Source organism: Coenobita brevimanus, chromosome 71, assembly GCF_032717465.1.
Source record: "Coenobita brevimanus isolate Jiangsu-jjx chromosome 71, ASM3271746v2, whole genome shotgun sequence".
NCBI lineage: Eukaryota > Metazoa > Arthropoda > Malacostraca > Decapoda > Coenobitidae > Coenobita > Coenobita brevimanus.
In genome coordinates, this window is record NC_137024.1 from 6,046,921 (window position 1) to 6,191,099 (window position 144,179).

The following is a 144,179-nucleotide window of genomic DNA, read 5'->3' on the forward strand; positions in this document are numbered from 1 at the left end:
ATGTACAATATATCCAAGCAATTTTGTGCTTTTAGTTTTTTTTTCTTCTTCTTATGCTGATATATAACATATTCCACACTATCCTCCATTTACTCAACTGTTTCTGTTAGTTTTCATATCATACCATGACAAACAATATAATCACTTTCAATAACAACCCTCTTACTTTAATAGCTTTAACAACTGTTTTCAGTCCTACAGGTCAGGTGCCTTTAAGGACCTATAAAATGAGGTTTAACATTTCTAACAGAGCTGCCCATTTATGAAACAACAAAGTTCATGCCACTCCCAGCCAATACAGTACAAACATACATACTGTACATGCTGCACAAACTGAAACATATTTTCCATAGGAATAGTTTGTGTTTGAACAGCTGCTGATTATGGAACAAACAAGTTTGTTTGGTGCTCAAATGTACACAGTGTCAACTGGAACACACAAAAAGAACTTATAATTCATATATTGTCACTTTCTTGCACAAGGCCTCAAAATTTCAAATGTCTATCAATCTTAGCTCACAGGGTAGTAGGGGAAGCAGGAGCAGCTGTCTCCCATTACCAGCAACCATTTGGATCCACTCCTGATATAAAGGATTACGTCTGTGTCATAGCCCATGCATCTGTTCAGTGTCGGTATAGCTACATCCATGGAAAAAATGTAAGATACTGTCAGTTAGCTACAAGTAAAAAATACTATAAAAATTCATAGCTGAACGAATATTAAAGATTTAAATAAGCTAAAACTCCCAAGAATATACTGAACTTGGATACCATAACAAAGAAGTAAGTGCATCCATTAAAGTCTATCCCTGAGGTCTATTGCATACCTTGAATTTGGAATACTTAAATACTGCTTCTCCCGATCAATTATGGCATGCAGCTTTTTTTCCGAGCTCTATTTTGAGCAAGTGATTGATATTTACTGGAAATATCATCATCAATGTCATCCAAACTCTTTATTCCCACTTAAATGAGAATACTCCTATCCAAATAAAAATATGAACAATAAAACGAGCCCAATCACATGCATAAAAACAAGTGAATATTGTACAGCAAGCTGTTTAAATGCAGTTTTTCAACTTGGATTATCATCTACACAATATGGTAATGTTATGAACTTGAAAATAATAAAAAGTAGTTGAAAAACCATAAACAGTACAGTTTCTGATATGTAAAAGAAGTAAATTTGGAGAGAAACCATCAGTGTAGGGGTAGAGTCACTTCTGATGTCATCACCATAAGGGTTTAAATTGGAGGGGTTGTTAGGGTTTATTGCTTATATACTGCCACACATTCACACCTTAAACATCCACAATGAGTAGCCAAGCCCCAGGCTCCTATGCCTATGGTGGAGCATTAAAGGTTGAAGCAACAGAAACCATGCAGTGGAGAGAGTGAAATGAAAAATCTACTATGAAAATGCAACAAGGCTTGGATAAGTGAAGCTGCAACAGAGAAGCGAAAGAGAACTGTGACAGTGCCATTCTATGATATGCTAAGGTGATCAAAGTGAGTTAAGAAAATATATACCACAGGATAAGTTTGCCTACTGTTAAAGGAAAGGTATTTAGAAGGGTGAAAGAAATCAGTACCTGCCTCTGTTAAAAAAGTAAAGGTAACCAAAGTGAGTGCAAAAAATATCATGAGATAAATCAGCTATTAAAAAGAAAAAATATGGATGAATAATAACTGAAAAGACAAAAAGATTTTTGAATGTCTGGTTAGTGATGAACAGGGTGGGTGGTGTGGGATCAAGTATTTGCTGTAAGAGATAATAGCAGAAAGCCTATACCAATGATGGAGCATGTGGCATTTACAATATTGAAAATATAAAGCAAGGTGAAGAGGGAAAGATTATGGAAAGTGTTACATATAAATGGTGGGGATGAAAAACATGGACGGTGTAAAGAGTCTAAATGATAGAAGTGAAGTTTGCCTAATAGTACAGGATATGGATAACTAAGTAAGTAATTCAGTATCATTATCTGAATCATTATCTGAATAAAACATACACTGTGTGTGTGTGTGTGTGTGTGTGTGTGTGTGTGTGTGTGTGTGTGTGTGTGTGTGTGTGTGTGTGTGTGTGTGTGTGTGTGTGTGTGCAATATATACATATGTCACTGGGGTTATGAGATGTGAAAGCAAAAACTTAAACATAGAGTAATGTTATGAAAAGAAGATGAGGTTGGAGACGAATGGAGAATGGCGGACTATTTTAAATCTGATGTATGCAGACGATGATGCACTATCTACATACAGTAAAATGGATCTTTGTAGTTTGGTTCAGAGTTTAGTGCATGGTTGGAAAGTAAATGTAATTAACAATCACATGATGGCTACTGACTGAAGGTCAACTTTTCACAATGTGCTGGTAAATGGAGAGAGAGAGAATTTGGCTAAAGAGCACAAGTACCTCAGTAAAGTAACGGAATAAATTTTAACGTGAAAAAGGAAGTTGAGAGTCGAGTGACACAAGGAAGAAAGATGGCCAGTACTTTGAAAATCTTGACACAAAATAGAATGAATGAATATGGAGGTTACATGTGGACTGCATGAAGGTGTGTGAGTGCTCACCCTTACATGCTGATATGGGTGTGAGAGTTTGATACAGCAGGAAAAATCATGATTGCAATGAAAATAAGAAACAAACAAATTTATCTGGGAAGGCAGAAGAGTGTGCATTTATATGAGAGAATCAATATAAATGGGCACCAAACAAAATTATCTGGAATAAGTAAGTACAATGACTGGGAAGGTAGAAGAGTATGCACTTACATGGTATGGTAACAGAAAGAATCAATATAAATGGGTGGTGAAAAAAGTATGCATGGGAGAATTTAATGGTGAAAGGAGGCATGGTAGGCCAGGATGATCATGGATGGATGCAATAAATGAGACTGTTATGATACTGTAATGTGGTATGTAATTTTGATGATGACGATTTTAATTATGTTCATATAACTTCTCTATGTACTGTACAACTGTGATCTGTTTATGCATTTAATTATCTGTTGTGGTGTGAGAGGTGGTGTGAGGAAGGTTGTTTGTCTAGTGGCACTAACTAATGCTTCAGATGTCTTACACTCCTACTATGGGTTGGCTTGCTTCTATTTTTATTCAAAACAACAGCTTGGTTACTGCAGGAAGGTACTTGGGTGGGGAGAGAGGATACGGTGGGTGAGTGATGAGGGGGTAAAATGGGATACTGTTGAGAGGAGGGAGGTCTAAAACGAATTAACTTTTCTCATACATCATCTGCAAGGAGCTTTCCTAAAACAGAATCACAAAGTACAATGTAACTCTGCTGTATAAGCAAATTTGGTCATTCTAGTAAATATAATATGTGAAAACCATGAATAAAAAATCAAAACAGAAGTACAGATAATGGTAACTGAATATCTACATACTGTTCTGTACTGAGGCACAGCAATATCAATCACTGAACACCTAACTGCATACTTGCACTACTGTAACATGAAACCAACTGGAATGAAATCAGACATGAGAATGAATGAAAATCCTATGAACAGCATAGTGGTAGTCCTCATTGTAAATCAGGGACATGTACATGATCATCTTCAGTCTAAATCAGCTATGAAGTTTGTTTACTTTGATTCCACAAACAGCAGACAAGAACTGTGCTATTAACCCCTTCAGCCTAAGAACTGAGGACATCAAATTTATTTTACTGTACTACAGCTGTTACCCGACGATTTTCTTTCATCTGGGGGAAACCTGTTACAGTAAAGATAAAACTTATCTCCATTACACTCCTCAGTACAGAAAATCTCCATAAAACAAATAAACTTGACTGGTGGTAGCAAGAATATTAACAGAGAATTCATAACCTGACAATGTGAAAACTTGTGACTAAGCCTAATTGGTGCAATTACCATAGGTTGTACACTGGGAGCAACAAGATAATAATTTTTTAACTTTTTTCTTCCTGCATTGTGAAAACACTTTACTGTGAACATCAATATGAAACTTTCCTCTGATCAAGAAAACCCCCATGGTACCAGACTAATAATGAATCCTTTCACTACAATGCTGACTACTGTATTTTATTTCTGCTATCATCACATGATTCATCAACCCCTTCAATTCAATAATGTACTTTAATTCATATTAGCTGTCTACAGACACTTTTCCTTAATACAGGGGAGATTTCTACTCTAGAAATAATTAATGAAATGTATGTAAGACCCATCCAACTCTTAAGCTGATTAAAACTGTCTGGTGACATCAAGAACAAAACTCATCAGTGGACTGAAAGGGTTAAGGATCTCTCAGTGAAAACGATAGAAACACTCTTTATAAATCCCTTTAGTATAGCCTTGCTACCATCAGACAATTTTATTCAATGTAAGGAAAGACCTACTTTAGCACTATGAAGGGGGTTCCTACAGTATAGTTGTCACTGTAACCAACTGGATCAAAATTAATAAAAGCTTTTAAAAAATGCTTACATGATATCAATAAAAAAATGTATAAAAGTACATTAATGCATACAACTAATAATAATAAAAAAAAAAAAGTTAAGATATAATGCACTGGACGGTGCTATGCATGAACTGATTATGGTATCACACTGTATACTATACGGCACTGAACAAACTTAACGATCCAGATCTTATGACAAAAACCAAAACTGCACAGCATCTACACAAAACAGCTTTGCTGTTAAAATCAAACATTGGACCACTATTCCAGAACTGTGCTGGAGAGCTTTGTTGCCAAGATATGCTATTGGCTAGGCAGAATACTACAAGCACAGACCATTTCAGATGAGAATAAACCACAAGTCCTTGTTATTATGGTCCCTTTTATGATGTTCTACATTCCTGATGTCTGCTATAAATTACAGAAATCTTGACATTAAAGTTTCACTACAGCATTATCAATAAAAACAGTTCTACAAGATTTTCCCAATTTAAGGAAAACGTAAAACTTTTTAATACATTCCTGATTTATAACAAGGACTGCCTATTTCAGAATACACTGGAATATATTTAATGCTGCAATCAGAATATATCAAGGGGAAATTAAGAAAAGGGGAGGGGGGGGGTGGCCTTTAAAAAAAATAAAAAAATACTGAAAGCCTCTTTCTATAGACAAACATGCTTTAAAATCACAACTTAATGACTTTCATCTTCAAATATTCAACCAAGTAAAATGACGAGCAATCCCATTACTACACAGTAATTCTCACTTATCATTACAGATATGTTCCTGAAAAATACCTATACCCAAGTGTAAATCACTTACAGTGAGGGTTATGTTACACCAATAATGAATATCTCATCAAATATTTAAATACCATACTTAAGGCTTGGAAACAATGTTATAATGTATATAATGTTATGATTGGATGTGTCTATAAGTATGGTATTTATCATCATTATCACTATCATCACCCAACTTTTTTCCCACCCACAGGTGGGGTGAGGTACAGCTTTCAGCAAGGAAAAGGAACAACAATGATAAGAGCAAAAACAAATCAACAGCATGCTCAAACAAAATGGACCACATACTTTCAATCATTCATTAGTCAAATCCCAAGAATCCTGACTCCATCACACGGGCATAATCTTTCACATACGTGCACTTCTTATTACCTGTCAGAGTCAATATGATGACTTAAAAAAGTGCTAAATGCTACTCTTTTGTCATGTACTCCTCCACATAAAATTCATCCAACCAGTTCAATCCCTTGTTAGCTCCCTAGCCCCATCAACCTCCATACTTCAGTTGCTCACACAATAATTTACAGTACTATATCTTATCCCCCTTCTTCTTGACCTATCACTCCTTCCTCCATCACCACACCCATTCACACATACCCTGTACGTATAAATTGCTAAACAAGTTATACATAATGTTACAAGCCTATGTAAGCTGTAGCAATATACACTGTAGTTTTAAAAAACATTTTAAGTGAAAATGTGTTAAACAAGGAATTACTGTATTTTTCTTGCTCCTCTGCCTTCAGAAAAATCAATCCTTTGTGATGTTATTTCTGTTAGCTTTGAATCTGTCTTGCATACTGTGTTATCTTTTGTCACAATCTCATTTTGGCATTGCATTCAAAACGTCCACAAATAAATTTGGATATATACATGATTCATGTACAGTATATACCTGCAGTTACTGGTCTACATAAAAAATGCATGCGGTATTTTACAAAGACAAAATCATGGTTTATAATTATGGTGAAATGTATGTGAAACAGGCATAATTCAATTAATCAGGCACTAAAAAAAAAAAAAAAAAAAAAAAAAAACCCTATATAACAGATGAGATTCTATGTCAGGAAGAAACAGCAAAAGTACAGAATTAAAACGATTACAGTACTATTAAGCTCATTAACCTCTTCACTCCCATGATGCATTATTTCATTCTCGCAACACTCAAAATATTTTACTTCAGCTCAGGATCAAGGTTTTGAACGAGAGGGTTGTACACAGATTTCACTGCCTCCCTCCGCAACAAAAAGTGTTCCCTAAGATGAATTAAATTATCTGCAAGTGGCAAGTATAAAATGCAAACCATGTCCCTTTGCGGAAAGGGTTAAATTATAATCGTAATCACAAGCTGGCAATAAACTATACAGGTGTTAAGCAATTCAACATCACACTGTACAGTATTTTCACCAATGAAGACTCCCTGTCATGTAGAAAGGTATCATGCAATATAAAAACAAATAATTTCCAGCAACCACAAACATGCAAAATACATTACAGCATATTGATAACTTGGCTGCTCACACTACACTTGCATTTTTCAACACTAATATCAGTAACCTATCAATTATAAACAGGATGGCATTCACATAGTGTTTCCCATGTAACTACAACAATATCACTGTCTATTTCTGTAAAAATAAAAATTTAGCTCATGATGCTACACAATGGATCACATCTAGTCAGCGATAAGGTGGGACCAGATGTATGAAATTCCTAGGAGCAGAGAATGCAAGCTTGATTTTAGAAAACATTTTCCTTTTTTTCCTTTTTTTTTATTTTTTTTTTTTTTTAGCTGCTAATATAGATTCATAAATCTTTTCCCACCTTGATTTCAAAATATTCTATAAACCTACAAGGTTATTCAACTCTTAAGCATGAATTAACCTCAAGTATAATCACAATTGTGAGAGAACACAGCCACTCTGTGTTAAAGCTTAAGTTGGTTCACGGTATTCACAATTCCAGAGCATTTACTTAAGAAGAGAAGGTGTTACACGAGAATTCTGAACCATGACACTCTAGTAAGTCACTTTACAAAGTTCACATACTGAAAAGTGCAAGAGAACTAAAACTTCCTCAGTAACTAGTGTTGTACTAAAGCACATCCTTTCTTTCTCAAGGAAACGGTACCACAATATATCCTTGAAGAACAAGTACCAGATCTGAAACTGCAGATAAATCTTCCAATATCCTTTCAAGATGACATTCCCACCGCACTTTCCTCCACGAACTGACTAATTTTTCTTGATTAGCCATTAAAATTCTTAAGTATCTGATTCAGCTAACTGTTGAAGGACTCACTCATACCTAAGTAAAGCATTTCTTTATGGTTACAAAGATAGCTTGCTCTTTTGTAAAGAAAAGAGAACATACACAGGTACTGTATATACAGCAATGTAAGACTTCTTAGAATAGAAATATATGTTTAACTTCTGGAATTACGGGAGTTATCCATTTGCTTCAATGAGTTAGATCCCACATATAATGGGAAGAAACTTATTTTCAAAAGCAGGTCAGTGAGAACATTACTTGATACGAAAAAGCACATTACATCTCTATGACTGAAACTACAGTATATATATATCCATGCAATCTCAAAATAAATCATAATAACAAACATGAAGGCATCACATACTGAAAAGATAAAAATATGTGTCTATATACCACTTCAAAAGTGATTGACTGTGTTTATAACACATGGAAACAATACCTGCAAAATAAAAACTACTGTACAAGAGATGGTAGGCAATGTACATTTAAAACTCTCTTAAACTTACATACAGGTATCAGTAAATATCTGGCATCCAGGATTACTGGTGCCATAACTGTGCAATATTTAACTCTTGAGGCATGGCTTGGGACCACCACCACCACTGCTGACATTTGGTTCAGCACACTGCTGTTTGGCATCAATCACATGCATCACATCACAGACAGGGGTACAGGCACTTGGCAGTGGCTCAGAGCCACCTCTCTCCTTTACAGTCACCACTGAATTTCCTCCTGCTGTATTATGAGTGGTAGAAATAAAATTGTTTGGGGATACAGCTGTAGCAGATGTACTGCCAAATGACAATCCTACATTACTACTGACACAGGGGGAAGATTCTGATGAGGAGTTTGGGACAGGTAATGTACGGTCTGTACTAAAATCAGAAGTAATAAATTTGTCAGTTCCCAGCACTGCAACCTTATCTTTACTAACTGACATTACAGTGGAAAGAGCTGATGTACTTTCAGATACATCAGTATAGCTGGCACATTTTTCTGGATTAGCTATACTTGTAGCACTTTTTCCTACAGGCTTTGCTACATCAGTACATACTGAGTATGTTGCAGTACTCCCTGCACTTACTGACACTGTACCTGAACTCACAGTGGTGCTTTTAGATACCGAAGATGCACATGAACTGCTAGAAGTAACAGTGTCAACTGATTTAGTCATCTCCGGTACAGTTACACTGGCTGTGGTGCAGAATACATTGTTTGCACTCGCAAATACTGCACAGACAGGGGTATTAAATGCTGATGTATTAGCAGGCACCGTACAAGCTGTGACGCTGTACGCTGTTGTTGAACCAATTGTAGTAACTGATGGATCAGTTGTCACAACAGCTTTACTAATGGGCACCAATACATCAGTTGTACAGATCGGCTCTTTCACAGCAGCTGTTGTATTCATGGGCATTGAAAGAGCAGCACAGCTCATACTAGAGTGACATGGGATTTGTATGACTCCTGCTGAAACAGTTTTTTTACCAGGTATTACATTACTGCAGTCACTTTTCTCTACTCCATCTGATTTACTTGGTGTATAACTTGAATGTATGTTTAAAGTTGCTTCAGTTCTTGTAGAACCTGGGTGTGAAGTCTGCAATGAACCACAATAATGAGAAGATAAGGGTACATCACTAAGAGAGGTTGAAGTACTACTAACTGTGCATGAAGAAAAAGTTGAGAGTAGAGGAATGGATGAGTTATGTACACTTGATACACAACTTGAAACAACTGGGTGTGAAGAGGACAGTAATGAAGTACTGTCAGATGAAGAGGGGACAGTATTACTTCTGCCTGTGGCAGATGTGGTTGTTAAACTACTAGGTATAGTAACCTTCCTCTCTGAGTGACCTGCATTACTGGTGGATGGAAGAGAAGTAGGCACTCCAAGAGGAGTGACACTATTACCTTGGGAAACAGTTTGTGGAGTAACTGGGCCTCGAAAAGCAGGGGTGCTGACTTGTGCTATGGATGATAATGGGAATGAGGCTAAAGTTCTGGGTACAGTACCTGCCACACTTGACAAGGTGGGACTGAATGAATTGTTACTTGACAAGCTACTGCTGGCTTCTAGCACACCTGCATGATCTTTGCTGCTAGCAGTTACTCTCAGCTCATTGTTAGATGAAGCAAAGCTCTGACATGAAGACTGAGGTACAGTGGGCTGAGGTAATCTACTACTAGCAGTAGTCTGATGACCCGTACATGAAGGGGAATTTAACGATTTAGAGAACTGTGATGTTTGAACTTTTAAACACTTCTGTGACTGACATGGGAGTGGAGAAGTTTGGAAACTAGTTGATGGTGAAGTTTGCAATATACACTGTCCAGACTGACTGTTGATTATAGATTTAGATGACTGATGAACCAAGGATTTTGATGCATTAACAGAATTACAAGAAACCTTCGTGACAGATGTATGTGATTGGGTCATTTGTGAATATGAATTAAGCTGGTAAAAGGCATTTTGTGAATGGGGTGTTGATGGTGAACTGATATGCAAATGAGAACTGGATTCAGTAGCTGTCACTGTGCTCTGAGGTGCTAAAGTCCCAGTGCACTTTTCAGGTTGTGAAGATACATTTATTAAATGCAACTGGGGTGCAGCAATATTCAGATTAGACTTTTGGGACTGTGATACCACTGGCTGGATTGCAGAGTACTGCTTAGGTGACTGAGTATGAGTTCTTGAAGAGAAAACTGATGATGGTGGTTTGGGGGAGTGAGATGAGATGGGTGTGTGGGATGTGAGAGGAGAATGGGATGTCAGAGGGGAAAGGGGAGTGAGAGGTCTCGAGGGGTGACTTGTACAGGATGGTCGAGGTGATTGCGAAGGGTATGGCAATGGAGATTGTACAGAGGTTGGGGTGCGAGGAGAAGGTGGTGTCATGGGCTGTGGTGACATGGTTTGGGTTGGAACCTGAGACACCAGTGGCACCATGGGGAGGAAGCCAGACTGTAAATCTTGTACAACCTTTGTTCCTCCAATGCTGCGTGGGCTGAGGGGGGATCGAGGTGTCAGACATGCAGGAAATGATGGAATAAATGATGCAGGAGTGTGGGGAGGAATAAGGCCTATTGTCTCTGTTCCCTGGTACAAGTATGGATAAGTTGGATAACCTAAGGAAGAATTGGTATAGTAAGGCAATGGCAGGGTGCAAGACGGAATTATACCAATACCAACTGTAGGTGAATTTATAGCAAAATGTTGCTGTGGATGGAGAGTTGGAGTGGTGCCAGTTAGAGTATTTACTGTATCTACCTTAACCTGATTAAGACAAGATGTCACAGCTGATGACACAGTTAAACTCAACTGATTCAAACTTGCACTACTAGGCAAAAAACAGGGAACACTAACTGCAACTGCCTCAGCTGTTGCACAATTTGGCTTAATATTTGACTTTGGGATAGTCATCAGACTAGCTTCAGGTTTGGAACTGGCTGATAATGCACATGAAACTTTGGGGGACTTACTTGTTTTGCCATTACTACTTGAAGATCTCCCATTTGGAATACTTTTATTAACTGAGGCGCTTGTTTCTTGAACACTGCTAAAATTATCAACAATTTTTGAACTACATTTTGTACTTTCCTTCGATTCACTAGTTAATGAATGATGTGAAACTGAGCCTACTTTACTCATGTGTACTTTCACATCTTCAACTTTTGAAGCAGAATGTTTGGCATCAGAATCTGATTCAATTTTACTCAAACTGTTGCTATATTTATTGTCGTCAGACTGGGAACACCCTGATCCTGTACTTAACCCTGTGGAGTTATTAGCTGTTCGACTTGTAGCTTGAATGGAAGAAGGGGACGATGTTGAACTTAAATGAGTAGAAGTACTAGATGCAATATCATCAGTCTTCTTTTGTTGCAAAGGAACTAAAATTTTAGAATCCTGTTTTACTGAAGCATCATGCTTCTGAGACTCACTACTCTCATTTGCTACAGAAAGCACACCAGCAGGTTTTGCATCCGAGGAGGAGCTGTCAGGAGGACATCGCGGGGCATTACGAGCTTTGAATATTTTATTTGTCCGAGGCAGATCTTTACTTCCCTTGCCAATAGAAGATTTTCCTGCACCCAAAGCTAACTGTTCCCTAGAAATTGTTGGATTCCAACTTTTGGGAGGAGTTTTAAGAGTTTTATAGCCATACGGTTGGGATGATTTCCGAATGCTGCTATTAGTTATTTTTCCTGTCATGTCTTGCTTATTCTCTTTTTTTGCATTATTTGTACTACCAACATTGTTGGACTTTTGTTCCCCCTGTCTTTCATCTCCAGCAGTTAATTTACCCTGGCTAGCTTTAAAATGTGGCTTATTGAGATTAGCCATACTTGCAGCAGTCAAACTGGCTGGGATGTGACTGGATCGAGAGGTTTTATTGTCAACATCCTTTGTTTCCACTACACTCACAAGTTCATTTGGGCTTTTCATACACAACCTTTGATTATCAACTTTTGCAGTATCCTCCACTCCAGCTGTTTCACAATTATTAGTCTTAAGATCACCATTACTTTCTGGTACATCAAGAAGCGATTTATCTCCATCATTTACAGAATTACCTGTAGTATTATCTGGGGTCTGATTTACTAATTTTGAGCAGGAAGAATCTGAAACTGCAGTTTTCTCTACCTTATCAGATGTTTTACCTTTCTTTCCCTTTAAATCATTTTTATTTCCTCCCTTACTATTTATTCCATCTGCTAAAGTACTCTTTGTCTTCAATTTTTTACTTTCATTCACTGCACTGGTATCACTTCTTTTCTGAGATATCTTCTCTCTTGTAGCAGGTGGGAAGTCATCACCAAGAGACCCACTTTCAATCTTTGACAACAGCTCACATGCTTCTGACTCAAGAGAGTTTATCACTCTTTCAACAGTTGTGTCCTTACCACACACACTCATAACTCCTGACTCACTTATTTTAAGCTGAACTTCTTCACCTTCATCATCATCCTTCCTAGCATTCTCTTTTTCCAGGGATTTTATGTCTGTAGGCACTTGTGAAGTTGCACTTTTCCCTTGTTCTACTGGAGGTTCGGAAGAAATCCATTTACTAATATGCAGATCCCCACCACTCTGTAACTGGCTTTGAACAGCAGCATTACAAAACACAGGCAAATTTACATTACTGGGCACACATTCTCCAGTTATTGGAGCACAACCACCACTTGGAACTATTGCACAGGCAACACCACTGGGATTGATGCATTCCAAATTTCCAGGCACAAATGCAACTCCAACACTGAGAGAGTCACTTGATGCTGTACAGGGCTGAGGATATGTTACCAAAGAATCAACAGCATGTGTCTCACTTACTCCCGTCTCTACTTCCTGACTACCAGCACTTACATTACTCTGAAATATTCCTGATAACACTTTACACTGTCCATTCACTTCATGACCTTTATTATCTAGTGTGTTCAAAGACAGCTTTTCATTGCTGGAATTAGTCACAGTTGGCAGACAAAGCTCTGGACTCACATCAATATTTGTGGGTGGACTCTTGGGAAGCTGAATTTTCTCCGTTTTAGACTCAGATGATGGATGATAAGGCAAAGGCCCAACAGCCTGCAAAAGAGGAGCACTTCTACAGTCTGACATGCTGCTGTTGGAATCCGACTGACCATAAAATGCACTGGTGAGCTCCCCAACACTAGGCTCCAATTTTGGCATTTCCTCAGACACATTTAGTTCAGAAGCAGACAATTCCAGGTCCAACTTAATCTTTTTACTGGCTCTCTCATATATATGGTAAAACAGCTGCATTGGTTCGGTCTGAAAAACAAAGAAACACACGAATAAATAACATAAAAAATACTATAAAAAGGGAGCACTTAGACAGTACAACACCTGTGTACATCAACTGTTCTACAGACTGAACAATTGGCTCTGCCATGTGACCCTGATCTTCAATAAAATTCTCTCAAATTTGAATTTCTTTATTCCTTCCCTTTACCCCGTAATCTTTCAACCAAGTTTCACTGAAATCATATAAAAACTGCTTGAGTTAACCTTGTCCCATCACCTTTCCCATTGACTGACTACTCTCAAAATCAAATTTCTTTATCCTTTTTTTTTTACCTTGAACCAATCCACAAAATTGTATCTAAACTTGAAGAAAAATTTTTAACTTGGCCTTGCCATATGACCCTGACCTTTGACCTACTGCTGTCAAAAGCAACTGGTCAATCCTTTGGCCAACACTCAGCCCTTCAAAGTTTGGTCTAAATTGAATCATAACTGATTTAGTTATTAGTTCACACACACACACACACACACACACACACACACACACACACACACACACACACACACACACACACAATCAAACTTTGACCCTGCTCTGTGATCTTGACCTCTGACTGACCTTTCTCAAGACTGAACTGCTTTGTTCTTGCCAGGGCTGGGGTCAGTTATGAACTGAATTGGAACTGATTAAAAAAAAAAAAAAAAAAAAAAAAAAAAAAAAAGTGAATTGGAATCGAGAAAAATATAAAAATAAAATTAACTGAACTGAATTGGAATTTATATCAATGAAATTATATGAATTGATGACTGAATTGATAAAATAATATTTTACACCGTACAGTAATATGCGAATTCATTATTGCACTGTACAATAACACTGGTTTACAAAAAATTTGAGGCAAGCATGAAATTAGGTGTTCTAACCTAATTTTGGGGTGCTGATTTCAGATTCGAAATCCGTTTTCACTCATCACCTCTAGTTTTTGAGATATACATGTATACATGTATGTACTTGTATACATATAGGCCTAAACCCAAAATATTCGACAAAAATCCATTTACCGTCCTATTTTCTTGGAACTTGGTTTAAAACGCACGCCACAACAAGTTCAAACATGTCAAGCACTACACGCAGAAGGACTGGGGGTCTAGGAGCACTTTCATGCCTGGGAAACACTGTGCCCAAAAAAATCCTCTGGCAGACAAGAACAAGATGCTTCTTCCCCCTCTTCATATCAAGCTTGGCCTTATGAAGAATTTCAAGATGGCCATGGACAAGGATGACGCTGCATTCCAACACCTGTGCACTCTGTTCCCAGCTCTCAGTTCTGCTAGGCTCAAGGAGGGCATCTTCATCGGACCTCAGATCCGGGAGGTGCTGAAGGATGAGGTATTCGAGGGGAAGCTCACCCTGAAGGAATTGAGAGCATGGGAAGCATTTAAGGTAGTCTGCCATGGCTTCCTTGGTAATACACAGGCACTAGATTACCAAGAGCGTGTCGAGAAGTTGTTGCAGGCTTATCAGGATATGGGGTGCCGAATGTCTCTCAAGATTCACTTTCTCCACTCCCACCTCAACTTCCCCCAGAACCTCGGAGCAGTAAGTGACGAACATGGGGAAAGGTTCTACCAAGATATTACTAAGATGGAGGGCAACTACCAAGGAAAGTGGAACCCCAGCATGATGAGGGACTTCTGCTGGATGCTCCTGCGTGACATCCAGAAGGCAAAGTACACCAGATCGTCCAAAAAAACTCACTTCTGAGTGTCTGTAGTACTATGGTGTGTATACTGTATATGCTTATATCCAAGTAATGGTAATATTTTAGTTCTGTCAGTGTTCTGTGTCTATTTTGTTTCGTTCTGTAATATGTCATTTTAATATATGAAATAAACTCATTATATTATAAATATATGCATTATAATGAAAAAAGGTATATGTGAAAGCAAAAAAACTAGAGGTGATAGAGCAAAACTGTTTAGAAATCTGAATTAAGCATATCAAAATTAGTCAAAAACACCTATTCACATGCTTGCCTCAGATTTTTTTTTTTTTTTTTTTTTTTTTGTAAACCAGTGTAATTAACTTACAGAATACTCAAATAAACAGCAAAATATACAGTTTGCTATCACAAAAAAAGTTAAAAATATATCAAGTGAAGTAACTGTTAAATTAATGTTACTGAGTAGATTAAAACTGACTTTGAATTGAAAACATTTTAATTGAATGAAATATCGACCATAATGAACTGAACTGAAGATTTCGTTTTTTACGAATTAACTGAACTGAAGTGGAATTGATTAATTCAAAGTTTATTCTGAACTGGAACTGAACTGAACTGAGAAAAAAGAATTGACCCCAGCCCTGGTTCTTGCCTTACCTTTAATTCTTCTACTAAATCTCGTCTAAACTGGATAAAAACTGCTTAACCCCTAAAACGCGGATCGTCGCTTTTGCAACGGTCGGCCCAAAGGACAGAACGGCGGATCGTCGCGTTTGCGATTTGAGTTAATTTTGAATAACCGCGGGCAAGCATGCTCCAGCTGGTATTGTCTATCAGTACCGCCACACGTGAGCTATGTTTAGCACACTTGACCTTTGTACTACTGACCTCGGTTGTTGCCAAGTATCATTTTTTTTACCCACCCACGCACCGATGCGCGGCCCTCCCTCGTCGTGCGATATGGCAACGCGCGGACGGCTCATACGTGTCAATCTGCGCCGTCATCTCGCAAGCACTTTCTGCTATTGGGAAACGCTTGTTTCCCCAGTTGTCACACTGTGATTTTTTCGCACGGTTTGCCCCTGATTAGCGTCAGTCCACGCGAATCTTCCACGGTGACACCATGTCAAATTCAAGCTCTTCCGAGTCTGTGCCTTCCAGCCCTCCGAAAAAGGGTTTTGTGACCTCAACCCCCTTCAAAACCTTACCAGGAACTGCTAAGGGACTGAGTGACTCTGCAATAGCCAGTGAACTATTGAAAGCTTCGATGGATTATGGGAGTGACGTCGGTGTGTGGTCAAGCCTGGCAGAGTCTGACACGCAATCGAGTGCTGAGTCTGTGCCAGAAGTGACTGTTTCAGTGCCCGAAGTGAGTGTTTCAGTGCCAAGCACCTCAACAGGCAAGGCTCCTGTGAAAAGGGGCTTGGAATATGGGAAGGGGGCAAAGAGGAAAAGGAGTGGTGACCCAAGCTCACTGCCATTGTCCCCTACGCCACGACACGCCACCGCCAGCCCGCCACGCACTCCCAGCCCCATTCTCTCGTCCTCCTCTTCTGCTGCCCTGTCTCCTGAGTCTTCAGAGTCGCCTTCACCACCTCGAAAGGGAAGTAGACGTTCTACTTTACGTACTAGAGGTTTTCGTAGGCCCAGTGTTCGTGTTGGTAGAGCTAGAACTTTGTCCCCTAGTGTAAGGCTAGCTCGTAAGGAAACTCGCACTAGGCAACTCGCCAGTCACGCCACCGCGAGTGACCTTGAACCCTCTGATAATGTCCCCACCACCACCACCACTACACCAACACGACCTAGGACAGCCTCTGCCTCACGCACTGTCTCACAGCCTGCCTCACCCACTCCCACACGACCTGCCTCACCCCCCGCCGCCCCCAGCACCTCCCAGCCTAGGCAGGGCACTCTTGATGCCTTCGTGTGGTCAGAGGGCTCAGATTTTGTGCCAGAGGATCTGCCCTTTGATGACAGTGGGTGTGGAGTTCAGGCTGACTTCCCTGTCGACGAGGATGGTGAATGCTTGGACTACCTGTTGGCCTTCCTTGACAACGAGGTAATGGAGCAGATTTGTACCGAGACAAACAGGTACGAGGGGCAATCTGCTGCAGTTCGCGAAGGAGAAGGTGAGGCGGCAACGCCATCCACGTCGCGGATGGCAGCATGGGTGCCTCTAACGATCAGGGAACTTTTTGTATTTATTGGGTTGATGTTATTGATGCCCCACAATTGGAAACATAAGCTGGAGGAATACTGGAGTTCAGACGATCTTTGCCCAACACCAATTTTCAATAAATACATGAGCCGCGATCGTTTTAGGCAGCTCATGACTTACCTTCACTTCGCGAACAATGATGAGCCTTCCCGAACTGACCCATTATGGAAAGTGAGGGGAATCCTGAACTTGATCAAGGATAAGTTTACGAGGTTCCTGCGCCCTTTCAAGAAAGTGGTGATTGACAAGTCCTTGGTTTTGTTCAGGGGCCGTCTTCGGTTTGTGCAGTATATTCCAAGCAAACGGCACCGCTTTGGAATCAAGTTTTTCGTGCTGTGCGACTGCAAGACGGGATTCATCTTAGACTTCGTGATTTACATCGCCAGCAATGTCGATTTGGACAAGACTGACCCCCTTGGATTCTCTGGTTCTGTGGTGAAAGTGCTTTTGGAAAAGTACTTTGGCGAGAATCATGTCCTGTATACGGACAATTACTCTACAGCTCCTAAACTCGCCAAGTACCTTTCTGAACACGGCGTCGGAGCAATAGGCACTGTCAGGAGCAATAGGGCACACTACCCTGCCTTCCCCGAGGCTGAAAAGTCAAAGCGGGGAGACGTGCACCTGAAGAAATCTGACAAGATGCTTGCGATCAGGTGGCATGATAAGAGAGTCGTGAATGTGCTCACCACAGTACACAAGGGGGAAATGCTGGCCACAGGGAAGGTTGACAGAAGGACTGGCGAGCCTGTGATGAAGCCTGATGCTGTCATTGACTACAACGTCAATATGCGGCTGGTGGACAAGTCTGACATGATGATCGGAGAGATAGACTGCCTGAGGAAGAATCGTCGTTGGTACAGGAAGGTGTTCTTGCACTTGATTGATATGTGCATGCTGAACGCCTTCATCCTGTATAAAATCAAGAACAGGAAGCCAGCAAACTACTCTCTCCGAAGATTTTCTAAGACTTGTGTCTACCAGCTGCTTCAGCGTTATGGCCAGGTACTTGCAACAGGTCCCAAACGCCACCCTCAGACACCTCCAGACCGCCTACAGTGTCAGGCCTACCTTCAGCGACACTGCCTGGAGCCACTGCCTGCCACTGCCAAGAGGGGAAAAGCACTGAGGAGGTGTCATGTGTGCAGCCACACTACCAGGCAGGACAGAACCTTTAGGCGCACCTCCTTGCAGTGCAAAGAGTGCAAAGTTCCCCTCTGTGCTTACCCGTGTTTCTTTGACTACCACAGCCTGACTAGATTTTGAAAATTAGGGTAAGATTCTTGGAAATAATACTGAGAGTGACAGTGATACTAGTGTTTAGTTTTCTTTTACGTACTGACAGTGACAGCCTGATGAGTGTAAATTAGTGTATGTACTTGTAAAAGCACTGACAGTGACAGTGTTTTTTGGTGTAAATAATTGTACATAGTAATAATATAAGTATTGCGAGTGACAGTCACTCCAGTGTAAGAAGTTGAAAGCATATGTTCCTGTTCTATGTTCTGACAGTGACAGTTTGTTGTGTAGAAAATATTATTTTTATAACAATGGACAGTGACACTGATGAATAAGGCAAAAAATGGGCAGCTACAGTGAAAGTGAGCGATAGAAATGAAGTGCGAGTGGCCGACCGGAGCGAGAATAAAGTGCCTGCCGTAAGGCTGAATAAACTCGCGCCGCGGTGGTCTTCCTCAGTCCCGATCCACAATACTGGCAGTGACAGTGATTTTTATGGCCGTAATAGTGACAAGCGAACGTTTGCGAAGTACTATGATGGAAAATAATGTAGTATACGTGTTTTTAGCCGTGAAAAGGCAAATGTGACAATAGTGACGGGAAGATCGCCGCCGCGCTGCATGTTGGCCGTGCGCTCCGTTCATTTTAGCCTTATTTTCAGTGCTTATTGTACAAATACGGATTCCAAACAACCTGTACGTTGTTGTATAAAGTGTACTGTGACAGACTGAGGCTGTGGTAGAGAGAAAACCGAGTTTCTGGAGGTGTGAAAGTGAATACTTTGTTACCCAACTTTGCAAGTCTTCACAGGTCCTTTGGTAGTCCACGAAGGCTCAACATGTGTCTCAGGAGAAAGCTGAATGTAAGTACTATATGCCATAAAAATTTTAATGCTCTAGGGTTAATCTCTGATTTTTGGCAAATATTTTCCCAAAGGTACTCAGACACCGCTACAACCCCGCCACAGCAGGGGGATCGGCCGTACACAGCCGCGTTTTAGGGGTTAAGCTGATCAAGTTATGTAAAATTTTGACCTTGCCCTGTGACCTCTTATTCCAAAAACAGAATGGCCAAGCACTTAGCTAAGCCTCAATACTTCCATCAAGCTTGGTCAAAATTTGACAAAAACTGTCTGAGCTAATTTGTTCACACACATGTGCACACACACAGTGTCAAACAACTCATAACACCTGCATGCAATCTGCCAGTACAGGTGAATATAAAAATACTTTATGGCACATACTATGCATTACTCAACACTGTCCAGTAGGTCTGTTGGTGGGAGGAACCAATTTAAACCAACTGTCATCTTTAATTTTCCAGTTTACTGTGTGGTATTTCTTAAACCTTTCCAATTAACACTTTTCATGAATTCTGAAACAATTATTGCCCTCACCACATTCAGCATTGTACCTCTGATTGCCAAACTCATCATATTTATACATCATCAACTTTTCAGCTTCTGCCTTTTTCTAACATCAATCTTACATTTTGTACCACATGTTGCACACTTAATAATCATTATTATGGCATGTAATTTTATACCTTATGACACAGGGATGGACTGCATAAGTAACATACAATATGAACAAGTATGTGAAATGTGAGAGGTGTGAATGAGGAGAGCAAGAGGGTGGAAGTGGTGAATGTGTTCAAGAATGCAAGATATGCCATGCTGGCACTGTGTGAAACAAAGATGAAAGGGTGGGAAGTGGAGGAGTGGGAGGGTGTTAAAAGTGTAAGATCGGGAATGAATGGGCGAGGAAGATGCAAGGAAGGAATTACTTTTTTGATGAGGTGTGGCAGAGTGGAATGAGAGACTACAAATGTGTCAGCTCGAGGTGTTATGTATGTTAAGTACATTTTGAGAAGGTGAAAGTGGCAGTGATTGTAGCATATGCACCGTGTGCAGACAGGACTGAGAGTGAGAGAAAGGTTTTGGGATGAGCTGGATGAAGTAGTGGGAGAAATGCCCAAGAGCTATAAAGTGATCGAAATGGGGGATATGAATGGAAGAGTAGGCACTGGTCCTGAGGATGACATAATGGGTTGTTATGGAGTTTTGTTTTCGTTTTTAAAGGCTCCAACATGCTTGCATGCGTTGGCCTTGGTCACCTAATGGCGGCTCTCCATGCTGCACAATCCATTGCAGCCTCCCTGTTCAGTCCCTTAACCCTGAGGTCACACTTAATGACCTCGTCGCGTGTCTTTCTCGGTCTACCCCTCGTAACCCCACCCCCAATATTAACACTTCTCACCTTCTGCACCCAATTATCATCCCCCATCCTCTCCACATGTCCAAACCATCTCAATCTACCTCTCCTCATCACAACACCAATACACTCCAGTCCCATCCTACCTCTCAACTCTTCCATCGTGAATCCAGCCCCCCCAGACCTTGGATGCAGGGACGCACTACACATCCACCTAATCATTGTCATTTCTGTACGTCTGAGCCGGAAAATATCCTCCTCCCTCACTGCCCAGGTCTCACTACCATATAGCATTACACTCCTAACACATGCTGCATACAAAGACCCCTTAGCACATAGGGAGAGTCCTCTCAATGTCAGGAGAGGCAAGAGCTCCTTGAACTTCCAACCACTTCTAACGCTAGCCACAGAGCTAGCTCCAGCCTCACCTCCAGCACACAACATGTCTCCCAAATAACAAAACTCTTCCACACACTCAAGAGATTCACCAGCAAGTTCAATTCTTTCACGTCTGACAATCTCCACCTGCTCTCCCCGATACGCCGTACATACAAAATCAGCATTATCTCGCAGTCTACCTCTGATACCACTACATCTCTTATGCATCCATTTATCACAAACACTGCACAAGATGGAATTGCTTCCCACACCCTTGTGGCAAACTGCACATGGGCACTCTCCCTCGTCTGACAGAACCGCCACCAACCCAAGATATCATCACTTTTGTTTTATCTGCATTTACCCTTAAGCCCTTGTGCCCCATACCATCTCTCCACTTCCTAAACCTTTCCTCCACCTCCTTTTCGTTCTCTGCAATCAACACCAAATCATCAGCATACAACAACTCCCATGGGAGTCCGTTTCTAAAGTCACGAGAAAGGGCTTCAAGTACCATGATAAACAACATGGGACTCAAAACCGACCCCTGATGCACACCAACATTCACGGAAAACCCATCACTCAAATCTCCATTCACTCTTACCTGGGTGTGAGCACCCACATACATAGCCATAACCACCCTAACCAGCCACTCCTCCAAGCCAAGCTTTCTCATTGCCCACTTCACCACCTCTCTAGGGACTCTGTCAAAGGCCTTTCCCAAATCAACAGAAACAAAATAAAGATCCCTTCTCCTACCAATATATTTTCCTGAAGCTGTCGAACAATAAATATGGCATCAGTGGTCCCCCTACCTGGCATAAACCCATCTCATCAATATTCACTCTTTCTCTAATCATACCTTCTAAAAGTCTCTCCATTACCTTCACTATCTGATCTAAAAGCTTTATACCTCTATAATTTCCTCTTTCCAGGGCATCACCCTTCCCTTTAAACACATTTACAATTACACTCTTCAGCCAATCATCTGGGACAACATATAAATAATCCTATTTATCAGGTCAGTGACTAACTTCACCCTTATATTGCCTGAGGCCTTCAACATTCCGGCAGTCAACCCAGACACACCTGCTGCCTTCCCCACCTTCATCCTGCCTATTGCCTCACTCACATTAGCAGCATCAATCAAAGGCCAAGGGCCAGACACTGGATCTGCTGGCTCCAAACCTTCTCTGTCCCGGTCAAACTCCTCATTCAACAACCAGTTATACTGCTCTCTCCATGCATCTTTAATATCCTCACTGTTCACCACTACTCTTCCTTCATCATTCTTCACACACTGCTCACTTACAATATCCCGATTATCCCTCTTCACCTCACCTACCACCCTAAATATCATATTTTTCCTTTCCCCATGATTTAGGTTATCAAGTAAAAGTCTCTGTGACTCAGACTTTGCCCTGTATACCTCTCTTCTAACCCTATGCTTGGCAGCCAAATATTCCTCTTTGCTACCACCCTTCTTCCATTCCCGGAAAAGCCTTCTTTTCTCCTTAACAAGGAGAAAATGATAATGGGAAGCGACTAAAGGATATGTCAGGAGAGGAGGTAGTGCATTTGTAACCTGTAGTTTAAACACAAAGATACACATAAATATACATGGTATAGAGGGAACAGGGATCGTGTTGAATGAAGCCTGATTGATTACGTGCTTGCAGAGAGGTCGAGGATGAGAATGGTTGCTGATGCGAGGGCCGTGAGAGGACAATGTGGAGGTCTGTCAGATCATATGACTGTGGTATGCAAGATCAAGCTGAGAGGAGTGAGGTGGACCAGGAGAGAGAAGAGTAATCAGGGAGAAAGACTGAAAGTTGAGAAGCTGAGGATCAAAGAAATGGCAAATGATTACAGGACCAAAGTAGGGAAGGAGTTAGAATCAGTGAATTGGAATGAAATGGATCTGCACAGCCTGTGGAATGCATACAGGGATTGCTTAGTTAGGAACGCTAAAGTGGTGTGTAGTGTGGCAAGAGTAACAAGAAGAAGAAAGGTACGGCATGGTGGGATGAGGAGGGTAAGAGAGCGGTGGAGGAAAAAAGGAAGTGGCTAAAGTGGTTACAGGACAGGGGTTCAGTTGAAATAAGAACTGAATATACTGAGAGCAAGAAGCACGTAAAAAGACTACTGAAGAGGAAAAAGGAGAAGGTTGATCCAGGAAGAAAAATGAACGTGAACTACTCTGAAAATATGAAGTTATTATGGAAAGAAATGTGGAAATGTAGAAGTGAAAGCAGAAAGAAATGTGACCATGTGAAGGATTAAGGTGGTAGATTATTATCCCATGGGGATGAAGTAAGGACCAGATGGAAAGAATATTTTGAAAGCATGATGAATGGGAATAGAAAGATCTGAGTGGCTGCAAACATGATTGATTTTGGGGGTGTGCAGAGAAGGAATGCAGTGCCAGGAGACATGACACTCGCACAGGTGAAGAGTGCCATGGTACGGCTGAAAAATGGGAAAGCAGCTGGGGTTGATAAGGTGTATGCAGAGATGCTTGAGTGTAGTGGACAGAGTGGAATGAAGAGCTTGTTGGAGATATGTAACAAGGCATAGATGAGTGACACTGTGCCTGCAGAGTGGAAAAAGGCTGTGATTGTACCCGTGTACAAAAATAAAGGTGAGCAAAGTGAGTGCAAGAATTATCATGGCACATGTTTACTGAGTGTGGTAGGGAAGATATATGGAAGAATTATTATACAGAAAGTAAGAGAAAAATCAAAAGTCCTAGTGAGTGATGAACATGGTGGCTTTAGGAGTGGCAGAGGATGTGTGGATCAATTATTTGCAGTGAGACAGATAGCAGAGAAGGCTTGTGAGGAGGACCATAAGGTGGTTATGGCATTCATGGATCTGGAAAAAGCATATGACAACGTGGACAGAGAAGGATTGTGGAAAGTTTTGTGCATGTACGGTGTAGATGGTAAGCTGCTAGGTGTCGTCAAGGGTTTTTATGATGGTAGTGAAGCATGTGTAAGGATTAATGGGCATCTAAGTGAATGGTTTACGATCAGTGTGGGAGTGCGACAAAGTTGTGTGATGTCCCCATGGTTGTTCAAAATATAAATGGATGGGGTGATGAGAGACTTAAAACAAGAACTATCCTAAGAGTTAGCAGACAGCTTGCAAAGTTGATAAGAATGAGATAAATTTAAGTTACTGTTTGTACCACATGCATCAAATAACTGTGTTTTAACTCAGACTGATATCGGAATACATCGCGTTGCACTCAAGCGCTTTTCCCTCAACAGGACAATTCAACGACGTATGCAGAGAGATCAAAGAAGGGCATTCATGCTGTGTACTGATGTACAAAAGGGTATTAGCCCTGTTGCCCTAATAGAAATTTTAGAAGCCCAGGCATCACTACGGATGCCGGAAATCTGAGAGCAAGGGAGGCAATTGCCCTCCCCTCCCAAAATTTTTAGTGGCGAAGAGGAGGGGGGGGAGATGGCAAATGGGGGGCTTTGCCTCCAAACATCTCGTATTGAACTCATTACAGATATGCCATGCAGCACTAATGAGAAATGCATCTAAATACCTATGCTGTGGTATGTTATTCTTCACAAGAGTAATTTTTCTATACAAGGTCTGCCCAAAAAGGAACCAAACATTTAAAATAGTGAATCAACTAGCCAGCCTAACATAACTGCAATGGGAGCGCTGTGTAGCGGCAATTTTCAGCTCTGGTCTAACACTAGCCACATCACGCCAGGTCATTTAGTCACTGAGGTAAATGCACCTGAGTGAATGTGTGTTTAGTGCACTCCTGAGTCATGCCCACTGGCTCACCCACAGCTGCACAACCAACCACTTCTTCCAGCTCCTCCTCATCAGCAAACCAAACTATCTCCTCTAGGTCTGCCTTTGTTAGTTTGGTATTATGGCCATGAAGCAGATCCTGGATAAAAATTTCACCCATGCTGTCAAAGCCATCACCACTAACCTGCCATGGGAGTGCTACTGTCCTCTAAACTGCAGCTGCCAACTGCTTGGAGGCAGAGCCAGCAAAATCCTTCAGACATTGAGAACACAGTGACCTCCAGCAGGCATTTATTGTCTCCAGTTTGAAGTCCTGTAGTACTTCACCACAGAGACAATGGACGATGGTGAACTGTTTCAGATAAGTCAATACTCCCAAAGCTAGGGTCCTTGCCCAAGGCACGATGCATCCTAGCCATGGAACACGTGGTGTAAGACTGGCTGAGAGTAAGGGTACTTGGGGGAAGGAACACCACCTCCACCTTCTCAGGCAGCACCTGAAGCAACTCTGGGTGCCCAAGACATTGTCAAGGATGAGGAGAACCTTGAATTAAATGCCTGCTTCCACCAGGTAGCACAGCACCTCAGGAAGAAAACAGTAGTGGAACCATTCAAGGATGAGGGTACTGGTTGTCCATGCCTTCTTGCTATGCATCCAAACACAGGCAAGGGTTTTAATTTTGCATAATATTGCTGTGGGGTTGGATGCCTTATAAAGAAACCCTGACTTTATCATATACCCAGGAGCATTGTCACACAGCAGGGTACAGCTGTCCTCAGAAGCCTTAAATCCTGGAGCCCTTTGTTCCCCCATGATAAAGGTCTTCTCTGGCATCTTCCCCCCCCCCCCCAAAAAGGCCTGTCTCACAGCTGCATTCCACTCCTGCTCTGGACAGTAATTCTTCTCCTCAGTGATGATATTATTATTATTATTATTATTATTATTGTTATTTTATTTACTTATTTTTTTTTTGGTAGGTGGGGGCACTCACCATCCACTCACTTGATGCAGTGCTGCTCTCGGGTGTCTGCCCTTACCTCTCCTCCATCCTTCTTTCCTTCCGTCCTCTTCTGTTTTTTTTTCCTTCAGTCTTTCCTCGTCCTTCTGCCTACAAGTGACTTTACACTCCCTCTTCCATCTTTCTTTCCTTCATTCTTTCCTCTTCCTTCTGCCTGTGGGTGACTCTACACTGTGTGACAAGCCAAATTATTTCCTGTACACCAGGAAACCATTTACTACACAGGGTGGTAACCATACATGTGGTTTAGTGGGTAATTATTGCGCTCCAGTCAGACTGAGGCGGAGAAGATTTATATCCAAGGGGTGGTAATGCCACTCGGGGATGAGTGAGGCTGGGCACTCTCATCTTAAATGTCAGGACCAACTGCCCAGCCCAGGGCTCCTACACTCCTCATGGGGCAACATAGGATTTGATGATGGATGGATGGATTATTATTTTTTATTTTAGCTCCTCAGGAAAATGAAATGCCACCTCATAATCAAAGGATGCTACCTCCCCAGTCTTTATATTTAACAGGGAAATGTGCTGCTCACACCTGTCAAACGATTAAGTTCGGTTAGGTGGCTCTCGGTGGTCCTTAGTGAAAAGACTAACCCAGTTAGGTGGCTCTCAGTGGCCCTTGGTGAAAAGACAGACCCTTTCTTACCAATCCTTTCTTTTCTCTTTTTTTTTTTCCTGTAGACAAGACATTGATATTCTTTTAATGTGATTTATGTACTGTATGTTGATGACAAAAAGACAAATGAACATACAAGAGAAAAATAGTGGCTCTCGGTGGCCCTCGGTGAAAAGACTGACCCGGCTGTGTTTGTGCAAGGAGCATCTGCATCTGGAATCTGGGTCTTGAGATGGTCATAAATGCTTCTGGCCTTCTCCCGGATGATCACAGAATCAACACCAACCCCTTTACATTGCTGGGCCACCAGCCATATAGTAACCTCTTAATTTATGCAAGAGAATTGTTCCTGAAGAGGTTGCGTAAAGTAATTTGCATATAATTTAAACATAATTCTTCATAGGAAATAAAGCAAAATGAAAGGAATAAGTTTTTCAACTGCTGCAAGTATGTACATATATTTACCTGTACACTAGGCCTACAGTTTACTTGAGACAACTGTATAAAACAACTTTCATCCACGAGCACAAACACAGTGATAGCCCAATTATCCAGGCTATATGGTGTGAAGGGGTGCCCCAATAGTCCAGAATCACAATCAATTCAGTGAAAAACACAGATAAACATACGATTTACTTTAAGCAGTAGAAGCAACTTACCAAATCAGTTCTTCTTCTTCCAGATAATGTTATACTTTTCTGATTATTTCTAGGGTGGTAAATAAATGTTTCTTGTTAAATCTGTTTCCCCATTGTTTTTTGCTGTTCTGCTGTGACAACGCTTGTTTGATTCATCAGCATAATGACCAAAGGGACTGTCCTAAGTGTTTAATTAGCCCTAACCTAACCTTGCTTACCCCTTTCACATCAGGTGTCACATATACGTGCCACAAAAAAAAATGTCTGTAGCCATTGGATGGCACATAACATGTTCTGGACTTTCGATATTTGCATGCCAATGCTGGAGGACCAATAATGGTTCATGTATCAGGAGGTGCCAACATTGAGGTGTTGTCATCACCGGAGCACTAGTTTACTGTCTCTTAGTGCAATACGAGATGTTTCTGCTGCTGCGGCAACCTCTGGCCGCTCTAATTACTACTTGGTCGAGCTCCATCACAGTCTTTGACAGCTCAAAAAACAGGTAATTATTTACTTTTTCTACATCACTTTACTCAGAAAAATATGGTCTATTTTTTGGTGTGGAATATTATGTCAAAAATTATCTTTATATACAGTATCTCAAAACCCTGCGTGTGGGACATCCAGTCAAAAAATGACACCCCCTAGGTGGAAGGGTTAACTGTACCTAACCTAACCGAACCTAACTGAACCTATCCTACCCAGTTGGGAAACTGGGAAATGAAATCCACATCTGAGTGCACTGAGTAAGCTTTTTCCATTATGCCAGAAACAAACAATCATAAGCAACGTGATGATAATAACAAGGGGTAAATTTTTCAGGAAAAGAAAGTAATTTACCACCCCGAAAATAGTCATAAACCTACAGAAATCAAACTGGAGGAATATGAATTGAACTGGTAAGGTCTTTCTGCTGCTTGAAGTGAAGCGTACATTTACTGTAACATAAGTAAAGTATTGTTACGCTGATTTATTAATAGAGTACATTATTGTTTGTATCAATACTCTCTCTTTCATTATACACAAGAACGAACAAAAGAATGTTCAAACACGAGCATCTCTCTGGTGGTGGCTTCCCTTCCTTGTGAATTATCTTACCAAACTCCATCCCACTACCCTCATGAGCGGGTGCGAGCGAGAGACGTGGGTGGGGGGGAAGGTAGACTCACTCTCACTTACTCATGACTCGCTTCTTAACAACCGGATGCTTGCTGTATAACCTGGAGCTATCATACGGATAATTTTATGTAGTGGCAGATGGGGGCGTTCACCATCCACTCACTCAATGAAGTGCTGCTTTCTGGTGACTGCCCTTTCCTCTCTTCCTTTTCTCCTTCCTTCCTTCCTCTTCTGTTTTTCTTTCCTTCATTCTTTCCTCTTCCTTCTGTCTCTGGGTGACTCTACACTGAGTGACAAACCAAACGGTTTCCTGTACACCACGAAACCATTTACTGTGCTGGGTGGTAATCATATACACTAACCAAATTATGGTGCCTGGTGGTTTAGTGGGTTATTAAGGCACTCCAATCGGACTGAGCCAGTGCAGGTTTATATCCAAGGGGTGGTTGGGGTTTATTGCTCATGTAATGCCACTCATGGATGAGTGAGGCTGGTCACTCTCATCTTAAATGATAAGACCACCTTGCCTAGCCCCGGGTTCCAACGCTCCTCATGGGACAACATAGGATTAGATGATGATGATGATTACCATACCACTGTATCATTCAGTTACAGCCTGGATGTGCCAAAAACTGGATTTTCCAAACTCTGATAACTGAGTTTTCACTGTACGCGAACAAATACACATGCAAACACGCAGTCACTGACTAATCTTCTCGGGAGGCAAAGGTAACACTCTCTCTTTGTTGTTCTTGTTTTGCGGAACAATGACTTACCGAATCAGCAATCTTTTACCGAATCGGCACTTTTAATTGGAAAATACAACTTTTATCACCATACAGGTTCAAACACACCTATTTATCTTAAATCCAGTAAAAAAAAAAATTGTGCTTAAACTATTAATATAAAATCAGGATTCGGTGTGAAAACGTGCTGAAGTTAGTGAGTATTTTTCCTTTAGATCGCCAACACGTCTTGATGGGTTTCTATTTTGCATAAACATTGATTTAAAGTGCAAATAAATGCATCTGCATTTTAAATCAACATTTATACAAAACAGAAGTCTGTCAAGGTGAGTTAAGACGCTAAAGGCAAAACACTTCCACTAACTTTAGCACATGTTTGCTCTGAATCCTGATTTTTTTCAATAATAATTACATCAAATAAAATTTTTTGACATATTTTTGATAATTCCCGATGTCACTATCCAAGGAAGGGGGGAAGAGGGAGGGGGAGGCCGAGGATGAGATGGAGGGATGGGGTGGAGAGGTATATGAGAGAGGGGGGTGTCAGTTGGGAGCAGGGCAGTGAAATGGCGGGGGACAGGGCGGCTTGGAGGCGATTTGTTTGTGGCCACCCCAAACGGGATTGAGGCGTCTGGCAATAGATAGATAGATAGACTATCCAAGGAAAAACTGCCACTCTTCACCAGATTATTTAATTTTCGACATCAAAGTCGGTCTACTAAACTCCGTTCATTTTATGTGCCCTCTGTGTCACTAAAAGGAAGGGAGAAATTATAACAACAATATTTTTGTCACTGCTACAAGGAAGAGAGGCTGTATTATAATCAAAGAAAATAAAGAAATGGTGTGCTGAGTCTACCATCTCAGTTTGGGGACGGTTATTATTCTTTCCTTCCTTAAATATCAATAAGCTTTATTTTACATCCATTTCATGTATTTGTCAATCAAAACAAAATAAACAGTGTTTTGAGAAACATGTAACGATTCTTCATTAAGAAATATTAGCACGATACGGCTGAAGATCGTACGTTACAATTATAAACAATAACAAACTCACGTGTGTCTACTGCCCTGGTGGACCTACTGCACAAAGATCATGGAAAACCATCGCAGAGAAAAATGGACAGTGCCTAGACTGAAGTATTTCCTTAAGTCTAGACGAATACCCTGTTCAGGGTACACCACTGGCATGTTGTTTTGAGTTTTTGTACAGTATTTTGGAGCCCTCAGGATCATCGGATTTCGGCCGGCAGTCTCGTCTCTGCACGATTTCGGCTTTAAACATTGTACAATTTTCATATGAAAAACTGCATAGATTTTCTTCAGCATTTTGGAGATGAAGCATTGTACTTTTAGAAAGCTAAATTATATGGGTTTCAAACAAAATGTGCACCTAGAGACTTGTGAATATGTGATGAATGCTCTCACATCCAGTGTGCTTTCATGGCTTCTACAGTAACGCTTCCTGCATTTACCGCATTAAAACATATCTAGGAAATTAGTATAACTACTAAAGAATAATATGAGAACTTATGTATGGTATATCATTAAATATCAAGGGAGAGATTTTTAAAGATATGCAATTTCTGTGGTCTCTGCATGAGTAGCCTGACTTCCATATTGAACTAGCTGGCGATCATTGGCAACTCTTGAGTTAGTGACGGTGGGAATTAGGAGTGTATGATCCTATATGATTATAAAAATTATACCAGTAATACTTTTCAATTAAAAGTGCTGATTCGGTAAATGACTGCCGATTCGGTAATTTGTTACATCCTTTGTTTTCATGTTCGGTTCAGGTGGTTAACATCTCCATCCTCTCCATTTGTGAGTAACGTGTGTATGATGATTTCTGTGCTGATAATGAAGTTCCAGCTTTAACCTGCCACGTGCCAGCTATTTTTAGCCATATGGGTTGCCCCAGATCCGGCCATTTTTTTATTTTTTTATTTTTTTGGCTAATATGATAGATTTTGATGTGCAAAACAACGAATTTCACCATTAAAATGCTCACTGAGGCTTGGAAATGGGTTTTATTGAGTCCCGCATACTCGCGTACAGGTACAGCCGCTCTCTCACGCTTACCACATGTGAGAGAAAACTGTTTTCTACGTAAGGTATACTCAGCTATTTATGCTGAAAAGGTAGAGCAATGTTCAGTACACTTTTCTGATTACTTATTACTTCAACATCTATCACAATTTGCATGTCTTTCTCACTATGAATGCATTATCTTACACTTACTTAAAGACAGGTACAACCTGATTTCATAACATACAGTTCCGGCACTTACGAGAAGGTATTTACAACTTGACTTCACTATATAGTCCGTACACTTACAAGTAAATATTTACAACTTACACTTACATGAAAATATTTACAAAATGCCTTCACTATGTACAGCACTGGGTGAGGCACACAGGCAGAGTGAGGCAGAGCGAGCATGAGGGGGGGAACGAGTGAGTTTATGGCCTTGACAGCCTGGGGGATGGTAGAGGAACAGTTACTATACATGCCTGCCAATTTTTACCTGCAAATCTTTAAGAATGCGGTCACAGTGAATTTTTTTATTTTAAACCATTTTAAAACGGCACTGGCACTGGCCGTGGAATTATGTCAGACCATTTTAAAATGGCACTGGCACACGGTGGGTTAATACTGGCAAAAATTTTGCTAGCATTATCACATACTGTGTGTAAGGCACTCTCACTCAATCCAGTGGCATGGCCAATCACCAATGTTTTACAGCCTTTATCTTATCTCTGCAATACTTCAAGCTTCTTGTCCAAACTTAATGCCCTCCTTTGTCTTTTGGATGCAGTACCAGCTTTACTTTTATTAGCTGAATGCTTACTAGCAATGAAAAAAGATTAGCAAAATCATATACCAAGACAGACAACTGACGGGACTGGGAGAGACTGCTGTGCACACCACCTCGCAGCAGCTTGTAAAGCTAGTGCGAAGCAGCAAGAGCTTCATGGTCACATCATGTGTTGTTTCAAATACACTGCACAATTTAAGTGAATTTACCCCACTTATGACCTTGCCTTCTTTACTATTAAAAAAAAAAAAAAAAAAAAAAAAAAAACAATGCGAGTTAACTGTATGTTCAAACTTCAAAGCATTTTCCATTTTCAATATTGTTCTGCCTCACACGTGCAGCACAACCTTCGCACTTTGCGAGTCACTGGCACACACAGATTCCTGGTTACACTTTTCATTCTTCTGTATATAATGCACAGTGCTCTCATTAACCTTAAAGACATGGCTGCCTGCAGTGTTTGACATGCCTTCCCTCACCTTATCAAACACTTTCACTTTCTCCACCAAAGTCATCACCTTCTGCAGCTCAGAGGTGTTCTCAGCAAGAGACACTGCTGCTCTCCTAGGGCCCATAATATTCACAATAAGGTACAGCACAAAAATAAAATTAAAGAAAGAACACAGGCACACAAACATGTATCAGAGATCTTGGCACAAGTATAGTTGTACGTGGCAGTGCTTACTGCATGACCAAGGTAGTGAGCTGCCTGAGTAGGACAGACAAGGAGGGCAAGAGAGCACACCACATGGAAAAACGCAGAAAGGGGTGCATGGGTGGGAATATGGCGTCATGTGGAACCCTATCAATGCTTTCACATGCTTCTCAAATGTTCATGAAGTGACCATCTGGACTCCATGAATATCCGAACTTGACAATTTGGGGCCATGCAAATATGAAAGGACTACTGTGCAAGTCTTTTTCTGATATCCAATTATATTACTATATCCACATTCAATTACAAAAGAACTGCCCAAGTAAAGTTTCACTGCTACCCACAAAGCCAATCAGCCAGAGCCCCTTAATTCACACTAACACTTTTATGGAATAAGTTTAGATATTTTGGGACACATCCCTTACTTACCACAAGAACTGCCTGTAAATGAAAACAATAATCAAAGGCCATGATTTGATATACACTACATAAATCAGGGTCAGATCATCATTCAATGGGGTCTCAATGTGGTGGTAGCAATGGGCTAAACAAACTTACTAACCTTTGGCCAAGATGTAATATATGCTACATCAACAAGCGTAAGAGCATCATTCAGTGGGTCCTCAGAGGTGGTGGTCAACAGTGCAATAGGATGTGATGAATCTACTCCAAATTTTGCCCGAATGAGTCTCTTCAGCTGAGCTACGCTAACACCTGCTGGGCACTGCAAGTACCTAACATGCTCCTCGTTGTGGATCTGTAGATACAAAATAATCATTAATTTCTCATTTCCCTCTATCACAATGGCATTCAGCTATAACCAAATTTATAATGTACAATGGCATTCAGCTATTTAAATAATTTATCCATCCATCATCCAATCCTACATTGCCCCATAAGGAGGGTAGGAGCCCGGGGCTAGGCAAGTTGGTCCTGACATTTAAGATGAGTGACCAGCCTCACTCATCCCTGAGTGGCATTATGTGAGCAATAAACCCCAACCACCCCTTGGATATAAACCTTCACTGGCTCAATCGGATTGGAATGCCGTAATTACCCATTAAATCACCAGGTGCCAAAATTTGGTTATATGGTTACCACCCAGCATAGTAAATGGTTTCCTGGTGTACAGGAAACCATTGGCCTGTCATTCAGTGCAGAGTCACCCATAGGCAGCGAGCTACATGCAGAGTGCAACAGAGGTGAGTTTCAAGCAGAGCTCAAGTGAGAAAAGAATACGCAGTGTTAAGAAATTAGATTTCAGAGTGCAAATGATTAAGAGCAGTGCAACACTGGATTACTGTAGGTGCTTCAGGTGCACCCTATTACTGTCAGAGTCTGAGAGGAGGCGAGTTATTCATCGCGAAGGCCACATTTCATTTATTTCATGCTTTCTGTCCCTTATTTGTGTGAATAGGGTCTTAAATAAGTGTATGCATGTCCAGTAGGGAGTTATGTAGGTGGTTTTCTGAGTTCGGCTGGGTTAGGGTCCATAATTACCAATACAGGAGGTAGGATCCCAGCATCCAGACGATCCCACTTTCCGGACATGCCTTTGGCTGTACAGTATTACATAAGATATTGGGGAGATTACTGTATGACGGTCTCACCCAGTCCAACATGGTTCCCGTGCCTGGGAAAGTGACGTGGTTGAGATGTTCTCCAATTAAGTACGGGCAGCTGGTCACGTGATGCGCAAGTGGGGCTTGTTTTTGTCTCTCACCACAGCATCGTGGACACACTTATCATGTGTTGCACTCAGCATTTGCTCCTAGGTTATTGCCTCTCCTTACGTAACCACGCCTAGGAATCCGTCTGCCAACCCCTTGAAGTGTCGCCATCTACCTCAGGATACTAAGCTGAAGATAACTGAGCTGCTGGAGATAACAAGCTCAGAAACACACACGTTCAAGGTGTGGAAATTTGTTTTGGTGCCAAAATAGATCTAGGCTGATGTTTTTAGGGGCACTTTTCAATGATTTTGTGAAAATATTAATTTTTTCCATAAGGTCTTGCGTTGGTCCAAGACGTTTTTCATCCCAGATGGGACGTTTTTCATCCCAGATGGGACCCTCAGATGACAAAATTACCGTTTTGGATGCGAGGGTACATTATATATATACTGTACTGTATACATATACAGTAATCCCTGTACTTTCCGGACACCCACTTTCCGGACACCCCACTTACCGGACATTGTGGGCCTGGACCTTCGGAACCCAAAAATGGCCAAAAAAAGAAAAAAATCCCAAAAAAATCCGAATTTTTTCCCCACACGTAATTTGAAATTGCCGTGTGGCGTCGAACAGCTGTTACAACATGGACCCTTCACTCCTTCCTTCATCCCATCTTCCCCCTCCCCTGTCAGGGTTGCCATTTGGTATTTTTCATTACCAAATGTGGGCCACTTTGGTAATGAAAAATTTGTTTGGTAATGAATCAGAATAATGCAATACCAAACAAATTTTTTACATGTGTGAGGATACACAGGATGGAGATGGTGGATTATTTGCTCTCTCTGATTAATCTGCTGGCCTATATAGCGTGAAAATAATCAACATGCTGTTAATTATAAGAAGTGATTAAATGAACTTCCACTTGTATATATAAATAGTGAAGAATAAATGCTAGCTTTAAGAATCTGGTAATGAAAGGTTAAATTTGGTAATGAAAACTGAGGAGTTTGGTAATATGGCCGTTGCAATCTGGCAACTCTGTTACCCCATCATCAATAGTCACAGACCGAGTCTGATCGAGAGCAGATGCTTATCGTAATGGGAGCCACGTGCTCGTTTTTTGTGAATAAACAGTGAATAAACTGCAATACCCCGCCAACAGACGACACAGGAATTTACAGTGTTGTGCAGTGTTAAGAAATTAGAATTTAGAGTGCATAGGATTAACTGTGGAGTGCACACTGGCGGTTGAAACTAGCAGTTAAAACTGGTGTGGTGCAATTAACAATGTGCAGTGCTAAACAATTATAACTCAGTGCAAAGAATTACTGTAAGTGCAGCACAACAATGGATAACTGTACATGCTTCACAAGCATTTTCACCACTGCCAAAGCCAGAGAAGGCAGCCACAGACATGCTGTAAATACCCTGGCTTCCTTTTCATTTATTTCATGCTTTATGTCCATTATTGGTGTGATATGTGCTATGCATGTCCGGTAGGGAGTTATTTAGGTGGCTTTCAAAATCAGGTTGGGTTAGGGTCCTTAAGTACCAGTCTAGGAGCCAGGGACTTGTTGTCAGTACCCAGAATGTTTAATATTGTATAAACTCACCTCTAAAACCTCATTCTTTGTTTCTTTTGCATTTATTTCAGTCTTTTATGTCCCTTATTGGTGTGATTTGGGTCTTAAATAGGTGCTATGCATGTCCAGTAGGGAGTTGTATAGGTGTTTTTCTGAGTCACGGTAAGTTAGGGTCCATAAGTACAAGTGCAGGAGGCTGGGGCCCACTTTCCGGATGGGACCACTTTCCAGACATGTTTTTGGCTCTATTACATTGGAAAGTGGAGGGATTACTGTAGATCATCATCATCATCATCATCAGCCATTTGAGTATCCACTGCAGGACCGGCCTATCCCGACCGAAGTCAGACGATACAACCAATGTATCTCTACCACGTGGCTTAGGCTGTCTGGTTCAGATTGTATGTAGGGTGAGAAGCGCTTGTAAGTGTAATTGTAGTGTCGGAGTGGCTTTGGCTGTGTGTGTACTCTGTGAAACAAGTGTAATCGGCCCGCGCAAGCTGACTGAGTGCAAGCATACTTTATAGTAAGTGACACTGGTTCAACCACAGCACCCCTTGTGTCCGCCAATGCAGTACGTTGCTGGGTGAATATATATACAGTAACCCCTCCAATATCCGACGTAATAGAACCATAGGCAGGTCCGGATACTGGTCCTGTCCGGATATTGGGCCCCAGCTTATGGACTTGTACTTATGGACCCTAACTCAGAGAAACACCTATACAACTCCCTCTGGACATGCATAGCACCTATTTAAGACCCAAATCAAACCAGTAAGGCACATAAATGACTGAAATAAATGCAAAAGAAGCATAAAATGAGGGTTTAGAAGTAAGTTCATACAATATTAAACATTCTGGTTACTGGCTCCTGGACTGGTACTTATGGACCCTAACCTAGCCTAACTCAGAAAAACACCTTCCTACTGCACATGCATAGCTCCTAACACCCTATTCACACCAATAAAGGACATCAAAGAGTGAAATGAGGTGTTTGAGGTAAGTATAGTATGGAAAAAAGTACAGTATGAAACATTCTGCCTACTTACAGCAAGTCCATGGCCACCTCGATGAATAACCGCCTCCTCTCGGACTCTGACAGTAAGAAGGATTTCCTGAAGCACTTCCAGTACACTGTTCATGAAGTCTTGCACCGAACTTAGTCAATCGCACTCAGAAGTCCGTTCTCTTCACAGTGCGCACTCGTCTAACTAATGCTCCATTGTAACTTACTAAGTGTTGCACTCTGCACTTTAACTTTTCCCATTCTTCTAATAATTTTCTAAAGCAAAGACAAACAAGTCTATTTACATTAAATTTTGTTCCAAATTAGTCTTTTCACTCACAACTGTAAATCCTTAACACAACACACTGTTTTTTTCAATGCACAACACTGTAAATTCCCGTGTGGTCTAGTGGAGAAGTTCTTGTTGTTTATTCACTGTCAGAGTCCGAGAGTATCACTGGCAGGTGACCTAGGGGTGCGTCGCTGGGTCGTGGTGATGGCGTACCCACTGCAGACGACTCTGAAGACAGATGCAAACTCACGTCGAGCGGTGACTCCACTGTGGCTGCTGTGCTGGGCTGTGGCTCGGAGCATGAGGGCCTGTCTTGGGGAGGCAACGGAGCGGAGCCAGGGCTGGGCACAGCGGGGGTCACGGGCCTGAAAAAACTGTCAATGGTTGATTGACGCAATGACCGACGATTCTGACGATTGATGATGCGCTGCCTGAAAGCACGCACTTCCTCCACAAGCCCCAAGGGCCCCATCTCCCTGTCGCAGTCCAGGTGTTCCAGGTAGTCTAGGATGAACTCTAGGTGTTCCCGGAGTGCGCTCAGCTTAGGGATGGCTGGAGTAGTGTCCTGGTGAGAGGAGTCCGCATCATCGTCGCCTTCCTCGTCGGAATCTTCAAGCTCGGTACTGACACCTGCAACTGAAGACGCGATCTTGATATCAGACAATGTCTGATACCTAGGATCGCCCTCGTCGTCATCCAACCACTCACGAACATTGTCCACATCAACATCGTCGCCGTGCGTACGTAGCCGTGCATGGAAGTCATCCACGTCAAACCCTAGAAAATCGTACTACACGTCCGTTCCGTGAAGCAGATGAGACCAACCATTTTCCAGAGTCTTGACAAGGACTTCCTTCCATGCACTAGCCCAGTTGTAGAGTGCAGACTTGATGTTGTAGTGGCGAAGGTTTTCCAAAGTCCGCTGGCCTCATGTGCCCCGTCCCTCCCTGCGCTCGTCCTCATCCTCGAGAATAACCATCACCTCGTCCAGGAACTTCCGTCGGTATAGGCGCTTTGTTGCCACAATCACTCCTTGGTCCATTGGTTGGATGCGAACAGTCGTATTAGGTGGCAGAAACATGCACCTAATCCGGCCATTCTCAGCCACCAAGTCCTTGTCGCACGGGTGGGCAGGTGCATTGTCGAGGAGAAGGAGGGCCTTTACCTGGTCGCGCGGGATTCCCAGTGTCTTCGTCTGGTAATTGATGACCTCCTTGACGAAGTGGCGGTGGAACGAGTCTTTGAAGATCACAGCTGTAAACCATGCCTTCAAAGAATGGTACCAGACGACAGGAAAAGACATCCATCACCCCACGAAGACACAGAGGCTGCTTTGCACGGCCAACAACAACAGGCTTAAGCCGGTGCATGCTGTTAGCATCGGCACAACACAAAGCAGATATCCATTCCTTGGAGTGCTTGCGGCCAAGTACACGCTTCTCTGTCTCCTCGGCTAGAGTGTTCGTAGGCAAAGAGCGATAGAATAAACCAGTTTCGTCAGCGTTGTAGACTTGACCGAGAGTGAGGCCCTCCCTGTCGATCAAGCCCTTCACCTTGTCCCAAAACTCGTCAACTCCATCCTCATTAGCGTCCAAAGCTTCGCCATGAGCTTTACGGTTGGTAAGGCCACGCCGTAACTTGAATGCAAAAGAGCCAACCCTCAGATGCCTTGAAGTCTAGGTCGTCGTGAAGCCTGGCGAACTTCTCAGCAGCAGCCTTCAGCTCCGTTCCACATACCATCACACCAGCAGCACGTTGCTGTTGATACCAAATCAACGTGGAGCGGTCGATTTCAGCAAACTTGGGAGTAAGCATCACCTTCCTCTCCACGTTGTGTTTGCTTCTCGACGAGAAGTCAGCCGTGTACTGCATGAGTTTGTCTCGGGATCTCTTAACATCGAACAAAGTAGATCAGGCCAGGTTGAACTCGCAGAGGATGCGGGAAGAAGACCACCCCGCATCTACTTTTTCCAATATCTCCCATTTCTTCTCCAGAGTCAACACCACTCTCTTCCTTTTCTCAGGTGGCGGGGCCATCATCACACACACTAAGAGGAGGCCTGAGAGCAGCAGGAGTGCCTGCAGCAGGTAAGGCACCACCACAAAAGCGAGCACGTGGGCAGCCATAACAACGAGCATGCACTCGCGACGAGAGACAGGCGGAAAGTGGGGAGGATGCAGCGGCGCTCTATCGGGCGTTGGAGGAATGACGCGCCACAACAATGCTCTCCTGCGCTGCGAGCGGCAAGTTCAAAATACGGGCGGGAAAAATTCGTTTTATTTATTTATTTTTTTTTTTTTGCAGTTTTCGGACCATTTTGGGAATGTTGGATCCCGGGACGATTATGTCCGGTTAGTGGCGATGTTCCGATATTGGGCGTTCGGATATTAGAGGGATTACTGTATATATATATATTTATATATATATATATGCCATATATATGCAGTATAGACACTGAATATATACATATCGTTTGTATATATATATATATGTATATATATATATATATATATATATACACACTGTATATATATATATATATATATATATATATATATATATATATATATATATACCGTATATATATATATATATATATATATATATATATATATATATATATATATATATATATATATATATATATATATATATATATATATATATATATATATATATATATATATATATATATATATATACCGTATATATATATATATATACCGTACATATATATATATATATATATATATATACTATAATACACACACACATATATATGTGTATATATATACAGTACATATATATATATATGAGGCGTCTAGAACCAAAGGGGCATCGGCGCCAAAATGTACTTTTGAGTTATAACGCTTTAAAGTTGTGTTTATCGGAACATCATAGCCAGAAGGCAATAAACAAACCTTTTGTACATCAAAATGATCATCAGCGCCTATGCTCTACATGTCAAGCCAAAAAAACAAAACAATAATGACTGTAACCACAAAATAGGCAGTAAACCAAACCCCCAATTTATAAGTGGGCATAATAACATATTGTAGGGATTTAAAAACATAGCAGAAAAAACATAAACGAATGTATTAATGTACAAAACTTTATTAACTGAAGATTCCAGTTCACTTATTATTAATAAACGAATAATTATTACTGTAATTTCACGTTTTTTACAACTAAAACTGAAATCAATGCAGTTATTATTTTTCCTCTACCATAATAGATTGAAATATTAACACTAAAAAAAAAAAAAGTAGTGTAGTGCTTAAGTAAATTGAGAAGGGGCAGTGGGGGGTTAAATGGTGGGGTCGTCATCTAGGAGATCAACATCCAACTCTGCCTCCTCGGTGCCACGTCCCCTCCCGCTGTCTCCCCTCACCACTCTTTTTTCCTCTTCCTTTCTACCTTTTTCCACTTCTCCACACACTTCTGACACTCACGAGAGGTTATAGGCACCACCTCCTCACTGTAACTATGTGATGAACTCATCTTGTCACACCCCCTTCAACCCCAATAACAACAGCTCATCTTGTCACCAATAATCCACGATAAATGGGGTAAAAATCCAATAAGTAATAATTATACACCTCAGTGAACACGATAAGGAAGCCTCATCGTCACACCGGGCGGGCCACACGCTTGCTGATTGGCTGCTCTGGGGGAGTGGCAGAGAGTGAGAATGCTGATTGGTTTGGGCTGTGTGGCTTAGATGCCTGCCTGCTCTGATTTGTTCGTCCGGCAGCATGGACAAACCCACGTGACTTTGAGCCCCTCTACCACTGTCCAGAAGGCTGAATCTTGTATGGCAACCAGTGCTGTCACTGAGAAGAGGGTTAAGCCTGTTGTCTCCCCTACCTAACTCAAAACCAGTATATTGGTGGGGATGCCCCTTTGGCTCTAGACGCCTCATATATATATACCAGTATATATATCTATCTATCTATTGCCAGACGCCTCAATCCCGTTTGGGGTGGCCACAAACAAATCGCCTCCAAGTCGCCCTGTCCCCCGCCATTTCACTGCCCTTCTCCCAACTCACATCCCTCTCTCTCATATACCTCTCCACCCCATCCCTCCATCTCATCCTCGGCCTCCCCCTCCCTCTTCCCCCCTCCACCTCACTCACATACACTCTCTTCGTCAGTCTTTCACCCTCCATCCTCTCCACATGGCCAAACCACCTCAGTGTGTTCCTCATAACGCTTCCTATCACATCCACATCCACACCACAACGCTCCTTTATATCCTCATTCGTCAGCCTGTCTCTCCATGTGACTCCACAGGCTCCTCTTAAATAACTCATTTCCACTGCTCTCACTCTTGACTTGTGACCTTCCAACAACGTCCAAGCTTCACTTCCGTACGTTAGAGTTGGTATCACAATACTGTCATGTAGTAACTTTTTCACTTCCATGCTCACTTCCCTGTTTCTTATCACTGCTTTCAAAGAACCAGCAACCTTTCTTCCCTGCTGTACCCTTTCAAGCACTTCACCCTCCAAACCTCCATCCTTACTTATCACACTACCCAAGTACTTAAACGTACTCACATTTTCCAATTCCTCACCATCCAACCTCGCTATACATTCACTGACTTCACCTCTCTCAAAGACCATCACTTTACTCTTCCCTACATTCACCTTTAGATTCCGTTTCTTACACACTCTCTCAAACTCATCCACCAAGCCTTGCAGCTCCCCTTCGTCTTCACTCAACAACACAGTATCATCTGCAAACAACAGTACAGGGAGTTTCCAAACACTATCCTCTCTCACCAGGGCCACTCCAACATCCACTACCCTACCTTGTACCTCTTTTATTACCCCATCCATGTACAGATCGAACAACCATGGAGACATGACACATCCCCGTTTCAAACCAACTTTCAAAGAGAAAAATTCACTTAGTTCACCATCCACACGCACTGCAGCCTTCGCACCATCGTACATACTCTTCACAGCATTCAACAACTTCCCATCTACTCCATATATTCTTAACACTTTCCACAATCCTTGTCTATCCACCCTGTCATATGCTTTCTCCAAATCCATGAAAGCCGCATACAACTTCTTTCCCTTCTCTAGAAACTTTTCCACTAAAGATCTAAGAATGAATATCTGATCTACACAACCTCTTCCCTTCTTAAAGCCTCCCTGTTCTTCTCCAACTTATTTCTCTGTTCTTTTTCTAACTCTGTCAATAAGTATCCTACCATTCACTTTTCCTATTATACTAAGAAGACAAATGCCCCTATGATTACCACACACTTCTTTTTCCCTTTCCTTTGTACAAGGGAATAATTATACCTGACTTCCAATCCTCCGGGACTCTACCTTCCTCCCAGGCCAATCTGCACATCTTCCACATCCATCCTACTACTATCTCTCCTCCTTGCTTCAGCATTTCACCACACACTCCATCAATTCCTGGGGCTTTCCCCGATTTAACTTTCTTCATTGCTTCCACAACTTCTATCCTACTGATTTCTTCCTGTCTTCTCACCTCCCTCCTTCTCCCAGGCATTCCCCAGCCGCTTATACTCGCATTACTTCTATGCTCTATGTTCAGCAATTCCTTAAAGTGTTCTCTCCATCTGCTCACTTTTTCTCCCATCTCCACTAGTCATCTATCATTTTTATCTTTCACTCCCCTGCTAACTTCACTTCCACCCTGTCTTACTCTTTTCACCTCTTTCCAGAACATTTTCTTACAGTCCCTCCACTTTACACTCAAATTCCTTCCAAATTCCTCATCCACTCTCTTCTTACTCTCTCTTACTAATCTTTTCACCTCTCTCTTTCTTTCTACATATAACTCTCTCTTCCGCCTCTCAACTTCTTCCACGCCCCTATTTCTCATCCATTCATTGTAAGCTTTCTTCTTTTGTGCCACAGCCTGTTTCACCTCTTCAGTCCACCACGCTGTTCCTTGCACCCCCCTCCGTCTTCTCTTCCTTCCACACACCACATCACATGCTGCACATATTTCTTCTGTAAATATCCTACACACACCTTCCACGTCTCCCATCTGCTCCAATTCATATTTGCCCAATCGTTCCTCCACTTCTCTCTCATACTCTGCCTTTTTCTCATCCTCTTGTAACCTTTCCACTCTCCTTGCAACTACTCCTTCCTCTCGTCTTTCCCTTCTTCTATTCCTCCATCTTACTTGAATTTTAATTCTTGCCACCACCAAGTAGTGGTCAGAAAGTCCACTCCCCCAGCCTCTATAAACTCTTGCATCCATTACACATCTTCGCATCCTTTCATCCACACACACATAATCAATCATTGCCTTCCTTTCATTCAGTTCACCATCCACCCTTCTCATCACTCGCCATGTATACCTGTGGATCATTTTATGCCTGAAGAGGGTATTGGCTATCACCAACCCCCTCCCAGCACAAATGTCCACTAACGCACTCCCATTCTCATCTATCTCAGCAGGCACACCCCACTCACCAACTATTCCATCCACCTTCACATTCCCAACTTTACCATTCATATCACCAATCAAAAACACTCTCTCATTCCTTCCAAACTTTTCCATGCACACTTCTACATTTGTCCAGAACTCTTCTCTCACTCTTCTAGCACGATCTTGCGTTGTCGCGTACACACACACGATCGCCCTCATTTTTATTCCAACTTTCAACTTTACCCACACAATCCTTGACCCAACACTTCCATACTGTCTTATGCTCCTCTTCCATCTTTTACTCACAACTATACATACTCCTTCCTTTGCCCTCTCATTCTCACCTACTCCTGGACATATACCCCATCCATACTCCCATTCTCTCACACTTTCTCCTCTCCATTTTGTTTCAGTTATTCCACATACATCCACTTTCGCACCCTCAAGCACCTAGACAATCTCTCTCTCTTTCACCTCATCATTCGCTCCCCTTACATTCCAAGTTCCAATTACCATGTCCTTTGTCCGCTCCTTGGTCGTCATCGTTTGGTCAGTCCTTGTCCGAGGCTTGTTGTTTGTTTTTTTTAGTTAGTTGTTTTCCGGGGAGGGGCACTAACCCTCCGCCAACCCTTTTAGTCGCCTTTTACGACAAGCAGGGATACTGGGGGAGTATTCTTGAAAAAAAAACCTACCCCCAGGGGTATAATTATATTTATATGTTGTGGTAGGTGGGGGGGCTCACCATCCACTCACTTAATGCAGTGCTGCTCACGGGTGTCTGCCCTTTCCTCTCCTCCATCCTTCTTTCCATCCATCCACTTTTGTCTTTCCTTCATTCTTTCCTCTTTCTTCTGCCTGCGGGAGACTTTACACTCCCTCTTCCATCTTTCTTTCCTTCATTCTTTCCTCTTTCTTCTGCCTGTGGGAGACTCTACACTGAGTGACAAGCCAAATGGTTTCCTGTACACCAGGAAACCATTTACTATGCTGGGTGGTAACCATATAACCAAATTTTGGCTCCTGGCGGTTTAGTGGGTAATAAAGGTGCTCCAATCGGATCGAGCTGGTGAAGGTTTATATCCAAGGGGTGGTTGGGGTTTATTGCTCACGTAATGCCACGCAGGGATGAGTGAGGCTGGATACTCTCATCGTAAATGCCAGGACCAACTTTCCTAGCTCCGGGCTCCTATGCTCCTCATGAGGCAACGTAGAATAATAATTATATATATATATATATATATATATATATATATATATATATATATATATATATATACACACACACACACACACATATATATATATAAGGGTTAGAGCGCTCTACTTTGCCCGAAGGGTTGGAGGATCGAATCCACCCGAGGGTCATTGGTAGACATCAGGAAGGGCATCCGGTCATAAAATGCTACAAGCTCCAGTTCAAAAGTCCTCTACCCAGGAGTATCGCCTTAGCCCTTCAGGGATACCAGGCGTAAAACCAAATTATATATATATATATATATATATATATATATATACAGTACATATGCATATATGCCGTACGTGTATATACACTGAATACATATACAGTAATCTTCCCATTCTCCAATGTAAAACACCCAAATGCATGTCCAGAAAGTGGGTTCATCTGGATAGTGGGCCCCTGTCTCCTGGACTGGTATTTATGGACTCTAACCTAGCCTAACTCAGAAAAACACCTACATAACTCCCTACCGGACATGCATATCACCTATTTAAGGAACTATTCACACAAATAAGGGACATAAAAGAGTGAAATAAATGCAAAGGAACCAGGGAATGAGGGTTCAAAGGTCTATCTATCTATCTATAGCCCGACGCCCTAAGCCCGTAAAGGGTGGCCGCAGACAAAACGCCTCCAAGTCACTCTGTCACCCACCATTTGACTACCCTCCCCCCAACTCACCCCCCCCTCCCTCATATACCTCTCAACTCCATCCCTCCACCTCATCCTCGGTCTACCCCTCCCTCTCCCTCCCTCCACCTCACCTACATACACCCTCCTAGTCAGTCTTTCATTCTCCATTCTCTCCACATGTCCAAACCACCTCAGTGTATTTCTCCTAATCTTTTCAACCACATCCACATCTACCCCACAACGTTCCTTCACTTCTTCATTCGTCAACCTGTCCCTTCACGTCACTCCACATGCTCCTCTCAAGTAACTCATTTCCACTGCTCTCACTCTTGACTTGTTCCCCTCTTGCAAGGTCCACGCCTCGCTTCCATATGTCAGGGTAGGGATCACAATACCATCATGCAGTGACTTCTTAACTTCCATACTCACCTCCCTATTTCTCATCACTGCTTTCAGTGTACCAACAACCTTTCTTCCCTGCTGTACCCTTTCACGTACTTCATCCCCCAAAGTTCCATCCTTACTCATCACACTACCCAAGTACTTGAATGCACTCACATTCCCCATATCCTCACCATCCAACCTCACTGCACACTCTGTGACTTCATTCCTCTCAAACACCATAACTTTACTTTTGTTTACATTAACTTTCAGCTTCCTCCTCCTACACACTGTCCCAAATTCATTCACCAAACCTTGCAACTCCCATTCATCTTCACTCAACAATACTGTATCATCAGCAAACAGCAACACCGGAAGCTTCCAAATCTCACCCTCATTCATTAGGGCCACCCCCACATCCACTGCCCTACCTTGCACCTCCTTTACAACCCCATCCATATATATATTAAACAGCCATGGAGACATCACACACCCCTGTTTCAGTCCCACATTAAGATCAAAGCACTCAGCTCACCATCCACTCGCACCGTAGCCCTAGCTCCCTCGTACATACTCTTCACAGCACTCAACAATTTCCCCTCCACTCCATATATTCTTAATACCTTCCACATACCTTGCCTATCTATTCTGTCATAAGCTTTCTCCAAGTCCATGAAGGCAGCATACACTTTCCTTCCCTTCTCTAGATACTGTACTTCTCCACTAAACATCTTAGAACAAATATCTGATCTACACACCCTTTTCCCTTCCTAAATCCCCCTTGTTCTTCTCCAACTAGTTTAAAGGTGAGTATGGAAAATATTCAGCAGTATTCAGGGTACTTACAACAAGTCTGAGGCCACTGCGATGAATAACCCACCTCCTCTCAGACTCTGACAGTAATAAGGTGCACCTGAAGCACCTACAGTAATCCAGTGTTGCACTGCACTTAATCATTTGCACTCTGAATTCTAATTTCTTAACATCGCACATTCTTTTCACACTTGCACTCTACTGTACTTGATTCTCACCACTGTTGGACTCTGACCTTAATCATTTGCACTCTGATTTCTAATTTCTTAACACTGCGCATACTTTTCTCACTTGTGCTCTACTGTACTTTACTTTAAACAGTGTTGCACTCTGCACTTAAGTCTGCACACTCAATTCTAATTTCTCAACACTGCGCATTATGTTCTTTACACTGCACAACACTGTAAATTCCTGTGTGGTATAGTGGCAAGTTTTTGCTGTTTATTCACCATCAGAGTCCGAGAGTAGGTGTTGCAGGTGGCCGAAGGAAGCATCGCTGGGACATGGCGATGGACTACCCACTGCAGACGACTCTGAAGACAGGCACAAACTTACATCCAGTGGCGGCTCCACCATGGCTGATGTATTGGGCTGTGGCTCGGAGGTGGAAGGCCTATCCTGGGGAGGCAGCAGTGTGGAGCCAGGGCTAGGCACGGCAGAGGTCACGGGCATGAAGAAACTGTCAATGGTTGACTGACATAAGGAATGGCGATTCTGGCGATTGATGATGCGCTGCATGAAATGGCACGCTGAGAGGAGTCCGCATCATCGTCGCTGTCCTCATTGGAATCTCCAAGCTGGGTACTTGTACCAGAAACAGAGGATGCGATCTCAATATCAGACATGATCTGATACCCAGGATTGCCCTCGTTGTCATCCAACCACTCATGCACTTTGTCCACATCAACATCGCCGCCAGCCGCATAAAGACGTGCATGGAAGTCATCCACGTCAAAACCTAGAAAGTCGTACACCACATCGGTTCCGAGAAGCAGATGAAACCATTTTCCAAAGTCTTGACAGAGACTTCCCTCTATGCACTGGCCCAATTGTGGATGGCAGACTTGATGTTGAAGTGGCGAAGGTTTTCCAAAGTCTGCTGGCCTCACGAGTCCCATCCCTTCCTGCGCTCGCCCTCGTCCTTGAGAACAACCATCACCTTGTCCAGGAACTTCCAACGGTACAGCCTCTTAGTTTCAACGATCACTCCTTGGTCCAATGGTTGGTTGAGGGCAGTTGTATTAGGTGACAAAAACATGCACCTAATGCGGCCATTCTCAGCGACCAACTCCTTGTCGGATGGATGCGCAGGTGCATTGTCCAGAAGAAGGAGGGCCTTTACCTGGTCGTGCAGGATTCCCAGTGTGTTCGTCTGGTAATGGATGACCTTCTTGATGAAGTGGCAGCGAAACCAGTCTTTGAAGATCTTAGATGTGAACCAAGCCTTCACAGAATGGTACCAAATGACAGGAAGAACATCCATCACCCCACAAAGACACAGAGGCTGCTTTGAATAGCCAACAATAACGGGCTTGAGCTGGTGCATGCCGTTAGCATTGGCACAACACAAAGCAGATATCTGCTGTTTTGAGAGCTTGCGGCCAGGTACATGCTTCTCCGTCTCCTCTGCTAGAGTGTTTGTTGGCATCGAGCGACAGAATAGGCCAGCTTTGTCAGCGTTGTAGACTTGACCGAGAGTGAGGCCCTCCCTGTTGATCAAGCCCTTCACCTTCTGCCAAAACTCCTCTACTCCCTCCTCGTTGGCGTCCAGAGCTTCACCATGGGCCTTACGGCTGGTAAGGCCATGGTGTACTTTGAAAGCGAAGAGCCAACCCTCAGATGCTTAAAAGTCTGGGGTGTCATGTAACCTTGTGAACTTCTCACCATCAGCCTTCAGCTCCGTACCATGAACCAGCACACCAGCAACACATTGCTTACGATACCAAATCAGCGTGGAGCGGTCAATTTCTGCAATCCGGGGAGTGAAGGTAACCTTCCTCTCCACGTTGCGTTTGGTCCTTGATGCGAGGTCAGCCATGTACTGGGTGAGCTTGTCCTGGGATCTCTTGATAACAAACAATGTAGAGCAGGCCTGGTTGAAATCACGGAGGATGCATGACGTCGACCATCCCGCGTCCACCTTGTCCAATATCTCCCTCTTCTTCCCCAGAGTTAGAACCACTTGTTTCATCTTCTCGGAAGGCAAGGCCATCATCACTCAAATGAGGATGAGGCAGGAGAGGGACAGCAGGGCCTGCAGCAGGTAGGGCACCACCACAAAAGCGAGCACATGGGCAGCCATGGTGACGAGCGTGCACTCACGAAGATGGATGGCTGGGAAATGGGGAGGAGGCAGTGTCGCCCTGCCGGACATCGGCGTAACTGCGAGGCAAAACAAAGCTAGTCTGCGCAGCACGCCTGTCACGAATCAGTTCGCGACATTTCCCTTTTGTGAGAAGCCACGAACTATTAGTGGAAAACTCACTGTGTATCGCTCAGTTAACCGTTTCTCTCTCCATTTCGGAGTATACTTTTCAAAACATTCGTCACTTTCAATAGTGACCGATTTAATGCACGTCACTAAGTGCTCTACTGAGCGATACAATTGTTTCTTTATCGTTCGCCTCTGCTTGCCTAAACCGTTAGCCACGCCTTCTTCCGGTGGCTTGTGCGTCCTGCCCATACAATGTATTTTGAAGCAGTCCAGTTGTTGCTGCGACGGAGAGAGGTCCTGTGCCAGCAGTGTGAGAGGTCAGCTAGTACCCAAACTCCACTTCACAGTTCTTCAGTACTTCCATCCTTAGTTCAGCTTGGGTGATACGCAGCATTCATCGACTATAGTATTTCCTTCTTGTATTTCCCTAGTCATAAGAGTTTAATTAAGGTGTTTTTTTCCTAGGCGTAAGTATTTAGCTATTGCGTGAGTGAGTGAGTGCGTCTCATTAATTTGATTTGAATTGTAGCGTTAAATTTATTTCTTGTAATCAATAAATTTAACAGTTCCTTTCTTGAGCTCAGTGTAAAGTAAAATCTTGTTTCATTTCTCCAAATTAAGCTTATTTTCCATATAGCTCCTAGCTTGCATAAACGTTTTACTATTCATAACTGGTACTTAGACCAGTCTTGTTGTATTAACTTAAAATCCGTTGTGCCATAGGAGTTAAGCATCGGCAAGAACCTGATGTTAGTATTAGTTATTTATTGTCAGGGGTGAAGTAACTTTCTCCAGAGGCTAACAGTACAGTAATTCAGCAATTGTGAGTAATTAGTCTCTGCTGTGTACTGTTGAGAAAGTTTATAAATTCTCGTTCTTAGAGAATCGTAGCAAGTCAGCGTAAAGTAATCGTTGCTTGATGTAGCAAGACAATCATTGTCTCTGCTCTTCAATATTATTGAATATTAATAGCAATTTAAATAATATTTAAGCATTTATTTTAAAAACACAGTGATATTATAAAAAACCCCGTGACAACTGGCGACCTCATTCCAGGATATTAACTCCTAGTTATAAAGCTATTCACGAGATAGTGCTCACTCGTTCATATTTAGGAATTTATCATTAAAGTTTATAGGCACAAGTTTACTGGTGGTTACCGTTGATTTAGCAAGTGAATTTTTGCTTTATTAATCAATAGAGTACTTAACTCTAGTTTATTCTTGGTAACGCCAGACGATTTTATTCGCTCCTGGGAAGTCGGCGTACCCATTGTGTTTATTATTGAGTCTTCCCAGTCATTTACATTTTTTATTTATCTTTGCCAGTTAACTAGATAAGACTGGTCACCACTGGCTTGTGTCTGTATTCTTTATTTGTATTATTAGCATTCGTTTGCGAAGCAGTCAGTGCTCAGTTTCGTTTACTTAATAAATTAGCGCCATGGCTACTACTGTATTTTTACAGGAAGCCAAAGATATGGGTCTTTCGGACCCAACCGAAATTAAAGAGTACATACTCTCACGGTTCAATTACGAGCAAGAACGTGAGAAAGATACTCGTGAAGAGCGTAGAATTCAGCGCGAATACGAGCGAGAACAGCGCGAATACGAACGTGAGGAATGAGAGAAAGAACGAGAACATGAACTTGAAGTGCTGAAGCTCAAGCGAGATTCCTTGGCTTCAGACACGTCTGGTGCAGTTGGTCCAAGCTCCACGAGCGTTCTCCCTGCACATGTCCTGGCGACCCCACGCATCAAGCTTCCTTCATACAAGGAAAGCGAGCGAATCGAGCCGTACATAGCTCGTTTTGAGGACATGGCAGACATGTATCAACTGGATGAGGCAGCTAAGCGGCTTCAGTTTCTTAGCCTATTTGAGGGCCCTGCCCTTGATATTCTCCACAGAATTCGTGGAGACAATCTCACATATGAGATGATGAAAGCTGCACTCATTAAGGCGTATGGTCTCACAGTAGACGACGCCAAAGTTCAGTTCATGCGAGCTCGTCTCCAAGACAAGGAGACAGCTGTTCAGTTCCTTGATCGTCTCACAGCTTACTTAAATGAGTGGATGGAGAAAGATGAAACTCCTTCCACGCGTGAGGGGATAATTGACCTTATGCTGCGTACACAGCTAGAGAGGTCGTGGCCTGCTGAGCTCATAGCACAGCTTAAGATCTGCCAGGTAAAGATGCCAGCCAAATGGCAGAGAAGGCTGACGCATTCTTTACAGCATACGGGTATCAAGCTCGTAAGCAAAACACCTGGAGCAGAAAAGATACTGCCAAGTCTGGGAAGCTGTCTCAGACTGAATCCCAGCACCAAGGCCGTTCTCAGAGTAATGGTCAAGGTCCAAAACCGCAGTGGAAGGACCAGGGGCAAAACACTCAGAAACCTGAGTGGAAGAGGTACAACAAGTACCCTAACCAACAGCAGTATCAGCCACGCAACCGACCGTCGGGACAAACTTTTTCACCACCAGCTCAAAAGAGGCAGGAAGCGAATGCAGCCTTCATTCCTCAGCAGCAGCATGGTGGTCACGTCCCTACCAGTGTGGGTACTTCCCCACAGTTCACTAGTCCCACAGTGACAGTGAACCCCCCTCCACAGATGGCCAATGTTCCATCTTCCCAATATAACCCTCAAGGCACAATGTTCGCCGCATCAGTTCAGCAGCCCCATGAGTGGCTAGCTGCTTCCTCCACAGGCCCTCCCACAGGTGACAGTACCTTCCTTGTTCAGCAAGGGTTTGTGGGAGACATTCCTGTGAAGGTCCTGAGACAATGGTTCCTCAGGTTGCTCTGTTAAGCAGAGTTTAGTTCGGCCTGAGCAGTATACAGGTCGACAGATCCATGCAAACCTTATTGATGGATCAGTGAGATTGTTCCCTGAGGCATGTATCCAGGTGGCATCTCCATTTTATACTGGTATGACACTTGCAGTTGTCATGCCAGAACCTTTATTTGAACTCATCATCGGCAATATTTCCGGTGTCAAGGATAGTTGCTCCGATGATAACGCTACTCAGACTTCGGCTGCCGCGGTAACACGAGCCATGGCTGAGGCTCCAGACTGTGTCACCCCAGTGATCATTGAATCGCCGCAAGATCTGATGAGTAGTCAACTTGTTGTACAAGAACAACATTCTGACCCGACACTTGCTACCGTGCGGAACAAACAAAAGGGTCGAGTGATTAAGTATTCACGGGGAGGTCGAGCCAAGTTCCTTCGCAAACAAGGACAGCTCTACCGTGAGTCACGAACACCCGAGGGCGAGGTTCGACTGCAGTTTGTCGTCCCCGCCAAGTACCGCCAAGCAGTGTTAGAATGGGGTCATTGTTCAGCCTCAGGAGGTCACATGGGCAAAAGGAAGACCCAGGGCCGTATCCGAGCTGACTTTTTCTGGCCAGGGATGGGACGGGACATAAATAGTTTTGTCCGTTCCCACAGTGTGTGTCAAAGTAACACCACTAATCAGGGATATGCCCTTTCTGTGCCGTTTATAACCACACCTGTAATCTCTGAGTCAGTTGAGAGACAGGGTAGTGGTGAAGTGGGTGCAGACCTGACGTCTCGCCCATTGGCCCCGCAGGACACATTATGTCCAGGGCCTGTACATACATATTATGTACCGTAAGTTAAGGGGGAAGTTGAGAGGCGACTTGAGGCTATGGAAGACCCAAGTTTGCACAAGGATTCTCAGCTTCCCGATACTAATATAAGTACTGTAGGTTAAGGGGGAAGTTCGAGAGAGAACTCCGCAGAGGCGACTTGAGGCTATGGAAGACCCGAGTTTGCACAAGGATTCTCAGCTCCCCGATACTAATATAAGTACTGTAGGTTAAGGGGGAAGTTCGAGAGAGAACTCCGCAGAGGCGACTTGAGGCTATGGAAGACCCAAGTTTGCACAAGGGTTCTCAGCTCCCCGATACTAATATAAGTACTGTAGGTTAAGGGGGAAGTTCGAGAGAGAACTCCGCAGAGGCGACTTGAGGCTATGGAAGACCCAAGTTTGCACAAGGATTCTCAGCTACCCGATACTAATATAAGTACTGTAGGTTAAGGGGGAAGTTCGAGAGAGAACTCCGCAGAGGCGACTTGAGGCTATGGAAGACCCGAGTTTGCACAAGGATTCTCAGCTTCCCGATATTAATATAAGAACTGTAGGTTAAGGCACAGGTTGAGGACCCGTGTGCAGTTCGAGGCTATGGAAGACCCGAGTTTGCACAGGGATTCTCAACTTGCCGACACTAATCATGTGCTATAATTAATGGCGACCTCGAATGTACGAAGCTTAGGCTGTCACTTGTATTTTTCGGCCAGAGCGTATTTTTCGTAGCATGTACTGATTGCTAGGCAGAGAGAGTAATTGTAACGTAATAAGAATTTTGTCTCATTGACACTTTTGATGCTCCACCTTAATTGGTTTTGCAGGTTCAGCAATGGGTGTAGCAGTTTTGCTGTGCGGACCAGCTGATCGTCTGCCGCACGCTGCCGCCTCTTCTCTGCCTTCGTCGTCGCCATATTATTATTTACTGTGTCATTTTACACGTAGGCACAGTTACACTACAACTGTCACACCTACACCGTGTATTACATACACCACGCTACACAACAATTAGTTATCAGTGTAAATGGAGCGAATTTTCGCTCAGTTTGACCTGAGTACAGGATTTTCACCGTCGTCACGGAGTTTTTCCCTCAAGCTTGCTTCTATTAACGTAAATACGAGGTTTTTTTTCGCTCACTGGCGACTGCGACTTTCTCCTGTAGCAGGATAGCACACACACCACAGTGTGAATCTTGTGTGAATGACTTAGGATGTGTACCTATATATATATATTCCACAAATTTTTTCCCATAAGGAAAAAATTTAATTTTGTAGGGTCATAATGTCACGAATCAATTCGCGACATTTCCCTTTTGTGAGAAGCCACGAACTACTAGTGGAAAACTCACTGTGTATCGCTCAGTTAACCGTTTCTCTCTCCATTTCGGAGTATACTTTTCAAAACATTCGTCACTTTCAATAGTGACCTATTTAATGCACGTCACTAAGTGCTCTACTGAGCGATACAATTGTTTCTTTATCGTTCGCCTCTGCTTGCCTAAACCGTTAGCAACGCCTTCTTCCGGTGGCTTGTGCGTCCTGCCCATACAATGTATTTTGAAGCAGTCCAGTTGTTGCTGCGACGGAGAGAGGTCCTGTGCCAGCAGTGTGAGAGGTCAGCTAGTACCCAAACTCCACTTCACAGTTCTTCAGTACTTCCATCCTTAGTTCAGCTTGGGTGATACGCAGCATTCATCGACTATAGTATTTCCTTCTTGTATTTCCCTAGTCATAAGAGTTTAATTAAGGTGTTTTTTTCCTAGGCGTAAGTATTTAGCTATTGCGTGAGTGAGTGAGTGCGTCTCATTAATTTGATTTGAATTGTAGCGTTAAATTTATTTTTTGTAATCAATAAATTTAACAGTTCCTTTCTTGAGCTCAGTGTAAAGTAAAATCTTGCTTCATTTCTCCAAATTAAGCTTATTTTCCATATAGCTCCTAGCTTGCATAAACGTTTTACTATTCATAACTGGTACTTAGACCAGTCTTGTTGTATTAACTTAAAATCCGTTGTGCCATAGGAGTTAAGCATCGGCAAGAACCTGATGTTAGTATTAGTTATTTATTGTCAGGGGTGAAGTAACTTTCTCCAGAGGCTAACAGTACAGTAATTCAGCAATTGTGAGTAATTAGTCTCTGCTGTGTACTGTTGAGAAAGTTTATAAATTCTCGTTCTTAGAGAATCGTAGCAAGTCAGCGTAAAGTAATCGTTGCTTGATGTAGCAAGACAATCATTGTCTCTGCTCTACAATATTATTGAATATTAATAGCAATTTAAATAATATTTAAGCATTTATTTTAAAAACACAGTGATATTATAAAAACCCCGTGACAACGCCAAGTTCAAATTACGGTAAAACCTCACTATATCGGACTAATTTGGGGCCCAAGCCAGTCCGATAAAAGTGACATCTGGATTCCCCCCTAGACTTCCTCCTCCGCCTGTTATGCATAGAGGCTCGCTTGTAATTCATGTGTTTATTCTCTCTCTCTCTCTCTCCGCGCTGGGCACTTCCATTTTACTTCACATATTATTGTCTTTGTTCTCACCTTCATCTTCACCTTCCTATTCATTTTTACCTTCACTTTCAGTTTACTCTGATATTCACATTCACTTTCATATTCACTTCCATGCTCACTCTCACATTCATCTTCACACTCACTTTCATTCATTTTGAATTTCCATTTCACCTTCACTTGCAACTGTACTTTCTCACTTTCACATTTACCTTTACAATTACTTTCACTCACCTTCACTTTTGCCCTCCCTACTTTTACTATCACATTCACCTCCACCTTCACCTTCACTTTCTCTTTCATCTTCATCTTCTTTCACCTTTACTTTCACCTTTACTTTCACCTTCATCTTCACTTTTACATTCATTTTCACCTTCACTTTTACTTTCACCTTCATTTTCCTTGTCCTTTACTTTTACCTTCACTTTCACCTTCATCTTCACTTTTATATTCATTTTCACCTTCACTTTCACCCTCACTTTCACCTTCCACCTTCACTTTCACTTTTGACTTCACTTTTACCATCACCTTCACTTTCACCTTCATTTTCAATCACTTTTACCCTCACTTTCACCTTCACTTTCAACCTCACTTTCACCTTCCATCTTCACCTTCACTTCACTTGACTTCACTTTCACCTGCACTTTCACATTCACTTTCACCTTCACTTTTACCCTCACTTTCACTTTCACCTTCACTTTACTTCACTTTCACCTTAACTTTCACATTCACTTTTACTTTCACCTACCACATTCACTTTTGCTTTTGATTTCACTTTCACTTTCACCTTCACTTTCACACTACCTTCACTTTCACCTTCACAATGCTCTCACTAACCTTCATTTTTACATTCACTTTCACCTCTCCCGGACAGAGGGAGGGGACAGAAGGAGAGGGAGAGGAGGGACCAAGGTTATGCCTATCTCCCTGATTTGTTTATGCCAAGGGGATGCCACTTGCCATTCCTGTATTTATTCTCTCTCTCTCTCTCTCTCTCTCTCTCTCTCTCTCTCTGTTGACTTTGACATTCCATATTCACTTCTGTGCTCTCTCTCACCTTCACTTTTACAACCATTTTTACAATTTTATTTTCATTTTCAATTTCACCTTCTCTCTCTCTCTCACTGGAGAGACACAGGGAGGAAGGGAAGGAATGGAGGAGGGTAGAGAGAGAGAGGAGGGACCGATGTTATGGTATCTCCTCCGTTTGTTTGTTTATTTGTTTATTCCAAGAGACAGACTGCTTCTGGCTTTACTGAACTTTTCCTAATGCATAAGAATTTAGTCCACTTAGCTCCTTGAGTCCGATAAAAGCAGATTCCCCTATATTGAAGTCCGTTATATGGAGGTTTTACTGTACGGGTGGAAAAAAAAAAAAATCAAATTTTATTTATTTATTTATTTATTTACGATTTTTGGGCAATTTGGGGGTTACGAAGTCCCGGGACCAAAATGTCCAGGTAGTGAGTCCAATTAGTGGGCGTCCGGATGATAAAGGGATTACTGTACATATGTATATATATACTGTAATGTGTACACACACACACACACATATATATATTTATATATATATATATATATATATATATATATATATATATATATATATATATATATATTTATATATATATATATATATATATTATATCCTTTGACTAACGCAAGAAAGCCTTGGTTTAATCACGCTTGTTCTAATGCTGTCCGCAACAAGGAGAGGGCCTACAAAAGGTACCGGAGCCAACCCACCCCTGAATCACACCATCTTTACGTTTCTGCCCGGAATCGTGCTAAGTCTGTTCTTCGCTCTACTAAAAATAATTTCATTCGTACTAAAGGCCATGTGGAGAGGATGAAGGGTGAAAGACTGACGAAGAGAGTGTATGTGAGTGAGGTGGAGGGGGGAAGAGGGAGGGGGAGGCCGAGGATGAGATGGAGGGATGGGGTGGAGAGGTATTTGAGAGAGGGGGGTGTGAGTTGGGAGCAGGGCAGTGAAATGGCGGGGGACAGGGCGACTTGGAGGTGATTTGTTTGTGGCCACCCCAAACGGGATTGTGGCGTCTGGCAATAGATAGATAGATACACTAAATGCTCCCACCTCCCCAACTCGGATTCTTCCCGCTCCTTCTGGCACCTTGCCAAAAACCTTTCTAACAACTTTACCTCATCATCCTTCCCTCCTCTTTTCTACTCTGATGGTTCTGTAGCTATTTCTTCTACTGATAAAGCAGATCTCTTCACACAGATTTTCTCCTCCAATTCCACCTTAGACGATTCCGGTGTTGTTCCTCTATCGCTTCCCGCCTCTGACTTTCGCATGGCTGACATTAAAATTTCTTCAGCTGATGTATTTTCTGCCATCACTGGCCTCAATACTAACAAGACATATGGGCCTGATGGAGTCCCTCCTGTTGTTCTCAAGAACTGTGCTTCTGTGCTTACACCCTGCCTAGGCAAACTCTTTCGTGTTTGTCTTTCAACTTGTACCTTTCCTTCTTGCTGGAAGTTTGCTCTCATTCAGCCAGTCCCAAAGAAGGGTGAAAACTCCCAACCCTCCAACTATCGTCCAATTGCTTTAATGTCCTGTATTTCAAAAGTTTTCGAGTCAATTCTCAATAGAAAAATTTTGAGGCATCTTTCCTATCACAACCTTCTATCTAATCGTCAGTACGGGTTCCGTCAGGGACGCTCCACTGGCGATCTTCTCACCTTCCTTCCAGACTCCTGGTCAACCTTCTTTCAGGACTTTGGCGAAATCTTTGCCATTGCACTTGACATCTCAAAGGCTTTCGATCAAGTCAGGCATAAATCTTTAATTTCCAAACTGCCCTCTTACGGTTTCTATCCTTCTATCTGTGCCTTCATCTTTTCCTTCCTTTCTGGTCATTCTATAGCTGCTGCTGTAGATGGCCATCGTTCTTCTCCTAGATCTATTAACAGTGGTGTTCCTCAGGGCTCTGTCCTATCACCAACTCTCTTCCTTTTATTCATCAATGACCTTCTAAGCTGTACATCTAACCCTATCCACTCATACGCTGATGACTCCACCCTTCGCCTTTCCATTCGGTTCCCACAACGCCCATCTCAGCAGTTACTTCAACAAACAAGGGATGAGACTATGGCACACCTAATGTCTGACTTGGATCGTATCTCTGACTGGGGCAAAAATAATCTAGTTGTTTTTAATGCATCTAAGACTCAGTTCTTACACCTATCAACCCGTGAAACTTCCACAGGTATACCCACTAATGTTTAATAATATTCAGCTTAATCCTGCATCATCCTTGAACATGCTTGGGGTTTCATTTACTCGGGACTTATCTTGGAAAGATTGTATTACATCTCTTGTAAAATATGCTTCCAAAAGAATGGGAGTGCTAAGCCGACCCCGTTCTTTCTTTACCCCTGCACAATTGTTGACTCTATATAGGGGTTTTATCTGCCCCTGTGTTCTCATGTGTGGGGAGGCTCCTCACATACAGCACTTCTCAGTAGGGTGGAGTCAAAGGCTTTTCATCTCATTAACTCTCCTCCTCTTACTGATTCCCTTCAACCTCTGTCTCTTTGCCGCACTGTTGCATCTTTATCTCTTATCTATCGCTACTTTAATGGTCACTGCTCCTCTGAACTGTCTGCATGCATTCCTCTACCTCTACGATGGGTGCGTAGCACCCGTCTAGCAGCAAACTCTCATCCCTTTTCTGTCCAACTCTCTAATGCAAGTGTTAACTGTTACTCCCAGTCCTTCATTTATGCAACAGGTCAGCTCTGGAACTGTCTCCCTCTGTCTGTATTTCCTGCTGCCTATGATCACCAGTTTTACAAACACAGTGTGTCCAGGCATCTCGAAATGAATGGATCTTGAATTTGGCTCTCTCTTGTATTTTGTTTTTCTCTTGGAGAGAACCCTTATTGCAGGCTCATGGCCTTTGGTTCCTTCTTCCTCGCATAAAATATATAAATATAAATATATATATATACAGTGCTCGTCAGAAGTATGGAGCGCCCTGCGTCCCTCCTGAGAAACAAACCTTTCAACATTGAAAAAACATATAAATAATGCATTTTATTTACCTTTAGTGCTTCGTAGGGTAGCCTTTACGTTTCTTCACGGACCTGAGACGTCTTGGAAGTGAAAGGGCGAGGCTCCTGAGGTGCTGGAGCGGTATTTTGTCCCAGGAGTCACGAATGGCGGCTTCCAGCTTAGGTAGAGAGCTCACGTCCTTCCCTTGGAGACTCTTCTTTACGAGGTACCAGAGGTTTTCAATCGGGTTGAGGTCTGGGCTATTTCCTGGCCAGTCTGTCATGAATGATACCTCGCAGTCACGAAGCCAATTGGTGACCGATTTGGCCTTGTGAGCAGGTGCACCATCCTGCTGAAACACTCGTGCACCTGTTAGCTCGAAGGAGTCTGGTAAATGATCACACAGAAGCTCCAGGTAAACATCCTGATTCACTCTGAGGTTCTTGGGAAGTACAACAAGCTTCCCCAAACCCTTCCCTGAGAAACAACCCCATACTATGAGTGAATCAGGATGTTTAACTGTGCTTTCTACATACCGTGGGTCAAGTGGGTCACTACCTTTGCATGCTCCTCTGTTACAGGTAACACTAAACGTTGCCTCATCAGACCACAACACTGACAACCATTGCTCCTCACCCCAATTTAGATATTTATTAGCAAAGGCAAGCCTACGAATTCTCTGGCTGCTAGAGAGAAGAGGCTTTTTCACAGGCCTGTGACTTGTGTAACCAAGCTCATGCACCCTACGAGACACTGTTCTCACTGACACCTCACCAAACACTTCTGGGTTGCTCTCCTTAATTTTCCTTGCACTCACACGAGGATTAAACTCCACTGCACGTTTTAAAACATTAACAGACCTTGGGGAAGTTTTCCTAGGCCTACCAGACCTCGGTTTCTTTGTGGGAACTTCACCACTGTTTTCCTCCCGAAACCGCGCACACCAACGACGCACTGTCGATCGTGCCACACCAACCAATTCACTAATTTCCTTTGTCTGGTGGCCTGCCTCCTTTAGAGCAATGATCTGGGATATGATTTCACTCGATAGTTCACGGGTAGGTGACATAACAAAGTTTTGAAGGCCAAAACACTGCGGGACACTCGGTAAAAAATGGCGCAATTTGAAAGGGACACTCGGCGGAGTTCCTCTCTCTCAGGCAGCCCGTGGGCGACTGAGGCGGGAACCAACCAGCGCGTCAGAAGGCCCCAGGCTACCGTGACGTCATGCTCGGAGCTCAAACTTGTGGCTCAATTCTTACCCCTAAAAATGGGTGATTCTTTTTGGGCCATAAGTATTGCGCGCCCGGCGGACAACGCTGAATACTTCTGACGAGCACTGTATATATATATATATATATTTTTTCTACTGATTTTGATAACATTTTGGACTTGAATTTTGTGTTCAGGTTGATTTAAAAACTGTTTTCACTCTTAGAATAATGTGTTTTAGTCACAGGTGGAGTGAGCACTCATTTGAGGTATGGATACTCACCCATCAGAAGAGGTACAAAACAATGTGGACAACTAGGTGATCCAACAAAGAATATTTCATGTCTGACCACTGAACTGTCATCTAACCTATCATGGAACACACAATAATAATTTTAAATAAATATTAACCCATGGACTGCACAATTACCTTTTCTTTATTCCACCCCGTGGCGTGCAAAAAATGAAGGAATTTTTTTTTTTTTTTTAATACTTGAAGATAAACATCCAGGGCATCATCTGATTTTAAAATAATTCTCTCTCTCTCCGTGTTTACATAGGGCCATGCGTTTGGGAGTAGTGGAGAAAAAAAAAAAAAAAAAAAAAAAAAAAAAAAGGTTTTTGTTCATTATAAACTTGAAGATAAACATCCAGGGCATCATCTGGTGAAAAGAAACAGATCTCTCTCTCTCTCTGTCTTTGCGTGGCACCATGCATAAGTCTGAATATTGGTTGAGTTGTTTACAGTGATGCACGGCCAGCAAAGCCTGAGCTGTGGCTTGCAACGCGAAGCTACCCAGCCTGAGCTGTGGCTCCAGTCCACGGGTTAACAGCTATGAACACCTCAAAGAGTAAATATTTCATGCCTTGGTGAAAATTGTGACACTGATAAATCATGTGTTAACAATCAGGCTGTTCAAGGAAAAACGCTCTGAAAATACAAAGGAATTTGTATTCCTTATGATCAAGCACCATAATAAACAACAAAGGGCTTTAAACTGACTCCTGTTATACACCAATGTTCAAGGAAAACTCATCTTTCAAACCTCCAGTCACTCTCAAGTGGGTGGTAACACCCTTGTACACTGCCATCACCACTACCCAACCATTCCTCAATCCCAATCGTTTTTAATGCCCACTTTATGATCTTTAAGGGAACTCTGTCAACAGCCTTATTCAAATCAACAAACACAAAGCACAGCTTTCTCTTCCTTCTTACATATGGTATTCTTCCTTAACCCCTTAACCGCGGGGCGTCACTTTCGTGACGCTTGGGAGCAAGGGATCATACCGCGGGGCGTCGCTTTTGTGATTCTGTGTTATTTTGAATTCACCCGGGCTTTCAAGTGGGGGCTTGTATCATCTATCAGTACTGACAATGTCCAACACTAGTCAGCACTCCTAATCTCATCTGTACTCCCATCCATTGTTGACAATTTAGCCATTTCTCCCCGTTCTTGACTCCCCTCCCTACCCCCCCTCCATTACCCTATGCTCTCGCCTTCCCGGCCATGCTACACTAAGTAAATCTTCCCTGGAATTTTTCACTGATTTCATCCATTGAAATAAGCCCTATGTCGTATTCTTATACCAAATAATATATACAAGAAAGAAATCAGGTAAGTGAGAGTGCCATACACCTGGAATTGGCTAATTATCACCTGACAACACCTCACGTGCACTCGTTCGCTAATTTTCGCTGTTTTTTTCCCCTTGAAATATGCTGTATAATCTATTTTCGTAATAAATATACATGTAAGGAGAGAAGGGAGAACCCTAAGTGATATTTACATTCACCTGGAACCACCTAATTTATAATGTATTGTCTAGATTTCCTGCCAATCATATCAGTGCTACACAAAGCTGTTTCAAGATTTAACTTTGGTAGCTCTGATTATATATCTCCTAAGTAGGCCTCTAATCTATTTTCGTAATAAATATAAATGTAAGGAGGGAAGGAGAATATTTACATTCACCTGGAACTACCAAATTTATAATGTATTGTCTAGATTTCCTGCCAATCATATCAGTGCTAGACTTAGCTGTTTCAAGAAGTAATATTGGTAACTCTGAATAACCCCTAAAGCAGGCCTCTAGGCTGCCCCTGCGTTATCAGTGTAGTCTCATCTTCCGAAGTGAGAGGACGTATGTTTCAACTTGCTGACTTCAAGGCCTTTTTTCACCCCCATGCAAATGGTTCTGTGACCTTTACCCCCTACTAAACCTCGTGTGGAAAGAGGTAAAGGGCTGACAATTGATAAAAGAGTGACTACGATCTTTCTATTGAGTAAAACAGTGCAAGTGGAATTGTAAATAATGTGTAAATAATGTGTAAACAGCAAGTGAAAGTAATGAATGTAAATATACGTGAACAATGGAAAATAGTTTTATAAGTTATTTCAAGTGACAGTGCACAACACAGTGTAAATAAAATAGAAATGTAAATAACGTAAATAAAATAGAGAACGTAAATAGAAATGTAAATGAGTAGTATTATAAGAATACGAGTATATACTAGGAGTAATGAAAGTGAAAGTTTCACTCTAGCATGTCTGAATGCTATGAGTTATGAGAGTGAAGATGAAAGTGACATTCACTCTCAATGCCAGTATACAAGATGAGAAAGTGAATGCTACGTATTTTACTGAAAGAAATTGAATCCCTACAATGACAATAAACTAATACTACTGAAGGAAACTTATGGATAAAGACTGTAGATATATATAAGTGTTATATAGTAATAGAAATATAAAGTGTGAGGGGTTTTATGAATAATAAATGACAGACTACCATGAGCGAACTAGTGCCAGTGCGACGATCAGACGCGCTCGTAATTTCCATTGCTTTCACAATGGGTTTTTTTTTTAGTATGGATCCCAAACTACTTGGAAATTGTAGAATAGTGTTTATAGTGTTTGTATCTGGCTGTGGTAATCATATTACGGGTTGTCGGGAAGTGTAAAGTGGAGACTTCGTTACCCAACTTCAGAGGTCTCCACAAGTCCTACGGTAACCGACGAAGGCTCAACAATCATTCCATAAGAAAGCTGAAGGTATGTGCCATAAGCATATGTAATTTTATTATTCTAGGACTAATAACTGATTTTTGGCAAATATTTTTTGAGAGTCTGTCGGAGCCCAAATAACCCCGCGGCACACGCAAGTTATTGGTAAACAAGCCCGCGGTGTAGGGGTTAAGCAGTCAGACAATGAATATTGTATCATTGGCCATTTTACCTGGCATAAAACCAAACTGCATCTCAACAAAAAAGCTTAATACATCCAAATTACATTGTCAGTAACAGTTTTACACTGTACTGTACTGACTATCTTTCTATCTATTGCCAGACACCTCAATCCCGTTTGGGATGGCCACAAACAAATCGCCTCCAAGTCGCCCTGTCCCCCGCCATTTCACTGCCCTGCTCCCAACTCACACCCCCCTCTCTCATATACCTCTCCACCCCATCCCTCCATCTCATCCTCAGCCTCCCCCTCCCTCTTCCCCCCTCCACCTCACTCACATACACTCTCTTCGTCAGTCTTTCACCCTCCCTCCTCTCCACATGGCCAAACCACCTCAGTGTGTTCCTCATAACGCTTCCTATCACATCCACATCCACACCACAACGTTCCTGACAATGTGAACATATTTACTAATAAAGAAGCAACACAACCTTTCAAGTAAGCTATTCTTCAAATTACTATTTAATGTCACACAAAATATTCATTTGGCATCCAGATGCAGGGTTTGTGCTATGCTGTCCTGACACAAAATATTGTTTGGACAGATGGATGCAGTTTTTCAAATCTGCTGCATCCCTTGAACACAAAATATCCTAGTCATCCCTCTCTTCTCATGAGGGAAAGGTAACACAAAAACCATGAGGGAAAGGTAACACAAAAACCACGAGAAATGAATTTCTGCAAAGTTTCATAACCTAACTTCGACAGGTTTGCAAAGATGTAATTCAATTACATGATGGCCTTACCAACCTTTGCAGGTCCAAGCAAAAAAGGAATTTAAATGAAAGAGGTACAGTAAGACGCTAAGACTAAGAAATGTGTAAAGGGATCAGTAATGAAAAGGAAGATGGCAAATGAAGAATATGGAAGAAATAATGATGCTAACTTTTCATAAAATATGAAACTGTTGTGAATATGCACAAATGAAAGAATGAATGTGGGAGAAAAGTGAAAAAAAAAAAAAGGAGGGGCTGAGAATGGAATAACATTAACAAATGGAAATTATAGGACCATTTTTAACATTTCTGAATATAAATGGAATGTGCTCTCACATTGCTTCCAGTTCTAAAATTCTGAGAATACACGTTAGTAAATGGAAATTCCTGAGAGAAACTAATTCTGAAATGTTCGATCTATCAATAACCAGATGCCTTAATCCCATAAGAGATGGCCACACACAAATCGCCTCCACATCACCCTGCCCCCTGCCATTTTGATGCCCTCCCTGCAACTCACACCCACCTCTCTCATTTACCTCTCCACTCCAACCCTCCATCTAATCCTCAGTCTCCCCTTCCCTCTCCCCCCCTTCCACCTCACTCACATACACTCTCCTCATGAGTCTCTCACTCTCCATCCTTTCCATATGGCCGAACCACCTCAGTGTAATGTATTTCCCCTAACGCTTTCTATCATATCCACACCATAACATTCCACGTCCTCATTTGTCAGTCTCTCTCTCCATGTGTAACTCCACATACTCCTCTCAAATAACTCATTTCCACTGCTCTCACTATTGACTTGTATCCTTCCAACAAGGTCCAAGCTTCACCTCCATATGTCAGACTGGGTATCACAATATTATCATACAAATTTTTTACCCCCATGCTCACTTCCCTATTTCTTATCAGTGCTTTTAATAAATCAGCACTTTTCTTCCCTGTTGTACCCTTTCAAGCACTTCATCCTCTCAACTTCCATCCTTAATCACCACACTACAGAAGTATTTAACCACTTAAGACCTATGGCTGTCGAACAACACTTATGGAAAATGTCGCATAAAGTCCTATGGTTGTCGATGGTCCAGAGGCTACCAAAACCTGGCGGTAGGTAGCACCGCCTCTTTTATGACGTATATGGGACCTGGCCAATAGGAATTATGAAAGCAGGTGGTGGGAGGCATGATCTGGCTCCCTCCCCAGGTGTGGCCCCCCCCCCTCCCCAGGCCATCTCTCCACTGCCTTTTACCCCACTCGATCCTGCCTTCTGTATCCCTCACACCCAAACTATCCCCCATACCCCCTCTAGACCATATTGGGTGGGTGTGGCAGACATATTCCCTCCCTTCCCCCCCCCCTCATGATGTCCCCCCACACTTCCTCCACCTCCCTATTCCCCCTTATTTCTCAAGGACATCCCATTCTCGCTCATAGTGGGGAGTGACTCTTTTTTATTTTTGATGGTCAACTGTGCAGAAACCATTAGAGATATAAGTGAAATATATATTTTCTGGTATGTAAAATCAAATTCCTCATACCTATAAGACCAAAATTTACTTTGACACATTTTTTTTCATCTTTCTATACATGAGGGATAACAATTTTTATTTTTGACGTTCTCTGACGGTTGATATTGCGGTAACCGTTAGTCATATGAGAGTGAGACATACACTTTCTGGTGTGCAAATTCAAGATCTTGAAACATGTAAGAAAAATTTTTACTTTGGCGAACTTAAAAAGGCGGACCCTTTAAGCAGATCTGGGGATAGGGGGGCTGGGAAATTTGCAGTCTTTAACCCTTTAACCGCGGGTGTCATTCCAGAATGACATTGCAAAAACTGGACCAAACCGCGGGTGTCATTCTCGAATGTTTGTGAATATTTTGAATACCCTGCGTTTTTTCCGTGCGCCAATTGTTTCAAGGGAGAGTAGCTATTAAGTTCTTTCACTCCAGCCGACCTCCACCTCCCTCCTCCCACCCCCCGGGCCCCCCACCCCACCCCTGACCAACACGCATCAGTATCTGTCCAGCTGTGTGAGTGACAACATCGCTGATGTGGCAGTGAAGTGAGGGCAATTACAGTGCCTTTTACCTGCCTCAGTGAACACACAGTGGGTGTTTATCGTATGTGCGGTGTTCATATATGTTTATAGTATTATTATCAGAATGAGGTTGGCATTTGGTAATAGTGTGTGAGCGAAGGTAATGGTGTGTGAGCGAAAAATAGTGATTTTACATCGCTCACTTCTAACGGCACTGCCCATCCAGTGATAGTCAACGAAATCATGAAACCTACATCAATGCAAAGCCGAAGGTTAGTACTTTCTAATGGTACCTTATTTTTCGCTCTAGATTTATTCTGTGCAGAGTTATAAAGGTTTAAAGTTTGTTTACATTTTGGCTGGAACCCCTGCGGGAGAGGCCAGTCGGGGCAAAACAATGCCCGCGGTTAAAGGGTTAAAGCAGGGGTTCTTAATCTGGGGTCCGCGAAGGTCAGAATAATTGAGAACAATTTCGTGATGCCGTTTGGCATCATTAACAGACAAAAAACAAAAAGAAAAAGAAAAAAAAATCAATGAGTCTTGAAGAATTCTGGTGTTCATTGACACTAACCTACCCCCGTCTGGCAAAGAGAGCTATGGGTGCTGTGATTCCGTTTGCTACTACATACCTTTGTTAGTCAGGGTTTTCACCGCTTGTTTCTATCAAAACGAAAAGTAGAAATCAATTGGATGTCAACGATGACATGCGTGTTTCCTTGTCAAGGACCACTCCACAAATTCATCTTCTTATTCAAGCCAAACAACAACCCTGTCACTGAAATGAACTTTTGAGCAGAATTAAAGTTTTGTTTTGTTTATTTTCCACAAGTTGGATGTATTTCATTTTTTCATCGAGTGGCCATTAGCTTTTCTATGAAAGAGTGGGAAACAATTCTTTGAAAAGACAGTTTTATACTTTGTGTATGTCATACACTGCGTGAGGTAGTTTTCAATAAAATAAAGTACATTCATTGCATGCAAAATGCTGTGTGTGTGCTTATGTGCATTTTTGTGGGGAAGGGGTTCATAGCTTTCACTAGATTAGCGAAGGGGTCCGTGACTCAAAAATGGTTAAGAACCACTGCTTTAAAGGTTAGGTGAACTCACATTTTCCATCTCCTCACTACCCATCCTCACTGTGCATTCAGTGACTTCATTTCTCTCAAAGACCCTAACTTTATGCTTCCCTACATCCACCTTTAGATTCCATCCATCATCCAATCCTATGTTGCCCCATGAGGAGCGTAGGAGCCCGGGGCTAGGCAGTTGGTCCTGACATTTAAGATGAGAGTGACCAACCTCACTCATCCCTGAGTGGCATTATGTGAGCAATCAACCCCAACCACCCCTTGGATATAAACCTTCACCGGCTCAATCCGACTGGAGCACAATAATTACCCACTAAACCACCAGGTGCCAAAATTTGGTTATATGGTTGCCACCCAGCATAGTAAATAGTGTCCAGGTGTACAGGAAACCATTTGGCTTGTCACTCAGTGTAGAGTCACCCATAGGCAGAAGGAAGAGGAAAGACTGAAGGAATGAAAGACAGAAGAGGGAGTGTAAAGTCACCCATAGGCAGAAGGACGAGGAAAGAATGAAGGAGAGAAAGATAGAAGAACATGGAAGGAAAGAAGGATGGAGGAGAGGACAGGGCAGACACCCGAGAGCAGCACTACATTGAGTGAGTGGATGGTGAGCGCCCCTACCTACCACATACATTTCATACAAGCTCTACCAAACACACTCAGCAAGCTTTGCAGTTCCCCTTTGAGTTCACTTAACAATACAGTATCATCTGCAAACAACAGAGCAAAAAGCTTCCAAATGTTGCCATCTCTCATTAGTGTCAGTCCAACACCCACTGCTCTACCTTGTATCTCTTTTGTAACTCCATTAATATATGAATTGAACAACCATGGAGACATGACACATCCCTATTTCAATCCAATATTCAGATAGAAAGATTCACTCCGTTCACCATCCACACGCATTGCAGCCCTAGTGCCCTCATACATACTCTTAATGGCATTCAACTACGTCAAGTGGGGTTGGTGGAGGATTAGTGCCCCTCCCTGTAAAACAATTAACTCTAAGCCCTTGGCCACCCTGTCTGGGATACATGGCGTCTGGCAATGAATGAATGATGAATTCTTAATATTTTCCACATTCCTTGTCTATCCACTCAGTTATATGCTTTCTTCATATCCATGAAGGTGACATACAACTTCTTTCCCTTCTGTAGAAGCTTTTCCATTAAACACCTTAGAATGAATATCTGATCTACACAACCTCTTCCTTCATTAAAACCTCCCTGTTCTTCTCCAACTATTTCCTGTTATTTCCCAAACTTTATCAATAAGCATCCTACCCTATACTTTTCCAATTACACTGAGAAGACACATGCCCTTATGATTACCACACACTTACTTTGCCCTTTTTCCTTTGTACAAATGAATAATTATATCTGACATCCAATCCTCTGGGACTCTACCTACCTTCAAGGCCAATCTGCACATCTTCCATATCCTTTCTACTACTATCTCTCCCCCAAGCTTCAGCATTTCACCACTCTTCATCAATTTCTGGGGCTTTCCCCATTTAGACTTTCGTCATTGCTTCCACTACTTCCATCCTACAGATCTCTTCCTCCCCTCTGATCTCCCTCCTCCTACCCATTCCCCAGCCATTTATATCGCACTATTTTCATTCTCCATGTTTAACAGTTCTTTAATGTGTTGTCTCAATCTATTAATTTTTTCTCCATTCTCCACTACAAATCTGCCATTTTTATCATTCATTCCCCTTACTACCTCCTTTGGCACCCTGTCTAACTCTCATTACCTCCATCCACAGCACTGTCTTACATTCCTTTAACACTCAAATTCCTTTCAAACTCCTACTCCACTCTCTTCTTACTCTCATACTAACTTTTTCACCTTTCACTTCTTCCCTACATATAACCTGCTATTCCATCTCTCAACTTCCATGCCTCTGCTTCCCATCCACTCACTACATGCTTTCTTCTTTTTCACCACAGATGTTTCACCTCTTCATTCCACCATGCAGTTCCTTGCACCTCTTTCATCTTCTTTTGACCTCACATACCATATTAGATAAGATAACATGTGCAATTACCTTTTTCCCTAAGGCCTCACCATGGAAAGGCCCATGTTTAGCAGAGAGGGGGGTCAGGTGACTGTTGACTCCCATGGTTGCGTGTGGGGGACTGGCCAAGTGAAGAGCCAGCGACACAGGGTCGTCCGGCAAAACATACCACCGCCCAGAGTCAAGTCCCCCATCCTCAGGAGTGGCTGGCTGTGCTTCTGGGTGGTTGCAGTAGAAATCTCGTCTTTTGCGCATTTCATCTGAAAACATTCTAAGTTGTAATCTATATGATAAACTGAAGGGTGGCACTGGAGATAATCCTATCTTTCGTTATTTCGCCAATAAAAATTCAGCATCGTCATAATCACCATCACCTTCTTCCCTACTTAAGTGTGGACTGAGATAGGAGTCACAAACTAGGAAAATGGAAGTATTAATGTGGGAGAACCATTAACAGTATGTTTGGAAAAATGAGCATGACAATCATTCACACCTCACAAGCCTCAACATTCATATAGAGTAAACTCTCAACTATCTGTTATTGCAATAATTGGCCCAACACAATATCCGGTGCATTTTGCTTGGCTCTACTAAAGCAATATCTGGCGCCAAAACGGGAAGAAACCAGCAGCCCTATGCAATGTCTGGCGGCGAGACATACCATCCAGCTCAGATGCAGGAGCCAACCAGTGTCCGGGAAAACCCCGCAACATGCCAACCCATCGGAATGCATTAAGGAAGCAGCAGACCCAAAGCGCCACTGCTTTCTCGTTCTCTTCATTGGATCTCATATAATGAAGACATAAGGTAAGTGTGTGTTCTGCTCTTGTGACCATGCAGTGGCAAAACCATAGTGTTGTGACTTACTCTACGGCCTCGCTCATGGTTGTTACAAAGCTTGTGACCTGTCAGTGCTTCGTGTTCGAGTGCTCTATTAAGATTCTAAAATTACTGAACACATGGTACCTACACCACATGGAATTAAGTGCACTGTACTAGACTGCATGGTGTACAACTCTACCCTCTATCAATGCCGACACTGAGTGAGTACATAGTTGATTATTTACTGTATTACTGTATGTATTGAATTTTATGCTTAATTTTCATCTTTTACTCATGGGAATGCTTTTTGGACTGAGGGTCAAGGTAACACATTATCCAGCTTGAACCCGAATGTTGAGCTGACGAGGGGGTACTATGCAATATCTGGCATGGGGGTTGGCTGAATTACACCAGATACTTGAGAGTTTGCTGCGATCAGTACAAGAAGCAGGAATAATGAAAATTCAAATATGATATGTAGTACCTAATAATTTATATGATTATTCCTCCGGCAAGTTTTAAACCCTTTCAGCCAGCATGCCATTTTCATTAGGCTTTCCAGATGCTTTTATTCTGCTCAGGAGAGCACCCTCCTAGTCAATATATATACAATAAGACCTCACTATAACAGACTAATTGGGGCCCAAACCATTCCGAAAAATGTGAAATTCCAATAAAAGCGACATCCGGACTTCCCTCTGTTGATCCGGACTTTTTCTGATATCATATATCAGACGATAGTCCAGATCACATGAACAGTCTTTAAACTGTTTCTTTAAACTGTTTTGACTACCATTGCGGTACTATACTGTGTTATACATTCACTACATTAATCAAATGGTATAACATATATAATAATACTGTACTGTACTGACAAACATGTCTTTTATTTACCTTATTGTGGTGAACATTGCTGAAGTGGCCAGGCAGTCCAGACTGCTTCTGGCTTTACTGGACTTTCTCCTATATATAAGAATATAGTCAGGTAGCTCCTTGAGTCTGATAAAAGCAAATTCCGGTCTATTGAAGTCCGTTATATCTAGGTATTACTGTATATCCATCCATCCATCATCCAATCCTACATTGCCCCATGAGGAGCATAGGAGCCCAGGGCTAGGCAAGTCGGTCCTGCCATTTAAGATGAGAATGACCAGCCTCACTCACCCGAGTGGCATTATGTAAGCAATAGACCCCAACCACCCCTTGGAATCTTGGATATAAACTTTCACCAGCTCAATCTGATTGGAGCACCGTAATAACCCATTAATCCACCAGGCGCCAAAATTTCGTTATATGGTTACCACGCAGCATAGTACATGGTTTCCTGGTGAACAGGAAATCATTTGGCTTGTCACTCAGTGTAGAGTCATCCACAGGCACAAGGAAGGAGAAAAAAAGAAGGAAAGAAAGACAGAAGAGGATGGAAGGAAGAAGGATGGAGGAAAGGAAAGGGCAGACACCCGAGAGCAGCACTACATTGAGTGAGTGGATGGCGAGTGCCCCCATCTACCACTCTGTCGACCTCCCGTTAGTCAACGGACTACCAGGGGGTGAAGAGTGTCCATTGCTTGAAAAAGTCCGCTGCTTGAAAACGAAGGGAAAAATAGCCTTAAACTTGAAAAATAGCTAAAGAAATATGAAGGTATCAAAGATGAGGTGCAGCAATGCTATCGCGGACTAATTTACCTCACAATACCCCGTTTTCTATGGACCCATTATATTATGACTTACTTCATGGTGTACAGTAGATCTTCGTACAACACAAGATAGGTTATGCAGAATCTCATGCAAAATCAATTTGGCGCCAAAATGTGACATATATTTACATGTAAAATAGGGGGTTAGGTTCTAGGAGCTCAATATTTTTTGGTGAAAATATATCTAAAGATAGGTTATTACAAATATGTCTGCCATAAGACGTCAAAGACGTGTGTTTACATGACGATCTCGCCGACTTGACACATCAGTGCATTCTAACCTAACCTAACCTAACTGACTAGTTTTGTCCCCTAATACTCCCCATAAAAATTTTAACCACCAAGGATTGCTACAAAGCCTCTTGAAAATCCTCATTACCATTCAAGCAAAAACTTCTGACTTAATCAACATGTGAATAATGGCCGCCCAGAATCATGCATATTTCGTCAAGAATCACTTTTGGCGCACTCCTTTAAACACACAAAAAGTGTGAAACTGTTTTTGTCATTAGTCATCAACAATAAAAAATATATATATATACTGAAGTCGTCAGCTTGGAGTGATTACTACTTCTCACTTCTCAGATACATACGAATGCAGTAATCGTGAATAATAAAAAAGTCAGCCAAGCAGTATAATTTGTATGACAGTCCAGTATATAGTAATTCACAAGAACTGAACTCATAATGATCTTACCTAACTATTTATGTCAACATGTACAGTAGTGTCTTCACATACCATAAGAGCCGAATTTTCTCTACCAAAGACTGTCAGTTCGTAACAAAGGTCGGGCACAAAGCATTTTTTTTCTTTTTTTTTCTTTTTTTTTTTCACAAGCACCCAAGGCAAAAACATGAATTTCACTACTCTTTCATCATTAACTTATTTTTTTTCCAACAAAGAGACTATCCACATCGTAAACACACCCGAGTCATTTCATGTCTGATTGTTTGCACATAAGCTCCCACACCACACGCAACTTTGTCCAGCAATTTTACATTTTCCTTTAGAATAAATGCTTTTCTTGTGTTCATAACTTTTTCAGGGTGCTTCGGCATAACTAAAGTTAGTTTGCAACCACGTGCTCAGAGTTCTGAGAGGAAATGAGGAGCAAGGAAATAAGCAAATAAACACTTATCCCAGCAACAATACAAACAACACTGAGCCAAGTAGTGGCAGGTGGTATGGGACATGGGTCACGTGGGTCAGGTACAATACTGTGTTGCAGTAAATTTTTATGTTCAACTACAGTATTATTTATTTTTGTACCTGTAAAGAGAAATACTGTATGTAGTTAGAAATTACAGACTTTCAAATAACAGACAAATGACTGGTGTTAGTAGAGATTCTCCACCAGCAGATATTATCTGTTGCATCAGAAATCCGTTGATTCAGGGTCCGCAGAATCGAGGGTCGACTGTATACATACATATATTTATATATATATATATATATATATATATATATATTAAAATCTCAAATTTCGATGGACATATGTACCCAAAAACCGCATCTAAATTCAAAACATCGAAATTTAAACTGAACTTCTTACGAGAAAAATTAGTTTGCGTCCAGGGCCTCCAAACCTAACTACTTAAAATCATGATTTTTTGCCCACACCCCCTGTAAACTTTATGATCTATAATTTTGGTTAAGTAACTGTAGTTCTGCATTGTATTGCCATACTGTCAGCAAGTGTATACTTGGTGTATTTCTGCCCTTTCCTGTACTGCCATTTCTCCTTTGGCTGCAAAGATTTAGAGATGCCAGGCTGCTCTCGTACATCACCACTGGTACCCAAAGAACCATTCTTGCTTGCCATTTTGAAACAGGTAAGTTGCAACGAAAATACTAAGAAAATACATACAACTAAATTGCTGTGAAATGCATGTCCACATATGGTTAGGCTCATACTTTTTCTTATAATTTTCCTTCACTTCTAGCATTTTGGTTCACATCAAAAATATTATCTTGGCTTGTTTTGGCTGCAGTCTGGCCCTGAGAGCACGTTACATACGATATTAGGTTTGGTTCATACTTTTTCTTATAAGTTTCCTTCACTTCTAGCATTTTGGTTCGCATCAAACATATTATCTTTGCTTGTTTTGGTTGGAGTCTGGCCCTGTGAGCATCGAAATTTGCGAATTTGCATCAAAAAGTAAGGTAGGCAGACCACTCCAAAATGCATCGCAATTTGATTCATCGAATTCTAAACTGTCAAAATTTGAGATTTTACTGTATGTATATATATATATATATATATATATATATATATATATATATATATATATATATATATCTATATATATATATATATATATATATATACATATATATATATATATATATATATATTATATATATTATATATATATATATATATATATATATATATATATATAGCATGCATTCCTCCACCTCTACGATGGGCGCGTAGCACCCGTCTAGCAGCAAACTCTCATCCCTTTTCTGTCCAACTCTCTAATGCAAGAGTTAACTGTTACTCCCAGTCCTTCATTTATGCAACAGGTCAACTCTGGAACTGTCTCCCTCTGTCTGTATTTCCTGCTGCTTATGACCTCCAGTCTTTCAAATGCAGTGTGTCCAGGCATCTAGAAATGATCGGATCTTGAATTTGGCTCTCTCTTGTATTTTGTTTTTCTTTTGGAGGGAACTCTTATCGCGGGCTCATGGCCTTTGGTTCCTTCTTCCTCGCATTAACCCTTTAACCGCGGGGAGTCACTTTCGTGACGCTCGGGCGCAATGGATCATACCGCGGGGCGTCACTTTTGTGATTCTGTGTTATTTTGAATTCTCCCGGGCTTACAAGTAGTGGCTTGTATCATCTATCAGTACTGCCAATGTCCAACACTAGTCAGCACTCCAAATCTCATCTGTACTCCCATTCATTGTTGACAATTTAGCCATTTTTCCCCGTTCCTGACTCCCCTCCCTACCTCCCCTCCATTACCCTGTCCTCTCGCCTCCCCGGCCGCACTGCACTAAAGCAAATTTTCCCAGGAATTATCCACTGATTTCATCCATTGAAATAAGCCTTTATGCCCTATTCTTATACAAAATAATATATACCAAAACGAAATAAGGTAAGTGATAGTGCTATACACCTTGATTTGGCTAATTATCACCTGACAACACCTCACGTGCACTCGTTCGCTAATTTCCCATGGAAATTTCCACTTTGAAATATGCCATATAATCTATTCTCGTATAAAAAATTTATACAAGAAAGGAAGGGAGAAGCCAGAGTGACATTTACATTCACCTGGAACTACCTTCTTTTTTCTGTATTTTCGAGATTTCCTACTAATCATTTTTTAGCAGGTACTGCTACTGTCTACCAATAGTCTGCACTCATAATCTCATCTGTACTCCCATCCATTGTTGACAATTCAGCCATTTTCCCCCGTTCTTGACTCCTCTCCCTACCTCCCCTCCAGTACCCTCTCACCCCTCCCTATCTCACCTCCTTTTCCCTTTCCTATCGCCTGCCCTGCCGCGCTGTGCTAAGCAAATCACCCCCAGATTTTTCCACAGATTTCATCCATTGAAATAAGCCCTATGCCCTATACTTACACAAAATAATATATACCAAAAAAAAATAAGGTAAGTGATGATGGTATACACCAGGAATTGGCTAATTATCACCTGACAACACCTCACATGCATTCATTCGCTAAATTCCCACGGTAATTTCCCCTTTGAATTATGCCTTGTAATCTATTTCCGTAATAAAAATATATATCAGAAAATGGTTTGGACATGTGGAGAGGATGGGGGATGATAACTGGGTGAGGAAGGTGAGAAGTGTTAATATTGGGGGTGGGGTTATGAGGGGTAGACCGAGAAAGACATGGGACGAGGTCATTAAGTGTGACCTTAGGGTTAAGGGACTGAACAGGGAGGCTGCAATGGATCTTGCAGCGTGGAGAGCCGCCATTAGGTGACCAAGGGCGACACATGCAAGCATGTTGGAGCCTTTAAAAACGAAAACGAAGGGAGAAGCCTAAGTGACATTTACATCCACCTGGAACTACCTATTTCTTTATGTATTGCCGAGATTTCCTACCAATAATTTCTTAGCATGTAAGTTAGCAGCTGTCAGCCCCATTGTCACTGTCAACCCTTGCCTTCTCAGATAAGCCGCGCCATTTAGTTCCTTGTCCTCCTCTGTGGTCAAAGCATGTCGCGCTCGCGCCCCGCCATTTCTGCCGCTTCTGCACCCATTGCAAAGGGCCCCATGACCTCTACACCCAGAAAAACTCGTGGGGGAAGCAGGAAAGGACTGACTCTGCAGTGGAACGTGAACTAGCCGAATTATCAATGATAATGATGGATAGTGACTATGACCCTTCGGGGGATTCGTGTGATGAGCCGGGTGAGGAAATCGTGCCAGAAACTACTAGTATGAGTGCTTCAGTGTCCCAAGTTATCCCTAGCTCCAAGGGACAGGAGCCGTTAGTGCAGCAAGGGAAAGAATTTGGGAAGGGAATGAAAAGGCGGCGGGTTAGCCCCAGAACAACAGCCCCGCGTGACCCAGCCCGCCATGAGTCCCGAGGTGAATCACCTCTCCGTTCCCCAAGCCCCACTTCACTCATTTCTTTCTCTTCTTCTGCTGAATTTTCTCCGGAGTCTTCATTGTCGGAGTCACCAACAGCATCAGCAGTGAAGGCAGGCCGTAGAGGAAGAGGTAAATCCCTGACCCATAAAAGTAGAGTTGCCAGTAGAGTAAGGGCTGCTAGTGCTGTACGGCAACCCAGGGTCAGTGCAAGTGACCTTGAACCAGAGAAATCTGCCTCACAGCCACCCTCCACCCTCACCCACCCTACACCACCACGACAGGGAATCCTGGACGCCTTTGCGTGGACGGAAGGGTCCGATTTTGTCCCAGAACATCTTGATTTCAACGAGAGTTCCTCAGGGATACAGCCTGCCTTCAATCTTGACAAGGATGCTGAGTGTGTTGACTTCCTTTTGGCCTTCCTCGATGACGAAGTCATGCAGCACATATGTGATGAGACCAACAGGTATGAATCACAACATGCTGCAAGTGGTACAGGTGCAGCCAAGATGCAACAGTGGTCCATCCTGGGAGTGCAGGAGCTGTATGTGTTCTTCGCCCTCATGCTTCTCATGCCACACTCAAAGAAGCATGAGTTGGAAGAATACTGGTCCATGGGCCCCTTACTACCCTCATCCACCTTCAATAAGTACATGGCCAGAGATCACTTCCAGAACATCATGGGAAACCTGCACTTTGCCAACAACGATGTACCTTCCCAAACCGACCCACTCTGGAAGATCCGGGAGATTCTGAGCAGAATGAAGGATAAGTTTATGACATTCTTTCACCCCTTTCAGAAGGCTGTCATTGACGAATCCTTGGTTTTGTTCAGAGGACGTCTTAGGTTTGTGCAGTGCATTCCAAGCAAACACCATCGCTTTGGAATCAAGGTCTTTGTACTGTGCGACTGTAAGATGGGGTACATCCTTGACTTCATCATTTATTCAGCCAGCACTGTCGATCTTGATAAAACACACCCCCTTGGCTTCTCAGGCTGTGTATTGAAAGTGCTCCTTGAAAGGCATTTTGGTGGGAATCATGTGCTGTATACAGACAACTCTTATACAGCACCAAAACTTCCCAAATACCTTTCAGAGCACGGCATCGGCTCCTGCGGCACTGTCAAGAGTAATCGTGCCCACTTCCCTAAATTCCCAGAGGCAGGAACCTCGCAGCGAGGAGACGTGCACCTACGCAAGTCTGAGAAGATGCTGGCAATACGGTGGCATGACAAGAGGGTCGTGCACATGCTCACCACCGTACACAAGAGGGAAATGAAAGACAGTGGGAAGGTCGACTGTAGGACAGGCGAACCTGTGAAGAAACCTGATGCTGTCTTAGACTACAATATCTACATGCGGCTGGTGGACAAGTCCGACATGATGATTGGAGAGATCGACTGCCTCAGGAAGAATACTAGGTGGTGCAGGAAAGTTTTTCTTTATCTCATAGACATGACGATGCTGAATGCCTTCATCCTGTATATACAAGATGAAGGTCAAGCCACCCAAGTCCTTCTCCCTGAGGTTGTTCGCCAGGACTTGTGTTCAGCAGCTGCTTGAAAGATATGGTAAGGTGACAGCAGCAGCTCCAAGGCGCCATGCAGTAAGACTTCCCAACAGACTTGAGCAGAGGGCGTACATGGATCGGCACAGACTGGTGCAAATGCCTGCCACAACCAAGAGGAAGGCTGTGATCCGCAGGTGCCAGGTGTGTGCACATACCACCCGATGCACACCTGAGCACAAACACACCTCTTGGCAGTGCGCTGAGTGCCAGGTTCCCCTCTGCGTTACCTGCTTCTTTGATTACCACAGCCAGAAGCAGTTCTAGTGCAAGTGGGAAATGAAAATAATGTGTAAGTAATGTGTAAATAATGTGTAAATAGCAAGTGAAAGCAATGGATGTACATATGATTGAACAGTGTAATATAGTTTTATGGTACTGCAAGTGACAGTGAATAACATAGTGTAAGTAAAACAGAAGTGTAAATATTGAAAATACAACAAAAAATGTAAATAGAAATGTAAATAATTAGTAATATAAGAATATGAGTACAAATACTTGAGATTATAACAGTGAAAGTGAATCCGTGGCTCTCTACGTATTTTACTGAATGAAAAATTGAATGACTTCAGTGACAATAAACTAATATTACTGAAGGAAACTTATGGATAAAGACTGCAGATATATATGTGTTATATAATAATAGGAATATAAAGGGTGAGTGTTTGTTTGAATAATAAATGACAGAATACCAGCAGCAAACTAGTGCAAGTGGGAAGGTCATACGCGCTCGTAATTTTCATTGCTTTCATAGTGTTTTTTTTTGGGAGTATGGATCCCAAACTACTTGATAATCATAGAATAGTGTTTCTAGTGATACTATCTGGCTGTGGTAATCATATTACGGGTTGTCGGGAAGTGTAAAGTGGAGACTTCGTTACCTAACTTCAAAGGTCTCCACAAGTCCTACGGTAATCGACGAAGGCTCAACAAACATCCCAGGAGAAAGCTGAATGTATGAGCCATATGCATATGTAATTTTAATATTCTAGGACTAATAACTGATTTTTGGCAAATATATTTTGAGAGTCTGTCGGAGCCCGAATATGCCAGCGGGACACGCAAAACAGAGCAAAACAAGCCCGCAGTGTAAGGGTTTAAAAAAATATATATACAGTACCCTCGCGTCCAACACGCGTTAGTCCAGCAAGATTCACGTCCAGCACGGACAGCAAATAATTAGTATTATTTAATACGATTTAATTACTGGAACACGAGGGTGTTAGCATAACACGCACAGAGCTCCGGGAAGTGGGCGAAATCCACAGAGTTCACCTCTAGCATGATCATCCCCGGTCCAACATGGTCATACTGGACATTCCCATGATGATGATAGCCAATGAAAACTTCTGATCAAGTAGCCTTCCCCGCCCGCTATTGTGACGTGATCGTGATGCCGCCCAATTAAAAACGCTTCTGCTGTCGTGTGATATTTTGTTTAAATTTCTCCTGCCACAGCACCACTCAGTCACATAATTCGCATTGGAAGGTGCTTTTTTCTTGCCGCACTTTCTGCCCTTGTTACTGCATTTTACCTTGCTAACGATGCCTAGGAAGCCTTCTGAGAACCCCAAGAAGCATCGGCACCTCCCTCAGGCCACCAAGCTAGAAAGCATCGAGAGGAAGAAGAAAGGGGAGAGGAAAGTGGACATCGCCAAGGCCTATGACATGAATGAAGCCAACGTGAGGACCATAATAAAAAACCAAGACAAGATCCTGGCAGCAGTGAAGGCTTACACAGTGCTAGGACAGGCAGAAGCAGGACCTTCCATGACTGTGGACGAAGATAGTGATTCTGAGTGTGATTTCGAAGGATATATGAGGGAGGTTGAGGAGGAGCAGCAGCCATTACCCGCTAGTGACGCCAGCAGCCATCCTCCGGGGACCCAGTAGAACTACATACAGCCTTGGATACCACCTTCCATTCCCAGCAAGCCCACCAACACTATCCTAAAAGGTTAGTTATCATTCATAGCACAGTACCATTTATTATAATTACAATAGTACCAATATATATATAGGTATATGGTACGTATTTAGGGTGACTTTTCCTAGGGTTGCTGACATAATTCATTTCTCCCCATAAGCCCTATTGTTTGTCCAACACGTTTTTGGTCCAACACGGGACCCATGCATGACAATATTACCATGTTGGATGAGAGGGTACTGTGAATGTATGTATGTATATATATATATATATATATATATATATATATATATATATATACAGCGTGGTGTACTGAAGAGGTGAGACAGGCTGTGGCACAAAAGAAGAAAGCATACAATGAATGGATGAGAAATAGGGGCGTGGAAGAAGTTGAGAGGCGGAAGAGAGTTATATGTAGAGAGAAAGAGAGAGGTGAAAAGAGTAAGACAGGGTGGAAGTGAAGTTAGCAGGGGAGTGAAAGATAAAAATGGTAGATTACTAGTGGAGAAGGGAGAAAAAGTGAGCAGATGGAGAGAACACTTTAAGGAATTGTTGAACATAGAGGATGGAAGTAATGCGAGTATAAGTGGCTGGGGAATGGCTGGGAGAAGGAGGGAGGTGAGAAGACAGGAAGAAATCAGTAGGATAGAAGTTGTGGAAGCAATGAAGAAAGTTAAATCGGAGAAAGCCCCAGGAATTGATGGACGGTGTGGTGAAATGCTGAAGCATGGGGGAGAGATAGTTGTAGAATGGATGTGGAAGATGTGCAGATTGGCCAGGAAGGAAGGTAGAGTCCCGGAGGATTAGAAGTCAGGTATAATTATTCCCTTGTACAAAGGAAAAGGGGAAAAAGAAGTGTGTGGTAATCATAGGGGGATTTGTCTTCTTAGTATAATAGGAAAAGTGTATGGTAGGATACTTATTGACAGAGTTAGAGAAAGAACAGAGAAATTAGTTGGAGAAGAACAGGGAGGCTTTAGGAAGGGAAGAGGTTGTGTAGATCAGATGTTCATTCTTAGATCTTTAGTGGAAAAGTTTCTAGAGAAGGGAAAGAAGTTGTATGCGGCTTTCATGGATTTGGAGAAAGCATATGACAGGGTGGATAGACAAGGATTGTGGAAAGTGTTAAGAATATATGGAGTAGATGGGAAGTTGTTGAATGCTGTGAAGAGTATGTACGATGGTGCGAAGGATGCAGTGCGTGTGGATGGTGAACTAAGTGAATTTTTCTCTTTGAAAGTGGGGTTGAAACAGGGATGTGTCATGTCTCCATGGTTGTTCAATCTGTACATGGATGGGGTAATAAAAGAGGTACAAAGTAGGGTAGTGGATGTTGGAGTGGCCCTGGTGAGAGAGGATAGTGTTTGGAAACTCCCTGTACTGTTGTTTGCAGATGATACTGTGTTGTTGAGTGAAGACAAAGGGGAGCTGCAAGGCTTGGTGGATGAGTTTGAAAGAGTGTGTAGGAAACGGAATCTAAAGGTGAATGTAGGAAAGAGTAAAGTGATGGTCTTTGAGAGAGGTGAAGTCAGTGAATGTACAGCGAGGTTGGATGGTGAGGAACTGGAAAATGTGAGTACGTTTAAGTACTTGGGTAGTGTGATGAGTAAGGATGGAGGTTTGGAGGGTGAAGTGCTTGAAAAGGTACAGCAGGGAAGAAAGGTTGCTGGTTCTTTGAAAGCAGTGATAAGAAACAGGGAAGTGAGCATGGAAGTGAAAAAGTTACTACATGACAGTATTGTGATACCAACTCTTAACGTACAGAAGTGAAGCTTGGACGTTGCTGGAAGGACACAAGTCAAGAGTGAGAGCAGTGGAAATGAGTTATTTAAGAGGAGCCTGTGGAGTCACATGGAGAGACAGGCTGACGAATGAGGATATAAAGGAGCGTTGTGGTGTGGATGTGGATGTGATAGGAAGCGTTATGAGGAACACACTGAGGTGGTTTGGCCATGTGGAGAGGATGGAGGGTGAAAGACTGACGAAGAGAGTGTATGTGAGTGAGGTGGAGCGGGAAAGAGGGAGGGGGAGGCCAAGGATGAGATGGAGGGATGGGGTGGAGAGGTATATGAGAGAGGGGGGTGTGAGTTGGGAGAAGGGCAGTGAAATGGCAGGGGACAGGGCGACTTGGAGGCGATTTGTTTGTGGCCACCCCAAATGGGATTGAGGCGTTTGGCAATAGACATAGATAGACAGATAAATATAGATATATATATAGATATAAATATATATATATATATATATATATATATATATATATATATATATTTATATATATATATATATATATATATATATATATATATATATATACACACATAATTAAATATAATTAAATAACAGAACAGAGAAAGGAAAAACAAATGAATAAAAAAAATAATCCGTACACCCGATTACTGGTATCCTCTGTTCAGAAAATATCTGTAACAGTTCGACTTGAACAGCTGTAGGTTGTAATTTGGAGGGAAACAATTCTGGGGAAGCTAGTTCCAGAGATGCAGTTTGGGGAATGAAAGAATTCTGATAGGCAGCAGTTCTGCAATATGGCTGAGTGACATTCTAGTCATGAGTGCTACCAGACGCCCGTGTAGCATGAGGGAAGGCATGGAGACGTGGCACCAAGGACACAACTTTGTCTGAGCATTTGCCCAAAAAATATCTGTAAAATAATGCAAGGGAGGCAACATTCCTTCTTACTTGCAGGGGAGGTAGTTTATTTGTAATGGCAGGGTTGTTAATGATTCTAACAGCTTTGTTCTGAATTTTGACTAGTTGTTTTAATGCAACCTCTCCACAACCATTCCACAAGGGTGAGCAATATTCAAGCTAAGAGCAGACATGACTCATATAAATTATAGCTAACTGCTCATCAGTGAAGAAGTTACGGATTCTGTACAATAATCTAAGTTTCTTTGAGGCGGTTTTAGCAAGTGATCTGACATGAGAGGTCCAGCTGAGGGCACTGTTAAGTGAGATGCCAAGAATTTCAATACAGTAGTGCACCAACTTTCGCTACAGCAGGATTCGCGGAATCCACTTTCGCGGCATGCACCAAATATTCCCTAACTTCCACTTTCGCTTGAAAAAAATCGATTTTCACGCACAAATTTTGGGTTTGGGACAATATTTTGAACTTTGAATTTCCTGCACCGCCCGCCCGCAACCCACCGCCATCTTGAATGACGTCATGTCAACACTCTGTCCACCCATTCCCGCCATTGTGTACGAGCGTGCTAGCTCCATTGTGTTGGATTCTCACGGTTCAATGGCCTCTACTATACCTGGTAGTGTGGGGAAAGGGCCTGGTGGTGTGGGGGTAGAGCCTGGTGGTGTGGGGGGAGGGCCGGGAGGCAGTGGTGGTGATAAAAAGTGGCCGGGACATTCAAAGTCGGGAGGAAAGGCCAAGGCTAAAAGAGAGTATCGTGTTGGAGTGAAGAAACGGCAGTATAATAATGAAATGAAAAGGAAGATAGTTGAGTACATGGACAAGGGCGCAAAAAACAGTGAAATCTGCCGTATATTTAACATCCCAGAATCGACAGTGCGTAGTATGAGGAAACAGCATGGTGATAGCGAGGCAGCAAGAGGTGGCGCCAATACGTCTGGCGTGGCTAAATAAGCCCGCCACGCGCCTCGGATACTTACCCCCAACATCCATTAAACACCTCAACCTGGTCTCTGTGGTATGTTTCTCCTCATATAATGTGTACTGTACAGTTTTTATTGTTTGTATCTCACAATGCAATGTACAATAGTGATTTGATGTACTGTATTGCATGTGAAAATGAAAATCTGATGTTACTTTATGATAACTGGGAACCAATTAGCCTTTTTGCCATAAAGACAATGCCCCAATTTTCGCTAATTCCACTTTCGCGCATTATTTTTGGACCCAATTAGGCGTGAAAATTGGTGCCCCACTGTACTTTTGGAGATGGGAATATTAGTAGCACGGAAGGTAATGTACGAATCTGGCAATATCTGTCCATCAGTAAACTGTATATATTTAGTTTTACTAGCATTGACAGAGACACGGTTGTTTTGTCCACATTCCCTGATCGTAGACAGATCTTGATTTATGGAGATGGCTGTACAGAGTTAAGAGGTAGAGATATTGGACTTTGTAAATGGGTGTCTGAGTGTGAATGAACTATGAAATGTTGAGTCATCTGCATATGAGTGAATGGGACTGTGGGTGACAGATAAGAGATCATTAATATGAACCAGGAATAGGGTTGGCGCCAGAAATGATCCCTGGGGCACGCCGGCGTTAATTAAGTGGAAATTGGAATATACATCATCTACTTTTACTCTTATTTTCCTGTCACTAAGATATGAAGAAATCAAAGGGACAAAAGACGTTAGTCCATAGGAAGGGAGTTTGGACAGCAGGGAACGGTGCCATACTCTGTTGAAAGCTTTAGAAATATCAAGAGCTACTGCATGAGTTTCTCCATGTAGATCAATTGATTGATGGATGGTATGAGTTAGGAGACTGAGTATGTCAATGGTGGATCTTTTGTCGCGAAAACCATATTGTCTATCACTAATTAAGTTGTTGGATTCAAGACGTTTAACAATGTGCTTATTAATTAAAGTTTCAAATACCATACCAAGAGAAGCTGTGACAGCTATTGGTCTGTAATCAGAGGGGTCAGACGAACTTCTTTTCTTCGGAACTGGGTGAATATTGGCTTCTTTCCATGAATTTGGGAATGAAGAAATACGTATGCATAGTCTGAATAATTTAGCTAGAACAGAGGCAAGTTCAGGGGAACACTTTTTCAAAACAGTTGGTGGAATTCCATCTGGGCCTGGAGTTTTGTTGGTGGGTAAATTGTCTAGGATGGATTTTACGTATCTTGTCCGTATTTTAAGTGGGGCAATTTCGGGAGAGTCAAGTTCTAGTACTGAGACATTCTGGCTGGTATCGTTTATGGTAGAGTTTCTGGCAAATGTACTGGCAAAGATATCTGCTTTTCTATGCGGGTTATTTGCTCCTCAGCTGCCTCTTCCTCGTGTGTGTGAAGATGCCCCCGCCGCCTGAGAAGAGGAAACGCATGGTTCTGACTCTGGTGAAGAAGAGGGAGATATTAGAGAGGGTGGACGCAGGATGGTTGACATCACGCATCCTCCTTGAATTCAACCTGGCCCGATCTACCTTGTTTGATATTAACCTGTACAATCCCGCCGTCTGCATGGTGCCGACAGTAAAAAAAAAAAAAGTCTCACTTAATCCCACCAACGTGATGGTGCTAACAGCAATATTCGAGCCCTGTAGCGTATCAATTTGCTTCAGTCTAGCTAATTTTTTGCTGAGGAGTTCCTTAAAGTATTGACAACACTGTGCCCAAGCACCTGTAGCACTGAGTTTGGTTCTGGGTGGGTGGGTAACATCAGTTGGCCACTGTCTGTCATAGCATTAGGATGTCACAAAAAAGTGTCTGGGATTGGGTGGGTTTAAAATTGCAAAAATGCCTGGGATGGTATGGGCTAAGAAATCCTGGGACAAGCTCACTCAGCACACGGCTGACTTCGCATCAAAGACCACACGCAACACGGAGAGGACGGTTATGTACACTCCCCGGTTTGCAGAAATCAACCGCTTTATGCTGATTTGGTACCGACAACAATGTGCTGCTGGTGTGCTGGCGTGTGGTACGGAGATGAAGGCTGCCTCCAAGAAGTTCGCAAGGTTACACAACATCCTAGACTTCAAGGCATCCGAGGGTTGGCTCTTCGCTTTCAAGTTACGCCATGGCCTTACCAACCGTAAGACCCATGGCGACGCTCTGGACGTCAACGGGGAGGGAGTAGAGGAGTTTCGGCAGAAGGTGAAGGGCTTGATCGACAGGGAGGGTCTCACTAACGGTCAACTCTACAACGATGACGAAACTGGTCCATTCTATAGCTCACTGCCAATGACCACTCTAGCAGAGGAGACGAAGAAGCATTCACCAGGCTGCAAGCTCTCAAAGCAACAAATATTTGCTTTGTGTTGCGCCAATGCTAACGGCATGCACCAACTCAAGCCCATTATTGTTGGCCGTGCAAAGCAGCCTCAGCGCCTTCGAGGGGTGATGGATGTCCTTCGTGTCATGTGGTACCATTCTGTGAAGACTTGGTTCATACCCAAGATCTTCAAAGACTGGTTTCACCAGCACTTCGTCAAGGAGGTCATCCATGATCAGACGAAGACACTGGGATTCCTGCACAACCAAGTAGAGGCCCTCCTTCTGAATAATGCACCTATGCGTCTGTTCGACAAGGAGTTGGTGGCTGAGAATGGCCGCATTAGGTGCTTGTTTTTGCCACCTAATACGACTGCTCTCATCCAACCAATGGACCAAGGAGTGATCGTGGCAACGAAGAGGCTGTATTCATCGGAAGTTCCTGAACGAGGTGATGGCTGTTCTTGAGGACGAGGAAGAGAGCAGAGAGGGACAGGACACATGAGGCCAGTGGACTTTGGAAAACCTTCACTGCTACAACATCAAGTCAGCCATCTACAACTGGGCCAGAGCATGGAGGGAAGTCTCTGGAAAGTGGTTGGTCTCATCTGCTTCTCGGAGTCATTGTGGTGCATGACTTTGTAGGTTTTGATGTGGATGACTTCCATGCACGTCTTCATGCGGCTGGCGACGACATTGATGTGGACGAGGCGCATGAGTGGTTGGATGACGACGAGGGTGATCCTGGGTATCACATAATCTGATGTCGAGACAGCATCTTCAGTTGTCTGTACAAGTACCCAGCTTGAAGATTCCGGTGAGGACAGCGACGATGATGCCTTCAGCATTTCAGTAGTCAACCTAAACATGCCTGCTGTCTTCCCCAGTAGCATCCTGCCTATTGCACTGATCACAGTAGCAGCAGCAATCAAAGGTCAAAGGCCAAACACTGCATCCACTGACTCCAAACCTTCCCTGTTCCAGTCAAACTCTCCATTCAGCAACCTGCTATAATGCTCTCTCCAGGAACCTTTTATATCCTCACAGCTCGCTACTACCCTTCCTTCATCATTCTTCACACATTGCTCAACTATGGTATCCCTTTTTACCCTCTTCATCTGATTTGCTACCTTAAATACCACATTCCTCCTTTCAAAGATATTTAGGTTATCTGGTAAACATCCCTGAGACTCAGATATTGTCCTGTATACCTACTTTCTAGCCCTCTTTGTTATCAACTCTTTTCCATTCCCAGAAAAGCCTTCTTTTCTCCTTAACTGTGACTTCTACACACTCATCCCACCGCCATGTTACTTGATGTCTAGGGGAATCCCCCTTGTCCAACCACACAATAAATCAGCAACTGTAAGATGATTGTTCTTGAAAGCTGTGTTCTGTTCACTGACACTTCTGTCAACAGCTCCCTGTTCAGCCACAACTCTACTCATCTTACTACAAAAGGCTTCCCTTACAGCTTGGTTTATCAACTCCCATATTTTCCTCCTATGTGCACAGGTCCTTAAGTCCTATGTCACTTAACAGTATTTTGTGTTACTGCACACATTCTTCACTCCCTATAACTTTAACATCCCTCATCCTATCAACCCTCCTGACCAGGATATAGTCGATTTGGCTACTATTTCCCCCACTCACTCACATGTACTGTAATTAGCCTACTCTCTCTCTTCCCGAAATGTGTGTTGCACACAATCATGTTCACTGCCTCCCCAAACTCAAGTATCTTTTACTCTTCCACATGATCATGAAATAATCATGCAACAAAAGGGACACTTATGGTAACACATCGTACGGCACACCTTGCTCCAACTCTGCCCATGGTGGCCTTGAAAGGGGATCCCCCCAACTTGACAACTTTCAGTCTGATGTACCTCGCAACCAGACATATCACGATGAGATGACAAAAGTCAAAGTGTCCAACAAAATATTCATCACATCCAACTGCTGCCTACAGTACCTTTGTGGTACATGAGGATGCCCATCATCCACTCACTTGATACAGTGTTGCCTTCAGATAAGTATGCTGGGTGCCAAGCCAAGCTGTTAACCCCAGAACCATTTACTAGGCTGAGTGGTAACTAGTTAACCAAATGATACCGATTGGTCTAGTGGGTCAAGGTGCTCCAACCACAAGAAACCTGTAAAGGCTTCCACCTGAGGTTTAATTGGGGTCTATCGCTCACAATGTGTCACTCAGGGGTGAGTGAAGGTGGTCACACTTACCTTAAATATTAGGGCTGACTAGCCTAGCCCCAGGACCCAATGCTCCTGACTGGAAAAAAAAAAAAAAAAAAAAAAAAAAAAAAAAGACTGGAGAATGAATGGATGGACCTCCGTGAACTAATGGAGAAGAAATAATGGGAGGGTTAGGTTGCTCTATTACCATTATTACCATTACCTGTACTGTACTGTGAACTTACTTTGATATAAACCTGGAACCAACTTATATACGATGTCTTGTAGGGTTTTGTCTGGTCGGATACTGAGCAATGGTTTGGTCTTGTGAACTTGGACATCACAAATGGGGCAAAATTTGCTGGACTCCAAGTATCTCACAATGCAGGTTTTGCAAACTGTAACAGAGGCAGGAGATTTAGTTAGTCCTCACAACAGTATGCCAAATGCACCATAATAATAGATACTCCAGAGCCAAATGCATCATAATAATAAATATTCCTGAGAAAAGAATACAGTATTAAAGTTCAAAAAACTGCTTCAACAACATTTGTACAAGTTCTTCCTTTACCTGAAACCATGCCCAGGAGTTAGAAAAAAATAAATAAATAAATCCAATATTTATAACTAATCCAAAAACTTGTTCCATCCATTATATGAAGTCTGTCCAAAAAGAAACCAAACTTTCTAAATACTGCACCAAATAGCCAGCATGGTGTGATCATGATGAGAGCAATGTGCAGCGGCGACGTTGACCTTTAGTCTAATGCCCCGTCCACGCTAGGGGAAGCAGTAGTAGTACTAGGTGTTGTTCCCTAGGCAGTCTGGCTGAACAGCCCCAAGTCCCTAAGGAAGGCCACATCCGAGACTGGGCTTTCCCACAGAGTTCTCAAGGAGTGTCTGTTGTGTTGTCGGCACAGGTGATTGTGTGCAACCCAGTCTTTCATAATGTGCTTAATAGTATGGGGTGCTGTGTTGCATCCTGGACAGGTGTCAGCAATCAAGTCATCCAGCCTCTTCTGATAACTCAAGAGGGCTGGATGATGACACAGGCTATGTTGCGCATCATGTTGCCCACCTTGTGTTGCTGAGGGTGATGTTCACACTAGTACAATGGGCAGCGTGCACCAGATACCACTGAGCAGCGAGAGGAGCAGGGTGGATACTAAAACTGCAGAAGTTCAAGAGATTGTTTATGTTGAGCATTGTGGCACTATGTTGTGGAAAAAAAAAAAAAAAATGGGGGGGGGGGAGGGAGGAAGATGTAGTGCAAGCAGTGGCTGTCTCAATGTAATTTTAGGGGGATGCCAGATGGCTACTGAGGGCATAACAGAGCATGCTCTCACCATGAAATGCCCCTCGGCTAGATTTGCCAGAAGTGCGGGGCACAGGCCCTCCGCAGCAAGAAAATCCGAGTTGGGCAACATGACGTGCAACAGAGCGCGCTACATGAACTCTAGTGTGGATGGGGCTTAATACTGGCCGCATCATGCCATGTCGCTTAGATATCAAGGTAAATGCATTTGAATAAACGTGTGTTTAGTGCACTTGGCAATTTGCTGCAAGTTGTGCAATGATGGATCTTAAAGAGCAATGTGTTTGCTTGAAATTCAGTTTCAAATTGCAACAAGCTTTTACAGAGCATTTTCAAATGCTGCAACAGGCTTATAGTGAGAACTGTTTTGCCATGTCACTTAGACATCAAGGCAAATGCGTTTGACCAAATGTGTGTTTAGTGCACTTGGAAATTTTCTGCAAGTTGTGCAATGATGGATCTTGAAGAGCGACATGTTTGCTTGAAATTCTGTTTCAAATTGCAACAAGGTTTTACAGAGCCTTTTCAAATGTTGCAACAGCCTTATGGTAGGGATTGTTTGTGTCATATGCAAATCACAAGCGCTTTTGGCAGTTCAAATCAGGAAGAACATCCACAGTAATAGACTGTAGCACCAGTCGAGCAGGGCAGTATTCCCAAGGTGGATGGAAAGCTGATGACAGGGAGAACTGGAGCTCCCATTTCACCAGCCCTCAGGACTATGGTGCTACCATTCTTAAGTGGCGGTTTGGGTGGGGCAAGAACCTCTGTACAGTGTTGCCACGTGTTCCATACCCGCTATGTGAACGGCTCTGATATATGTAATAGGCATCACAATAAGATAAACACATAAGAATATAATGGTAACGTGTGTATTATAATATATGAAAGAACAGTAAACTTATTAAGTGTAAAATATTTATACGGCAATACAGAAACGTGGCATAAATATTTTACAGTGTTGCTTATAAAAAGGACAGTACCCTTGCGTCCAACACGCGTTTGTCCAGCACGATTCACGTCCAGCATGGAGAGCAAATAATTAGTAAGATTTAATTCGGTTTAATTACTGTAACACGGGTGCATTAGCATAACACGGACGGAGCTCCGGGAAGTGGGCGAAATCCGGGAAGTGGGCGAAATCCGCAGAGTTCGCCTCTACCACGATCACCCCTGGTCCAACACAGTCATACTGGACGTTCCCATGATGCTGACAGCCATTAAAAACTTCCAATCAAGTAGCCTCACCTGCCCACTATCATGACGTGATCGTGATGTTGCCCAATAAAAAAACGCTTCTGCTCTCACGTGATGTTTTGTTTAAATTTCTCCCGCCACAGCGCCACTCAGTCGCATAGCATTTTCTGCTCTTGTTACTGCATTTTACCCTGCTCACGATGCCTAGGAAGCCTTCTGAGAACCCCAAGAAGCGGCGGCACCTCCCTCAGGCCACCAAGCTAGAAAGCATCGAGAAGAAGAAGAAAGGGGAGAGGAAAGTGGACATTGCCAAGGCCTACGACATGAATGAAGCCAACATGAGGACCATAATAAAAAAACCAAGACAAGATCCTGGCAGCAGTGAAGGCTTACACAGTGCTAGGACAGGCAGAAGCAGGACCTTCCATGGCTGTGGACAAAGATAGTGATTCTAAGTGTGATTTCGAAGGATTTATGAGGGAGGTTGAGGAGAAGCAGCCAATACCCGCTAGTGACGCCAGCAACCATCCTCCGGCAACCCAGTAGGACTACCTACAGCCTTGGATACCAACTTCCATTCCCAGCAAGCCCACCAACACTATCCTAAAAGGTTAGTTATCATTCATAGCACAGTACCATTTACTATAATTACGGTAGTACCAATATATGTATAGGTATATGGTAGGTGTTTAGGGTGACTTTTCCTAGGGTTGCTGACATAATTCATTTTTCCCCATAAGCTCTGTTGTTTGTCCAACACGTTTTGGGTCCAACACGGGACCCATGCATGACAATATTACTGTGTTGGATGCGAGGGTACTGTAGTCACTTTTATTGGCAGTTACCATATTTCTGGGGTTGGTAATAATGTCACAATTATGATTATAAGATAATGTGCAGGAATATAAGTAAAAATGTTAATTTCTTAGTAAAAAAAAAATAATACATTAACCCCTTAAATGCGGATCGTCACGTTTGCGACGCTCGCCAAAAAGGACATAACGGCGGAGCGTCGCGTTTGCGATTCGAGTTAATTTTGAATAAACGTGGGCAAGGATGTTCCAGCTGGTATTGTCTATCAGTACCACCACCCTTTAGCTACAATTAGCATACTTTACCTTTGTACTACTGACCTCCTATTGTCGCCAAGTATCGCGTTTTTTCCCCCCTCCCCCCCCACCACGGACCGGCCAGCCTGGCTGTGATACATGGCAGCGCTCTGATTGCTCAGAACTGTAAATCTGCGCTCTTCTCTCACAAGCAGTTTATGCTAATAGGAAACGCTTGTTTCCCCAGTTGTAACACTAGCTTTTTTTCGCACGGTTTGCCCCTGTTTAGCGTCAGTTTACCGAAGGCTTTCAAAGTGACATTATGGCGAGTTCTAGTTCTTCAGAGTCAGTGCAAGTGGCTGACAGGAACAAGAATAAAGTGACGGGTGTAAGGCAGAATAAAAAGCGCGCCGCGGTGATCTTTTGGGAAGTAATATGATTGAAAATAATGTAGTATACATGTTTTTAGCTGTGAAAATGGAAATGTTTGTTGAGTGACGGGAAGACTGCCGCCGTGCCGCATGTCGGCCGTACGCTCCGTTGATTTTAGCCTTATTTTCAGTGCTTATTGTACAAATACGGATTCCAAACTACCTGTACGTTGTAGTATAAAGTTTACTGTGACAGAATGAGGCTGTGGTAGAGGGGAAACCGGGTTGCTGGAGGTGTGAAAGTGAAGATTTGGTTACCCAACTTTGCAAGTCTCCACAAGTGCTTGGGTAGTCCACGAAGGCTCAACACCTGTCTCTGGAGAAAGCTGAATGTAAGTACTATCTGCCATACCAAGTATAATGTTCTAGGGTTAATCTCTGATTTTTGGGCCATACCACGTTGAGTACACCGCTTCCCGTCCGATCAGCGAAGTTAAGCAACGTTGGGTCTGGTTAGTACTTGGATGGGTGACCGCCTGGGAACACCAGATGCTGTTGGCATCCCTACGTGTCAAGTGGGGTTGGTGGAGGATTAGTGCCCCTCCCTGTAAAACAATTAACTCTAAGCCCTTGGCCACCCCGTCTGGGATACATGGCGTCTGGCAACGAATGAATGAAAATTTTCCTACAGGTACTCAGACCGCGATACAACCCCGCCAACCGGGGGGGGGTCGACTGTTCATGGCCACGCATTAGGGGTTAAACCCTCTTGAGCGGCAACACACACACACACACCCAGTCCCACCTGGCCAGAGCTTCCGGCCTTCCTCTATCCTAGGCCTGTTCGGGGACACCTCTTAATAAAAGACGAGCCAAGACTTTTACCTCCTCGGTGGTGTGGAAATAAAGTCAAATTTACAATATGTACATTATAACATAAAAGAAAATAACCAAAATGTATCCTAAAATACCACAGACAAGAGAGAGAGAGAGAGGGGGGGGGGAGGCAGACCAGGGGCAGTGTTGAGTGCAGCTGAGTGAGATATGGAGGAAGGGAGGGAACGAAGGAGGGAGAGAGTGACTGAATGAAAACAAATCATGGCGCCACATTAGTGAGGTCATCTGGCGCCATATGTAAAACAATAATATTTTTAAATATAATTAGATATAATAAAAACAAAATAAAGAAATGAAAGCACAAGTTTATGTCACTCATAAAAGAAACAAAATTCCCAAGGGTGACGCACATCTCCCCCAAGCAAAGACAGAAAGAGAGAGAGTGAGAGAGAAGGCAGGCCAGGGGCAGTGTTGAGTGCATTGTCAAGCTGAGGGAAAGATGAAGGGAGGGAAGGAAGGAGGGCGAGAATGATTCAATGAAAACAAATCAAGGCGCCGCAACACCGAGGTCATCTGGCGCCATATGTAAAACAATAATATAATAAAAAACAAAATAAAGAAATGAAAGCACAAGTTTATAAGACACATAAAAGAAACAAAATTCCCTAGGGTGACGCACATCTCCCCACAGGGGAGAGAGAGAGAGAGAGAGAGAGAGAGAGAGAGAGAGAGGCATCGCGGGTATGGAAAACGTGGCAACACTGTACAGAGGTTCGTGCCCCACCCAAACCGCCAGTTAAGAATGGTACCACCATAGGTCCTGACCATCCCCCTTTGCTGAACTTTTTCAGTGTATCAGTAACACAGAGAGTAGGCAAGCATGCTCTCCAATACAAGTTTCTCTAACTATCAACATCAGACTACATGCACAGTACACACTACACTTCTTTTTCCAAAATTTAAAAAAAAAAGCATGGCAGCTCAACAAGTGGCCTAAGAATCCTGGGGGGGACCATAAAATGCCCTCAACTTCTGCCCCTCTCCTGGTGACAACTCGAGCTGCCTGGAATCACTGTCTGACTCTCTTCTTCTTCATTTCTGCAACATTCGCGGCCTTTCCTCTAACTTTCGCTCTGTTGAGCACCACCTCTCCTTCTCTAAACCTCACCTTCTTTTTCTAACTGACACTCAGCTGTCTGAGGCAACTGACAGCAGACCCTTTTCTGTATCCTCCTACTTTCTCTATACTCATTTCAAAGCCAAAGGTGGCTGTTGTATATATATATATACACAACAACTTATCTTGCTCTTGTGTTCCTGAACTCAATTCTTCTGAATTCTCTACGCTCTGGCTTCGGCTTTCCTGTCATTCTCTGACTAAATATATCTGCGCTGTTTACTTATCTCCTAATTCTACTGACTATCAAAAATTCTTTGACTATCTTACTTCTACGATGAAACGCATTCTATCCATTTCTCCCTTCTCTGAAATCTCCGTTCTAGATTTCTATGTTCACCACCACCTTTGGCTCTCCTCTCCTTTCACTGATCCACCAGGTGAACAAGCCTACACCTTTTCTATCCTTAATGACTTAGACCAGCTTATACAGCACCCTACCCGTATCCCTGACCGCCTTGGAGGGAGCTCCAACATACTTGACCTCTTCATGACAACTAATCCTTCTGATTACACTGTTAGTCTTTTCTCTCTGTTGGGCTCCTCTGATCACAATCTTATCACCTTAACCTGTCCTATCGCTCCGGTACAGCCTGTGGACCCTTCAAAGAAACGTCGTCTGTGGCACTTTGGAGCTGCGGATTGGGAGGCCCTCAGGCAGTACTTCTTTGATATTCCCTGGAATGATTATTGCTTCCATGGCTGGGAGCCATCTGAGTGTGCCTTGCGCATTACGGAGGTTATTCTCTCAGGCATGGAAGCATACATTCCTTTCTCATATCCTCTGACTAATGCAAGAAAGCCTTGGTTTAATCATGCTTGTTCTAATGCTGTCCGCAACAAGGAGAGGGCCTATAAAAGGTACCGGAGCCAACCCACCCCTGAATCACATCTTTTATACGTTTCTGCCCAGAATCATGCTAAGTCTGTTCTTCGCTCTGCTAAAAATAATTTCATCCATAATAAATGCTCTCAACTCTCCAACTCGAATTCTTCCCGTTCCTTCTGGCACCTTGCCAAACCCCATTCTAACAACTTTACCTCATCATCCTTCCCTCCTCTTTTCCACTCTGATGGCTCTGTAGCTATTTCTTCTACTGATAAAGCAGATCTCTTCACTCAGACCTTCTCCTCCAATTCCACCTTAGACGATTCCGGTGCTGTTCCTCCATCACTTCCCCCCTCTGACTACCTCATAGCTGACATCAAAATTTCTTCAGCTGATGTATTTTCTGCCATCACAGGCCTCAATACTAATAAGGCATATGGGCCTGATGGAGTCCCTCCTGTTGTTCTCAAGAACTGTGCTTCTGTGCTTACACCCTGCCTAGGCAAACTCTTTCACCTTTGTCTATCAACTTGTACCTTTCCTTCTTGCTGGAAGTTTGCTCTCATTCAGCCAGTCCTAAAGAAGGGTGACCATTCCCAATCCTCTAACTATCGTCCAATTGCTTTAACATCCTGTATCTCAAAATTTTTTGAGTCAATTCTTAATGAAAAATTTTAAAGCATCTTTCCTATCACAACCTTCTTTCTGATCGTCAGTATGGGTTCCGTCAGGGACGCTCCACTGGAGATCTACCTACCTACCTTTCAGAATCCTAGTCATCCTCCTTTCGGGACTTTGGTGAAAGCTTTGCCACTGCACTTGACATCTCAAAGGCTTTAGATCGAGTCTTGCTTAATCTTTAATTTCCAAACTGCCCTCTTTTGGTTTCTGTTCTTCTATCTGTGCCTTCATCTCTAGCTTCCATTCTGGTTGTTCTATAGCTGCTGTTGTAGACGGCCATTGTTCTTCTCCTAGATCTATTAACAGTGGTGTTCCTCAGGGCTCTGTCCTATCACCAACTCTCTTCCTTTTATTCATCAATGATCTTCTAAGCCGTACATCTAACCCTATCCACTCATACGCTGATGACTCCACCCTTCACCTTTCCATTCGGTTCCCGCAACATCCATCTCAGCAGTTACTTCAACAGGCAAGGGATGAGGCTATGGCACACCTAATGTTTGACTTGGCTTGTATCTCTGACTGGGGTAAAAATAATCTGGTTGTTTTTAATGTATCAAAGACTCAGTTTTTGCACCTATCAACCCGACAAAATCTTCCACAGGTATACCCACTTACGTTTAATAATACTCAACCTAATCCTGCATCATCGTTGAACATGCTTGGGGTTTCATTTGCTAGAGACATGTCTTGGAAAGATCAAATTACATCTCTTGTAAAATCTGCTTCCAAGCGATTGGGTGTGCTAAGCCGACTCCGTTCCTTCTTTGCCCCTGCACAATTGTTGACTCTATAAAGGGGTTTTATCCGCCCCTGTGTGGAGTACAACTCTCATGTGTGGGGAGGCTCCCCACACACAGCTCTTCTCAATAGGGTGGAGTCAAAGGCTTATCGTCTCATTAACCCCCCCCATCCCGACGTTTTCTGGGCAGTGGTACGCCCCAGTCCCGACATTTTTGGACCTTTTTTTTTTTTTGGCTCAAACATCCGCTTTGGGTAAGAAACATCGAAAATTCATAGAGAAATCGCTCACCTGAGGTTTAAAATACTCAATCCAGGTTGGAGTACCTCCTTACCTTACAGGGTTTTCTATCAAGCTGGCTGCAAAGAAAACGAGTTCTACGGGAGGATAACTATTCCACACCACTCATAAACGGTATTTATTTATTTATTTGGTACGAATTTATATGTAGTACGAGAGTATATTGGTTTTCAAACGGTAATATAGGCATTATAAGCTTTGTTTCACTCACTAACTCATCACCATTCCTGACCTTTTTTTGCCACATTACCTGATCATCATTTCTGGCTGTTTCTTCCTCTAATATTTGTCCTCCACATTGTCATTGATTGGGGAATCACTCTGGCCCTGAATTTAGTACCGTGGCATGACATGGCTTTACTGGCCAGGTCACTGATAACAGGTGAATTGCTGAGAAAAAGGCATGCAGGGGGGGGAGGAGGTCATGCTGGGTAAAGCAATGTCCCTGCCTGGCATCTTGTAGAGGAAGGTGTCCCGTGTATACGTGCCAAAAATCACTCGTGAAAATTGAAAATTGTGCAAATGAAATTGAAAATTGTGCAAATTAGGGACCTTGCAATGATGCCGCATTAATTTACATCTCCAGGATATGAGTGCACATCATGTGAGGATGTGAATTCACGTCTCCGGGACGGGGCGGGTTAACTCTCCCCCTCTTACTGACTCCCTTCAACCTCTGTCTCTTCACCACAGTGTTGCATCTTTATCTCTTTTCTATCACTACTTCAATGGTTACTGTTCCTCTGAAATGTCTGCATGCATTCCTCAACTTCTACGACGGGCGCATAGCACCCGTCTAGCAGCAAACTCTCACCCCTTTTCTGTCCAACTCTCTAATGCAGGAGTTAACTGTTACTCCCAGTCCTTCATTTATGCAACAGGCCAACTCTGGAACTGTCTCCCTCTGTCTATATTTCCTGCTTCCTATGATCTCCAGTCTTTCAAACGCAGTGTGTCCAGGCATCTCGAAATGAATGGATCTTGAATTTGGCTCTCTCTTGTATTTTGTTTTTCTCTTAGAAGGAACAGTTTTGCGGGCTCATTGCCTTTGGTTCCTTCTTCCTCACAAAAAAAAAAAAAAGTGTGGAGAGGCTCCCCACATACAGCTCTTCTCAATAGGGTGGAGTCAAAGACAGTTCGTCTCATTAACTCTCCTCTTACTGACTCCCTTCAACCTCTGTCTCTTCGCCACACTGTTGCATCTTTATCTCTTTTCTATCGCTACTTCAACAGTCACTGCTCCTCTGAGCTGTCTTCATGCATTCTTCCACCTCTACAACAGGTGCGTAGCACTCATCTAGCAGCAAACTCTCATCCCTTTTCTGTCCAACTCTCTAATGCAAGAGTTAACCGTTACTCCCAGTCCTTCATTTATACAACAGGTCGACTCTGGAACAGTCTCCCTCTGTCTGTATTTCCTGCTTCCTATGATCTCCAGTCTTTCAAATGCAGTGTGTCCAGGCACCTTGAAATGATCAGATCTTGAATTTGGCTCTCTCTTGTATTTTGTTTTTCTCTTGGAATGAACAATAATTGCAGGCTCACGGCCTCTGGTTCCTTCTTCCTCACATAAAAAAAACAAAAAAAACAAAGAGGACCCCAAAGCTGGACGGCCTTTCACGTCAACAGTCATTGATGATGTTGAAAAAGTGCGTGCTGTGATCCATGAAAATCATCACTTGACTCCAGTCAGTATCTGAAGAAGAAGGCATCTGTAAAAGTTTGTGCCAAACGATTTTAACCAAAAAATCCAAGATGCACCGTGTTGCCACAAAGTCTGTGCTGTGTCTGCTGACAGATGTACAAAGAGAGATCTGTGCCACATTGTGTCAGGACCTATATGACTGTTCAAATGCTGATGAAATCTTTCTGAAAAATGTCATAACAGGTGATGAAACGTAGGTGTACGGCCATTATGTCAAAACAAAAAGGCAGTTGTTGCAGTGGGTTCGAACGTCGTCATTGCGAGGGGGGGGGGGAAGCACATCAGAGTTCCTCAAATGTGAAGGTGATGCTGATCATCTTTTTTTACTGGAAGGACGTCTTCATCATGAGTTTGTTCCACTGGGTCAGATAGTCATGAGTTTTACTAAGATGTCCTGAAGTGTATGAGGGAGGCAGTGGGAAGGAAGAGGCCTGGGGCATGGACAAACAAAATCTGGATGCTGCACCATGGCAATGCACCTGGTCACGCACTGCTCCTTATCTGTGACTTTCTGGTGAAGCATGGGACAGCTATCATTCCCCAGCCACCCTACTCTCTGGATTTGGCCTCTGCAGAATTTTTTCTGTCCCCAAAGTTGAAATCCTCCCTTAAGGGTCACTGATTTCAGATGACGGAAGTCATGGGAGAAAATTCACCAAGTGCACTGAACGCACATTTACTTATGCACATGTACCTCAATGTTTATGTGACATGGCGTGATGAGGCTAGTGTTTGACTAAAGCTCAAAGTCACCACTACACAGTGCTCCCATCGCGATCACGTTATGCCAGCTAGTTGGTGCATTACTGTATTTAAAAAGTTTGGTTTCTTTCTGGACAGACCTCATATAACACAAGAGTCTTATGACTGTACTATAAGCCAAGCACAAGGGTATAAAAAAAAAAAAAAAAAAAAAAAAAAAAAGATGAGGTCCTTAAACACACTGAACCCTGAAACATAAGACCTAATAAAAAAACACAGGAAAAAAAAAAGTTACATGGCACAAGTATTTATATAACTTACATTTTCCTGCCCAATTAAATATACCTGGGCTCTTACGCTCCTCATGGGGCAACGCAGGATTGGATGATGAATGACGAATGAATGAAATTAAATACAGTAATCCCTGTACTTTCCAGACGTCCACTTTCCGGACATCCCCACTTACCAGATATTGTGGGCCTGGACCTTTGGAACCCAAAAATGGCCAAAAAAAAGAAAAAATACCAAAGAAATCTGAATTTTTTCCCACCCGTAATTTGAAATTGCCGCGTGGCGCCAAACAGCTGTTACACCACGGACCCTCACCCTTTCCTTCCTTCCCCCTCCCCCCTCCCCTGTCAGGGTTGCCATTTGGTATTTTTCATTACCAAATGTGGGCCAATTTGGTCATGAAATATTCGTTTGGTGCTGAATCAGAGTAATGCATTACCAAATGGATTTTTCACATGTATGAGGATACACAGGATGGAGATGGTGGATTGTTTGCTCTCTCCCTGTTAACGCACATAGTGTGAAAATAATCAAACATGCTGTTAATTATAAGAGTAATTACATGTATTTCCACTTGTATATATAATTAGTGAAGAATAAATGTTAGCTTTACGAATTTGGTAATGAAGAGTTAAATTTGGTAATGAAAACTAAGGAGTTTGGTAATGTGGCCGTTGCGATCTGGCAACTCTGTTTCCCCCTCACCAACACCCAAACAGTTATTGCCTAACTTTGATCGCGAGTGGTGGCTTATCGTAATGGAAACCACACATGCTCATTTTTTTGGTGAATGAACATTGAATAAACTGCAATACCTTGCCACTAGACCACACGGGAATTTACAGTGTTGTGTAGTGTTAAGAAATTTGAATTTAGTGTGCAAAGGATTAACTGTGGAGTGCAAACCTGGCGGTTGAAACTGTCGGTTGAAACTGGCCTGATGCAATGAACAATATGCAGTGCTAAACAGGTATAACTCACAGTGCAAAGAATTACTGTAAGTGCAGCACAACACTGGATTACTGTACATGCTTCAAGAGCATTTTCACCACTGCCAAAACCTTCCAAAAGGCGACCACAAACGTGCTGTAAGTACCCTGGCTGAGGTACAGTCACTTCTAATTCCTCATTCTTTGGTTCCTTTTCATTTATATCATGCTTTATGTCCATTATTGGTGTGAATAGGGTCTTAGATTTAAATAGTGCTATGCATGTCCAGTAGGGAGCTATTTAGGTGGCTTTCAGAGTTAGGCTGGGTTAGGGTCCATAAGTACCAGTCCAGGAGGCAGGGGCCCACTATCCGAACAGGACCACTTTCCGGACATGCCTTTGGCTCTATTACATCGGATAGTGGAGGGATTAGGCTTTCAGAGTTAGGCTGGGTTAGGGTCCATAAGTACCAGTCCAGGAGGCAGGGGCCCACTATCCGAACAGGACCACTTTCCGGACATGCCTTTGGCTCTATTACATCGGATAGTGGAGGGATTACTGTATACAACCACCTCTCAAGTTTTAGTGAATACAATACACTGCTGAATGACTGAGCCATCTGACACATCATCTCTAAAACTAATGAGTTAGCAGGCTTTGAAATAAACCCAGTTTGCTACACCATTTACAGTGCTGGTGTGTCTTGATATATATAACTGCATTTCAGTGAATGCTACTCTGTTAACCACTTTAACCACCATACGCCGGGAAATATTTAATGAAGTCGTCACCTCACTACGGGCACTTTTCGGAAACTGCAGAAAATTGCTTGTTTTCAAACCTTAACTCTTTCATTCACGGTAAGTATCAAAAAGTTTTCTGTTCCACGACACATCGGCTTTCACCCATCCCCCCCACCTGCTGCGGGCTCCAAAAATGTGTATTCTTGGCCTATTTTCACCACCCAAACATATTTATTTTGCCAGAAAACCTGCATACAGTAATCCCTATACTATCCGGACGCCCACTATCCGGACTCCCCACTTACCGGACATTTTGGACCTGGGCCTTTGGAACCCAAAAATGCCCAAAAAATGAAAAAAAAAACAAAATCCGACACTTTTTATCAACTGTAATTTGAAACTGGCGCACAGCGCCGAACAGCTCTGCATACGCTTGGCCGCCGGCTGCTTGCTTCCCCCATCCCTCCCCAGCTACCACCTAACTCCTCGTTTTTCGTTGCTTGGATGTTCTGCCAAAACCGCACGAAATGTGAAATGTCAAAGTGTGAAGTTAAGAACCAATGGGAAAAATAGAGGAGTGTTCCAGTGGTACATGTACCTACCCTATCAAGTGAAGGTGTGTTGAGGGTAGATGGGCTAGTTACTAGGTGACATGAGCCTCTCTGGGGAAGCCCCAACACCTTGGCTGAAGCCCTCGAAGTCAAACTCAGGCTCCGCACCTCCACTTCCTCTCTGTCCACTTCTCCTTCATCCACCACTGCTGGCACATCCAAGTCTTGCAGAATAGCAGCCACATTCTGTCTCTCCTGAAAATATCATGTGATCCAGGCTTGTCTCTGCTCATGTATGTTTCTGTTGTAGACAGCCATCACTTGAGACTTCAGATCAGTCAAGGTCGATAGGATGTTGGTAGCCTCACGCATAGGCCTGGTGTATGCATCGAAGGTGGTAGCCATGTCAGTTATGGTGGACAGGGTCTGGGACAATTTCTGTGTACTCATCTTGCCATCTGCAGTGTGCTCTGGCCTTTCGTTCTCCTCTTCATTAGAGTTCATCTCTTCCTCCGTTATGTCTACCACACCTGAGTCTACGTCGTAGTGTGTCAAGTGTTGTCTTACAGCTGTTTTGTCCACCTCTGATGCGTCTTGGCTTGTGTTTCTGATAGCTTCCACAACGGCAGCCAGAGTATCGTCTTCCCTCCGCCACTCACCTTCCACAGTCAGGTGAGGGAAAAGTTTCTTCCACCTGTGTGCTATAGTGGCTGGGGTAACTTTGTCACCGTCAGCTGCCAGCTGGAAGCAGCGAAATGTAGGGAAATCAGCTAAGTGTGAGACAACTTGGAAATATTTTTCTTGCGCGAAAAATGAGGCGTCGAAGTAAAATGCGTCCAAATGCGAGTAGTTAATGTACCATCCTGACTAGATGCTCATTCAATGGATGTCATTTTTGTGAATAAACAGTGAATAAACTGCAATACCTCACCACTAGACCACATGGGAATTCACAGTGTTGTGCAGTGTTATGAAATAAGAATTCAGAGTGCAAAGATTAAGTACAGAATGTAAACTGGCAGTTGAAACTGGCGTGGTGCAATCAAGAACAGAATGTGCAGTGTTAAACAATTATAACTCATAGTGCAAAGGATTAAGAGCAGCACAACACTGGATTACTGTACATGCTTCAAGAGCATTTTCACCACTGCCAGAGTCTTAGAGGAGGCACGTTAATTTTCGTAATGAACAGCCATGGACGTGTTGTATGTACCCAGTACGCTGCTAAAAATTTTCCATACTCCTAATTCCTCATTCTCTGGTTCCTTTTCATTTATTTCATACTTTCTGTCCCTTACTTGTGTGAACAGGGCCTTAAATAGGTGCCGTGCATGTCCGGCAAAGAGTTATATAGGTGGTTTTCTGAGTTAGGCTGGGTTAGGGTCCATAAGTAGCAGTCCAGGAGGCAGGGGGCCACTATCCGGACGGACCCACTTTCCGGACATGCCTTTGGCTCAATTCCATCAGATAGTGGAGGGATTATTGTATTCCTATTTGTCACTGTTTGTTCTATACGATAAGAAAAAATATACAGTACTGTGTGTGTGTGTGTATATATATATATATATATATATATGTACATTAGGGCAGTGTGAATAAACATTTGGGAACATTCATCTCACTTCCCAACATCATAGCTCGAATGTTTACTAACCTATCTATACACATTGCACCATCATTTGAAAGAGGATTTTATTAGCTTTCAAATGGTCCAGTTGGCACTTTGATACAAGGTATGGTTGTCAAGTAATATGCGAAAAAGTAAAACCTAATTCCGACAGACAACAGAGTTTTTATTCGCGGACCTCTAGCGAAAACCTTTTCTCGGCAGTGTTGTTTTTATTTCATTATCTTATGCAGAATTTCATGGGCTTTCACATGATATAATAACTGTCTTCCTACACCTCATAGTTTTTGAGAAAAATGCAAAAAACTACAGTGTACCCACCCGTGCGTCGCATCACCGTCAGCCGCGGTCACTTCGTTATTTTCCCAAAGCACACAAACATTTTCATGCTTGCTAGGTATGATTTTTTGAATCTATTCCAATTACTAATGTAAAATTACATCTGGTTTTCTTTATAGTCCTCTCAGAAACCACACATGAACACTACACCCATTGCTAGCAACTGAAACTGAAGCTGTACTTATTTCCCTGCCACCTGTGTTTATGTATATAACAATATATGAGTAAATGTACCGATATAACGATAGGTAAACAGATAAATAACAAAAAAATAAATCATTTACTTGCTCTAGTGGCGATGCTGTTCCTGCAGGACCAGATGTGTTTGGAGGTTAGGAGTTTTGTACTGTGTGTGTGTGTGTGTGTGTGTGTGTGTGTGTGTGTGTGTGTGTGTGTGTGTGTGTGTGTGTGTGTGTGTGTCTATCCATCTATTGCCAGATGCTATAATCCCATAAGGGGTGGCCTTTTGACTTTGAGTTATCTGTTTTACGGGGAGGGGCACTAACCTTCCACCAACCCACTTCTTGACATGTAGGGAGCACGTATGGGTTGGTTATATGGTTACCACCCAGTGTTGTAAATGGTTTCTTGGCTTACTGGAAACCATTTGGCTTGTCACTCAATGTAAAGCCTCCTGTAAAGGAAGGAAAAGCAATAAGAAGTGACAGGAAAGATGGGAGAAATAGGAAGAGAGAGGGCAGGCACAGAAAAAGAATGATGAAGGCTAAGGAAGACGTAGGCAGCACTACACCAAGTAAGTGGATGATGGTCGCCACCACCTACCACTTAGCAGACAATATTTTTATTACGAATACACAGTGCACTGTTTCCTTTTCATTTCACATTAGACATAACCAAATCTATCAAATTACGAGAAACACATTACATTTCACCACTACAGCACATGAACGTGCTCTGTAGGTCACATAGGAGTTTGCTACCAGTGCACTAACTTAGGTCTAGCAGACGATATTTTTATTACAAGCACACGGTGCACTGTTTTCTTTTCACATTAGACATAACCAAATCTATCAATTTATGAGAAACACATTATATTTCACCACTACAGTACATGAATGTGCTCTGTAGATCACGTAGGAGTTCGCTACCTGTGCACTAACTCAGGTCTAGCAGACGATATTTTTATTGCAAACACGCGGTGCAGTTTCCTTTTCTTTTCACATTACACTATATTCACATGATTCACTGTCACTATTTTTAATGTTGAAGACTCACATTTGGTGCAGGGTACAGGCAGTGTAGTTGTGGGGCCAGGGTTAGAAACACTAGCACAATCTTTGTTGGGGCAACAGCCAAAAACAGCCAGGAACGCTTCACAAACACTTAATTTCCTATTGCAAACACCAAATCTAATCATAACTGTACACCAAAACTGTACATAACAACTACTGGTATAGTGAAATATGTTACGCAATCGGGACTGGGGTAATAGATGATTTAAAGGGACAAGTGACCGCATGCTAGCTTCCTCAATGACAGCTAGTGTGGTACTGAAAAACCTTTCTGCGCTGTCTTGGGTATCAGGACCCACTGTTGCCAACTCATTACTTTTGACACAAGCTATGACGCCTCCAAAAATGACGCAAATCAACCGAAAACTTTCTTTTAGAGAATTTTTTATGGTTTTATGACGGTAAAGGCGTCACTGTGTATTTATGAGGAAAGACCCTAATGACACCTAATGCATCACTATGTACGAAGGGGTTAACATCTCGGAAACAATAGCATCTGGGGATACGAAATTAACGACCATTTTACTCGCCAACTCCTTCTCTTCTAAATGAAAGTATCCCCAGGTCTCTACAATGTTGCATTGATGAGTAATGACGTGGTGAAGAAAACTAAGTTTTGCTGCGAGAGCAGCGTGAGAGCAGGATGTGTTCATGCATCTGCCTGCAGCGCCGACCGTGGCTTTGCTCTCAACGTGATAACTTACTCCACTACTACAGTAGATGAACTAGACACTGTTCCATCCAAGGCATGCCTTATGGTACTACCACTGAGCCCTTTCCTGGTATCCTTCGAAAGAGGGTTGGCAGAGGTGGATGATGCAATTGGCTACAAGTGGAGCGGACGGAATGAAACAAAGAAGAACCTGAAGAATGCACTGTACACCTGGCAAAGACAAGGGATAGACTGACTCTCACCTGTGTGGTATAGAGAGACTCTCTACCTACCCTTTGGTGGCGAGATGAAATGGTGGCCAGTTCAAACAGTAGTGGGAAGACACTTGTGTGTATAGCTGCTACCCAGCAGCCCCGTAGCAGCCCGATTGTGGCGTGTATACACGTTACCCAGCAGATGGGGGTTAATGATGTACTGTACTTTTCAACTTCAATCTTGCTACCTTCAAATATTTTATTCTTACAGAGACCATTAATAGTAAAGGGCTTTATAAAGTCTATATCTAACCTCTCCAGTTCAAAACATCTCAACTGACCTAATTAGCCATGCACTCACTCGATGTAGCACTGCTCTTGAGTGTCTGCCTTTGCCTCTCTTCCTCCTTTCCTTCCTTCCTCTTCTCGCATTATTTCCTTCATTCTTTCCTCTTCCTTCTGCCTATGGGTGACTCTACACTGAGTGCCAAGCCAAATGGTTTCCTGTACACCTGGAAACCATTTACCACGCTGGGTGGTAACTCTATAACCACATTTTTCTTTTTTTTTACGTGTCCGGCTCTGGGCAAAGGCTTCAGGGCCTATTTCTCGTGGGCAGTGACCTATCCCAAGGCCCAGTAGTCCTCCTACACCTCCACATGTCACCACTTCGGCGGTAACACCCACCATCCATACTGAATACATGCTAGGGCTGTCTCATACAGGACTAGTGTATTGGTATTAGCGGGGGTATTTTTACGACATGTCAGTGGGTCATCTGGTAGATCAGGAAAGTCTGCTTTTCGGATATTCAAATCCTTAAACTGTTCCCTGCCCCAGCCTGGATTCAATCCTGGGTCCATTAGGACTGCAGGCCGCCTCTCTACCGATTCAGCCACCACCTGATGGTTCAGTGGGTAATTAAGGCGCTCCAATTGGATTGAGCCTGTGCAGGTTTATATCCAAGGGATGGCTGGGGTTTACTGCTCACATAATGCTACTCAGGGATGAGTCAGGCTGGTCATTCCCATTTTAAATGTCAGGACCAACTTGCCTAGCCCCAGGCTCCTACGCTCCTCACGGGGCAACATAAGATTGGATGATGGATAGATAAAGAAAAAAGGAAAAAAAAGTGTTATAATTAGCATATTTTAAGTTCTACTGGTAGTCAGAAGACAGTATGGTACTCACAAGAATGGAGGCACTCAACAATGGTTGTAGCATCAACATAGTAACCTCCACAAAGTATGCACAGGAGATTCGGATGAAGCTCCATTACCTGGAGCCGACGCATCCCACTCATCCCGCTTTCTGAGGAGATGGAAGGAGGATGTTAATAAGCGAGGCAGTTTCTACTGAGAAAGAGTCACATACCACATCTAATCACTTTACAAGCAGTCTTCACTTTAAGTCATGAGATGCATAAAAGAATAAATACAGTAAAACCTTGATATAACAGACTTCAGTAGACCGGAATTCGCTTTTCTCGGACTCGAGGAGCTACCAGACTAAATTCCTATATATCGGAAAAAGTCCGATACAGCCAGAAGCAGTCCGGACTACCTGCCACTTCAGCTATGTTCGCCACAATAAGGTAATTAAAAGACATGTTTATCAGTGTACAGTACAGTACTATTATATATATTACACCATTTGATTAACGCAGCGAAGTTATAACACAGTACAGTACAGCAATGGCTGTCAAAACAATTTAAAAACCGTTCATGCGATCTGGACTAATGTCTGATATACAGGAAAAAGTCCAGATTAGCAGAGGGAAGTCCGGATGTCGCTTTTATCGGAATTCGCATTTTTCGGAATGGTTTTGGCCCCAATAACTCTGTTGTAGTGAGGTCTTACTGTACTGCAACTTTTTCATATACTTGTTACTGCAAACTGGATGCAAGTGGTAAATATATTTTAATGGCTGCAATGAGAATTGAATGACCAATTACTCTTTTATTTACTGAGTAGGCCTAATGTACAATATTAAAAAAGAAGAACATCAAAATGGGTGACTTATAACGTGGACAATGTACAGTACATCATAAACTGTACTATGGTTCTGTCACACACACACATACAAAGAAGGGTAAGGAAAAAAAACACTGCATATCTCGGATTACTGAAACAATTTAACCTACAGTATAAACTTCATAAGATTATGATAAAGCTGTACTAAATGTTGATGCATACACAGTAACCTTGCAATAAACACCATACTGACCAATCAACTTCATTTTTCTAATAATGCTGTATTAGTGGCGGCTACACAAAAAATATACAGCTGGCTTTGCTGCAGCATATTATATTAATTTCTTAATATACTGTACAAGATGTTACAATTAGTAATAAATTAGTAATAATAAAGGATTTATTGTAATGGAATACATTATTAATTTGATAACTAAATTTTCTTAAGTTGCTACATTCTATAAGCATTACAGTACCAGGTATTATATTAACTGTACATAAATACAATAGGAATATACCAAATGGCAAATGGTGTCCTGTACACCAGGAAACCATTTACTATCCTGAGAGGTAACCATATAACTAAATTATGGCACCTGGTGGTTTAGTGAGTAATTAAGGCACTCCAATCAGATTGAGTCTGTGCAGGTGTACATCCAAAACATGGTTGTGGTTTATTGTTCACGTAATGCAACTCAGCCATAAGTGAGGCTGGTCACTCTCATCTTAACTGTCAGGACCAACTTGGCTAGCCCCGGGCTCCTATGCTCCTCATGGGGCAACAAGGGACTGGATGATGGATGGATGGATGGAATATACCACCACTGAAAAAACATGAATAATAAAAAATCTGTGTGAAAAACACAAACATACAACCACCTCAAACTTCTCACTGTTGTACTTCAGTAGACTCTCAAAACATACTTCTAAGGTATCCTGGATGTATACTGTGCAAACTGAAATGTGTATATCACGACACTGAAGCCCAAATTACCTGGCTAACTGGTATGATGAAATCCCTAAATTTTCCCTAAGCTCCCTTTTGTCCCTCTTTAAAAAATTTTTACCCCCTCCTGATCATACCTAACATTCACTGTAATGCACATACAACCTCTAGAAACATCACTGGAAAAAAACAAAAAATCTACAGCCAAAGCTCAATGTATGACTGTTTGATACGCGATAAATCAAAGGAACGATGAAGTAAAAGTTATACCCAGTTTCAGGTTAACGTTCGCGAACTTTGCTTATACGATAATGGGCACGTTCACAAACTCAGGAGTTGCCAATGATCACTTGGTAATCTAATTAGGAACTCTGTCAACTACCCTGGACTCCCACAGCCATACATTTTCTAAAATCCCTTTCATAATATTTAATGATGATGAGTACATAAATTCTTCAATACTGTAATAACTGGCTATTACACCGGTCTTCTATATGATATACTAAGTAATATAGTGCAGATCAGTTACTACAATGCATGAATGGCAAGAGGTCCATTTGCATTTACCACATATTATTAGAAGTCTCACTGCATGTTTAACTTGAAACTCTTTATCATTTAGTTATACGAGATCAATTTTTCATCTTGCAAATGCTGAAGAGAATGTACCGACTATACGTTATAAAAAGGGCGCAATTTATAATGCAGAAATAAGACGAAGACGCCAACTGAAATCTCAAGCACCGATGCTTCCAGGAAGGCAACAACAAAAGTTTGTGCGGGCATATGCATACAATTTTCATATGATTCCTATACATATTTTGCAGCCAAACAACTTCATGTTAGTATTATATATAGACATATATGTCTGAAAGTGTTATTTGATTAAAACTTAAATAAAAGATATACTGGGACTGTGAGGAATCGGTTTTCAGCTACGAAGAATATTTTGCCCAGACATTCAGACAGTTACTTTTGTTAGCTGCTTCCCTTCAACATTATCATAAGGAGGCTTCTTTTCCTCATTTTATCGAGTAGATATGTTAATAAAATTATACGTATGAACACAGTGATAAAGAAAACACAAAACAGTGGTTTAGTTGACCACATTTTTATTTTTCAAATAAAGTTATCAGGTGAAGATTGCCATTTGGATGTATGTGGAATAACTGAAACAAAATGGAGAGGAGAAAGTGTGAGAGAATGGGAGTATGGATGGGGTATATGTGCAGGAGTAGGTGAGAATGAGAGGGCAAAGGAAGGAGTATGTATAGTTGTGAGTAAAAGATGGAAGAAGAGCATAAGACAGTATGGATCAGTTGGGTCAAGGATTGTGTGGGTAAAGTTGAAAGTTGGAATACAAATGTGGGCGATTGTGTGTGTGTGTATGCGCCAATGCAAGATCGTGCTAGAAGAGTGAGAGAAGAGTTCTGGACAAATGTAGAAGTGTGCATGGAAAAGTTTGGAAGGAATGAGAGAGTGCTTTTGATCGGTGATATGAATGGTAAAGTTGGGAATATGAAGGTGGATGAAATAGTTGGTGATTGCGATGTGCCTGCTGAGATAGATGAGAATGGGAGTGCATTAGTGGACATTTGTGCTGGGAGGGGGTTGGTGATAGCCAATACGCTCTTCAGGCATAAAATGATCCACAGTTATACATGGCGAGTGATGAGAAGGGTGGGTAGTGAACTGAATGAAAAGAAGGCAATGATTGATTATGTGTGTGTGGATGAAAGGATGCGAAAATGTGTAATGGATGCAAGAGCTTATAGAGGTTGGGGGAGTGGACTTTCTGACCACTACTTGGTGGTGGCTAGAATTAGAATTCAAGTAAGATGGAGGAATAGAAGAAGGGAAAGACGAGAGGAAGGAGTAGTTGCAAGGAGAGTGGAAAGGTTACAAGAGGATGAGAAAAAGGCAGAGTATAAGAGAGAAGTGGAGGAACGATTGGGCAAATATGAATTGGAGAAGATGGGAGACGTGGATGGTGTGTGTAGGATATTTACAGAAGAAATATGTGCAGCATGTGATGAGGTGTGTGGAAGAAAGAGAAGACGGAGGGGGGTGCAAAGAACAGCGTGGTGGGCTGAAGAGGTGAGACAGGCTGTGGCACAAAAGAAGAAAGCATACAATGAATGGATGAGAAATAGGGGCGTGGAAGAAGTTGAGAGGCGGAAGAGAGAGTTATATGTAGAAAGAAAGAGAGAGGTGAAAAGATTAGTAAGAGAGAGTAAGAGAGTGGATGAGGAATTTGGAAGGAATTTGAGTGTACAGTGGAGGGACTGTAAGAAAATGTTCTGGAAAGAGGTGAAAAGAGTAAGACAGGGTGGTAGTGAAGTTAGAAGGAGAGTGAAAGATAAAAATGGTAGATTACTAGTGGAGAAGGGAGAAAAAGTGAGCAGATGGAGAGAACACTTTAAGGAATTGTTGAACATAGAGGATGGAAGTAATGCGAGTATAAGTGGCTGGGGAATGGCTGGGAGAAGGAGGGAGGTGAGAAGACAGGAAGAAATCAGTAGGATAGAAGTTGTGGAGGCAATGAAGAAAGTTAAATCGGGGAAAGCCCCAGGAATTGATGGACGGTGTGGTGAAATGCTGAAGCTTGGGGGAGAGATAGTAGCAGAATGGATGTGGAAGATGTGCAGATAGGCCTGGGAGGAAGGTAGAGTCCCGGAGGATTGGAAGTCAGGTATAGTTATTCCCTTGTACAAAGGAAAAGGGGAAAAAGAAGTGTGTGGTAATCATAGGGGCATTTGTCTTCTTAGTATAATAGGAAAAGTGTATGGTAGGATACTTATTGACAGAGTTAGAGAAAGAACAGAGAAATTAGTTGGAGAAGAACAAGGAGGCTTTAGGAAGGGAAGAGGTTGTGTAGATCAGATATTCATTCTTAGATCTTTAGTGGAAGTTTCTAGAGAAGGGAAAGAAGTTGTATGCGGCTTTCATGGATTTGGAGAAAGCATATGACAGGGTGGATAGACAAGGATTGTGGAAAGTGTTAAGACTATATGGAGTGGATGGGAAGTTGTTGAATGCTGTGAAGAGTATGTATGATGGTGCGAAGGCTGCAGTGCGTGTGGACGGTGAATTAAGTGATTTTTCTCTTTGAAAGTGGGGTTGAAACAGGGATGTGTCATGTCTCCATGGTTGTTCAATCTGTACATGGATGGGGTAATAAAAGAGGTACAAGGTAGGGTAGTGAATGTTGGAGTGACCCTGGTGAGAGAGGATATTGTTTGGAAACTCCCTGTACTGTTGTTTGCAGATGATACTGTGTTGTTGAGTGAAGACGAAGGGAAGCTGCAAGGCTTGGTGGATGAGTTTGGGAGAGTGTGTAAGAAATGGAATCTAAAGGTGAATGTTTGGAAGAGTAAAGTGATGGTCTTTGAGAGAGGTGAAGTCAGTGAATGTACAGCAAGGTTGGATGGTGAGGAACTGGAAAATGTGAGTACGTTTAAGTACTTGGGTAGTGTGATGAGTAAGGATGGAGGTTTGGAGGGTGAAGTGCTTGAAAGGGTACAGCAGAGAAGAAAGGTTGCTGGTTCTTTGAAAGCAGTGATAAGAAACAGAGAAGTGAGCATGGAAGTGAAAAAGTTACTACATGACAGTATTGTGATACCAACTCTAACGTACGGATGTGAAGCCTGGACGTTGTTGGAAGGACACAAGTCAAGAGTGAGAGCAGTGGAAATGAGTTATTTAAGAGGAGCCTGTGGAGTCACATGGAGAGACAGGCTGACGAATGAGGATATAAAGAAGCGTTGTGGTGTGGATGTGGATGTGATAGGAAACATTATGAGGAACACACTGAGGTGGTTTGGCCATGTGGAGAGGATGGAGGGTGAAAGACTGACGAAGAGAGTGTATGTGAGTGAGGTGGAGGGGGGAAGAGGGAGGGGGAGGCCAAGGATGAGATGGAGGGATGGGGTGGAGAGGTATATGAGAGAGGGGAGTGTGAGTTGGGAGCAGGGCAGTGAAATGGCGGGGGACAAGGCGACTTGGAGGCGATTTGTTTGTGGCCACCCCAAATGGAATTGAGGCGTCTAGCAATAGATAGATAGTGAAGATTGGCAACTTTTGGGAGTTTGTGATCGCTCCTATAGTGGCAGCTGCATTTGAGAATCCCAGCTTTCACGGAGCCAACACTTTGATGTTTGAGCCAAGATGGCCACCTATTGTTTCCATTCAATGTGATCATCTCCCAATCATTGTTTCATGTATGCAAGGCCACTGAAACACCATCGATACTGCCAAATAACAGTTCAATTGCACAATGAATAAAGCAGTGTGCGATATGAAGTGGAGTGATAACTTTGTGTGTGTGATACTTATGGCTTGGTTATCATGTCTGGCAAGAATGATACCCCTACTGGATAGTGTGGTGCTACTGAGGGCACAAAGGGCAAGACTAAATGGGTACGTTTCCTGAGATTTCAGGATACTTGGTCCATGACCCCTACCGTATCCCTAGTGAACCCAAGTCAAAACAACACTGACATACAATAAACCTGTATGCGATGGGTTTTCACTTGGCATAACTTCCATCACATACCTGGTTATGAAAGTACTGTACAGTACATCCTTCATATACCAAACTAAATGGTACCACATCCTTGACGTTAAAGCCATTAGTTCGTTAAAGCCGAACACCAGGTTGTTCGGTAATATCCCAGGCATCGAGGTTTTTAACAAACAAAGAGCATTAAATACAGAGCATCATTCGGCCATACAGTCGAGCACAATAATATACAGCTAGGTCTATGACTTTTTTTCCTCAATAAATGCTCTATTTATGGCTCCTCTCATGATGTTGGTCACTCAGAGACTGATGTGGCATTCTGTGGGATCTGGAGAGGCACGTGCATGTGTGTAGGGACGCCACGCTGGTCGGTGTTTCCCGCACATCCATTCGTTTACCAAACAAAAATTCATTAAACGAACATAACACTTGGCCAGCTCAAGGTGGTCGTTAAAACCGAAATTCGTTAAAAGAGGGTTCTATATATCAAGGGTTTACTGTACTTTTAAAAATTCATCTTAACTTTATAACGTCTGGCAGTGTTGTCTGAAATACCCATACTACATCTTATCAACAGAACCTTAAAACCTTTGACACCATGGCCATTACTCTACAACTATCAGTCATTACTAGCAGCACAAGACAGACATTTAAGGGTACCGGTACTGGCAACACATTTCACTTCATAGTGTTATTAGTATTTCCTATCATCTCCTTACTTGATTTGATTTTTCCTCTTAATATCATTAAGAAAGAGCTAAAAACTGTGATTTAAGACAAACTCCTGTATCAGATGTTTACCCTAGAATCTTGACTCAATAAAAATTGGTTAGGGCGATTGCTCTTGTTTTATCAGGGCCATGTGGACTGCAGGCTGAAACTGCCTTCTCTCACAGTCTCTCATCTTTCTTTCATAGGTTAGGGAGGAGGCTGCAGGATGTTTCAATTAAGTCCACACAATGTGATGGCCACCTCTTACGGGATTATGGCATCTGACGATACAGTAATCCTTCTACTTTCCGGACGCCCACTTTCCAAACATCCCCACTAACCGGACATAATCGTCCCGGGACCCAATATTCCCAAAATGGCCTGAAAACTGCAAAAAATTTGGAAAAAAAAAAAAAAAAATCCTGCCTGTAATTTGAACTTGGTGCGCGCAGCGCGGGACAGCTTTGCTGTGGCGCGTCATTCCTCCGACGTCCGCTAGAGCGCCCCTGCATCCTCCCCACTTTCCGCCTGTCTCTTGTCATGAGCGAATGCTCGTCGTCATGGCTGCCCACGTGCTCGCTTTTGTGGTGGTGCCTTACCCGCTGCAGGCACTCCTGCTGCTCTCGTGCCTCTCCTTCGTGTGTGTGATGATGACCCCGCCGCCTGAGAAGAGGAAGAGAGTGGTGTTGACTCTGGAGAAGAAACGGGAGATATTGGAGAAAGTAGATGCGGGATGGTCTTCTTCACGCATCCTCCGTGAGTTCAACCTGGCCCGATCTACTTTGTTTGATATTAAGAGATCCCGAGACAAACTCATGCAGTACACGGCTGATTTCTTATCGAAAAGCAAACGCAACATGGAGAGGAAGATGATGTTTACTCCCAAGTTTGCTGAAGTTGACCGCTCCACGTTGATTTGGTATCAACAGCAACATGCTGCTGGTGTGATGGTACATGGTACAGAGCTGAAGGCTGCTGCTGAGAAGTTCGCAAGGCTTCACAACGCCCTAGACTTCAAGGCATCCAAGGGTTGGCTCTTTGCGTTTAAGTTACGGCAAGGCCTTACCAACCGTAAGTCTCATGGCGAAGCTTTGGACGCTAACGAGGATGGAGTAGAGGAGTTTCGGCACAAGGTGAAGGGCTCGATCAACAGGGAGGGCCTCACTCTCAGTCAAGTCTACAACGCTGACGAAACTGGTTTATTCTATCGCTCTTTGCCTACGAACATTCTAGCCGAGGAGACGGAGAAGCGTGTACATAGCCGCAAGCTCTCCAAGCAATAGCTATCTGCTTTGTGTTGTGCCAATGCTAACGGCATGCACCGGCTTAAGCCCGTTATTGCTGGCCATGCAAAGCAGCCTCGGTGTCTTCGTGGGGTGATGGATGTCCTTCCTGTCGTCTGGTACCATTCCTTGAAGGCATGGTTCACAGCCCAGATCTTCAAAGACTGGTTCCACCGCCACTTCGTCAAGGAGGTCATACATTACCAGACGGAGAAACTGGGAATCCCACGCGACCAGGTAAAGGCCCTCCTTCTCCTCGACAAAGTACCTGCCCACTCGTGCGACAAGGACTTGGTGGCTGAGAATGACCGCATTAGGTGCATGTTTCTGCCACCTAATACTACTGCTCTCATCCAACCAATGGAGCAAGGAGTGATTGTGGCAACAAAGTGCCTATACCAACGGAAGTTCCTGGACGAGGTGATGGTTGTTCAAGGACGAGGACGAGCGCAGGGAGGGACGGGACACACGAGGCCAGCGGACTTTGGAAAACCTTCGCCGCTACCTCAAGTCTGCCATTTACAACTGGGCCAATGCATGGAAGGAAATCCCTGTCAAGACTCTAGAAAATGGTTGGTCTCGTCTGCTTCTTGGAACGGATGCGGAGTACAATTTCCTAGGTTTCGACGTGGATGACTTCCATGCATGTCTACGTGCGCACGGCGACGATGTTGATGTGGACGAAGTGCGTGAGTGGTTGGATGACGATGAGGGCGATCCTGGGTATCAGACCCAGTCTGATATCGAGATTGCATCTTCAGTTGCAGGTGTCAGTACCCAGCTTGAAGATTCCAACGAGGACAACGACGATGATGCGGACTCCTCTCAGCATGACACAACTCCAGCCATCCCCAAGCTGAGCGCACTCTGGGAACACCTAGAGTTTGTTCTGGACTACCTGGAACACCCGGACTGCGACAGGGAGATGGAGCCCTTGGGACTTGTGGAGGAAGTGCGTGCTTTCAGGCAGCGCATCATAAATCGTCAGGATCGTCGTTCCTTGTGTCAATCAATGATTGACAGCTTTTTCAGGCCCGTGACCCCCACTGTGCCCAGCCCTGGCTCCATTTCGTTGCCTCCCCAAGACAGGCCCTCATGCTCCGAGCCACAGCCCAGCACATCAGCCACGGTGGAGTCACCGCTCGACGTGAGTTTGCGTCTATCTTCTGAGTCGTCTGCAGTGGGTACGCCATCACCACGACCCAGCGACACACCCCTAGGTCACCTCCCAGCGATACTCTCAGACTCTGACAGTGATTAAATGGCAAGAACTTCTCCACTAGACCACACGGGAATTTAGTGTTGTGCAATGAAAGAAAAACAGTGCATACAGTATTGTAAAGAAAGTAGAAATATGAGTGAAAAGACAAAATTTTTGGACTAAATTTAACATAAATAAACTTGTGATTTGTTTTGAAATTGGTTTTATGAGTGGAAAGACTTAAAGTGCAGAGTGCAACACTTATTAAGTTACAATGGAGCATAAGTAAGACAGTAGTGCGCAGTGTGAAGAGAATGGACTTCTGAGTGCAAATTACTAAGTTCAGTGCAAGACTTCATGAACAGTGTACTGCAAGTGCTTCAGGAAATCCTTCTTACTGTCAGAGTCTGAGAGGAGGCGGTTATTCATCGAGATGGCCATGGACTTGCTGTAAGTAGGCAGAATGTTTCATACTGTACTGAACTGTATTTTCCATGCTATACTTACCTCATGTGGAGAGGATGGAGGGTGAAAGACTGACGAAGAGAGTGTATGTGAGTGAGGTGGAGGGGGGAAGAGGGAGGGGGAGGCCGAGGATGAGAGGGAGGGATGGGGTGGAGAGGTATATGAGAGAGGGAGTTGTGAGTTGGGAGCAGGGCAGTGAAATGGTGGGAGACAGGGTGACGTGGAGGCGATGTTTGTGGCCACCCCAAACGGGATTGAGGCATCTGGCAATAGATAGATAGACTTACCTTAAACACCTCATTTCAATCTTTTATGTCCCTTATTGGTGTGAATATGTTGTGTCTTAGGTGCTATGCATGTGCAGTAGGGAGGTGTTTTTCTGAGTTAGGTTAGGTTAGGGTCCATAACTACCAGTCCAGGAGCCAGGGACTTGTAAGTACCCAGAATGTTTAATATTGTATGAACCTACCTCAAAAACCTCATTTTATGCTTCTTTTGCATTCATTTCAGTCTTTTATGTCCCTTATTGGTGTGATTTGAGTCTAAAATAGGTGCTTTGCATGTCCAGAGGGAGTTGTATAGGTGTTTTTCTGAGTTAGGGTCCATAAGTACAAGTCCAGGAGGCTGGTGCCCACCATCCGGACAGGACCACTTTCCGGACATGCCTATGGCTCTATTACGTCGGATAGTGGAGGGATTACTGTAGATAGAAAGATAGAACAACTAAAACTGTCAAAAGTTTGCCTTTCTTAATTTATTTCCATTTGTCCAATTTCTTCCCTGGGTGTCTGCTCAGCTTTTCGGTTTATGATAAATAAACTTAAAAAAATAAAAAGTAAAGATTTATTGGTTAGGACTTCTTCTCTGTGTTATTCATTACCTTCCCATTCACCATATTCAACCATTTTTTTAACGACTTCAAACCAATGAATTACCATATATATATATATATATATATATATATATATATATATATATATACCCATCCATTGCCAGACGCCATGTATCCCAAACGGGGTGGTCAAGGGCTTAGAGTTAATTGTTTTACAGGGAGGGGCACTAATCCTCCACCAACCCCACTTGACACGTAGGGATGCCAACAGCATCTGGTGTTCCCAGGCGGTCACCCATCCAAGTACTAACCAGACCCAAGCAACGTTGGGTCTGGTTAGTACTTGGATGGGTGACCGCCTGGGAACACCAGATGCTGTTGGCATCCCTACGTATACAATATATATATATATATATATATATATATATATATATATATATACATATATATAATTTCTGTCTCTAGTTTTATTCACCTTTGTACACAGACCTTTCAATTTGGAGGGGTTAGATATTATTTACTACTTATTTGCAACTACGGGAATCTTGTGAAGTATATAAATTGTCTAGTGCAGCATGATTAAAATGAAAATTACACACATATCTGATCCCACCTCACATGAGACATGGACAAGATTCCAAGATGATGGGAGTCATACTGGTAGTCTCTCTAACCCATCTTAAATTCACTATAGCAATATCCAAAGAGGCAAAAACATAAACAAATAAATATTTAAATACATATATAATGAAAATGCAGATAAGATGTGCATTTATCTTCCAAACCTGTGGTGCTGGCTTGTGGTATGGTGGCAAAATACAAAGGCTAAGATGATATGTGAATGTTGTGAGATCTGTATTGTACTAAGCATACTGACTGATCATTCACCTACTTTTATGCTTTCTCTTCCTTACTTACTGGATCTATCTTATCCAATCTCTTACTTGGGAACCTGGGGACCGGCATCAGAATGATGGTATTGATATTGCTGGCATCCAGAGCCAACACTTAACATACTTCTGCTGACAATTTGAAGTTTAACACAAACAGATTTTGCGGCTTTGCACTGCACAGTTTATCTATCTAATAAAACAAATTTTCTTTTGTACAGTTATCGTTTTTACTCCCCTGGGGTGGAATTCTCAAGTATATTTACGATCAATTCCATACGCAACTGATTTATTTTTGCTAGAAGAACAAAAACCATGGAAGATTTTGGCTCTTTTCATTCTCTGTCCTTCCATCAAGAACAGTTAACAGCTGGATTACTTCCCTCTTGCAATTAGGATTTGTTTTTGACAAATGACGGGAAGACTAATCTCAATGTCCTTCCTGCAAAAAGAAATCTGAGTTACGACTGGGAATCGACTGCCAATATGTTTGAGAATCCTACCCCAGGTATATTCATGTTTGCTTACACAGGTGATGGTAGGCTCCATCTGGCACAATGGTGACTGGCACGAAGGCCACCACTGTGCCACTACTGTATAACCAAACTACTGGCCTGTTGCAAGGACAGTGTTAGATAAACAGGAGGTTGCTGGAACTTCATATGGGCATCAGCTTAGTTTGTGGTAGGTGGTGGCAACCATCATCCACTCACTTGATGTAGTGCTGCCTACTTCTTCCTTTGCCTTTATCACTCTTTTTCTGTGTCTGACCTCCTCATTTCTTACTTCTCCCATCTTTCCTGTCACTTTTTATTACCCTTCTATCCTTTTCAGGTGGCTTTACATTGAGTGACAAGCCTAATGTTTTCCTGTAAGCCAGGAAACCATTTACAATGCTGGGTGGTAACCTTATAACCAACCCACATGTGCTCCCTATGTGTCAACAAGTGGGTTGGTGGAGGGTTAGCACCCCTACCCCATAAAACAACTAACTCAAAGACATATGGCCACCCCTTATGGGAATATGGTATCTGGTTATAGATGGATCAGCTTGGTAATGTAAGGTTGCTTCATCCAGACTAGTAAGGTTGCTTCAAGCAGACTGTTTGGTTTGATTGGGTTTCTCTAAAAAGGTATAAGTGTGATGGAAATTTCAATATTGTACTATTAAACTCAAATTAATCTCACTGGTAAGATGATATTGTTGATCACCTGGTACTGTATATCTGGCTGAGCAGACCCATCAACTACAGGCAAGCAACTGCCCCTACAGGGTCATCCTGTGCACTAATCTGATGTTCCCTTCCAGCTGACAGCAACTCGCCACAGTGGGGCACAGGGAAAAGTGTGAAGGTTTGGTTCCTGGATGGACACTGCATTTGTGTCTTTAACCAGTTAGCGGGAGCACCATAGAAGGCTCTACATCACCCCAGATCTGGTTATACGCTTACCACCCACAGCTGTGAATGGTTTCCCTTGTTACAGGAAACCATTATGCTTGTGACTCACTGTATACCCACCTAAGATGAAAATAAGAGTAATAAAATGAGACAGGATGAAAAGGAAGAAGTAGGCAGCACTACATCAAGTAAGTGGATGATGGCTGCCACCAACTACTACCACTACCTGATACGTAAATCTACAAACTGATTCATTCTGCTAAAAATGGGAGCTGGTACCACCCAATACACAGATAGATGGGAGTCACCTGAAGTCTGCTTCCTGTGCTCAAATACACAATGGTCATTTCTAGTCAAGCCCAAAGGAAATTAATGGTTGAGATGAAACCAAACTGAGGACAAAACTAAGAAACTGTCTCCTTACAGATACTGTACTGACAAGTTGATGATGAGAAAACATTTTCATCACAGTGTAATTCATTTAGCAAACTAATTTCTATGGAATTATCTTACAAGACTAGATACATTTTGTTTTCTATACTGAAAAGTCGTGTCACAGACATAAACAGTGCTTGAAATCTGTTCATATAATGACATTTACATAATTCTAAATATTTAAATCCATCCATCATCCAATCCTATGTTGCCCAATGAGAAGCGTAGGAACCCGGGGCTAGGCAAGTTGGTCCTGACATTTCAGATGAGAATGACCATCCCCACTTATCAGAGTGGCATTACATGGCAATAAACCCCAACCACCCCTTGGATATAAACCTTCACCAGCTCAATCCGACTGGAGAGCCATAATTACCCACTAAACCACCAGACGCCAAAATCTGGTTATATGGTTACCATCCAGCGTAGTAAATGGTTCCCTGGTGTACAGGAAACCATTTGGCTTGTCATTCAGTGTAGAGTACCCACAGGCAGAAGGAAGAGGAAAGAATGAAGGAAAGACAGAAGAGGGAGTGTAAAACTTTACAAATCCAACAAATTTCTCATTTAAAAAAAAAAAAAAAAGGCAGATGTATTCTACGGCATCCACATGATACGTAGTATAATTGGTGCTGTATTACTGACACTATCCATCAACCATCAGGAAATTTAATTACCAGGAAGCATTACAAATTTCCCACTCACAGGTTACGCATTTACCACAATCCGTTGTTTATGCTGTGCGACTACCATTATGTGCTCTTTCTTCATCCCCACTCTCCTTTCCTTTTTCCTCTCTTCTTCCATATATACTTACCCTTTTCTCCTCTATCTCCCTTCTTCCTCTCTGTTTATCCATCCTTGCCTACTCAATTCTCTTTTTGTTAACCTCCCTCTCTTTCTCTCTCTCTGCCATATCAGAGCCTCGTCTTACACTAATTCTGCATTCACATATGAATGTCTTAAATGAGAGCACAAATGCTATATTTTTCCTTTCACAGAATCAAGGTCCAGCTGTAATTAATTTACATCTCATTAAATTGGGAAACTAAATGAGATGTGGCTTCAAAAATCCTTATTCCTGGTATGTAATTCAGTGGCTTCATAGCCTATATTTCTTAATAATACCAATATCTTTTCGTAAGTTATTCACTCTCATCTTAAATGTCGGGACCAACCGCCTAGCCCCGGGCTCCTACGCTCCTCATGGGGCAATGTAGGATTGGATGATGGATGGATGGATGGATACAGCAGAGAACACGAGTTTTGAAATGAATAAAAACTTAAATCTCAATGTACTTTATGTGTTCATGGGTCAACATTTTTTTTTTACCTTTTGTATTTTTACTTTCCTTTTACCCTAAGACTGTGCTTAATATTATTCTTAGTGCATTTAAAATACCTAAAACCGCAACAAACCCACTGGTACTCTTAACCAAGTAATGGGGTTTGGAATTCTGGACGAGTCTGGTCCCAAACAAGTTTTTGGATAAAATCTAGGACAGCTACCATTAACACTGAAAATTTTATGCCATGGATTTAGTTTAATAATCATGTAATTCATTAGGACACCCACATTCCCTGGAAATAATACAAATATTTGATACTATTAGCAGTGAGGTTAGGTTTAATTTTACAGTATACCAGCAGTGGCATCCTACAGGAGGCAGCAGGTCATTTCTGTCCCATAACTTATTTTGTCTGTCATTCTGGTTAGCATATAATAGGTTAGGTAAGTTTAGATATGGTTATTAGGGAAAAAAACAACTGGTGACAGACTGACCCTGGGACTGAATTGAACTGCAAGCTCAAAATGGAGTATGTTATATTCTGTTTTTGGCACATGAAACTGATGAGGTTGTTTAATTAATATCTTCAGAATTATATTCTGGCAACCTGCCTATCATTTGGACAATCATGTTGTAGTTTAACGAAAAAAAAAAAAAAAAAGTCACAAATTATAGTATCAGCATAGGAGCCCTCCTGGATTTTCACCGAACTTTACTCAAAAGTTCAATTCATCTTAAGCAAATTTCATTAGTGCACATTTTTTCATGGTTAAAAAAATCTAATGATCTATTTCTTTTCCCTAAGTTTCTCGCAAAAAGTACAAGTAAAATGTATGTAAAATCCTATTCCGATCATTTTTCTCCCCATCCATGCACTTCCACCGCTTCTGAACAACGATGGTCTCAAGTGACCTTCCTAATATGTCTGCCATGGTTTGGGCTGATGTCTATCACTAAAGAACATCATGGCAGGAGGCTGAAGAATTTAACTTGGTAGTCTTCGGGGAGACATGGTCCAACGTATTTTGCTGTTTTCTTCTTTACCAACATCCTTCATTCTGTTATATTTTTCCTGTGTCCATTTTCAAGTTTCAGTTTATGATATACCTTATATTTTTTATGAGTAGTGAACAGTGTTTAAAAAGCAGCATTAGTATATATATAATCACAACAGCACCAACGACAGTTCCCCAGAGACAGATGGGGCTTATGCACCAAAGACAGAGGACCACCATTTTAGAATGCCATTTCACCACTAATCTACCATCACCATTGCTGATTTGGCAAAACCTAACCCAAATTATCCTAACTTAATCTAACCTCATTTATCCTCACCTACCCATATCAAACCTATTTACCCTAACCTAAATTTTCATAACTTACCTTACTCAAAATCAAACCTTTTCTAACTTAATCTATCCTGACCTAACTTAGCCTTACCTGACCTAACATGCTAACCTGATCTAATCTACCCTAATCTAAACAAACCTAATCATAACCTACAATAATCTAACCCCATAAGAAATAACCTCTAATGAAACTGTGCATTAAGCTGGGTAAACACCATTCTCACAGTTTAAACCTACCATCTCTGCACCACCATTAAAAAAAAAAAAAAAAAAAAAAAAAAAAAGGCAACTCACAAGAATTTTGAGAACATAGTTTCAAATCCTCCGAAACAGAGTACTGAACCTAACAAAACTGCTGGAACTGACATTCATAAAATTGTGACACTATCATATTGCAGCATGGGAAACCTGGTCCCTCTATCATTACCATAAATCGTATTTTCCTTGTCAGTAAAGTATTTGCATACTTGAAAATGCAATTCTGTACACCTTTATAATCAATGCCTCTGAACAAATCCAAAGTAAGTAAAATTTTATTTTGAAGATTTAAGAGGTTGTCTCACATCTCCTTTAAATAGCTACTGGTATACCTTTTGCACCGCAAGGCTGGTCACATTTGGGATGGATTTCATCATATTCACATTTTATGGACACAAAATAATTAGGTTCTTTAATATGTTGAACTAATGATTTACCATATTCTAAATCCATTTTTGTGTTACTAGCTAATTTTGCATTTAATCCATCTACCAATATTTTTCTGGATTATTTTTGTTTCCATTGTTAGGTATGGTCACACTGGCATGGCTTGAATAATATTCACTTAATGGACATACTAAACCAATCAGTTTCTTCAGTTATGTCAAAATAATGCCTTACAACTCTTAAATCACTATCTATGAGTGTAAACCGTCTATACTTTACACTGGAAAATGTATATTAAAATGAAGTTTTCCTTGGCAATCACCAAATGTGGCTTTCAAACAGAAACTACAAGTAAACATAACTCTGTCTTCACATTTCTGGCTGATCTAATCACTGATACTTTTGGCCAAAGGAAGTGAGACCAAGCTGGAGGAATGTAACTTTTGTGCACAGCTTAAATACTACTGTACTTTTAATCCCAACCACTTTTCAAGGGTCAGTACTGAAAAAGTTGCAAAATGTACAAAAAAATAAAAAATGAAAAAAAAATAATAATAATAATTAGCAAAAAATACAAATGACAAGCCTAACAATGATAAATGTGAATGCTCCATAAAATGACTACTTCCACAATCCAGGAACTGTCTCCTTCTCTAAGTTAAATTTTCAAAATGTAGTTCTATAAAAAATACTCAAGGTGCTTCCAACAATTCTGTAAAAACTTTCTGATACACCAGGAAAATATTTTCAAAAGGAAGAAAAGGCAAGTGTTGGAGCTCATGATATACAAAAGTGGTAATGTATTCAAAAGCTTTAAAGCTACAGTTCCATCATTAATCATAGCCATTTCTTGGTAATTTAATGAGGGAGGAATACCAACAACTTTCTTCTGCAACATTAACGCAAACTCGTCATTCGTCAGCATATAACTAGTGTAAAATTGCATATTGTTCAACGAAATAAACCCAATCGCGTGAACGCATTCAATCACCAAACGTTCATTATGATAAATGCAACTATTTATGCATTCCGTCAATACGCATTTTGCAAGGAACATGGCTGAATGCACCTGAGCTCTGGCTAGCAAAAACAACCCTCTATTTTCTACACCAGACTTTAATCCTCCCTTGACTGTTCCTCCCATGGCCCATGCTCACCTTAAGTGCTGCTGGGTCACATAATGAAGGCGTTGTGAAGCGGGTTGACGACCATGGCGAGCATCAACAGGATAGATGGGTCAACAAGTGTCGTCCTCCACCCCCGCCATGTTTGTTGCTCCCTGGGTGGTGGAGCTTTACAATCTCGCACACCTGCCTCCTCACCTGCCCCCTCCTCCTCCTCACACTCCCCTACCTCTCACCTACACCAAACAGTCAAACTGAACCGTCTGCACAGTATTAACCGATTTGCCACCAGAAATAGAGCAATGTATATAGTGCGTAGTTATATGCTAATGCTGATATTTCCGATCAAGGTATATATTGAGACCCAAAATTCATCACATACTTAAAAACACTTATTTATTCCCTCCTATTCCCAATTTTTGCATGGATCTTTTAAGACGATACCAGCATGTACTAGAGGTGTCACTTTTTAAACACATGTCTAAATGTTAGCTATCAATAAGAAACGCAAAGACCTATTACAAAAACTGCTATACCCTTGAGAAAGGGTATGCATGACCTACATTGAGTGCTACGTACGCTTCACTCTGACAAATATTTAACGTGTAGGGTAACTCTCTCTCTCTCTCTCTCTCTCTCAAAAATTATGGCAAAAATACAGCAGTGTACACTGGTTAACTAACGTCAGTCGGGTAGAACGAGTACTGGGGTCCTACCGTGGTCTGACAATGCAGTGGTAGTACAGAGCAACTCAACTGGTCGTGCTGTGAAAATGGATTTGGACAAACTTCAAGCGGCGTCACACTGGGCCAAAAGTAGCTAACATGAGAGCCAGTTTTGTGAACCGCTAGCCAAACTGACCCACGATGAGCGAGATTTCGCTTGCGAGGCGAAATGGATAACAGTTTTCGTTCACAGCTTGTTGGTGGGTGTTATGCAGCGTGCTCTGAGTCCAACTTCTTGTCCTCAAAACACGAACACGGACTTGGGTTCTTTTTTAAGACCGGGACAAGAGCATGCAACAAAGGAACAGGGCTAAAACACAGGCTAACCAGACTTAAACGTATACTACCACACAAAAGATACACAGCACTTAATACATGTAACACAATACATATCAATATTGGTACATAAGGATGTGAACAGACTAGGAGAAATCAGGCAGGTGTAGGTGATGGCCAGGTGTGGGAGGGGGGCCGTCTGGTGTGCACTCTCAGAGAGGTACAAGTCTCTGGCTACATGGTGGATCATCCAGTGTGGGCTGTGGGGCGATGTTGTGGGCGGCCCCCTTCTGATGGGGCCCTGGGGAGTGTGGTGGCCCTTGGGACTGGGGCCGAACAGGGCAAGCAGGTGCACGGCTCTGTGCCTTCCCTTAGAGGTAGTGGGAGTCTTGCTGGAGGGTCCGGGCTGGTCCTGGCCTGGGGTCTTCGGGGTGTCCCTTGAAGGCTGGGGGTTGCAGTCTCACCAGTGTGAGGAGGCCGCCAGGAGCTGCCTGTGGCTGCTCTCACCCGAGGAGTCCGACAGCGACTGGTGATGTCAAGGGGCCACCTGCAGTGAGCAGACTCCCATGCACAATGGCCACTTCAGACGTTCTCCTCCAGGGACTCTGCTGGGGAGCAGTCTCCACCCCCAGGGGTATGGGGGGAGTGCGAGGGGTGTCCTGCTCGGCCTCTGGAGGGGTGGGCCAAGCCAGGGGCACTGTTCTCGGCAGGAGCCTCCGGGGTAGTGGAGGAAGGAAGTCCAGTGCACGTTTCTTCTGCCTGGCAAGTCTGGTGGACGTTATTGTAACTCCACTCTGTGGTAGTTGATGAAATAAGTCCAGTGGATATTCCTTCTGCCTGGCAAGTCCGGTGGACATTACCATGGCTCCACTCCAGGGCAGTGGATGAAGGAAGTCCGGTGGACATTCCTTCTGCCTGGCAAGTCTGAAGGACATTACCGTGACTTCACTCGTCATGCTGGCAGCAGGTACAGGAAGTCCAGTGGACGTTCCTCCTGCGATTCGTCCGGTGGACATTACTGCAACCCTGCTGCTGGGGGAGGGATGCAGTCGAGGGAAATTTGGTGGATGTCCCGTCTATGGCAGGTCTGGTGGATCCTGTAGCAGCTCTGCTCCCTTCCCTGGGATGACAGGTGAGGGAAGTCTGGTGGATGTTCCTCTGGCGGTAAGTCTGGTGGACGTTACCGTGTTCCTGCTCCTGGTGGTGCGTGTCAGATGAGGGAAATTCGGTGTATGTTCCCTCTACAGCAAGTCCAATGGACGTTGCTGCTGCACTGCTCCCTGCGGGGTCTGTAGGTGCAGGAAGTCTGGTGGACGTTCCTTTGCTGGTAAGTCTGGTGGATGTTACTGGAGGTCTACTCTGCAAGCACAAGTCCCACTCTGATGCTGGCAAGGGCTGGTCAGGCTGGAGAGTAGAGTACCAGCACTGCGTACCTCTTGTTAGGACTGCTTGAGAGGAAGAGGGGCGCATGGTGGCAGAGAATATAGGACCATCTGTCCCGGGCTCTCTACGCGCTCTGCCCATCCCCCCCCTTGTCTCCCTCTGGCTTGGGTGTTTCATCATCCCATCCGCTCGCCTCTCTGTGGATTCCCCTTGGGGTGGGTATTTCAGTGGGATTAGAACTCAAATGAACCTACATTAATTTTGTAACTGGTGATAAAGTAATCTGTTATCACAAGGACACTTTAACTAAAATTGTTAAGTAAATACAATTTAATTTTTGTGGTTTTTATTATTATTATTTTTTTGACAGTAAATCAGTATTTGGACACCCTGGTGACCAGCCGTGAAGGCTGTCTGCTTTGTTTCCAAACAACTTAAACAACAAGTGGAAATCAACTTGTAATCAGTATTCGATATGGATCCTGTAGCAAGGAAAACTCTAGTGGACTGCCTGGAGTTGCTGAAATACGTGAGGCAGTTTCAGAAACTGAGGAAAAGGGAGTGGGTACGCCATGGTGGATTGTTTACAAATGATCACAAGGCACTAAGGCAGATGACACTGCTAGCCGTTTCAGCTCGCAAAAGAACACGAGCGTGGCGACAACTTGACTTTGCTAGCTGTTTCACTTCACAAAAGCTGTTCACATGTTAGCTACTTTTGGCCCAGTGTGATGCCGCCTTTAACTTACCCATGAATCACACAGCTGAAGCTGTAGCCCCATGCAATGTCATTCCCCATCCTCGACCATGATACAGCAAACATTACTACTGCAACCAACAAGGGACTGCAGATTCAATCAGGAAACCGTGGTGTAGGTCGCATTGATCAAGACCAAATCTCTCACCCTGCCTCCTTCCGCCTTGATAGGGCTCCGAACAGAGTCTCTTAAACACACTTTCCACTTGAGGGTCACATCACCTCCCTTTCCATGCTACTCACTGTCCAGTACCTTGCCAAGAAGATCTCGGGTACCATATACGATCCAACTGCAAAGCTGGATGTATCTTTGCAACCCACCATGGCAGTGGTGCCGACATTTTTATCCACCATGCATCCCCAGCAAAGGCCAGCCTGCAGCATTCAGGATTGCCAGTAATGACAGTATTAAGGATTAAAGAAATTGACATCAGCAAAGTTGCGGGTTGAAATGCCCAGGACAAGGCTACCTACCGCAGTCCCCATAGAGTGGTACCACCACAGAAGACTATGTCAGGGATGGGAGGCAGCTTTGCTCCATCAGCAGGATAGCTGCCATACAAGCGTCAGAACAAGAAGGGCGTAGAGACCACACTCATACTGCCACTGGATGCCCCTCCCGTCCCGAGCCACAACCTACTTGCTGTCGCAGCCAAAGCCCCAAGTACTGCAAACGGCAAGCTCTTGTTGGCCGTGTACTGGCTCGAGGCGGTACTCCAGGGAAGGCTCGATGCTTCTCTGACCATCTGACCAGATATTGGCTCAATGCGACGTCTTACCAGAACTGGCTTGAAGCAGCTCTGCTCCTGAACGGCCCTGACCTATCCTGAGCTGAGACCTATGTGACATCCCTACTGAACTGGCTCAATGCAGTTCTGTTCCAGAGCTGCCACAGCGTCCCTCCTTGTCTACTGAATTGGCTCAGTATGGTTCAACTCCAGAGCAGCTATGACGTTTCCCCTCACCTACTGACCTGGTTCGACGAAGTTCAGCTCCAGAACAACCACAACATCCCTCCTCCACTACTGAACTAACATGACGCAGTTCAACACTGCAGAAGCCACGGCATACTCCTGACCAAGACCGAACGCTGCAAGATACCACGAACCCCAGAGTGACCCCACCCCATGTGTCCCCTCTTGCACGTCCCCTCAGTCCCCTTCCCCCTGCACCTGGAAAGGAGATCCTGGTGACAACAACAGACCACCTTGCTGTCTCGATTTTCTCGGGTTCCTTCCAGCCTCCCTGATAGCCAGCTTTGGGAACAACACACACTAATGTCTGTCCCCTTCAGGTCCTTAGGAAGAATTAGACATCTCATTCCCCACCTTCGGAACTAGAGTTGTAGTCTCTCCCTTTTCGCCTCTTGCCCTAAAATACTGTGAACAACACCCGATCATACAGACGTAAACTCACCTCCCCGGTCTCCCCCCTCATTCCGGTATATAGACTTGGTGGTTCCTTAGAGACACTTGGAATATCAGGTCCCCTAGTAAGTCACATCCCTGATTGACCATTTCATTTACCTTATCTTTGTCTCTGTATATCCCAGACCTTATCGTAATGATACCGCAGTCAAAGTGAAAGAGTCGTAATAAACCTGTAGTCCTGCCACTCGGAGTTTCTGTGTTCCCCTTGTGCTATTAGAGCGCATCAGAAGTGTGTTTTGTATATTCCTTCCAGTTTAGAAGAAACCAGATAAACCCTATTTGTACCAGCAAAACACGAGTAATACTGAAACTAGGAATGTTTCTGAGCTACGGGGGTCTGACGGTGAAAGGTTCTACTCGTGCACCAGAACATCCCAAATACCGAAGGCAACACAAAAATTGTCTTGGAGATGTGTGTGAGGACTACCAAAGCCTTCTCTGGGATGGCAGGGAAGTACTGACCGTTCTTCTTTCAAAGATAATTGCAAAGAACGTTCGACCAACCACCGTCATCCCCAAGTGCATCAAGGAGAGCCAGAGACGACTAAGGAAGTTCTAACAAGCTGATAAATAAGGAAATTCAAGAAGCCTTGTCATAGGAAAAGCTTGAACTGGAGGCTCTTCCAATTAAGAACAACTGAATCTTATCGCATGGGGAGCCTAAGATCAAGAGCCGACATCCCTGCTGCTTCATGACAAAGAGATTGCCAAAGAACTGGACTACGTATCAGAAAACCACGAAATATGTATCTTACAACCTCTCTTTGCTTCTCACTTCTACTCAGAACTACTATCCTAGATGGGGACAGAGAAGCCAAAGAAGAAAAAGAACCTCGATCGGATCTCTATATACTGTAGAAGAGGGGCAAGCTAAGAAGATGGCCCACTCTTCCAAAATCAGTAGCCTCGCCATTTGGACAAGACCAAGAAGCAAAGGTAAAAACAAACAAACAAACAAAAGTTAAGAAGAGTCCCCAATCATTTCTTCACCACTTCCGTCCTGCTCCACTTTAACCATTTCAGCCAACTTAACTCTTCCGTTATTTCCACCTTGCTATCCTCTGCTGTCTCATGTTGCCGGTCATCTCGGCTCCATAGCCAGGACTTGTTCCTCATTTCCTCTCCGAGCATACTCACCCTCAATCAACACCTAAACGCTTGCCTAAACCATGAAAGTCTGAACTTAAAGTTTTCCTTGGTCAGATGTACCTAGTAAACTGGCTGAAGTAACGTGGTCATCAGTTATACTTTTTAAACAATCCTCGAGTAGGCTTTTAAGATAGTACCATTGCTTCTGAAATCCCCTGCTGGGCAGAAAGAGACAACTGTCCTTTGTCATGCTGTAGAAAACGTAGCATGTGCTCATTCAAGGGCATGCGCAGCACCTCCAGAACACTTCCTCTACAGTCGGCCCACGGCAACTAGACAGGAGTGGAGAAACTTATGGGTATCTCGTCACAAGCCTAGATCAGATCATGTGAGTAGGAGTCATCACTTTAATATCAGCCGATATTTTCTAATACTGTCCAAACGTAAGCTACTTCCCGGCAGTCTCCACAAAGTCATTGATACAGTGTTCTCAGTGTAGGCTTCCAGAAAGTTATCGTAATGCAACTGCACTGTAAGCCTTCTTTGGCCATAGTAATTTTCCATGTCAAGTAGCTATATGCCAGTCTGCATTTTTTCTCTCGTTCTCTCACCACATTACTATGCGGCTGCCCTAACATTCAGAACATAGCCACTGGGGGCTGAACAGAAAAATTTAGGAAGTGACAGAAGGCAGCTAAAGTGACATTATGACAGACTCGTTGAGAAGTTCCTTCTCGCAACAGACTTCAAATCTGCACTGGTTTGGCACTCACTCCTTTGCTTTGGTTGTCAACCAGACCATGGCACGTTACCAACGTGCCGTGGTCAGCTCTCTTGTCTGATATTATTATTATTATTTTTTTTTTTCGCTCCACAGAGTGGGCGAGGCATGGTATCTTTCTAAGCCGATGATGATGGAAGAAGAGGTGGTACTGATAGAAACCGTTGACATGCATGCAGTCAGGAGGGTCTGGAAGAGTTATAGAACGGTTTTCGAACTAATTATGAGTTACGGAAATCTAGTTGGTGGCTTCCATATTTCTTACAATCACAGCTGCTGTGGAGGCTGCATAGTTCCGTTGTCCTTGTTTCAGTTCTAAATCCCAGCACTAAATTGATGTCAGCATGGTCAAATATTCAGTCAAGGACTGGTGAGGTGAGGGTGTGGGAGGCGTACACCTCTGTATATTAGGCAGACCAATGAGAATTTATAATAAAAGAGCAACGTTATGTATGAAAATATACGTACTAACTATATTACATAAAAGGTATCATGAAATGGGTGAACGAAAAGAGGAACTTGACAATAAATTTTGAAGAATTTGGAAATGAGTCAGCATGAATTCAAACTTGTGGTAATTTCTCTTGGAATCATGACTCCCTCCCTCCTTCACAGCTTTTTGCAGTGCTGGATCCAACCCGAATATCAATGTAAAAGTGTAATGGAATAACAGATGTGTCCAGAGCTGTAATTTGTGTTTGAAACAATACATGCATCCGTTGACCTCGTACTTATGTCATGCTAACATAATAGCTAACATAACAACCAGCCGGGATAACTTTCAGGGGGACAACAGTTGAAGTACTCTATAATTTACCTTTGTGAGCTTCATAAGAACTACTATTAAAATGCCAGGAATAGCGACTGAGGGCAACACAACACCCCCAGGAGGAGCCTACGGAGGGGCACACAGAGTGCGACCTGACCCCGGGCGACAGGGACATGAGTCCGCCTGGGCCACGTGCCCCTATGACCTGGAACTCGCCCACCGCCACCATAGCAGGAAAAGGAGACTACCTTGAAGGCGAGCTGACCCTCGACAGGATCGGGGTGGAGCTATTACTCTAGCTCCAGGCAGCACCCCAGCGACGGCCAGTAGCCGCACCCTTCTTGAGACGGCCTGTAGCCGCTCACCCTTTCTTCAGGAGATGGCCGGTGGCCGCTCCCACCTTTGTATTGAGACAACCGATAGCTGCTCCAAAGGTGCCTTTGAGACGGCCAGTAGCCGCTCACCCCTTCTTTCAGGAGACGGCCAGTAGCCGCTCCCACCTTCATCTTGAGATGGCTGGTAGCCACTCTGAAGGTGCCCTTGAGACGGCCAGTAGCCGCTCACCCCTCCTTCAGGAGATGGCCGGTAGCTGCTCGGAAGGTGCCCTTGAGATGGCCAGTTGCCGCTCGCCCCCCTTTCAGGAGACGGCCAGTAGCTGCTCCCGCCTTCATATTGAGACAGCCGGTAGCTGCTCGGAAGGTGCCCTTGAAACGGCCAGTTGCCGCTCACCCCCCTTTCAGGAGCTGGCCAGTAGCAGCTCCCACCTTCATATTGAGACAGCCAGTAGCTGCTACAAAGGTGCCCTTGAGACGGCCAGTAGCCGCTCACCCCTCCTTCAGGAGACGGCCAGTAGCCACTGCCCCTCACAGGCCATGGCAAGTAGCCTGGCCCTATGGCAGGAGGTAGCCAACAGCCGCTCCTCCGTTAGGTGCTGCCACATCCCCACGACGTGATATCCTCCAGGAGGAGGGTCCCAGTCCTGAGGACCTGAGGAGAGACCCTGTGCTATCCCCAGGGTTGTACTCCGCCCAGCCAGCTCCAGAGGGACCCTACCTGATGGATTCCGACAATGACAGACGCCACAGCTCACTCCTGACGGCGTCCCCGACGGCAGGAGGTCGCAGTCACCAGGCCCCCATGGCCGCCCCCAGGACCCCCGGGTGAGGCATCTCCTCACCCCGATGCCGACGACCCTCGTCCTCCAGCAGGCGCCTGAGTGCGCGTTTCAGGGAGCTGTTCGGCCCCAGCCCTGAGGGCCACACTCCAACCCCCAGCCCTGACAGTGCGGGGCCCTTTGCCGCCCCTAGCCCTGGACGAGAGAGGACTCCCCTACAAGTGATTCTGTGGCCGCTGGATACAGAGGCCACAGGAAGGACTCAACCCCCATCAGGAGTCAGGCTGTGAGTCCTCCCGCCGCCCAACCAACAGTGAGTGACAGTGAATAGTACGGTGACAGTATGAGAGTGACTAGAATACTGGTCAGGTGATATCCAATAGAATATAATGTCACGGGGTTTTTAAGAAGTATGAAATATTAAAGGATAATTTTCAATAATACTGAGAGAAGGGACAATGAATTGTCTTGCTAAAAGTCAAGCAATGATTACTTTATGCTGGCTTGCTTCGCCGATTCTCTAAGAACGAGAATTTATAAACTTTCTCAACAGTACACAGCAGAGACTAATTACTCACAAATGCTGTTTATTAGTACTGTTGGCCTCTGGAAAAAGTGACTCCACCCCTGACAATCAATAACTAATGCTATTAATGATAACAGATTCTTGCTGATGCATTAACTCCTAGAAGACACTACGGATTTTAAGCTTAATACGAAAGAACTGGCCTAAATACCAGTTATGAATAGCAAAGCATTTATGCAAGCTAGGAGCTATAAGGGAAATAAACTTGATATGGAAAATAAAACACGAGTTTACATTACATTAAGCTCGAGAAAAAGAACTGTTAAATTTATTGATTACAAAGGAATAAATTTACGTTACATTTCAAAGTGAATTCAAATAAGGAGATTGCACTCATTCGCTCACTCAAAAGCTAACTCTTAAACCTAGGAAAAAAACGAAAAGAAAATACTGGTCAGAAAAGTGGACAAAGCAGATGACTGGGTGTCGTTACTGAGAAAGGACACTGCACTCGCTAAGTCTCTCGCCTATCACACTATGTGGAAATTCAGGAACGGTGGCACTACACGCTCTGGCCCAACCTGCTTTCATGGTGCTCAAACCTTGACTGACTAAATCGTGGGAAAGAGGGAAGTGTTGTGGCCGCATTACCAATGGCTAGAATGAGCGAAACACGCCCACAACAAATCGCTCAGCGGAAGGCTAATGTCTCGCACAAAGACGATCACTTATGACAGTGAAAAATTATTTTGAAAACACTCCCAACCGGGTGAGCGGTTAACTGAATGATAAACACTGGGATTCTACTAGAGTTCGCGGTTTCCCACTAAATTTAATGTCACGAGCCGACTCGTGACATTACCCCCATCATAAGTTGAAATTTTTTTCCAGGAAAAAAATTTCAATATACATACATATAAATCCTAACTCAGTCACATAAGGTTCACACTGTGGTGTGTGTGTGTGCTATCCTGCTACAGGAGAAAGTCGCAGTCGCCAGTGGGCGAAAAAACCTCATATTTACGTTAACAGAAGCAAGCTTGAGGGAAAAACTCCGTGACGACGGTGAAAAATCCTGTACTCAGGTCAAACTGAGCAAAAAGTTCGCTACATTTACATTAACAACTAATTGTTATGTAGCGTAATGTATGTAATACACGGTGTAGGTGTGACAGTTGTGGTGTAAGTGTACCTACGTGTAAAATCATGTAATACAAATTTATAGTAAATAATGACGACGAGGCAGAAGAGAAGGGGCGGCAGCATGCGACAGGGACGACCAGCTGATCTGCATAGCAATGCTGCACCCATCAGCTGCACCTGCGAAAGGAATTAAGGTGGAGCATCAAAACTGTTATTTCTCTCTCTCTCTACCTAGCAATCAGTACTTATGTCATTATTAACCAGGAAACGTAATTCTTGAATTCACAAATTTCTTAAAACCCTTATAGTTTACTAGTTAAGGCTTATTAACTAGGAAACGTGCCAGTTCTTGAATTGCTCAAATCTCTTAGAACGGGCAGTTTACTGGTTAACCTAACACTACACTTACAACTAATAACAGGAAGCTGAGAATCCCTACGCAATCTCGGGCAGGTCACGTTTTAACACCCACCGTGGGTGTGAACACTCATCTGGATAATGTGCATTCTCCGGGAATCCTCAGAGAGGCCCACAGCTCGAGACATTCCACAAGGTAATTCATACACAGCCTCGGACTGTCTCTGCGGAGTTCTCAAACTTCCCCCCTTAACCTACGGTACACATGTATATACTGGACCTGGACATATTGTGTCCTGTGGGGCCAACAGGTGAGACGTCAGGTCTACACTTTTAACTGGGAACCACGCTGGTCCTTGAATTACTCAAATCTCTGAGAATTCCTATCTTACGGAACCCAGCATACAACAATTGCCCATATTAGTCAACAGTTAGTCGGCAAGACATCGGGTCTACACCCACATTACCACTGCCCTCTCTTTCAACTGCTTCAGAGATTACGGGTGTGGTTTCAAACGGCTCAGGAAGGACATGTCCCTGATTCGTGGTATGAGGGCACACATTGCAGGAACGCATAAAACTATCTATGTCTCGTCCCATCCCTGGCCAGAAAAAGTCAGCTCGGATACGGCCCTGGGTCTTCCTTTTGCCCATGTGACCTCCTGAGGCTGAACAATGACCCCATTGTAACACTGCTTGGCGTTACTTGGCGGGAACGACAAACTGCAATTGAACCTTGCCCTCGGATGTTCGTGACTCACGGTAGAGCCGTCCTTGTTTGCCAAGGAACTTGGCTTGACCTCCCCGTGAATACTTTATCACTCTACCTGTTTTTTTCTTCCACGTTGTAGAAAGTGTCGGGTCAGAATGTTGTTCTTGAACAACAATTTGGCTACACATCAGATCTTAAGGCGATTCAATGGTCACCGGGGTGACACAGTTTGGAGCCTCAGCCATGGCTCGTGTTACTGTTGCCGGAGTCTGAGTAGCGTCATCTTCGGTGCAACTATACTTGGCACCGGGAATATTGCCTATGATCAGGTCAAATAAAGGTTCTGGCATGACAACTGCAACTGTCATACCAGTGTAAAATGGAGATGCCACCTGGATACGTGCCTCAGGGAACAATCTCACTGATCCATCAATAAGGTTAGCTTGGATCTGTCGACCTGTATACTGCTCAGGCCGAACTAAACTCTGCTTGACAGAGCAACCTGAGGAACCATTACCTCTCAGGACCTTCACAGGAATGCCTCCCACAAACCCTGGCTGAACAAGGAAGGCACTGTCACCTGTGGGAGGGCCTGTGGAGAAAGCAGCTAGCCACTGATTAGGCTGCTGAATAAATGATGCGGCAAACATTGTGCCCTGAGAATTAAATACTTGAGGGGTCGTACTCACTGCCTGGGGAGATGGAACATTGGCCATCTGTGGAGGGGGCTTCACTGTCACTGTGGGACTAGTGAACTGTGGGGAAGTACTCGTACTGGTAGGGACGTGACCACCGTGCTGCTGCTGAGGAATGAAGGCTGCGTTTGCCTCCTGCCTCCGAGGGGCTGGTGCTGAAAAGGTCAGTCCCAACGGTCGGTTGTGTGGCTGATACTGCTGCTGGTTAGGGTACTTGTACCTCTTCCACTCAGGTTTCTGAGTATTTTGCCCCTGGTCCTTCCACTGCGGTTTTGGACCTTGGCCATTATTCTGAGAACGGCTTTGTTGCTGGGGTTCAGTCTGAGACGGTTTCCCAGATTTATCAGGTTTCCTGTTCCAGGTATGCTGCTTGCGAGTTTGATACCCATATGCAGTAAAGAATGCGTCAGCCTTCTTCACCATTTGGCTGGCATCTCTTACATGGCAGATCTTAAGCTGAGCCATAAGTTCAGTAGGCCACGACTTTTCCAGCTGCATGCGCAGCATAAGGTCAATTATCCCCTCACGTGTGGAAGGAGTTTCATCTTTCTCCATCCACTCATCTAAGTAAGCAGTAAGCCAGTCAAGAAACTGAACGGTAGTCTCTTTATCCTGTAAACGCGCCCTCATGAACTGACTCTTGGCGTCGTCAACTGTGAGACCATACGCTTTGACAAGTGCGGCCTTCATCATCTCATACGTGAGATTGTCTCCACGAATTCTGTGGAGAATATCGAGGGCAGGGCCCTCAAACAGGCTAAGAAACTGAAGCCGCTTAGCTGCATCAACCAGCTGGTACAGTTGAGCCATGTCTTCAAAACGAGCTATGTATGGCTCGATTCGCTCGCCATCTTTGTATGGGAGAAGCTTGATGTGTGGAGTCGCCATAACATGTGCAGGAAGAAAGCTCGTGGAGCTTGGACCAGCTGCACCAGATGTGTCTGAAGCCAAGGAATCTCGCTTGAGCTTCAACATTTCAAATTCGTGTTTTTCACGTACTTCTCGCTCGGCACGTTCATGTTCTCTTTCTCTCTCTCATTCCTCACGCTGTTCTCACTCATGTTCTAACTCGAGTTCGCGCTGTTTCTGCTCATGTTCTAACTCGAGTTCACGTTGTTTTCGTTTGTGTTCGCATTGTTGTCGCTCTTGTTCTAACTCGAGTTCGCGTTGTTTTTGTTCGTGTTCACGTTGTTGTCGCTCGTGTTCACGTTGTTCTCGCTCGTGTTTGCGTTGGATTCTACGGTCTTCATGAGCATCACTCTCGCGTTGCTGCTTGTGACTAAGCTGAGAGAGGACATAATTCTTAATTTCAGTTGGGTCTGTAAAACCCATATCTTTGGCTTCCTGTACATAGACGCTGGTGGACATGCTGCTAACTCAATCTAATAAACTAGCGACTCAGTACTGACTACAATTTTTTCAGAGAAAGATGTCAATAATCAAGAATAAAGAATATAGGCACAGGTTAGTGGTGATCAGTTTTTATCTAATTAAACTGGTAAAGAAAGAAAATTAAACAAACAACTGACTGTGAAAACTATTATGTAAATTAATAAAAATGAATAATAATCACCAGCAAGGCAGTGCCTATAGACTTTAATGAAAATACCTAAGTATGAATGAGTGAGTATTATCTCGTGAATAGCTTTAGAGCTAGGAGTTAATATCCTGGTGAGGTCGTCAATTGTCACGGGGTTTTTAAGAAGTATGAAATATTGAAGGATAATTTTCAATAATACTGAGAGCAGGGACAATGAATTGTCTTGCTAAAAATCAAGCAATGATTACTTTATGCTGGCTTGCTTCACCGATTCTCTAAGAACGAGAATTTATGAACTTTCTCAACAGTACACAGCAGAGACTAATTACTCACAAATGCTGTTTATTAGTACTGTTGGCCTCTGGAGAAAGTGACTCCACCCCTGACAATCAATAACTAATGCTATTAATGATAACAGATTCTTGCTGATGGATTATCTCTTAGATGGCACAACGGATTTTAAGCTTAATACGAAAGGACTGGCCTAAATACCAGTTATGAATAGCAAAGTGTTTATGCAAGCTAGGAGCTATAAGGGAAATAAACTTGATATGGATAATAAAACACGAGTTTACATTACATTAAGCTCGAGAAAAAGAACTGTTAAATTTATTGATTACAAAGGAATAAATTTACGTTACATTTCAAAGTGAATTCAAATAAGGAGATTGCACTCACTCACTCACTCAAAAGCTAACTCTTAAACCTAGGAAAAAAACGAAAAGAAAATACTGGTCAGAAAAGTGGACAAAGCGGATGACTGGGTGTCGTTACTGAGGAAGGACACTGCACTCGCTAAGTCTCTCGCCTATCACACTTTGTGGAAATTCAGGAATGGCGGCACTACACGCTCTGGCCCAACCTGCTTTCGTGGCGCTCAAACCTCGACTGACTAAATCGTGGGAATGAGGGAAGTGTTGTGGCCGCATTACCAACGGCTAGAATGAGCGAAACACGCCCACAACAAATCGCTCAGCGGAAGCGCTAATGTCTCGCACAAAGACGATCACTTATGACAGTGAAAAATTGTTCTGAAAACACTTCCGACCAGGTGCGCGGTTAACTGAACGATAAACACTGGGATTCTACTAGATTTCGCGGTTTCCCACTAAATTTAATGTCACGAGCCGACTCGTGACATATAAGTCCAAGGCCTAGTAATATGTGCTAATCAAGATCCAGGCAAACAGTGACATAGTGAGAGTAAGAAGAGAGATTTAATAAGAGTGCAGTGATTTCAGTAAACATCAGACTCGGCCAGTGTAATACTTGCCCAGCCTAAGTACAGCTTCTATTTCCCTCCAAGTGACAGCGAGCTATTCTCCTTGCCCGAAATACTACGAACACTATTTATTGTCCCATTCACCTGCTATCCTGAACTATTAACCAAATGGTATCTTGCGCGATACCACGGTACCAGTCTGTGACTTATAATTACCCAGATTCCTGTTGTTGTGACATCGACCTGTTCCACAAATAGAATTAGCCAATACACGTGTAAGGTTGTTGGATGAGTTTTTGTGTCCTGCCTCTCTCTTATTTGTTTAAGCTCCGGTCTAGAAAGAGAACCCAGCTGCTTACTAGGCGTTCAAGGGATGGGAAGCTGACCCTTAAACACCTAGTATAACAACTATGTCTTGTCCTGATTTATGTTGCTCCCAGGATACTGTCAGCAAGGCCTGGTAACGGTTGTGCAGACCATGTCCCAGTGTTTAAAACGGTATGCGGTGGGAGTGCAGCTGACCTATGTACGTCAGGGTACATACAGAGTAACTTGAGTTTATGTCTGGGTCACGTGGCGGTATGGGTGTGATCGTGCAGGACCATGCATGCGCCCTGGCAAGGTAGAGAATGTGAGAGGTAGGTTCACAGTACCCAGCACGCACAGAGGCTGTGACATCAAGAAAATAAGAGAGAGAGAGAGAGAGAGAGAGAGAGAGAGAGAGAGAGAGAGAGAGAGAATGGGAATGTGAAAGAAAACGAATATAGTGGTATACTGAAATGTGCATTCCCGCCGCCAGATCCTCCACCCCACTACTGAGCCGCAGCCCCACTCCCACCCCAGGTGGACACGATGTTGGCTCAGAGCGAGATGGGCTCAGGTGTGCCCCGACCTTGTGTCCCTCTTCCCCTCAACCTGCTCAACCACGACGTCACAGTGATGGGAGACTACTTCTTGGCTGGACCAGCCTTCACCAGGATCGGGGTGGGACTGCTCCAGATTCAGTCCCAGGCATTACCGCAGTAATGGCCACTGAACATCCCTCAGCTCTTTCCCCCTGCAGCACCGCAACAACGGCCACTGTATGTCCCTGAGCTGTTTCTCCCTGCAGCATCGCAACAATGACCACTGTACTCATCGGGGAAGGAACGGCCACTGTACATCCTTCTGCTGCAGCCACATCTGGAGCCCACCTTGGTGTGACGGCCACTGTACGCACACCAACAGGCAAAGGCAGGAGAGGTGGAACCACAACGATGGCCACTGTATGCATCGGGGAGGGAACGGCCACTGTACATCCCTCATCCACCTCCTCCTCCTCCTACGGGAGTAGCACCGTGGTAACGGTCACTGTACGTACCGGGGAGGGAATGGCCACTGTACCTCCCTCAGCTACTTCCTGTTGAGCAGGCAGACCCGCTGCGACTGCCACTGTATGCATAGGGGAGGGAATGGCCACTGTACGTCCCTCATCTGCCTCTTCCTCCCTCGGGAGCAGCACCGCGACAACGGCCACTGTATGCACTGGGGAAGGAACGGCCACCGTACATCCTTCTGCTGCTATCCCAAGGGCCTGTGGAACTGCAGCAATGGCCACTGTACGTGTCAGGGAAGGGACACCCACTGTACGCCCTTCATCCACAGTCCCGATGGTTCTCCCGGAGGAGAAGGTCCCTTGCGCAACCCACTCTCCACCCAGCGGCTGTGCAGGACTCCCTTCTGTCTCTCCCTCCAGGTGTGGTTCCCCAGAGGTGCTGCCATTCCAAGAGTGGTGGCGAGGCCCGATCACTGAAGACAGGATCCACGCCCTCCAGCCTGTCCCTGGACGACGCCAAGTCCTGACAGACGCCCCTCAGACGAAGTGCCCCAGCCAACCCCTGACGGCGTCCCAGGCCAGAGGCAACGCAGTCCCATGCCTCCCAGGGACAATCCTCAGACCCCAGGGTGGGACTGCCCTGGCCCCACTCACCGTCGGCTCTCCGCCCGGAATAAGAAGTGGCAGACCCGACTCCTGATGATGTTTGGCTCCAGCCCTGAGGGCCCCTCACCAGGTCGAGGCCCTGACAAGAGAGGGCCTCCCTGCACCCCAGACCAGAAACGCGCCCGGACTGTGACGCCCCCAGTAGCAGTCCCGTGCCTATTGCAGGAGAGCTCACATGTAGGGTTCCCTCCGACTCCCGGGCGCCACCTTGACTAAGCCCAGGCATTGGCAGCCCAGTGACGACACAGTGAGATCCCAGTGTTGTATCAAAGACTTGGAAGTGACAGTGCCCGTATATTCTAAAGACAGTGAGACAGGAACACCACCAGTAAAAGTGTCTCTAACCTAACGTATTCAGTATACTGTGTCAGCGCCTAAATTACCAGGACTAGAGCAATATACAAGTGTGTGGCAATACTTAAGTTCAGCAGACCAGTGTACTATACAAGGACTGAGGAGAAAGGACTATATGAACTGTGTCACCATCTGTCTGTAGTATTCTCCTGTACAGTAACTTGGGTGTTATCACAGTGCCTGTGTAACGTGATGTATTATTGTTAACTAGCCTGTCACTATACCCGTTCCACATCTTGTATACCATTGTATGTATATTGTAAGGGAAATTGGATTAAGGCAATATATGTGTTAAGGTGTCTTGCCGTGTTTTTATGCCATGTTCCTTTGTAAGTGTTCTAGTTCCGGTCTAGAAAGAGGACCCCGCTCAGTCGTTGGTGTCTTTAGGACGAGAAGTAGACCTAAAAACATCCAGCATAACACTGATGGCCAGCGGTGGTTCTGGATCCGATCAGAGCACGGAGGAACAAACAGTGAAATCTAGTACAGTGGCGGCAAAACCACATATCCAATTGCCAAAATTCAACCCCAAACAATACGACATCGATGTGTACTTGGTTATGGTAAAACCCATATTGGACATAGGGTTTGAAAATGACAGGGAGAAAATTGCCGTCACACTGCCACACCTGGGCAAAGTAGTGGCAAGCATAGCCACAAAAATCGTCCCGGCACTAATATGGGACCAATTCACACATATCGTGAAACAGGCAGTTACGCCTTCCTTGGGCAAGGTTGTCACTCTATCGCAGCTAGACGCCTTCACATACTACGGTGGCCTCGATGACACATTCATCCAGGCCCGCCAACTCAACATCATCACCTACCTGGGGGCCAACGCAGCCACCCGGGAACATATATTCAATAACCTGCTGAGAATCATCCCGAGCACAGTCAGAGAACACTTCACCATATATGATCCATCAGGAGACATGGACCAAGACCTACAGCTTGTATGACGCCTCCTCGCCGCCCGCCCCACACCCCAACCAATAAATGCAGTTAGCGAGTTCCCAACGAACAAGGCGGCGCCGCATAAGCAACGGACGCCCTCACCACAACCCACTACAGCGCCGTCACCTACCATATCCAGGGCACACCCTCCAAATAAACATCCCAACCCCAGAGAAAACTCCAACTTGATATCTATAAATCTGTGGGAATTCACCGCCTGCAATCGCAGCTGCCCTCTGCATGACATACATGAGCAGCTAAAAGCCGCACTGCGCAGGGCAGCCCCATGAGGGCACTGGAAGGTCTCATCCCTGGACGACGATGCACCTGAAGACGACACTCCACTCCTCTAATATACAGACCCCATGGAAATGCAGCCCAACGAGGCGAGCACCGTGCAACAAATGGATTTTTAGGTCCGCCCCCACACCTCCCCACGGTGGCGGGGGCCACTTCACATGAATACCGACCCCCAGTCTACAACAAAATGAGGCTGAATGGGATCAAGGCAAGACTACTGGTCGACATGGGAGCAGCCAGATCCTTCCTCTACTCACATTTTTACTCCTGCCACAGCTCCACCTTCGGCCCATTTCAGCCCACCTTGTAGATGTGGGGGACGGCCCCCTGCCCATCCATGGAGAAACCTGGGACCTGCGGACTGAAACCCACCAACAAGTGTCCATGAGACACCCCTTCATCGTCTTCAACTCTACCTGCCACGCATACGACGGCTACTTGGGGCTGGACCTCCTGCAGAAGCTCCACGCCAACATCGACTGCCACAAGCGCCGCCTCCAGTTTCGTCCAGCCCCCTCCCCCGACCAGCCACGAAGCACGTGCACCCTTTCACCCTCGACACCCCCCTCCTTCCCCCCCTCAACCACTCTGCACGTGCATATCTCCACCAGTGCTCCGCACTTTGCCTACCACTACCCCTTCTCATCTCCCTTCTTCTTCTTCCCCTCCTACCTCCCCTCCACCTCCGATTTTTCCTGCTACTATTGCTTCCGTCATTACCATTCCCCCCCTCCACGAGGCTTGGTTGCAACTAAACAGGCCCAATGTTACCTCTGTACTATTCTCCCCCAACTTACCATTGGGGGCCCTTTCATCCTGTTTACTATCTCCCACGTTCCTCCCGCCCCACGTCCGAGCAATGCAAATTGCCAACCTTGCTGCCACACCACTCACCCTCCCTCAAGGTTTAGTAGTAGGGGACATGGAGGAAGCCGAGCCTTGTGACGCCCCCTCCCCCTCTCCTGCTGCGCTACCTGCTCTACCTGAACACCTTTCCACCCACCAAGCCAACAGCCTTCGACAACTCCTCCTGGACTTTCAAGACCTTTTCTCATCTGGCCCAGCGAACATCAGGCACACCACCTACCTGAGCCACGAAATTCACATTACAGGACCACCCACCTGCCAACCCTCACGATGGAAGAACCCTAAACAACGGGCAGAGGAAGACTGGCAGGTCCAGGACATGCTAGATGCCGGCGTCATTTTCCCCTCCACCAGCCTCTGGTCCTCCCCTGTCGTACTTGTTAGAAAGAAGGATGGCACCATGCAGTTCTGTGTCGATTACCATAAGCTCAATGATGTTACCACCAAGGACGCCACCCCCCTACCCAGGATA

The 144,179-nt window shown here is 43.3% G+C and overlaps 1 protein-coding gene and 1 non-coding gene across 2 annotated transcripts; one reads left to right on the forward strand and one right to left on the reverse strand.

The window, feature by feature from the left end:
- Window positions 1-9,088: 9,088 nt before the first annotated feature.
- LOC145406645 (uncharacterized) lies at window positions 9,089-106,969 on the reverse strand. Its single transcript, XM_080277727.1, has 6 exons — window positions 106,858-106,969; window positions 88,406-88,558; window positions 69,413-69,681; window positions 33,019-33,198; window positions 9,534-13,308; window positions 9,089-9,117 (listed from the first exon to the last, which is right to left on the reverse strand). Exons 1-6 carry the CDS (start codon window positions 106,967-106,969, stop codon window positions 9,089-9,091), a joined length of 4,518 nt encoding a protein of 1,505 aa, XP_080133853.1.
- On the forward strand, window positions 92,535-92,653 carry LOC145406897 (5S ribosomal RNA). Its single transcript, XR_013898605.1, has one exon. It is a non-coding gene; the product is annotated as a 5S ribosomal RNA (ribosomal RNA).
- Window positions 106,970-144,179: the final 37,210 nt, after the last annotated feature.

Bases quoted from the DNA above. Each gene is read 5' to 3' on its own strand.
- LOC145406645 (XM_080277727.1), bottom strand. From the start codon at position 106,969: ATGAGTGGGATGCGTCGGCTCCAGGTAATGGAGCTTCATCCGAATCTC. The intron at 88,559-106,857 runs GTGAGTACCATA...CCTCTGTTACAG, and splicing joins TGTTGAGTGCCTCCATTCTT to TTTGCAAAACCTGCATTGTG. The intron at 13,309-33,018 runs GTTAGTAAGTTT...TTTGTTTTTCAG, and splicing joins ATATTACATCTTGGCCAAAG to ACCGAACCAATGCAGCTGTT.